This window comes from Mytilus edulis, chromosome 8 (genome assembly GCF_963676685.1).
Source record: "Mytilus edulis chromosome 8, xbMytEdul2.2, whole genome shotgun sequence".
Taxonomy (NCBI): domain Eukaryota; kingdom Metazoa; phylum Mollusca; class Bivalvia; order Mytilida; family Mytilidae; genus Mytilus; species Mytilus edulis.
In genome coordinates, this window is record NC_092351.1 from 24,354,923 (window position 1) to 24,499,101 (window position 144,179).

Genomic DNA, 144,179 nt, shown 5'->3' on the forward strand with positions numbered 1-144,179 from the left:
CGTCCTCCGAACGTTACAAATATGTTGTCAATCAAGAAATCAAGCATCTTGATAATATCGGTTTCAGAGAATTTTTAGTTTGAATCAGAGTGATTCTTTACAAAGTATGATTTATCCCTCCCTAAGACAAGATACTTGTATCTACGTTGGCCATTCTTTTTTATGAAGCAAAGTAATACCAACTCTTTCAATTTGTCTTTTAGTTTGGAATGTGGAATACTTGTGTAAAGAGTAGAAAAGTCAAATGTTTTAATACTGTTACAAGATGAAAGAGAGTTAGATTGTATGTACTCTAAAAGATCTTTGGAATTTTTAAGTATCCACATCTGATTCACGCCACCTCTAGAATAGGCAGTTTCACAATAACTTTGAAGCCCGTCTTTGATTGCTGATAAAATAGATGTTAATAATTTAGAAAGAGGTTTCGTGGAGCACTTGGAAGACCCAGCAATATACCGTTGTTTGTGAGGACACTTATGTAGTTTAGGTATCCAATACAGTGATGGAAGATCCAGTTCTTCATCTTTGGTTGAAATACCAAAGGAACAAAGAACAGACCTATGATTGTCCATGATTTCCTCTTTGGTAAGTGTCGTGAGGGTATATGTTGAGTTGCCAAGTGAATTGTTTATACCTAATTCGTTTATCAAGCAATTAATGTAGTGACTTTTACAGACAAAAACGATGTTATTTGGGGCTTTGTCTGCGGGGACAACAACATATTTATCATGGAGGTCGGATAAGTGTTTAGCAACATTTGGGTCTTTAAAGATTGACGTAGCATGGGCATTGATTGACCCATTCAGTTTCTTGATTCCGATTTGTATTAACGACCTCACTGCCTTAATCCATTCGGATAGAGTGTCTACGTCTTCCTTTTCACGTTTAGCCCATTGCCTGGGGCATAATCCTCGACTGAGTCCATCAAAATTTTAAAGTTGTATTTCCAATTGATGGATTTAGGCTCATAATTGATAGGTTATAATTGATATATTGAATAAAAATCCTACTGACACTTCTTTTTTAAATATTTAATTCATGTTTACAATTAAAAAATACATTTACTTTTTACTCCATTAAATTATTTAATGAATTTCAGAAAAAATAGCTTTATCGGTTGGGTTCGTTCATCAGTATAATTATGCATATTCAATATGAAACAAACGACTTAAAGCAATAAGTAGCCATTCTCGGTCAAATTTTTAAAAGAGAAATGAACACATGTACATGTACAAAATGTAGGTATACATGAAATTTTAAATTGACAATTGAGAACTGCGACAACATAAATATGATTGCAAGAACAACATTAATGGTAGAGGTATTCTTTCTAGTCTTTCCTGTAGCTCGATGAATGAGAGGAACTTTTACTTAGACAGTCATGGTCATCGTCTTTGGACATCACATATTCTCCATGATGTCTCTATAAATGACCTGCCGGCACTTATACAAACACCGTAAGGTTTTCATCACAGTCTCGCAAAGCTTTATTCAATACTCTTTTCAAAACTTCATTCTCTGTACAACTGATTTTTTGTTACTTACCCCCATCAAAGCAATATAAATTTGCAGCTATCATTTTGTATATTGAAAGTCACTTAATGTGTTGCCAATGATTTCACTGACCATATATAAAACTACTTTTCGCTGCGAAAAACGGGGGTATCTAAAAATAAAATCTGAAATTCAGTGATTACGTTTATAGATTTAGAAATAAAAAAAAAGATTCATAGATGAAACACAATGGAAACCCCCAAGTTTTTACTAAGTTCTAGCGAAAAATACTGACGTATTAGAATATTTAATACATTAGAAAAGATGACGTATGGACGACAAACGATGACAATAGTAACATCCGACCATGTTTACTAGATAAAACTGAGCAGTTATAACTCACTACATATTTTTTTTTATAAAGAAACGTGTCTCATTTTAACTATATATACAAATAAGTTGAAAAAGTCTGAATTATTCAGATCGTAACAAATTACAACGCAACTAACAAACAAACAATTATACCCCAAAACAGATCTGAGAGAACTTGCGATAACTGAAAACTAGTTCAAAATCAATAACAACTAATCGTGTATCTAAGACCATATATTTTGCTTTATTCGACTGACCATTGCGGTCATGTTTGAAGGTGGCTGAGCACATCGGATATTGGAGGTCAGCTAAACCCCGCTCCGGGTGCAGAATTTTTTTCGCTGCATTGAAAACCCATTTGTGGTCTTGGTGACATATTCCACGTTCACATTCCAATTTCCTAATGATATACGATCTACCCAAGGAGATGTGCCATGATTGCCAGTGCAACAACTATTAACTAAAATTCAAATGAAACTGATGCAAGCACTTATAGGCACCCGCACGGCCTTCAACAATGAAAAAAAAAGTCAATTCCGTATAGGTGACTATAAAAGTAGATTTTTCTAATTATTCTATATTTATTTAGCAAAGTTAATTCGTTGATCAATCACCATCAATAATTATCATTAGCAGTGTGTGAATATCAAAAAGAAGCTTTTCTAGCTTTTTCAATTGAATTTGTATCCTTGTGCTATCTTTGAGTAACGAAAACCTCTTTGGTTGACATGCAGAAACACCAAGAAACACAATGTTTACTAAGTTGTAGCCAAGAATGCTTACATATCAGAATATTCAATAGAAAAAATAACGTACGAACGACACACGATGACTAGTAGCAACACCAAACCATGTTAACTAGATAACAGAGCAGTTGTAACTCACTACATATTTTTATAACGAAACACGGTATGGTTGAAAAAGAAAAAAATGTCGATCAAAGACAAAATGAGAAGATACAAATAACAATGAGATAACGTCCAGTCCAGTCCATGAACACATCCTATCATCATCCTATAACTTTATATGACGAAATGTAAAAAAAAATCCCCCGCCTTGGAAGGAAAATAGATGGTACGCGGTCTATCCCCCCCCCCCAAAAAAAAAACAACAAAAAACCAACAAAACAAGCAAAAACAACACAAAAAACCCACCCATTTTACCATAACAGTACTAGTGCAACATTAGACAAATTATAAAAATCTGCTGAAATCTTAAGTTATAAGTTAGGCACTACATGTATGTATCCAAAAAAAAACCAACAACCAACAAACCCACACGGTACTGACCTAGAAGTACTCGCTGTTACTAAAAGCTATTTCAAAGCCAAGTTTAAAAAAAAAATATACCATGTTTCCATAATAAAATATCAATTGGTACATATCTAACGGGTTTAGAATATATAAACGTCATTTATAGAAAGCATAAAGAAACCATAATATAATCTCCCCCCCCCCTCCCGTATAAAATGGGACTTTCTAGATAACTGCTCAATCGCGCCCACTTTCCTCATTAGATTAATCATTAGATTGATACGTATTTCAAACAATCAGTTATCAATTCAATCTGTAACTTTGTCCCTTGTAATATTTAGAAGAAGATAAAGATACAATCATAGGTATACAAACACATATATACACTAAAAATAAATAAATATCCGGTATGCTGTATGGACTGTTTGTTAGAAGTTAAATATGAAAGCGGGACTAGATAATTGGATTGATATATTGGTGCTAGTGATATATTTTATTCTAGTACTTGCAGTCGGATTGCTTGTGAGTATTAAATATACCATCATTTTGACGATTGATCCCCTTATCAGTGATATTGATTTAAATCAATTATTTTTCCCCGGCCATATATCTGTTTATGGCTGTGCTTGTGGTCTACTATTCAAATGCCTCTTTATTCATACTGGAACTATTCGCATTTAAATCAGCATATATGATATCACCAAGTGTCGTACTATTAAAAATCCATTAAAATAAAGTATTATCTGATGTTTACTTTCTGTTTTTTGTATACATATATTTTGTTGTTCTTCAATGTAAATGTGTTTCACAGTGCATCCCTTTTATTTCAATGTTTTCTTACACACAATGACCTACTGTTTAATTTAACGTCTTTATAGAAGTGTAACACTTTTTAATACTAACAGTAAAATCAAGAAATTGCACGGACACGAAACAACACTGATCCAATGACCTTATTACATTTTTTTTATTATATATATTAATTCCTGTCGTTGACATGCTCAGTTATAGACTAACGATCTGCGTCAGAACAAGAAGTGGAAACTGTTAGTTTGAATATTCATTTATGAATTATTTCCGAAATTCAATGCACTTAAAATTATAATTAAAACTTTCTTTTTGTAGTCTGTATGTAGAAAAGGACGAGATTCTGTTAAAGGATATTTCCTGGCGGGAAGATCTATGTTATGGTTTCCTGTAAGTAAATCGGCTTACTTTTTTAAATGAACCATATCAGTACGAAAGCATAGCACTACTTTTAGAGTGGAGTGTTCGAAAGAGAGTAATAGGGCCGTTGGAATGCAACATGTAAATCACAGAAAAAGGGACGCATACACTACTTTTCTTGCAATAATAGTGTTGCCTTTTTTTTTTTAAATAGAGCATAAAATAATACAAGTTTAAATTGTTATTAACGTTAAAAAATTGATTTCGGCAACCCATTCCCTCTTGCTAAATGCATCAAAATCAACCCCGCAAAAGCTAAAAACAACTGGTTATTTTCTAGAAGTTCAATGCATTGTGACAAAGAGATCTAAGAATAAGTAGTTCTAAAATCTTTCTTTCTGTGAGAGACTGATTTTTACAGAGACATTTTTTTCTCGTTTGCACAAACACCGAATACCATTCTTTGTTTTTAAATTTCTGGTTCAATACAAAACAGTTGATGACATTTGCTTTCAATGCTACAGCTGCAAGTTTTAACAGAAAATATCATCAATATAAAAAATTACCGAGGATTACATGTAGTTTTAAGGAAAGCAATCGGATTTATACTTCTCTGCAGATTTTAATAAATAATGAAAAGTATGTATTGTTGTAGATAGGAGCTTCATTGTTTGCTAGTAATATAGGAAGTGAACATTTTATTGGCCTTGCTGGAAGTGGAGCAGCCTCAGGAATAGCAGTCGTAGCATTTGAATGGGGCGTAAGTTTTGATTATTAAAATAATACCCCTTAGGCTATATACACTTTATATTACCTGAGACATGTTTGATAAATGTTTCTACGATCCGATATTTCGACCCATGATAGTAAATGATTTTTTTTACTAGTATATAATATCATTATATTGAAAATGAATTTGAAATAACACGATTTTTTTTTCTGTTTCGTTTTTATTTACTTTCAAAAAATATCATTACTCTAAACATAAAATTAAAGGGTATTAAAGGCACACGCTAGACTGACAAAGACACCAGAGACAATCATTGAAACCTATAAGTCATAAAAAGTTCATATCTAAAGGCTTCTTCGCATTCATATATTGAAGTTCAGATGAACTAATTTGTAGTATTTTATGCAGACAGGGAGGCACAAAGTGCAGAGCAGATAATTTCTATTGTATTAGAAATAAAATGTATTTATATATTACGTGTGGGAGCCCTTTGTACCCTTTGAAAATAACCCGAATATAATATAAGTATGGATGACATGTATATATTATTTCCCTTATACAGCCAGAACAGTGATTTTTGGCGTATAATGGTAAACGAAAACAGCACTTTGTACATTGCATGCTTCTATAGCTCTTTTCTGGACTTTTGTTTCATCAAGAATGCTCAGCTTCTTACACAAAAAAGACAAGGCTGAATACATAAAAACGTGATGCGGTACATGTATATTACCAAATGGGGCCTAAAGAGTTAGAAACGTGGTTTCTTAATAGTTTCTTTGTTTTACTAAGAGAGAACAAACTAATATACCTTTTGTTCTGATGATTTTTGTCGTAAATCAAAATAAACATTTGTATTTTCAGGCTGCGCTCTGTCTTCCTTTGCTGGGATGGGTATTTCTACCTATATATCTATCTTCAGGCGTAAGTATACTTTTCTGTAGTTTTGTTTCAAAGAAAGTATGAAAAATAAGGATAATGAACAATTAAAATTTAATCATCTAAGTGTAGCTATATATATAGGATGGTGAGGATGACGACGATGGTACGGCTATGATAATGGTTATTATAATCGATAATCATCAATATCAATTGGTCGGTGTGCTTCGTATTTTTTGTTGTTGCTGTTTTTAAAGATCTTCAATTACAAATATATCTAACTTAAAAAGTAAACATTGATTGTTAGTGAAAAAGGTAATATATTCGTTTCTGGATATGATGATATTGTATGTTACCACAAACTTATAAACTAACAAATTCATTATTCTTAAGTAGGTCTAACCATTTTACAATTGATTTAGGTATTTACAATACCAGAATACTTGTCTAAGAGATTTGGAGGAACCAGACTTAGAACATATCTCAGTATACTGGCACTGTTTTTGTACATAGCAACAAAAATATCGGTATGTGTATTATTGTTATTTTCTAAACTGTTTGATGATCAAGGATGCTAAAAATTACTTTTGAGCTAGAGTTTTCTACATATTGATGGATAATTTGACGGTTCTATTGTATTGAAAATTTAATCTGGATTTAGCATATTCACGAAGATATAAAGCACTATCATTTCATGTAAAAAAGTACTTTTGCATTGAATCTTGTAAACATATTGTGCAGATAATTTCTGTTGTGATATTAAGATTTTGCTCTTAACATAAATGCTCTAACTCTGCCTTTAATATAGTTATGTGTTCCTTTCTGATGATTTTGTTTACTTAAGAATTGAATGCTTCTTTTTGTAAATTTATTGGGGTGTAAAAGCGTTGACCGAAGTACATTTTGTATGAAGCGCGGAAGCGCGGCTTCATTCTAAAAATGTACGCACGGTCAACGCTTTTACAACCCTATAAAGTTACAAAAAGAAGCATTCAATACTTATAATTACAATTTTTAGCTATGATTATGAAAACACGAATTTTATATATGTTATTTTTTAATTCACCTGTGCACTTTATTGTTGGAGCACGTGTTATCATGAATGAAAAGTTGTATTGAGCAATGCAACTGCTTACGGAATAACACGTGATGTGCAGTTAGCCAATCAGAATAAAATATTATAATGAAACATACATCTAATGTAATTATTTAACAGTGATATTATTTATGACATCGATGCTACCATTGAAACACGATTTTTTGACTACATTCTCCTCAGGTCGATGTATATGCAGGTTCTGTATTCATACAACAAGCTTTAGGATGGAGCACATACCCATCTATCATCGGCTTACTGGTTATCACAGCAGTATACACAGTTATAGGTAACAAATTTAAGAAAATAAGCTGATTTATTTTTTCGGCGGGCCTATCTTTGTATAGTAAGTTTTTTAAGGAAGATATTTAAAAATAGCAATGGACATGACACTAAACCCCAAAATTTAAGGCAAAGAGAAATTGACTGCCCCCTTTTTGCTAACCTGCTTTGATTTGGATATAGAAGTATGGTCCATCCCTTGGCCTTCCGTCAGAAAAAGTACGCAGTCACGTCCGGTCGGAATCGAGTTGTTAATCCGATGCATTAATTGTTCAGAGATTTTTATTCTTGTTCTTACTGCATATATTTTATGTTTTGCTAAAGAAGTATTTTTGAACAAATTTTGTCGAGAAAGCATACACCCATAAGTCTAAAAATGCCAAAAAAGTGAAAAACAAATATGATAAAAAAAAAACCCACATACAGCCATTCGATTCCTGGGATATATTCCATATTCCATATTCCATAGACAATAGACAATAACCAGTGCTTTATTTTTAAACCTCAGACACTTAGTAGTACAAGAGGACATGATGTATACACATAAACACAGACTAATAAATTTACATTAAGCTGGGGTCACACATTCACGATTTTTACTGCCGTCCTTGACAGGACCATTCCCGATTAAAATTTGTCAAAAGTCTGATCAAGGTCCTGTGAATCGTGGATGGAAATTCGATTTGTATCTTTCGCCAGGTAAAATTCGACCGAGTCTGTCACGACTGCGTCCCGATTCTACCGAATGTAATCCGACAGAGATCAGATAGTGACAAGACAGTGTACCGACGCTGACGGAAGTTACCCGTTCGAAAACTGTCGGCATAATCGGGATGATCAGGTACTGTCGGAACGTAATCCTATCACGGTCCGCTCTATCGCATTGCAAACGGCTTTGTCTGGTCTCAGTCGTATTGTATTCTGTTATTGTCGGGACTTCTCCAGATCATTCCCGTTCCACAGGACACCGTCCCGAATACACAGAACATTGTTAGGAATTCGATCCGATACAACAGAATCTGTCACGACATAGGCACGATTGTAATCCGACTAGAAAAATCGGCTGAGTTTCCCCGAATGTTACGGGACGCACCTAATTGTCGGGGTGCTTTGCCGAACTATTCGGACCCTTCCCGACCAGTAGGAATCTGTTATGAACTTAAACGATTGCGTTCAGACAATAATAGGACATTCCAGATAATTGAGGATACTAATCCGACTTTTTCACTTTTCGTGTCGTATCGCTGTCTGATCTCAAACGGGAGCAATAATCGGCAATGTGTGAACCCCGCATTAAACATAATAATTAATGCATGGTAAAATACAGTAAAATGTCAATTTAGAAATAAGCGTAAAATTCCAGTCAAAAAGACATGTTTCAAAAATCATAAACATCAGTCCCACTAGGCCACGATCGCACTACGATCTGTGAAAAAAAATCATATTTTGATGATCGTAGTGCGATCGTGTAGATCGCAATAAGATCGTATCACGGTCGTGGTGAGGTCTTCAAGATCGTGAAGAGCCTGGCCAACTTTGAACATGTTCAAAACAATCGTGGTGCGGTCGTGGCGAAATCAGGTCGTAGTAGAAGCGTAGTGAGAGCGCACTACGATCGTAGTATAGTAAGATCGCAAAGGTCGCTGTACAATCGTAGCGAGAGCGTAGCGAACGCGTGATTCTATTCGGAGAGACTGTGCTACGATCGCAGAACGACGTTATCACGACCTCACTACGACCATCACGTTCTCACTGCCACCCAACTACGCTTCCACTACGACTATACCACGGTATTCACGACCATAGTACGATTCTAGCACGCCCTTGCCGTCCTCATCACGCTCTTCTTACGACCTGACTACGTTCACACTACGACCATCATTCTCATTGTCGTTTTCACATAGAATATATAAAAAAGCTCCCTAGATTTTGTTTGTTTAAATGTAATTATCCATCTTCTCTAACGGCTCAACCATGCTTCTCGTTTTTATATAGATTATACCGTTAGTTTTCCCGTTTAAATGGTTTAACACTAGTAATATTTTAGGTCCTTTATAGCGTGCTGATTGATGTGAGCCAAGGCTCCGTGTTGAAGGCCGTACCTTGGCCTATAATGGTTTACTTTTATAAATTGTTACTTGAATGGAGAGTTGTCTCATTGGCACTCATACCACATCTTCCTACATATATTGATACATCTATGTCATCTCTGCTATCTTTCACTAAAATATCGTCATTGAGCTTTATGGACCAGCAATAGGTTGTAATTTAGGTTGGATTGGTCGGTCCGACATCTTTGCTTGATCAGGATTCGTTACTTTGCTCCCTCTGCCTCTACATCAACTCCTACTACCATGCCCACGTGTTCTGGTAGATTTTGGTGGCATGACTGTATAGTTTGCGAGAAATCTATTATTTAATCAGAAATAGAAGGAATTGAACTGTATTGATATGGAACACGATGTTGACGTTATTGCTGAGAACGTAGTAAGATCGCGCTATGAACGTAGTATAATCGTGGTAAGAACGTGTTATAATCGCAGTAAGATCGTGTTGCAATCGGATAACTCGTGGTATGGTCGTAGTGAGAACGTGAAGAGCGTAGAAATATCTTGATAAGCGTAGAGAGGTCGCAGAATAATCGCGGTGAGAACTTGGTATAATCGTAGCGGGATCTTTGTAGAAGCGTAAAGAGGACGTAGTAGCATCGTGAAAGCAACATTTTCATGCCGCTCATACCGCGACCTCACCACGATCTAAATTTATTTTAGATCGCGGTGAGCGTGGTGCGATCGTGGTCTAGTGGGACTGGGGCTTAAGCAGTTTTAACATTGCTAAGTTTTAACATGACAATATATTAAATTTAAAGCTATTAGTTTGTAATCCGTTAGATTTGTAGTCACAGCACTGCGGTATATATTTATTTCTGAGGACTTTAATTTCCTGTTTTTTTGGCATATAAAGATATGCTGAATTTCGTCTCCTACTCCATCTCACAGAGATGACTAATTCTTCATTTGATTGTATCACATACTAATATAATGTTATGTCCCCACACCCAACACCAGTACTGATGTTTTTGTATTACTATATTTTAGGTGGATTAGCAGCTGTTATTTTCACAGATACTCTACAGACAATTATAATGTTAACAGGAGCCATATCTCTTTCTGTTCTAGGTTAGTTATCTGATAAAAAAACAACATAAATATGTGCCTTAATCAATATCAATATTTGCCTTAATCAAACATTTTGTTTTATATTTGATAACTACCCCCACGCCTGTCCTAAATCAAAATTTAAAAATTCCATAAATTCACATTTTAGATTAGATGCTGTTTTATAACAGTCGAATAATGTTTTTTTTGAGGAAATTAAAACATCACTTGATAAATTTCGTGCCATCATCAAACTGCAATATTTGAAAGCCATGGATATGAAGTTAAGATATGTAAAAAAAAGTTCGGAGCACTAGGACATAAATGGCTCCCTATAAGAAGAAGAAGAACTATTAAAGTTCTTAAAGTATAACAAAAATAAAAACCAAGTTCATCTTAGGTTAACTTTGACTCAGACGGTTGGAATAACACATACATCACGCTGAAACTGGCAAAAGTGTGATTGAAAATGTAAAACACTTATAGATCTACCCGAGTAAAGAAGTAAAAAAGTAAAACATTTTGCATCGAGCACGAAAACATTAGACCTATATAATAATAAAGGAACGGTTTAATTGGATAAAATTGCAGCATACAATTTCACAACAAAAGAAAGTTAATTCAAAAAGTAAAATCACAAAAATACTAAACTCCGAGGGAAATTCAAAATAGAAAGTCCCAAATCAAATGACAAAATCAAATGATAAACACATCCAATACAGTCTTTCCTATTGGAACTGTTTTACACCAGTCATATATGCATGGTGTGGCCCTTTATATGTTGCTGTTGTATATGAGTCACCTATAATAGCATACCTTTTGTACATTGTGACTTGAATAGAGAGTTGTTTCATTAGCATTCATACCACATATTCTTATTTATAGTTAATGTTTTCTTTATACTCTATAGGATTTATTAAAGTTGGAGGAATAAATGGATTAATACCTAAATATATGGATGCAATACCCGACAATTTACGTTACGCAGATAGTTTCAATACATCATCGAACATTACTTCAAATTTCACAAGTCACTGTGGATACCCAAGGCTTGACTCTTTTCATATCATCCGTAATCCAGTAGACTCTGATCTGCCATGGCCAGGACTTCTGATCAGAAGTACTTTTATATCTACATGGTATTGGTGTGCTGACCAGGTAAGGACACATTAAATTTGTTTTCTTTATCAAATAGCTTTCTGCTCTTTGGTCGGGGTTTTGTCTCTTTAACACATTCCCAATTTCCATTCACAATTTTATTTTAAATGTAATTATGAACTCATTCAAAATTTGAACTGTGTGTTAAAAAGGAAATTAAAAGACTCGAACTATTTGATGAATGTAAATAATATATAGTACAATGTAAATGGAGAGCTAGGAAACATTTTCCAAATAAACAGAGTAAATCCGAGCAAACATATTATGAAGAAAATCACATTTTCTTGTAACAACCTTCATTCTGTATTAAACTTCACTACATAATACTAGTCTCATGTACATCAACCCATGATAATGTATGCCTTTGAAAAAACATTTACTGTGAAAGTATAAAGAATACAAAACTCATAATTAATTAAAGTGCAAAGCTACACGACAACGCCGTTGCTATTTTTTTTATTAAATATGTTACACATAAACATTCATAAATACATATGCATATATATATTATACACAACTATATACTTCACTCAATATAATACCAAAAAGAAAAACAACCATCCAGTCCTATAAATCCTATATATCTTATAAATAATTAAAAAGGGGGACTAATTTAAGAAATCAAAATTTACCAAGCGTTTAAAAGAGAACCGATCGCTTTGGCGCTGTAGTGCTGAATGACCTAAACCCCCGTTTCGGCGGGAAACAGACCGCACGATAGGTACGACACCGATATATATATACATCATGAAAAGACAAGAGAAAATCATTTCACTCTAATTCACTACGTTCAACCGTACATGTATGAAATTATATTGATCCTTACAACAGAACGATGAACATAAACTCACCACAGTTTAAATAAATATCAGTTCCTTAGTTATCCGGTGTGGATAGTTTTCTTCTCAGACTTGTTTAATCATTTGAAATATCCCAGTTGCTTTCAACACCTTCTTTAAGGCGGAATCTAATAACGTTTCGCGTGTGACGATTTTCATTAGAGAATTTTTTGCATATACTTTTGCTCCTAGTTTGTATTGTGTTTCACAGGTAATTGTACAACGAGCATTAGCTGCCAAAAATATTGGTCATGCCAGAGGAGCCACCTTAATGGCGGGGTATTTGAAGTTTCTACCACTGTTCCTGATAATAATGCCAGGAATGATAAGCCGTGTGTTGTTTACAGGTAACGGAAATGTTTCTGGTATCAGCATCGTTCTGCAGCGTGAATATAAAAAAGAAGATGTGGTTTGAATGCCAATAATACAACTCTCCACGAGAGACAAATTGATACAGAAATTAACACTAGGTTACCGTACGATCCTCAATAATAACCAAAGCCAATATACATTGGTTAATGCTCATTTCTGAGTTTTATTTCATCATTCCTACTTCTACCAGGTTAAGGGGCAAATTCCAATTATAAACAAAATTGGAACTGCCCTAAATATTAGTTCTGTATCTGGCAACACAGAACGTTTCTCGTCGTTAATTCCATTTTTGAATAAAATAAAATTGATGGTATTGAAGGCAAGAATTATGTACAAGGTTTTTAGTATACATTATACAAAATCTCAGATGTCAAGGGTTAACTTGAACTACACAAAATTACAAACAAACACAATCAACTGTCGATCTAAAATGAGCATCATTGTTAATATATATTTATGTATTTACAGAGGATGTAGCCTGTCATGACCCGGAAACGTGTATCCGAGTTTGTGATAACCCAGTTGGATGTTCAAATGTTGCATATCCTAAACTTATTCTAGGACTTGCCCCGACTGGTAATATATTGTAGTTAAAATAAGCTTTTTCACTTTTTTGGTCTTTTGGAAAATGTTGTTTGTGCTGTATATAGACCCTCTACAACGAAATTTATGTTACATGCACACGAATAAAAATTGCATTTTTTTATCCAACGCAATCATAGTTTGAACATTGTTTTCAATTTAGACTTGTTTATAGTTATAGTAGATAAACCATTATATGTCTATCAATATAATCTGACTTTGTTAAAAAAAACACAGAGACGAATTTAAATATACAATACACTGTTTTTGGGGAAAGACGGCTTCAAGCCGTCAATTCCCTAATGTGGTTGGTCAGAGTTCCATGCCCTCACGTCAATCATTTTGTTTTAATAGTTTCGAAATCGCCTCAAATGTCATACTGAAATTTATGACAAGGAGAACAGATTGACTTTAAACACTTTTTTTTACACATTTCCCTTCTGTTTCTCGTGAAATTATCGTATATTGAGCTTTCCCGTACACTATATACGCTTCTTTTACAGTCCGGACTAAGGAAATGAAATAACATTAAACAACAATTAGTTTCATTTTTGTCAACCTTCTAGATGTGTCTTTTTAATCGATTTACAAGATATGAACATCGGTAAACTACTGTTGCCTTTATTTAATACCGGAGTCACACTATGCCACGATTGCACTACGATCTGTGAAAAAAATGCAAATGTTGACGATCGTAGTAAGGTCGTATTATAGTCGTGATGAGGTCTTCAAGATCGTGATGATCTTGGTCAACTTTGAACATGTTCAAAACAATCGTGGTGCGGTCATGGCGAAATCAGGTCGTAGTAGAAGCGTAGTGAGAACGCAGTAAGGTCGTATTGTACCATCGTAAAGGTTGCTGCTTTATTGTAGCGAGAGCGTAGCGAAAACATGATTCTATTCGGAGAGACTGCACTACGATCTCACAGCGTCGTTATTATGACCTCACTACGACTATCACGTTCTCACCGCGACTCTACTACGCTTTATCTACGACTATACCACGTTAACACCACGCTGTTCAAGAACATAGCACGATTCTAGCTCGACCATGCCGTCGTAATCACGCTCTTCCAACGACTACGTTTATACTACGACCATCATACTCATTGTCATTTTCACATAAAATATATAGAAGCTCTCAAGGTTTTGTTTGTCTGTATGTAATTCAGACCTCTTGTCTTTTTTCTCTAACGGCTCAACCATGCTTGACACATCTGTGTCATCAATGCTATCGTTCACATCGTCATTTGAGCTTGATGGACCAGCAATAGTGTGTGATTCAGGTTGGATTGGTCGGTCCGACATCTCTGCTGGATCAGGATTCGTTACAATCAGAGCTCCCTCAGCCTATACATCTATCCCTACCACGACATCCATGTGTTCTGGTATGATTTTGTGTCAAGACTGTGTTGTTCTCGGGAAATCTACGTATTATTAAGAAATATAAGGAATGTAACAGTATTGATATGGAACACGATGTTGGGGTTATTGTTGAGAACTTATAATAAGATCGTGGTATAAACGTGGTATAAACGTAGTATAATCGTCGTTAGAACGTGCAAATGAATAATTGCAGTAGAAGTGTGGTAAGATAGTGTTGCAATCGGAAAACTCGTGGTATGGTCGTGTAATGATTACGTGATGAATGTAGTAGGATCATTATAATCGTAGAAAAAGCGTGGTGAAAACGCGGCACAATCGTAGCGGGATCGTGCTAGAAGCGTACTAAGGACGTTGTATCACCGTGAAACTAACAAAAAATAACATTTTCATGTCGATCATACGGCGACTTCACAACGATCAATTAATATAAGAACACAGTGAGCGTGGTGAGATCGTGGAATAGTGTGACTGGGGCCTCAAAGGCACCTTTAATGTATAAGTGTCCATTCATATTTTACATTTGCAAAACTTGAAATCATGGGTCAACCACTCGAACGCAAGTAAGACAGTACATGATAAGTTGTTATGAATAGTAAATATGCTGAAGATTAGCCAAAACAACGTTTAGAGATATTTAACATTTGAATGTACAATTTCAGGGTTGAGAGGATTAATGATGGCGGTAATGATGTCAGCACTTATGAGTTCTTTAACGTCCATCTTTAACAGCGCAGCGACGTTATTTACCATGGATTTGTGGACAAAAATAAGAAGGAAGGCGAGTGACCGAGAACTCCTTATTGTCGGCAAGTATGTAAGCAGAATTAATTCGATGTTAATGAAATCTAATAAATGTGCATTTTCACTTTTTAGTGCCTCACTGAATCGTCATATTAATTAATTGATTTTTAAAGATTTGGAATTACTATTATTAAATTGTCTTTTATCAATTTGACAAGTGAGAAAGCCTTGGGTTGTTTTCTGCTCTTGGTACTGGTTGTTATCTCTTTGGCACATTCTACGTTTTTATTCTCAACTTTAAGTATAATAAGTTATAATTATATCATAAGAGAGGGACGAAAGATACCAAAGGGACAGTCAAACTCATAAATCTAAAATAAACTGACAACGTCATGGCTAAAAATGAAAAAGACAAACAAACAACTGCACACATGACACAACATAGAAAACTAAAGAATAAACAACACGAACCCCACCAAAAAACTAAGGGTGACCTCAGGTCTCCCGGAAGGGTAAGCAGATCCTGCTCCACATGGCACCCGTCGTGTTGCTTATGTGATAACAAATCCGGTAAATAGTGAATGAAAGGGAAGGGGATTGTAATTACGACGTATTTAGCGGAAGTAGAGTTAAAGGATATTGCTAACTTCTTATCTTTCTTCATAAGAAGTTTCTGCATGAAGTCAGCCTCATAATAATAAAGAAACAAGTCGGCAAGTAGAGGGGCACAGTTTGTTCCCATTGGAATGCACGTCCTAAACTTCTCTTTGGATATCAATATAACAGTATTAAACTATTACGAAGACAAATAGAAGAAGAATAAAACAAAAAGAGATTGTTTTTACGGAAAACGATGTTGTGCATTCATAGTTTTACGATCTACATAAAATTATATCGCTTTTTTTATTGACAGAGTATTTATAGTCATCTTGGTTGGCATAAGCGTTGCATGGATACCGCTAATACAAAATTCTCAGGAGGGACAACTTTTCCTGTATATTCAAGCTGTTACTGGGTATCTAGCACCACCCATATGTTCCGTGTTCTTGTTAGCTGTCTTTGTACCTAGAATAAACGAAAAGGTAACTGCATGAAATTAGTTGAAGTACACAATTATATTATAATGAATTATGCGTGTTATGTCTTTTTTATAACAGTTGTAGGGATGAAAGATATATAATTCATCGTGACTACAAGACTAATAGATCATTTCACAAGAGAACAATCAACTGGTAAACACTAACCTAATTTAAAACGTGGGTGGGACTTAGGTGATTCGACAAATTATGCAGTACATGTTCCACCAGTGGCACCTGTGGTGTTGCATGTGCTTATGGTATGACTGATAATAAGAATGACATAAATCAATCATCAGATTCTAAAATGACGATTCCACTAGATACTTTTTGAAGATTACCATGAAGAACTTTATCAGCCGTTACTTAAATATTAAATCTAATTTGTTAAAATTGTTTGTCTTGATCAACCTTCAACTTCATTTTAGGGTGCATTCTGGGGAATGGTGTCTGGCCAGATAGTTGGGATAACGAGAATGGTATTAGATTTTGTGTATCCAAGTCCCAAGTGTGGAACTGTCGACACTAGGCCAGATATTATATCGAAAGTTCATTTTACATACTTTTCGGCAGGATTGTTATTCTTTACAGGAATAATGGTTGTCATACTAAGCCTTTTAACTAAACAAGGAGAATATCAGGTGGTAAGGAAAGCATAAACATTACTTGCTGTGGTCAGAACCACTACCGTTATTAGAACAGAGAAAAAATAAACGTAAAGATTTTAGATAATGATTTGTATACATACAATGATAAGAGAGCTATAGATTTCTACTATCAAATCTGCAATATACCTGTACAGTTTCGTCTGCATTGTTATGTGCTTTTCAGAAATACATATTTATGGTTGGGACATAGAAAATTTGTTTGGGTGACATTTAAAGGAAATATATGCACAGGATATTTTTTTGTATAAACACAGTTTTGATTTAAAAGAAAAACCGTCACGGTTAGAAAATTGAAAGAATAACACCATTACATAGACAATTCCATGTCTTTCTTAAAATACCAAGTCACGAATATTGCAGTTGTTTCAAGTAGTCCGTTTCTATGTATACCAAATGACGTTTGGTTTGTTGGAGATCAGTAGTTTTGTTGTTCCGTTGGAGAAATTAAAAGTAATCTATATACTTGAATGATTTTATGACCAGATTCTTATGTTTTACAGGGACGATATTTAACATTTTGGTATACACCAAGTATAAAAAGTCCGTCCGAAAAGATCAACTATCATAACCTAAACTACAGCACCTCAAAGTATTCTAAAGATAAGATATCAAATACCAGAAGTTCTGTTCGTAAGAGATGGTCAATGACAGAAAAGTCACCTAAAATAAATGAAGGTTTTGATATGCAGGAAATAAATGGTCCTCAGTTGATACAAGATAATACAAACATATATGAAAGCGTTGTGACAGAAGATTCCGTGAAGAAAACTGTTGAAAACCACTACAACGAACTTGCAAACGAATCCGTCAAAGTCGATGCTAGCAACAGTCAAGACACTACTGACTATGAACCAGTTGATAAAGGTGATGACATTGCTGAACCATTTGAAGGATACAAATTATTGCAAACAGATAATAGCACAAATGAACCAACCGTTGGGTACGAAATTAACGACGAAAATGTCAAGGACACTGACAGCAATGAAAGCGAAGATGGGAAAACTAAGGTTAAATTCAGAGACGATGATTATGGGGACAATGAACGTGTTCACAAACCCTTAACTAAGCGAAACAGTAGAGTCTGGAAAAGAGAGGTAGAAAAACAGCCAGGGTGGCAGAATTTTGTGCAAGAATTCACTAAAAAGTTAAATGAAGCTGACAATAAAAATACAAAATTTGAAAGAAATCAGATGAGTGGAAAGAATCTTCTAAAAACAGCTCCAAAACCTACAAAACCGGAAGAAAAAGAAGAAATAAAAACTAAGGAACCTGATCTTGAACAGACAAAAGATAATACAATGCCGATGGACAAACCTCAAAGACTGACAGAACCAGATCTGCCTGATGAACATAAAGATACATACGACGGAGACAAATCAGTCCAAGCTTTCCCTGAAAATACAGATGGATATGCAAATCTAACGCTAAATCAAAATTATCCAGTTCAAGGTAATTTAGCTCTTAAGTTCAGATAAATTGAATTTGGCTTTTATTTTCCCTTTGCCACCTTCTGTTGGTGTTATTTATATGTTTTTTTCAAAAGTAACAGATCATAATATCCAACACAAAAGTTAAATAACTAGGGTTTAACTTTTTCTATTTGTTTTAGTGCATTGTTATATATACTTGAAGGCTTACTCTAGCGTCATTATATTTAACAAACGTTGTCACTGAACTACATGTATACGTTTTATGTGGTCGAAAGCTTTGATAATATCTTGTTACATTTTCAAAGTCAATTGGTATTTCGCATTTGGCTAACAAGTTTGAATATCATTAAAATATTAAGAAAGAAGATCTAAATTATTTTTATTGTGTGATAAACCCATAGCTTATAAAAGCCGTTTCTTTAAATGAAAGAGGTATGCATATTCATCTTCAAGTCTTGTATTTTTTTAATTACTTGCCAAATTAATTACTTGCCAAATGCAGTTATACACCTGTATGCTGATAACACGAATTATGGGAAATGTTCATGAAATAGGGTTTATAAGGAAGAGCGTATGAATTGGAAACCACACCAGTTTTACTGTTACATCACGAAAACGCTAACAAATCCAACTTGTCCGTGTCTAACATAAATATCTGTTTTGCAGTCTTAGCTCTTTACATCATGTGCATACAAGAATAAACGTCAATCTTTATATTTACTGATTGTGCATTTTCTGACTGTTTCGTTCAATAAAAATAACACAAGTTACCATCAACAACGAATGAATGACAATAGGCAGTTAAACTTCTGATAGTTATAGGAAGATGTGGTGTGAGTGCCAATGAGACAACTCACTGTCCAAATAACAATTTATAAAAGTAAACCATTATAGGTCAATGTACGGTCTGATAAACTGTTTAATGAAAATTTAAAAGTATATCTTTAAAATCCAATGTAATAAGTATTTCTTTTTATGTTTATAGGTAGCAGATATTCAGGGAAATTGTCATTAGACATATTCAGAACACAGAAACCGGACATCATTGAAATAGATATGAAAAATGTGAATACAGATGGTTCAGAAAAACTTTACATTAAAGATAGTCTTAAATGGTTCTTGGACATAAATGCTGTCTTGTTAGTTTGTGTTTTTGTGTTTTTGTATTTCATATTTCAATAACGCATGTGAATGTTAAAAGAAATTAATAACTTTTAAACCATGTTCAAACTCAATGTTTAGATTCCAAGAAGGACAAAATCGGTTAAATGAACGGTTTGAATTCAACATTATGAAATTGGACGAATTAATTTCAGCTTTGTCATCCACATCATTTTAGACTGTATTATTTATAATGAATTCTTTAGTAAGTTGCTAGTAATTCACAATTATTTACTTACATTGATGAAATAAAATTTTATAATTTCGATATTATTCTAAGCTTTCTGCTTGCAACATAGCTAATTATATGCACTAACAAAAACGTTTCCTTTTGTTATTCAACAAACGTATTTGCACTAGCTATAGATATAGAGAGCTGCCCAAATTGTGAAAGACTTGGGTTCTTGATAATTTTTTCGCTACAACTTTATTGCGAACTAAGCAAATAAGATGAGTCAGTGTATCAAATTGTAATCGAGCGAAATCCATTAACATTCATTAATGTCTTTTATTGAAGAACATTCGGAGATTGAGAAGCTTAGCCACGTCCATGTTGTCTAATGCATATACACATATGGACATTGCGTTAAGTTAATTCGGAAGTACATCATATGACATTATTTACCACTGGATAGGGACTTATGCTGAGTGACTAAAGTATATATATGTCTGTATTTGTATACAATTTGTTTTCTTTCTTTTATTTCGTTTTATGATTTATGTACAAAACAATCAACGAAAAACAAATATGATTTTTAATAAAAAAAAATTTCAACCATTAAATTTCATCAAATACATCAAAAAGGTGCCAGTTGAAGAATGCCTCGTGGTGCGGGATTTTCTAGCTGCATTAAAACCCGTTAGTGGCCTTCGGCTGTTATCTGCTTTTTGATCAAGTTGTCGTCTCTTTGATGAATTCCCCATTTCCATTCTCAATGTTATAATGTAATTTTTGTACGTAAGATTTTCTAGGTAATAGCTCATTTTGAAATATCGTGTTGCTCAAGCTTAAATGTAAAACAGCTTGGTTCTACGATACATCAAATGTAAAGTCAAGGATCAAGTGTTTTATCAAGTTTGAACTCGTCAAGTGCTTCGTAGAACAAGTACCACCATATCCTATTCTTACAACATGAAAAGAGAGATAGCCAATTATGGGTGATTTTACCTCTAAGCAAAACGTAGAATATAATGCAAAATGCGAATATCCTACTTTACCATACTTGATTGCACAGTTGTTTTTTCACCGATTCGGAGGTATCTATATCCGATGTTGATGCTACAAATTGCTAAAACGAGCAACAATCAGTCATAAAAAAAATACAAAACCCATTACGATAGACAATTTGTTCCCTTCCGGAGAACTTGCTTTCACTCACGATTTTTAGTGGAGTTCGTGTTGTTTCTTATTTATTATATATAACTGTTGATGTAAATGTCCTTTGGTTTTCTGAATCTTTGTTTTTGATTGTAATTGTCTTGTTAATGTCCGAAATACAATATCCACCTTATTATCATATGGAAGATGACCACTTGATCCATTATCTGCATCATCATGACCCCGAATATCAGTGAACAATTATTAATTTTTTTCAGATTTTAATTAATATTTTACAGTGACTGAACAAAAAAAAAAATAAAAACATTTGTGTTTCTACAACAGGCTAATGTAGTAATACCAATATTTTTGTGTAATGTAAAACCAAAAACCCGAAGAATTAGGTGGAAAAGATGCAGTGTGAAAATTGAAGTCGTATAACAGCAGACACAGAAAAACAAATAACAGTTAACAAAACCCTGCAGCAAAACGAATTGCTCAGCAACACGATCCCCATAAAACAATGAGTAAACTCAGCCAGTTTGTTTTGTAAATAATTTCATCATAAAGCTAGCTCATGCAACTTAAGTTATGTTTTACCTACTAATTAGTGTCCTTATTGTAATAAATAAAAATACAGCTTTTCAACAACATACAAAACTATCTCGAAAAAAATCCCCTCTACAATTTGCTCTCACGGAAATAAATTTCTGGTGTCGTTTCAATGCACACTAACCCAGTTCCCCATATTTCTGTAATGTCAAACCCAAATCGGTTCATTAAACTAGTTATGAAATTCGAGTTAGTTTCCTGTTGAAAGAAACAGCGAATAATGACCTTTCCAGTCATCACTTTCGAAATCAATTCCCGAAGATGTAAATATATATGTTCGGCTAAAGTTTCCCCAACACGTCCATAAACCTCTACATTGCATACCAGTCCTGCTAAAGCATTGAAATAGTTGGCAAATGTTAGAATTCTGGTATCATTTTTCAAATTAGAACCGATAACTGTTGTTCGTGTTGTTTTGATGAGAGAAGCGTTCGATTTTATCAGTCGATACGGAACCCAGTCAGCAATGACACGGCCTTCTGGGAAGAGATGACAACACACTTGTTGATTAGTCAGTATATCGGCAAGTTCGGATTCATCAATTGGTTTAGCGGAAGTAGGTGTCATATTTCCAGTTGTGTTTAGTATACTTTTCAGTTGATCTACTGATGTAATATAAGATCTGAATTCCTGTAAAAAAAAAAGATTAAATTTCAAAATGTCATTTGTTTCTGTCTATGACGAAACACATAAAAAAATAATTGGTGCATATAATCAAGGAATGAAGAATAGCACGTCCAATGAAAATGAAAAAAAGACAATATATAGTATTTTGATTTTTATATATGTTTTGGTATTTATGTCTTCAATACATTAAACCAAGTAATTTGTGTTTACAAATAGTTAGTAATTTTAATGTTATAATTAACCTTGCCATTAAAGCGGGAGGTTTGGTATGCCACAAAACCAGGACGTTCAACCCACCATTTTTTCATAAAATGCCCTGTACCATGTCAGGAAAATGGCCGTTGTTACATTATAGTTCGTTTCTCTGTGTTACGTTTCGGTGTTGTGTCTCTGTTGTGGCGTAGTTCTCTTAAATTTGATACGTTTCCCTCAGCTTTAGTTTGTAATCTGGATTTGTTATTTTCTCTATCGATTTATGAATTTTGAACAGCGGTATACTACTGTTGCCTTTATTTAGAGAAACTCACTAGTTGAACCTCCGAAACTAATCTAAGAAATGAAGATAAAAATTTTGAGAATGATTTGGTTTTTTTTTCCTTATATTAATTTAAATAACACCAACATGACGAACTCAGAAATACGGGATATTGTGTCACAGTCAAAAAATAAAATTTCAATTTCATTATTCACTTTCAACCTTTATTTTTATTAATCATCCCTATAAGTTGATTGTGAACATGAAAAAATTAATAATGAACGTAATTCAGGGCGGTATTAAAAGCTTTAATAATTGGTAATGCCGATATCAGAAACAGAACGTTCTCTTCAGTGAACGCAATTAAAAGCAAAAATCTTCGAGATGGGACAATATCCCTAAAGCGCCTCCGATTGAGGAACACAAAGTTGTTTGTAAACAAAACATCTCTGTCTAGTGATATTGAACATGTTTCAATTTTTAACAAGTGACCGAGCTTAACCATTTGTGTTGATCTGGAAAGTATAGGACCTTAGAATAAATGTGTAAAAACTGTGGAGTTATTATATGTATTCAAAGTATCACACTTCGTACCCCGAAAATGTAACCCCATATGTGAAAATGTCTCAGCTTCAAAACAAGCCATCATACATATTAAAGTTTACGATATGGGCTGAGCTAGCGAAGAAAACGTTACCATTACGGCCGATAGAGAAACAATTGCGCATATGCCCCAAATGTGAGCTGGACATACACATTAGTATTACAACCTTTGTAACAATAAAGAAACTAAAACAGCTATTAGCCATGATTGTTTCGTAATGTTAACTATTATATATAGTACACATAAAAAGAAGTAGATCATCTTCATGTACAAAATGTAGATAAGGTAATGTCTATTTGATGTTTAGAGTCGGGATTTTCAACTATACAATTTGATGTGTTACTTGGACGGCTTAATTATAAATTTATCAGGCAATTTCCCTCCTTTTTTTACATTTATTTCCTGCGTTTTATTTGGCAGATTATTGAGGTCCTCCTTTCTAAGGATGCAAGATTACTTTTTAATAATTGTGTCAACCATTTTCATAAATATACCCTAGCTTTTTAACCATTTTAATTTTAAAAGAAATGTAACTCAGTGTTTAAAAAGAGACTGGAAAATATAAAGGGAATTTCTGATTTAATGTTATTTACAACAAAGTAAACCAAGTCATCCCTTTGAAATAGCTTTACAAATTACATGCCTTTATTTAGGACAGAGATAGCATGAACACGGTTTGGACAAAACAACACTGTAAAATGAATTGCATGTGTTCAGAAAGTTATTTTAATAACTATAATTAGAGAAAATATTACAATTTGTTTTGCCTACCATCAGTAGAATTTTCTCTCTTTTCCCCGCCTCAATTAGATCTAATATTGCTTTAACGTGGGCTCCAGCGGTTGCTGCTATTTTGTCAAAGTCTCGGTTTTTTAGTGTATTTCTCTTTAAAATAGGTTGTAATCCCATTCCCGCATACCCTTTGTTTGTCCTCGCTGCCCGATTTATCACTGTTCTTCCATTATCAACTACAGAACATAGGTAAAAACTAGCCTAAAGATACAAAAAAAAGCAATTTAAATACTAGTCCTCATATTTGTCGATAACTCAGGCAATAATCAGGAATTTAAAGCTGGCTTTCTGTGTACAAAACATTTTAGCGATGAAAACATCGTTCAGTATACAGTGTAAAACTTAATGATTCCATTCATTTATATGGAGAAAACAGATTCAATATTTTGGTTTTCAAAAGGGCAGAATATTTACTCGTAAAGTCTCAGAATTTATGCTTCTTGTAGTGTAATAGTAATACGCGTAAGCTATGTTCACACTGCCGATCAGATCAACTCGATCAATCCCGATCAAGACAAATTACGTGATCGGGAGACTGGTCAGACTCAATCGACAAGAATTTTCGGGATAGTCAACCTTGATCTGACGTTCTACCCGAGAGTTTTTGACATGTCAAAAACATTCGAGTAAGGATCGAGAAGCAAGTCACCCGAGAACAGATCGAAAATTCGTCGAGTAGCGGTCGAATTGATTGGGAAAGGATTGTGTAGAGATCGAGTTTGGTCGGAATACAAAATTTACCAATCAGTACTCGATCATTTTCACCTTTGCTCGACTGATGTCCGATCATTTCCAGATTAACTCGACCAATGCCCAATCGCGTCGAGATCACTGCGACTTGTATATATATTATCCCAGACCAACTCGACCAATACCCGAGCCTTTCGCGACCACATTCGACCACTCTTCCATCTCTACTCGGCCATACATGAGAACATATGACTGCTACACGATTCTCTAAAAGTGTGTGTAGATCTGATTAACTCTCATGCTTCCGTAAAAATATATTGGCAACATTATTTTTAAATGTACAAAAATTCCTCCATGTACAGTACGTGTATTTTGCAATTTTCTGTTTTGTCTGTCCGTATTTCCGTTTGTTCAGAAATTTTGCAGCATAAAAAAGAAGAAGATGTGGCACAAATGCCAATGAGACAGCTCTTAACAGAACATCAAATGACACAGAAATTATCAATAACAACTATAGGTCACCTTACAGTCAACTTTTTGACGTAATTTCACACAAAAATGAGACGAAAGACAAATATTTTTTATTTGTTGCGAATTATTTCTAACAGCAACGACACAAACTGTTCAGCGAGTACAAGTTTTAATAATTTGTTTCTAACATACTTTTGCAAGTTTGCATACATTTTGACAAACTATACACTCGCTGCAAAGGCGTCTACAGTTTGTCGTTCGTCGTTTGTTAGTTCAAACGATGCATTTCTTTCTAACTTTTACATTAAATCAATTATCTAAACGTGGTCTTGCATGTCTTAACTCAAAACATTGTCTAAAATTACTCAAAATTTCAATCCCTTCTAACCAAACGATGCATTTGTTTCTACTTCTGTTACGTCGGTTAACAAACTATAACAAACGGCACACAACGTTTACCAAACATTCAATTTGGTTAGAAAGAAATGCACTCTTGATCTCTTTTAGTGGCAAATACATACAGGTTGTTGCCAAACAGCAAAAAGAAAATAGATATCTTTAACCATTCAACTGCTGGATGAGATGATTTTTCATTTCCTATTGTTAATTATCCATTTTTAAATGGTGACCTTGCCTTAACACAAACTTATTGTGTTCTCAACTATATCTCAACTTGTACGATTCGCTCATGTATGTAAAAACGTATTAAATTTTAGCGAGAGAAATGTATGTATTACTGAAAAATTATTACACCAGGGTTTTCGATATCACAAACTAGTTAAAACATTTACTAAATTTATCATCGGTATAAGGAAATAATTCGTAAATATAACTCAACACGCAGACATGTTATACGTTCAGGTATTTCACATCCAATCTTTTATGGTAATATTTGTTACAAAGCACAAAAATGTCAGTATTCACCTCAAAAGCTTACAAAACCCTTTGAAAGAGGGACGAAAGATACCAAAGGGACAGTCAAACTCATAAATCTAAAACAAACTGACAACGCCATCGCTAAAAATGAAAAAGACAAACAAACAACAGCACAAACGGCACAACATAGAAAACTAAAGAATAAACAACACGAACCCCACCAAAAAACTAGGGGTGATCTCAGGTACTCCGGAAGGGTAAGCAGATCCTGCTCCACATTTGGCACCCGTCGTGTTGCTTATGTGATAACAAATCCGGTAAATAGTCTAATTCGGTAGGTCACATTCATGAAAGGGAAGGGGATTGTAGTTTCGACGTAAGGAACATATCCGATGTCATTTGTGAAACGGTTATTCCATAACGGTCAACCAACTCGTGATGGCGTCCGTAAAATTTACGAAGGGATGATTTCAACTTCATCATTTGGAACTCTTGGTTTAATAGCTTCATTGTGAGCAGCAACCCTCTATCAAGAAAATCATGATAGGAAATGCAAGCACGGGAATATCGTATCAATTGGGAGATATATACCCCGTATGCAGTTGCTACTGGAATGTTGCAGACTTATAAGGGATATAGTTGCGATACTGTTGTCAGGTCATTAATGATTGCATATTTTGGCTTTAATATTAATTCACTTATAGGGTCTTTGCATCGGAACTAAACACATTTATTAAAAAAAAACAACAGTTGTTGGCATGACACAGGTTATGTTCTTCTCATATATTTTATGATAGTATGATACTAAAACCCTAACGGGAGGGATTGTGCCTGATATTCATATATTGAAGACATTATCTTTCAATCAGTTTAATTGAGGTCTGGAGCTGGCATGTCAGTTAACTGCTAGTAGTCTGTTGTTATTTATGTATTATTGTCATTTTATTTATTTTTTTTGTTACATCTTCTGACATCGGACTCAGACTTCTCTTGAACTGAATTTTAATCTGCGTATTGTTATGCGTTTACTTTTCTACATTGCCTAGAGGTATAGGGGTAGGATTGAGATCTTATAAACATCTTAACTCCGCCGCAATTTTGCGCCTGTCCCAAGTCAGGAGCCTCTGGCTTCTGTCAGTCTTGAATGATTTATAATTTTAGTTACTTGTGTATAATTCGGAGTTTAGTATGACGTCCATTATCACTGTGCTAGTATACATATTTTTAAGGGGCAAGATGAAAGACGCCTACGGGTGCGGGAGTTTCTCGCTACATTGAAGACCCATTGGTGGCCTTCGGCTGTTGTGTGCTCTTTGGTCGGGTTGTTGTCGCTTTGACACATTCCCCATTTCCTTTCTCAATTTTATCATGCAAATATATTTGACAAACAGTACGATTTTATTTGTAAGAAAGCAAGGAAATGGGGATGGTAAAGTTTAGGTACTAATCCAGTGACAAACCTCATTTTGTGGTGTCATTTCCAAAAAGAGCAATAAAACATATCAGTGGCCACTATGAGGAAGTTTTTATAAGCATTGGGTTCCTCTTTATTGAGTTAGTGCAAGTCTCTCAAACTGCCCACACAGTGGTTGTCGTGTCGGCCACTGCCTCACCTAGGTTTCCCGACGCCTGTTGATGTCTACCACACATTCTTCGTCTTCTATGCGCTCTACAAGCTCCGTCGCATCTATTAACTTGTCTCTCTGAGCTCTTACTACTTTGCCCACAAATCCAACTGTTTTATTTCTATGTAGATATTTTAAATGTATGATTTTACGCGGACCATCTACTGAATATAGCCAAATAAACGGAGAATGTGTCCATGGGACACCAATAATGCCCCAGCTAGCATATATAACATTAAAAAGGTTCATGTTGGTACGTACGGGCATACGGACGGACAAGGGTAACACTCCGAAGCGGCAGGGAATAAAAAAATCGGACGTTTTTATACTAAAAATGTGCATACCCGACCAATTCTCGATTATCCCTATGACGAATATACGATCAGGTCGATCTGGTCTTGTCGAGATCAGACGGAGATCGTGAATTGTTGATTTTGTCTAGCTAGTCGAGTAAAGATCGTATAAAGATCGTGAATTGATCGGAATTATCGAATAAGTATTCATTTTATTGTCGGGATGAAGTCGTGATGGAGTTATTAAGGAGTCGTGAATGGTCGAGTTAAGGTCGTGTACAGTCGGATTGCGGTCGGGTTAAAGTCGTAAAGAGGCCGGATCGAGAATTTGGTTGAGCTTGGTTTGTGGAAATTTTGACAATCGGGATCATTGAGTTGATCTGATCGGCAGTGTGAATCTTACTTTAATGTAATGCATCGAATTTCTTAGTCTTGTATGTAAAGTAGAACGAATTTATTTTCAATGTATTCCAACTTGAATATCTACAACTTTTTGTAAAATCCATCGTAGTCTGAAATAGATGGTCTACAATTCAGCTACAAACGAAAAAGCAAATAAACTCATCATATATACCAGAATTTAAACTTGAATTTGCGCCAGACGCGCGTTTCGTCTTCAAAATAATCACCAGTGACGCCAAATAAAGTACGAAGTTAAAGCTCATATGCCCAGAAATTCGTTAAAGTTTCACCTCGCGTAACTGTCAGGTACACAAACAAATCTACTTACAAATTTACCATCCACAACAGCTGCATACGCTTCAACATTTGGCATATCAAGTAACATGTGAAAGTAATCCGGAAGATAGTCAGTTCCACTGTAGATTTCATCTGGTGGAATTATAGCGCAAACTTTATCATAATCATCCTTTGTTACACGGACAATATTTATACTTCGATTACTCATCTCTACATTTGATGACAATGAAAAATGAAGAAAAAAATAATATTAGCCACAAAAACAGGGATAGGTTTTAACATATCATATAACCTAGTTTTGTAATGTGTAATAACTGAGGTACAAGAGGAACGCGTTCATCACACTGTTACGATACTGCATTTGTCGAAGGATCAGAGGTTTACTATGCTATATATGCTTTATTACCCATATCGTACGTAACTGTCAATCTGCTAGAGAATTAGGCAGTTGTGAAAACGCGACGAACACAACTCGTCTCAAGTTTTCATTAATTTATGATCAAATTGTATCAATGATGCACGAATAAACATTCAATTCCTCATCCTTTTCTAGTATATCAAGTTATAAGTTGGTTCAAATGGACTAGAAATTAACAATTAAGTCCATAATTTGATGACATTTTAACTCCAGATTTCTCGAATTACCAATGTATATAACTTCAAAATAGGATTATGAGGTCGGTGGTATTTTTCGGCTATGTTATCTTTTTTTTAATTGTCTGATTGACTGGCAATAAGAGGTTAGATGGGTTCAAACGACCTTTGAACAAAACTTTGGATATGAAATGTTATAGTATAACAAAACTACGACATAGTTGTAAAAAAACTAGTACACACAGACACTCAAGTCGAATGCGATCAAATGACTGGCATCGTTTCAAGTATTGATGTGCCATCAGGGTATTTTAGTGATGTTATTAAAATGGAAATAAATGTGTATAAAGCCTTACCTATTAAAAATACACACAGGTAATCGTTATGATTATAATCTCGAATCCATGTCAGTTAATACACATGCATAAGTAATTGGTTGTATGATTATGTAACGGTCAAGAGGTTGTTTACTATAAACATGTGTTAATATTGGCAGGTGACAAATGAATTAATTACAACACATTAGGTCTATGCACGATCGTCAAAACTGAGCAAAACGTTCATTTAGTAGGAGTTATAAGGGAGAACTAATGAAATCAAAACTACATATTAAGTTTAACTGTGATATAATATTACATATAGAATATCAGGTGTTTTTTTTTCAAAAATAGGACTAGTGAATTCATATTTATAGTGTAAATTAAGTAGCTAGCTTAAAAAAATTGACATGTTTAGTTATCTGACAGCCTAGTTAGGTTTTATAAAAATACTAAGGTCATGTATAAATGTTAAAAACTGCAAATTTAATCCTGGTATATATGATGGGTTTATTTACTCTTTACATACAATAATCAGTCAGATTTGTATGTTAACTGATTTTTTCATTTTGTTTTCTTTCAATTAAAGGGAAAACGGTAGTATTACATTTTCCCAGCATTAGGTTGGCCTTTTGTGTACCCAAGACAGGTGAAGGAAGTCAACTTAAGAGCGCTGTAATTGGATGTAAGGGTACAGTATATGGTTTTATTTAACTATGAATATCTATAGTGTGTAAATTTACAATATACAATTTAAATTTAAAAACCTATTGAAATATTTTTTTAGAGAAATATTCGAAAAGGCTTCCAAAGTTTTATAAATTTGGTGCAAAATGACGGTGGACATGGATAACATAAACAAGCTCCGTTGGAAATTGGTACTATTTGGCTTCAATTTTTAGAATACAGTAATAAAGTACTAACACCACACATAACTGTTTTATCCAGGTTTTTATTACTAAATTTAGAAAATGTTATTATTGCGGCAGAATAGATAGTACCGTTTTCCCTATAACTAAGGCAATGTATGACTATCAATGTCGAATGAATTACAATAGGCAGTTTAACAGCTGATGATTTGTTTTAAAAGTACATGTATATTTACAAAACCAAATGTAATAAGTATTGCATATTATGTTTATAGGTATTGCAGATATTCCGGGAAATTGTCATTAGACATATTCAGAAATCAGAAACCTGACATCATTGAAATAGATATGAAAAATGTTAAAACAGATGTTAGAGAAAAACATTACATTAAAGATAGGCTTAAATAGTTTTTGGACATAAATGCTGTCTCATTACTTTATGTTTTTGTATTCTTGTAGTTCAAATTTTCAATGACGCATGTTAATGTTATAAGAAATCGATAACTTTCTTTAATTTTTTGAACCATGTCCGAACTCAACTTTTAGATTCTAAGAACAAAATTGCTAAAATAAACGATTTGAATTAAAACAGTGTTAAATTGAACGTATTCATTATAGCTTTGGCATCCACATCATTTTAAACTGTATATCTTATATATCACATACATAATTCAGAATAATTTACTCACATTGAAGAAATACAATTCATAATCTCTAAAATATTATTTCCTTTCAACATGCATTTCTTTATTGCGAACTTAGCAAATATGATGATGAGGCTGATACCAAATTTTGGTAGATGACCACTTGATTAATTACTGCATTCACATGATCATGAACCTCAATTGTTAATTTCAACCTTCTAAATGACAAAAAGTAAAAGCTCCTGGCTATATTCTTTAATTTTACTTTCATATATATTGATGATGTTCTATCACTGAATAACCTATATTTCAGCGAGTTCTGACATCTCATACATCCCTTAGTGAATTTAAAATTGAAGATACTACGGATAGTAGAAGTAATAATTAACACCTTCACCTTTTTCTCAATATTTTATGCACAGATGGACGATTTCACACTAAAATCTATGACAAACGGAACGATTTCAATTCCCCCAATTATAAATTTGTCATTTCTCACAGTAACATCGTATGGTGTTTACATATCTGAGTTGATACGATATGCGCTATGTTCACACTATACGGACTTCATAAATAGAATTGTACATGTGCTCCTTACACAGAAATTGCTCCAATAGAGTTATGACGAGGTTAGATTAAAAATGAAGTTCCGTAAATTTTATGGACACCAACACGAATTAGTTGTGTCGAAACTAACTAACGACATTTCAATCACGTCTTAAAATGTTGTTTACCATCTACGTCGTCTGCACTGCTAAGATTCGAACGTGGTCTTTCCCGAATATGGCTGTTTTGCGGAGTGTGAATTTTCATTGTTATTTAAAATTATACGTATCTCGAAATTTATAAATCTAACATTCATGTATTTTAAAAGTTAGGATGTGTTAGTTGTAATTCTAATTAGATATTGTGTTGTGTCTTATCGTTTGTGGTTTTAATTTATTTCTATTTTCTATATGTACGTAAAAGTAAAGATAATGTATATGCTATACAAAAGAAGACTTGGTATGATTGCCAATGAGACAACTCTCCACAAGATACCAAAATGACACAGAAATTAATTTCATTTATTTGATTTTTAGTTTGGCGCAACATTAATTACAGGATTTGAGTTTGATTAAGACATATGGTTCGAAAATACAAATAAGTACAACATTAATTACACAATTCTATATTTACATTCTTGTAATGACTAGAAAAAACATCAAATAACACCATTACCAAATTAATCCCAATTTTAAATGATTTTTTTAGAATTTTAACCTGTGGCGTAGATACATTAGTGAGACGCACAGTTCATACTTTACTAATGTATTGTCATAAATCAATTTCAGCTGTTCGTTGTTAATATGTGGTTTACATGTTGAAATGCACTATTTTGTTGCTTATTTGTATAATTCTCCATCATGAGTGTTCTAGCATTTTTTGTACTGTATTCCTGTCAGACACGTACAGTGTCATGGTAGCCGTATTTTCAATTTGGATATTAAAACGGAAGGTTTGGCTAGTCATAAAACCAGGTTCAACCGTCCATTTTGTGTCAAACATGTCCTGTACCAACTCAGGAATAAGGCAGATTTTATCAAATAGTCCGTTTGTATGTATGTTGGCGTTTGTTTTATTAGCAGTTCAGTGTTTCTGTTGTTCCGTTTTTTTTCTCTTACAGGATGTGTTTCACACGGCTTTTGTTTGTGACCCGGATTATTTTAATTTAAAATGACTATTGAACTAAAATTACCTTTATTTACAGTGATAAAACAATTATCCATTTTTTTGGTGAAACTACATGAGGTCGATGATTATTAATAAAGTGTTACGAATATATATAAGTCTCGGAGAAGACAAAACTTCAGGTAAAAAGGAACTAAAACCCCGAGGAAATAGGTGTCAATAAAGTTATAATAAATCTAAAGTCGTGTAAAATATTGATAGAATCATAGTCAGAACAAAACAAACAAGAGTCTACAAAATTCTACACAGCAAAACTGAATATTCGACAACACGGTCCCCAATAAAAACCAAAAAATATCGGACAACTTAACAAATATCAACAATGGGATCATTTTTATAAATTTTCTGTTTACAAAACTTTGAATTTTTCGTAAAACTAAGGATTTTCTTATACCAGGCATAGATTATCTTAGCCGTATTTGGCACAACTTTTTGGAATTTTGGATCCTCAATGCTCTTCAACTTTGTACTTGTTTGGCTTTATAAATATTTTGATATGAGCGTCACTGATGAGTCTTATGTAGACGAAACGCGCGTCTGGCATACTAAATTATAATCCTGGTACCTTTGATAACTATTTACACCACTGGGTCGATGCCACTGCTGGTGGACGTTTCGTCCCCGAGGGTATCACCAGCCCAGTAGTCAACACTTCGGTGCTGACATGAATATCAACAATGGGGTCATTTTTATAAATTTTCTGTTTACAAAACTTTGAATTTTTCGTAAAACTAAGGATTTTCTTATCCCAGGCATAGATTACCTTAGCCGTATTTGGCACAACTTTTTGGAATTTTGGATCCTACTGCTCTTCAACTTTGTACTTGTTTGGCTTTATAAATATTTTGATATGAGCGTCACTGATGAGTCTTATGTAGACGAAACGCGCGTCTGGCGTACTAAATTATAATCCTGGTACCTTTGATAACTATTAACAAGTTTTTTTGGTAATCATGACATCATAAATAAGCTCATGCAACGTGTTTAAGCTAAAATTTCCGTACTAAGGTCTTTATGGTAATCATGACATCATAAATAAGCTCATGCAACGTGTTTAAGTTAAAATTTCCGTACTAAGGTCTTTATGGTAAAATACAGTTTAACCGGCAACAAACTACAAAATTACTTAAACAAAAACCCTTTACAATTTGCTATCACGAAAATAAATTTCAGGTGTCGTTTCAGTGCACAATAAACTTGTTCCATAAATTTCTGTTATGTCTAGTCCAAAACGGTTCATCAAATTAGTTATGAAATTCGAGTAAGTTTCATGTCAAAAAAAACAACGAATTATGACCTTTCCAGAAATTACTTTTGAAACTATTTCCCGCAGATGTAAATATAAATGTTCAGTTAAAGTTTCTCCAATACATCCATAAACCTCTATATTGCATACCATTCCTATTGACGTATTGAAATAGTTGGCAAATGTTAGAATTCTGGTTTCATTTTTCAACTTAGAACCAACAACTGTTGTTCGTATTGTTTTGATGAGAGAAGCGTTCGATTTTATCAGTCGGTACGGAACGCAGTCAACAATGACACGGTCTTCTGGGAAGAGATGACAACACACTTGTTGATTAGTCAGTATATCAGCAAGTTCGGATTCATCTATTGGTTTAGCGGAAGTAGGTGTAATATTTCCAGTTGTGTTTAGTATACTTTTCAGTTGATCTAATGAGGTAATATAAGATCTGAATTCCTGTAAAAAAGAGAGATAAAATTGCAAAAGGTAATTACGTTTATTATCAGATTATGGCATTTTTCATATCGCATGTATTATCAGCCCTAGGTTCAATATCAGCCCAAGAGCCGCATGGCTGATAGTACATGCGATATGAAAAATGACATGTTATGATCTTTTTATCAAATGCTTCAACAGTAGAGAAAAAATGACAGATTCATATATTGATCCTTCTACGTGGTTCCCGAAAAGAAGTTGAAAGAGTAAAAAGTTCACGGACGTCGGACCCAAAATTTGATACATTCAATATGAAATCTTTCTATCATATGATTTGAATATCAATTAAAATGTATATGGTAATTTTTATAAATTTCCTGTTTACAAAACTTTGAATTTTTCGTAAAACTAAGGATTTTCTTATACCAGGCATAGATTATCTTAGCCGTATTTGGCACAACTTTTTGGAATTTTGGATCCTCAATGCTCTTCAACTTTGTACTTGTTTGGCTTTATAAATATTTTGATATGAGCGTCACTGATGAGTCTTATGTAGACGAAACGCGCGTCTGGCATACTAAATTATAATCCTGGTACCTTTGATAACTATTTACACCACTGGGTCGATGCCACTGCTGGTGGACGTTTCGTCCCCGAGGGTATCACCAGCCCAGTAGTCAACACTTCGGTGCTGACATGAATATCAACAATGGGGTCATTTTTATAAATTTTCTGTTTACAAAACTTTGAATTTTTCGTAAAACTAAGGATTTTCTTATCCCAGGCATAGATTACCTTAGCCGTATTTGGCACAACTTTTTGGAATTTTGGATCCTACTGCTCTTCAACTTTGTACTTGTTTGGCTTTATAAATATTTTGATATGAGCGTCACTGATGAGTCTTATGTAGACGAAACGCGCGTCTGGCGTACTAAATTATAATCCTGGTACCTTTGATAACTATTAACAAGTTTTTTTGGTAATCATGACATCATAAATAAGCTCATGCAACGTGTTTAAGCTAAAATTTCCGTACTAAGGTCTTTATGGTAATCATGACATCATAAATAAGCTCATGCAACGTGTTTAAGTTAAAATTTCCGTACTAAGGTCTTTATGGTAAAATACAGTTTAACCGGCAACAAACTACAAAATTACTTAAACAAAAACCCTTTACAATTTGCTATCACGAAAATAAATTTCAGGTGTCGTTTCAGTGCACAATAAACTTGTTCCATAAATTTCTGTTATGTCTAGTCCAAAACGGTTCATCAAATTAGTTATGAAATTCGAGTAAGTTTCATGTCGAAAAAAACAACGAATTATGACCTTTCCAGAAATTACTTTTGAAACTATTTCCCGCAGATGTAAATATAAATGTTCAGTTAAAGTTTCTCCAATACATCCATAAACCTCTATATTGCATACCATTCCTATTGACGTATTGAAATAGTTGGCAAATGTTAGAATTCTGGTTTCATTTTTCAACTTAGAACCAACAACTGTTGTTCGTATTGTTTTGATGAGAGAAGCGTTCGATTTTATCAGTCGGTACGGAACGCAGTCAACAATGACACGGTCTTCTGGGAAGAGATGACAACACACTTGTTGATTAGTCAGTATATCAGCAAGTTCGGATTCATCTATTGGTTTAGCGGAAGTAGGTGTAATATTTCCAGTTGTGTTTAGTATACTTTTCAGTTGATCTAATGAGGTAATATAAGATCTGAATTCCTGTAAAAAAGAGAGATAAAATTGCAAAAGGTAATTACGTTTATTATCAGATTATGGCATTTTTCATATCGCATGTATTATCAGCCCTAGGTTCAATATCAGCCCAAGAGCCGCATGGCTGATAGTACATGCGATATGAAAAATGACATGTTATGATCTTTTTATCAAATGCTTCAACAGTAGAGAAAAAATGACAGATTCATATATTGATCCTTCTACGTGGTTCCCGAAAAGAAGTTGAAAGAGTAAAAAGTTCACGGACGTCGGACCCAAAATTTGATACATTCAATATGAAATCTTTCTATCATATGATTTGAATATCAATTAAAATGTATATGGTAATTTTTATAAATTTCCTGTTTACAAAACTTTGAATTTTTCGAAAAACTAAGGATTTATTTATTCCAGGAATAGATAACCTTAGCCGTATTTGGCACAACTTTTTGGGAATTGTAGGTCCTCAATGCTCTTCAACTTTGTACTTGTTTGTTTTTATAACTATTTTGATCTGAGCGTCACTGATGAGTCTTATGTAGACGAAACGCGGATTTTAAATTATAATCCTGGTTCAATCATTGATAAAAGTAAAATAATGAAATACTCATTCGGTTTTAGCAGTCAATTTGGTACATTGTGTCAAAATAAGCATTGAGACGTCGCTAATGGATTATTCACTGGCAAGTGAATATTTCGACCTCATTGAATTCGTATTCATATGACCTTTAATTAAACCCATTAGCTGAAATTGGTTACACATGTTTTTGTCATGCTCAGCCATTAAAAGGAAAAGAATGTCAACATTGAAAGTGAATCAAAGGTGAACAATTGTGTTGACTTATTCGATCTACAAAAAATGATTGGTTTACAGGAAAAAAAGCTAATTAACTTAGTTGCTTAAACTTTAACAAGAAATCAAACAGACATAGACAAGTCCAATTGCACGAAATCTCTATCTATTTATATTAATGTTTATGTTTATATCGGGTTATGTGAACTTCTGCAGACTTTTGAGGTCATCTCTATAGTTAATTAGATGGCAGATAAATTGAAATACACACATAATTCTGATATTTCTTATTGAGTACATGCGTTGTAAACTGTTACTTCAGACCTATTGTAATTTGGATATATGTTTTAGTATGTTATAAATCAAATCTGAGATTTTGAGTAAAATCGGTGAGCATGATGTTGAAAGCTAATGCCCCTTTACATGTCCATCCAATTACTCAATTGACCAGCAACAGACCACATTCCTGCCGAAAATGAAGAGAAAAGATGTGTATGTCCAGGAGTAGTCAGATATATCAAGCTTAAATATTTAAACGTAAAAAGACAGACAGGAAATTATATGAAAAATTGCATTAAAAAAAATATCAATTCCGAGGTAAATTGAAAAAGGGGACGTTCATCAAATTTACCATACTCATTAATGGCCATTAGAACCTTCAATAAGTGGTCAGATATAAATAACAGGACTTTCTATTCAGTGAAAGCAAAAACGAGAACCAATAGGAATTGTGTTAGAAATATAAATTAGTGTTACAATCTTTGTAGAAATAAAAGGCGAGATTAGCGTAAGTTGTAAGAAATGAAAACAAGTATTATTCACTATTTGCTGACTATAGTACACCTATAAAGAGGTAGACCTACATGTTTAAAATGAAGGTCAGATAATGGCTATTTGATTTTTGGAGTTTGGATTTTCAGACAGACTATTTTGACTTGTTGCTAGAACGGCTTAATTTTTAATTTCTCGGCCGAAATAGCTGTACAAATTACAGGCCTTTAGTTAGTGCATAGATAGCATGAACACTGTTCGCCAAACAACACACGAACATGAATTATATGCGTTCAGAAAGTTATTTTCTATACAAGACCACCGTAAAGCAAATATATCAAGTAACAAATATAATGTTAAAAATTGTTTTTTCTTACCATCATAAGAACTTTCTCTCTTTTTCCGGCCTTAATTTGATCGAATATTGCTTTAACGTGTCCCCCACCGGTTACTGCTATTTTATCATAGTTTCTGTTTTTTATTGTATTTCTGATCAACATATCTAGTAATCCCATTCCAGCATACTCTTTGTTTGTCCTTCCTGCTCTAGTTACTACTGTTCCTCCATTATCAACTACAAAACTTAAGACAAAACTAGCCTAAAAATAGAAAAAAAGCAATAATAACAATAACTTTGATGCTAGAAAAAAGTGCAATAAAATGTCTTCGAAATAGACTATTTTCGTATTAGGTGTCAATTACTCCCTCTAATTTAGAACGTAAAAGTAGTCCTACCCTGACACAAAATATTGCTTTTGATGTCATCGTTAACTTTAACTAACAAACAAATTTGGAGAAATGGAAATTTTGGTGAAATGTAATATATCATGTATATAGAGACAAGTTTGATCCCAAATTTACTTGTCTATGAGTTTGCGTTAATAAATCAGGATTAATGCGCTCCATAGTATACTAATTTTTAAAAGATTTCTAGAAAAAAACAAGGGTTATTTCGGTAGTTCTTTTGTTCTCAAGGTCAGATTTTTCTTATGAGACTTTAAAGGTAGATTGAAAATAGGCAGGTATTAAGATTATACATGTATGATTCAGGACATACATGATTTCTATGAAGTTTAACTTGTGGTAAAATATTAAGAAAGCTGTGAAAATTGCAAAATTTAGTTGAACAGATAGGTTTTTTTAATTGGCACTTGACTTAGTACCTGGATGTCCAACCACAGAAAAGGTAACATGTCTACAAATTGTATAATCCGGATTGAAAAGTCTGTAATATGAAAATAGTCTATTAGGAAACAGAACACACACACAGTGAGAATAAGAGGATATATTCTAGTTAGTTCTAAAATTGTTAAACATTTATCAGTCACAATTTTCTTCTGACTCCATCAATAAACATATTAAACAAAAGTTACATCGATTAGGACACATCCATATGTTATATTATATACTGTCCACGGCCAGACATGGGTTTAATATCAGTCAATAAATGTTCAATTATAAGGCGTTTTAAACTTGCATCTTGTGTATTGAACAATTAAGCGATATCGTTCAGTGTTCCATGTGAATTATGGCAACTTAATGACTCCATTTACTAAACTTATCTATATGGAAGACAAATTCAATATGTTTGATGATGAAAGCTGCCGCTGGAGAATTATTATGACTACCAGTGTAGATTGAACATACTCTGTTGAAGAACCATTGGTGGCCTTATGGTTTTCTGCTCTTTCGTCGGGATTTTGTCTCTTTGATACATTCCCCGTTTTCATTCTAAATTTTATTGTAAAGTCGAGTATAAATATTTTTGGTCTTATATGTACTATACGACCTTTTTAAAGTATGTATTCAAACTTGAATTTATAACTTCTTTTTAAATCCAATCGATATCTAATGTAAATGGTCTACAAATCAGCTAGAAATGCAAAGGTATCCCATTTTTCTAACTTCGCGTTACGGCCAGTGTTTATAAACAAAGTACTCACAAATTTACCATTAACAACAGCTGCATACGCTTCAACATTTGGCATATCAAGTAACATGTGAAAGTAATCCGGAAGATAGTCAGTTCCGCTGTAGATTTGACCCGGTGGAGTTATAGCGCACACTTTATCATAATCATCCTTTGTTACACGGACAATCTTTATACTTTGATTACTCATCTCAACATTTGATGACAATGAAATCTGCAACGAAAGTAATATAAGCCAAAAGATTAGGGATAGAATATATCATATCATACAATCTATTTTTGTAATGTGTAATAACTGAAGTACAAGAGGAACATCATACTGTTACAATGCTACATTTGTCGACGAATTAGAGATTTGCTATGCAATACTTACTTATATTGTACGCAAAAGTCACCAAGGATGCCTGTAAAACTTTAGTCTACTCGCTTGTCACGTCACGTCTAGACTACGGAAACGCTCTGCTATATGGAGTAAATGCCAGTTTAGTCAATAAGTTACAGCGAGTACAGAATACGGCAGCTAGGCTCGTTACACGTACTAAGAAACATGATCATACAACACCAGTTCTTGTGTCACTTCATTGGATCCAGGTACAGTACCGATTACAATATAAACTTCTTTTGTATACTTTAAAAATCCTGCATGGCCTAGTGCCTGTCTATCTTGAGGAACTCATTAGCGCCTATCAACCATCAAGATCTCTTAGATCGGAAAATGCAATGCAGCTAATACAACCTCGTGTACGCACCAAAATCAATGGAGAAAGACGTTTGGACAAAGCTACTGCGAGCCTCTGGAACAATCTTCCTAGCCATCAAAGACATGAACACTCAATCGAACTTTTTAAGAAAAATTTGAAAACCCATTATTTTAGACTCGCTTTCAGTAGTTACATTTATTTTTTATACTGAGTGACTTTTTATCTTTGTTCTTTTCGTTGTAGTATAACATGCCTTTTAATTATGATAATTTATTTTTTAAACTATTCTGTTCCTTTTGTTTTTTATATGTGTTCAAAATTTTATTTCATTCTTATTGCATTGATTGTTTTAATGTTAACACCTCTTTTAACTGCATTGATTGTTTTATGTTAAGCGCTTATAGTAATTTTAATTAGATAATGCGCAATATAAATATTGTAAATAATAAAAATAAAAATCTACCATAGAATCAAGCAGTTGTAAAAACACGACAAACAAAACCCCACTGAATTCTAAATTAAACTTGTTAAAGATGCACTAGCTACGAGATAAATAAAAAATTGTAAATATGAGTTTTTGTTCAAATTGAATCATAAATAAGAGTAAAATAATAATTCGCTTTTAGCAGAAAGTATCGTTCATTTGTGTTAAAATAAGCTAAGAAACATTGATGATGAAATATTAGCTTGGAAGTGAATAATTCGACCTCATTGAATCCGTATTCATGTGAACTTCAATTTACTTCCTTAGTTAGAAATAGATTACGCATGAATTATGCATGTTCAATTATTCAAAGGAAAAGAATGTAAACGTTGCAAGTGAAACAATGGTAAATCATTTCATTGACTGGTTCGATCCACAAAAACTCATTCTTATACAGGTAAACACGATGATTAACTTATTTTTGTCCATCTGATGAGTTAAGCCTTTTTCAATTGATTTTTATAGTTCGTTCTTATGTTCTATTGTTATACCACTGTCCCAGGTTAGGGGGAGGGTTGGGATTCCACTAACATGTTTAACCCCGCCACATTATGTATGTGTGTGCCTGCCTGTCCCAAGTCAGGAGCCTGTAATTCATCGGTTGTCGTTTCTTTATGTGTTACATATTTGTTTTTCGTTCATTTTTTGTACTTAAATAAGGCCGCTAGTTTTCTCGTTTGAATTGTTTTACATTGTCATTTCGGGGCCTTTTATAGCTGACTATGCAATATGGGCTTTGCTCATTGTTGAAGGCCGTACGTTGACCTATTGTTGTTAATTTCTGTGTCACGTTGGTCTCTTGTGGAGAGTTGTCTCATTGGCATCATACCACATGTCAGGTTTATGAATATGTTTCTTTTATTATATTATATGTTTTACCTATAATATGAAATTTAACAGACCTAGTAAAAATCCAATTGCACGAGTTTGCTAGTTAATGTTTATTTCGCTTATACATGTATAACCGTCGGCAGTATTCGAGGTCAACTTGGTAGTTAATAAGATGGTTTCTAGCCTTAAAAACACACGACACGATGATACATATCATAGAGCCCATGCATTGTAAATTGTTTATTCAAGACTTTTTGTAATTTGAATACGTTTTAGTATTTTATGAAAAGGGGGAATGGGGTTTTAAATCAAATATGAGAATTTGAGTCAAATCTGTGAACATGAAATTGACAGTCAATGCCCCTTTAATTTATGTTCAAAATGAATAATGGTGCACGTATCCTGTTCTGGTATTTGAAGTTTTGATTTGGTTAAGATGCACTAGAAACTCCGTAATTTGATGGCATTCTGACTACAGGTTTCTCGAATCACTATCCTTCAAAATAGAATGGTGGGGTCGGTTACTTTCGCGGTTTAACTGCCATGTTGTGAAATTCTTCTAAATTGCCTGAGTGTTTCAAAGACTGTCTGACACTAAAGGTTCATCATAACCTTTTGGCTAATAAGGCCGTATTAACACAACACATTTTACTCTGAGCACAGACAAATCTATGCGCCTGCAAAAGTTTTACGGGATGGCAGGAACTTGATATATAAATTTTAAATGCATTTCTTGTTTCATAAAATTATTAACTTTACTAGATTTTGCTATTCAGTTTTTTTTCGTTCCAGCAGAAGGTGCCAAAATAAACTAAGTTGGAAAAGAGGTTTGAAATCTCCCCTCATATAATACATGTTGTGAATAGTATTGATTTAAATGGACAATAGACATCTGCAAACAATAGGTAATTTAAACTGTGTAACTGAGAGGACCACATCAAATGAGACTCGGGTGTTTGTTTATTTTGCTATCTTCTGCAGACTGGAAAAAAACTGCTCATCAAAATCCAGGTAAGTTTTTGATTTTCTGAAACGTATACTACATATAACTTTTATATATCTAGTTCCTGCAATGCCTTAAAAATTTTCTAGATATATCAGGTTGTCTATACTCATAGTAAATTTTGAGGTGTAAACGGGGTGTAATCACGGCCATATTTTTCAATTCCTTACGATGAACCTTAATCAGGGTGAAGTTAGAAACAAATGTAGCGTTTGTTCTAACAAACGATGAACGACAAACTGTAGACGCATTTTTAGCGAGTGCATAGTTTGTCAAGTTTATGTAAACTTTGCAAACGTATGTAAGAAACAAATGATCAAAACATGTGCACGCTTAGCCGTTTGCATCGTTTGTGTTAGAAAGAAATGCACCCATAGTATTGCAAAACTACGATAAAGCTGTGGAAAACTAGACTCTCAATTAAGTTTCATGCGCTGATGTGCCATAAGAGTATTTTAGGGATGTTATTGAAAGTGAAGTACATTTGTGTATGTATCCTTACCGTCTTAAAAATACACACAGGTGATAGTGATGTTTACAATCTTGAATCCATGTCAGTGAATACACATATATATTTAAGTTATTGGTCACATGATAATTTAACGGTCCAGTGATTGTTCACTATAAACACGTGTTTATAACACTTGTTTGTGTTTATAGTAAGCACATGTTTTCTGTTTATGTCTGTTATGATTGGATGGTAAATAATAACCGATGCGAATTTAATACGGGTATATGCTGTGAAAAATATTATTAAGTATTCAATTTTCTTACATGAAACAGAATGGTATCCTGTTAAAATTAAAATAAAGAAATGGAACTTCTTATTAGAATAGGGAAGAAACAGCCAAGTTGATATATTTGAAATGTTTACACCTGTTTGTGTCTTGTATGGGCTATGACAGTTAAAAATGTTGGAATTAAATTAGAAGCTTTTGCATCCAATACATACTGTGGATTCATTACTATTCGTTCGATACCAATGCTCGTGAGTACAGGTGAAGCAAGAATTCAAATGTTCAACGAAAAGCAAATTTGCTATAGGCTGTGTATGTGGGATTGGAAAACCATGAAATCAAATAACCACGAAAATGCAAGTTTTCCCTTATTCAAGAAAATTGATACTGGTCTCATGAAAATGATTGAATCCACAGTAGGTCTTTTCACATAAATATGGTACTTTGATACGCTTCTGACAAATATGTTATTAAGTATGTCTTGTTCTGACAGACAAGTATGCTTTGTATTAATCTGTTGAACTCATCCATTTCAAACTGATTTTTATACGACCGCCAAAAAATGTTTGCGTCGTATAATGCTATCATGTGACTTGTCGTCTGCGTCGTCGTCGTCGTCTGTAGTTTCCGGACAATTACTTTAGTTTTAGTGTTTAGTGAATGGATCTCTATAAATTTCTACCAGAAGGTTCAGTACCACTAAAGGAAGGTTGGGATTAATTGTGGGGGTTATGTTCCCAATAGTTTAGGAATTAGAGGGCAAAAAGGGGGCCCAAATTAAGCATTTTTGTAGTTTTCAAACAATAACTTGTGTTTAAGTGTATGAATATCTATGAAATTATACCACAAGTTTCCATAACATGAAGGGATGGTTAGTATTGACTTTGTTTATTTATAGCTCAAAATGTTTTGGAATTAGGGGCAAAAAAGTGGAAAACCTAGGTTTATCTGGTCAATGGACAATTAAGACAATTTAAAAGCAGTGTAAGGAAGGTATTCCAAAAAAAATTAATATAGAATGTTGGGTATGTTCGGATTTACCTCCCTCGTACTTCTTGTAAATAATGTATAAAGAAATGTCAGGTTTATGAATAATTGCAAAAAAGTGGGGTGGTAGTAGTTTTCATGCAGTTTTTTTCTTCTTCAAATTTCTCAAAATTCCAGATTTTTGAAAAGTTTGAAGAAAAAATATTAAATTGAACAATATTGGGCAAAATATATTTGTAAGATATTGACATTTGTTTTGTGTCAGAAACCCATAATATTTTTTTATCAGAGCAAGACTCCATATCAGTTTCAAAATTTTTATCGCAAGGACTCATACTTGTTTGTCAAATCAAGACCCCGTACATATTTGTAAATTCAAGACCCATACATATTCGTAAGAGCATTTGTCAGAGCAAGACTCCATACATATTTGTAAGAGGGTTTGTCATAGCAAGACCCAATACATTTTTGCTAAATGAAGACCCCATAAATATTTGCTAAATAAAGACCTCGTACATATTTTGAAGAGCGTTTGTCAGGGCAATTCCAATAAATGACTGGCAGCATATTAAAAATTTAATGCTGAACGAGAGTAGTCAAGACGACTATATACATGTATTTCTCCCGTTTGGGTTCAAGTTCAATAATTTCAAAATAAACTCAAAATACCCCAAATAGATTATTTATCGAATATAGATATTACGATAATTCTTGCTTACTTATTTATATATTTGGGAAAATGCATCTATTCCATGTTTAGTTGATATAATTTTAATTGATTATGCTCTTAAAGTTCAACAATGACACGTGTGTGGAAAGTGAGAAAAAAAGGGGGGACACGAAGGACGGTATTGTACGGTTGCTACCCAGTAAGAGGTGACTGGTCGTATTATTATTATATTATATGCATTCTTTAAAACATTAATCAAACTCCCCTTGACATGTTCGATTCTTTTACAGTGTATTTTCCCGAGATTTGACATCTTTATTTTGGTTACACTCCCAATAAAAATAAAAAGTATCCAAAAACTAGATTCGTTTATTTCGAAATTCAAATGGTTTATCTATCTCATACACATATTTGTCATGGGTATCATGTGGTTCTACTGAACATCTATATATAAATCCACACAGAAGATTTAAACATCTTATTTGAACGTTAAACAGGTAAGATTACCATATATTTATTTAATTTTAATATTTGTCCTAAATTATAACCCTTTTCATTTCTCGGCACTGAACTTAAGGTTCATGTGGACCCTATGGTTAAAATGGCCGTATTTTCACCTCAAAATTTTCTTTGAGTACAGGCAAACCTGTGCATCTGGAAAAGTTTTAAGGCATGGCATGCCCTAGATAAATAGAATTCAAATGCATTGTATGATTTAGAAAATTCATAACTTAACTGGATTTTGCCGTACACTTTTTTTCGTCTCTGCAGAAGATAATAAAATTAACAAACAGTTAAGTTTACCTTGAAATGGTCCACTCAGGTACACAGTTTAAATAACCAATTATTGTGGGTATCTAATGTCCATCTAATGTCCATGTCAATTAAAAATGCTCACTTTAATTTTTACCTGTGGGGAAGTTCTCAAACCTGTTTCCCAACTTAGTTTATTTTGGCACCTTCTGGAGGAATGAAAAAAAGTGCACGGCAAAATCCTGGTAAGTTTTTATTTTTCTAAAACATTAAACATACTTAAAATTCATTTATCTAGGGCATGCTATGCCTTAATTGTTTTACAGATGCGCAGGTTTGTCTGTACTCAGAGTAAATTTTGAGGTGAAATACGGCCATTTTAGCCATAGGGTCCACATGAACCTTAATTATTACTGCTTTATTGAAATTAGAATTTGTACTATGAAAAAACAAAAATGTAATAGTTTGATATTACTTAAACATGCTAAAAATCGCCCATATACAAGTAGTAACGACTATAATACTAAATAGACGTTATAAAAGTTGAATAACCTCAAAAGTGATTGAACCCTGATATCTCTTTTTTTTATCATCAAGAGTTTAGTGTTCAATCGCACTTGCCACTGCGGGAACAGTTCCATTTTCTCGGTAACTTCAATGACTCTTCAATGAATCACATATGCATGTTTCATCTGATATGAATATTGCATATACAATGTGTATGCTGAATATTCTAAAATCAAATTTTTGCATATAGAAAGAATTGCTTGTAACTGAAAATGTAAGCTTCAAAGAAATTTGATGAATTGAATATATTTCACCGTGGTCAGTTAAAAAACTGTCCCGGCGGTTCTATACATAAAATATCGTACGATAAATGTTGTAAGTATGTCCAAATTATATGGCACGCCGTTATTATATTTGAGATATCTTAATAACAAAATGAGATATCTTATATATTAATTGAGATATCTGATTTATTAAATAAGATATCTTAGATATCTTATATATTAAATAAGATATCTTATCAAAATGTTTATAAAGATATCTTATTAAATATATAAGATATCTTATTTAAAATAGAAGATATCTCTATTAATTTATAAGATATCTTATTAACTATATAAGATATCTTATTAACTATATAAGATATCTTATTAACTATATAAGATATCTTTTATATAGTTAATAATAGAGATATCTTTTTTACTTAATAAGATATCTCCATAAGTTAATAAGATATCTCCATTAGTTTATAAGATATCTCTATTAATTAATAAGATATCTCTATTAGTTTATAAGATATCTCTATTAATTAATAAGATATCTTATAAAGTATGTATTTAAAAGATATCTTTATAAAGAGGTAAGATATCTTATAAACTTTTAGAGATATCTTACTAACTTATAGAGATATCTTATTAACTTATAGAGATATCTTATAAACTAATAGAGATATCTTATATACTTTTAGAGATATATTATTAACTTATAGAGATATCTTATTTAATTGGTTATAAAGATATCTTATTTAATATATAAGATATCTCCATAAGTTAATAAGATATCTCTATTAGTTTATAAGATATCTCTATTAATTAATAAGATATCTTATAAAGTATGTATTTAAAAGATATCTTTATAAAGAAGTAAGATATCTTATATACTTTATAAGATATCTTATATACTTTATAAGATATCTTATATACTTTATTACGGAAGCCTGGAGCTGCCTTGTGTAATTGTTTATAACTAAACCATATTTGATAATTATTGCGATAATGTTTTGTATATTGCAAAATGACGCCTTATTTATCACAATAATTCGCTGTATCTAACAACAAGGCACTTTATTTAGCGCAATGATTTGTTAAATTTAACACTAAGAAGACTTAATTATCGCAATATTTGCTATATATATACCACAAGTCGCCTTATTTATGGCAATATTTCGTTATATCTAACAACAAGACGTCTTTGTTATTGCGATGATTTTATTGTGTAAAAACAGTACCACTTATTTAACGCGATTTACAATTTTTTTCGCTTTAAATTTCGGAAGTTAAAGCTAAGTCATCATAAATATTGCGATAGCACATTTCAATTTACATATGTAGCGTGAGCAGCCATTCAACGGCCATTTTCGTTATGATCAACACCCGATCAACCAGACCATTTTCTCCCGTATGAATCATTTGTTTAATAATTTCTTCATTTGACTAGAGAAGACTAAGTAGACCTACATTCAAAGAAAGCTACCCTCATTCTGAACAATGCTTTTGGTAAGTAAATATTTCATTGTATCAACATAATAGCTACTGTTTGTTCTTTTTATACCACCCACTTGAAACGTGGGGGTCATGATATAGTAATCGTTACCCCCGTCCGTCTTTCCGTCCGTTATGGAAGTCATGCAGGAGGTACTAATCTTTTATCTGCAACTCCGAGATCCTCCTTGTCCATTGAACAAAACTTAATAAAACTTTCACAAATTCTTTATAATATAATGCCTCTGTGCTCCTTTTATTTCATATATTGATTGCAATTTATATTTTTGGGGGTTTTCCATAGCAAAACATGGACTTTGCCATCCCTTATCAACGGGTATTCATTTCTTATTCGCAACTGCAAGATCAACCTAAACTACTGAACAAAACGGACGGACAGACGACAATTATATACCATAATAGGTCCGTCAAAACTTTGACAGGCGTATAAAAAACAGTTCAACTACTTTTACAAGGCGAAAAGGAAAATAGAATCGTGAAGCCAGTAAACAATTTTTATTTTAATCTGAACATGCAAATTGAATATTATGTTATGTATTTTACATTAGACATATTCACAGAACAACACCATCTATTATGAGAGTCCGAGAAACTATAATAGTGGACAGTTTTCCTACTTATTTCACGTGTTTCCGAGTCATAGTAAACTCGAAGTAGCCTACAATGCATTGTAGTTCATTGAGTCGATTGGTCAGTACTTTAAGGCCATATTTATGCAAAATATTTTCACGTCAGAAAATCTAGAGTTCCCGACCTGTTTATAACAGGCATATATGGTTAATCATATCAAATCATATACAATTTTACATGTGTCATCAAAAAATAATTTTGAGTAGTGCATGCTTTCTGATCCAAAGGGAAATAGATTAAATAAATTGTTTGGTTCCGATTCAGCCTGAAAGGAAGAAAGGAAAATAATCAACTTTAGTTTTTACACCTTGCATGCATATCAAAATGAGCAAAAATACAGTTTCTTTACATTTGAACTACTAAGAGCATGAATTATTTGAAATAGATTTGTACTGCTCATGACTTTCCGTGGTTTAATTTAAAATGTTTTAAATTATTACTTTTATGTCAAAAAACCTACCACAGAGGAAGTTAGAAATAAGCAAAAATAAAAAGGGGCGGATGTTAGTCTGGTCAACAAGGTAACTGTGATTAAGAAACGGTTGAAAGTACAATCCAAATTTTCCACACAAACCTTTCTTTAATCAACATAAACATCGTGATAGAATTTCAATATGATCTGATTGGTAGAACAAAATTAACCTTAAGTCATTTGAATATTTCAACATTCATACACATAATCCAACATTAACCTCAAAATAAGACCTATAAAATTGGCATTGAAGAAAAAAAAGTTTTTAGAAAGCTCGTACGAGTTCGCTAGCAACCCTTTGCGGGTTTTTAATTTGATAGGTGACTGTTTGTTAAATATTTGTTTGTTTTGAGATTGTGACACAAGTATGACTGCTATACCAATATTGTGACTATTTGACCTATTATGTCTGTTTTGTTCATACATGTACATCGTTTTATATCTAATGGAATTTGATACGACTGTCATACAAGTGAGAGGTTTAGCGCTATAAAACCAGGTTCAATCCTACATTTTCTTCATTTGAAAATGCCTGTACCAAGTCAGGAATATGGCAGTCGTTGTCCATCCGTTTGATGTGTTTTGTCATTTGACTTTGCCATTTGATAAGGGACTTTCCGTCTTGAATTTTCATCGGAGTTCAGTATTTTAGTTCCATTTGATAGGATAACGTCATTAATTTTCATGGCATCAATTGACAAATGATGTTGTGATAATGTACACACAAGTGCATATGATGCATGGCAGATTTTAAATTGATGATTTGAGTTTTCTCTCAGTTTCATAAGAATGAAGATAACAATATTTATTTTAAGCTCCACGGCATCAATTGGTGATTTGAAGATCGCAAATACCCGTTTACTGGCTCTGCCAACGCGTTGCCAGTAAAGATAATTTGTGATCATCCAATCGCGAATTGCTGCCGTCGCAGCTTAAAATATAATACAGTTATCTACTGATAAATATCTTTGCATACATTCATTTTGATCCAATCTTTTAGGCTATCTGAACATCTTCCCCAAGTTTACTATACATCGGATAAGACCATTTCAGTGGAACAAATGCAATAAAATAATAGTCTAATGTTGTACACTTTTATGTTTCAGATGGTACTTGCTCTTCTCCTGTTCTGCAAGGCCAGTGCTATTCCATATCCAGACATAGATGCATCATTAGACGAACTAGTTGTATACTATACAAGTTTTTCATTTACAACAAAAGAAGTACTCGGGTTTTTACTAAACATACATCATATAATGCTGAGCGAAAGATCATTTTATAGAATTAAAAAACGTTTGAGATTGCAAAAAAGAGGAGTTGAAAGTGCTATTGCTGATATTGTTACAAAAATTCTACAGTTAAGAAATGCAGGATATACCAATATAGGTTATCGATCTTTATGGAATGTACTTCGCTGCCTAGGCGTAAGAGCTTCACAACACACGGTTAGACTAGTTTTGAAAGCTATTGACGGAGACGGCGTTTTAATGAGACAAAGACATAGGCTTACAAGAAGACGATACACAAGTAACGGACCGAGCTTTTGCATCCACGTCGATGGATATGATAAGTTAAAACCGTTTGGAATATCTGTCCATGGTGGAATCGACGGTTTTTCAAGAAAGATACTTTGGCTGAAAGCTACAAGTTCAAATAAAAATCCCCGTATAGTTGCAGGACATTTTCTTGAGTATTTGAAGACAAGCAAGAGGGTTCCAAGGGTAGTACGCATGGATGCAGGAACTGAAAATGTTATAGTTGAACGTATTCAAATAGCTTTGAGATCATTTCATACTGATAGCATGGCAGGACATAGAAGTGTTTCAATAGGAAGATCAACGGCCAACCAAAAGATCGAAATGCTATGGAGTTTTCTGATGCGAAATTTCACAACATTTTGGAGGAATTTTTTTAAAGATATGGTAGATGAAGGTATACTTAACAATGCCGACCCTGTGCATCTTGAATGCATACGGTTTTGTTTCCTACCACTTATTCAGAGACATTTAGACATGTTTCTACAATCATGGAATTCACACAGAATAAGATCTCAAAGAAATGTTGAATGTCCACATGGTATACCTGACGTTATGTTCTACCAACCTTTTATTTACGATAAATATGACTGCTCTTATGAACTGCCGTGCGACATAGTTGTATTGGATTACTTAACTGATATATACACGGATGCTGTTCTACCTAGAGGCACTAAAGAAGAATTTAGACAATTAATAAATACTCTCACGTTTTTAGATATCGGAGAATTCGATGTCATTGAAACTCCAACACAGGCCAAAGAATTGTTCAACTTGTTATCAGGCGTAATATCACAACATTTGTTAAATCGATAGACATTTACAGATTTAACATTTGAGCTGCGTCGGATAGAAATCGACCTTATGCATGTTAAGGCAAATATGTACATGTTCAACACTCTGATTTATTTTTGGAGCATTCATTTACGAAAAACAATAAAATAAAAGATGAAGTTTTATCCATTTTGTAGCATTAGTTTACACATTCACCTTACAAACAGTTGCAGACCTTCCGTTGAATTCATTTTCAAACCTAAATAGGTTAACAGATACATTGATGTTGATTTGCATACGGTCGATTTCTATCCGACGCAGCTCATTTATTATTCATGATAATTATCTGTTATGTCACCATGTTGTCGAATATATGGACTCGAATATATACGCGCATAAGATGTTTGATCTGTTGATGCAAAGAACAACATTAGAGTGCATAATGTGTACATACTAATTTTCTTGTTTTTCGTTGATTATGCTTCTTTTATGTCAGAATCGATGTAAATATTGAAAGAAAATATTCTGTTGTATTTAGTATTATATAAATAGTAAAGAATAAATGCCTAGACTGTTTCTTTTAACAAGTCTTTCCTATGCCCGAGTCATCATTAAATTGATAACAGTTCGACACATTTAAATATGCCATATTGGTCTATTCCTTCATGATGTAGCTGAGTATCATTCAGTCATTTTTCATATCTGTTACAAAAACCAAACACTTTTCCATAAAAATGACCATCGAGTTTAACGTGTCATACATTAACAAAATATTAAGTACAATCAAATCTTATTTGGCAATTGTTGTCAACTCAACCAATCCGTTTCATTCGTAATGAACTGGACAGAGTGTATATATATATATAGCTAAATTAAAGAGAAACACAATGTATGATATAGTATGTCTGTCGCTCACGTCACTGAGTATAAAAGGGGGCATGGTTTCACATAAACCACGATATTTGGAAGGTATATAACGTCACAGTACCCAAATTGCACCGAGTACCAAAATTGCACCTACTAGTATTCAACAAAAATACTGTGGAAATCTTACTTGTTTTCTTTGAGTCTAAACCCTTGGTATTTTTCGGGGTATTTATATGATTTGATACAATACACGTCATTTAACATTGCTGAACATATACAAAACCAGTAAAAATCAACAGATTTGTTTTTAACCGACCCTCATTGTAAATGAAAGATGTTAGTTATGATATAAGACAGACTTAATTGTGTATATGTTTTATCCATTTATTTCCTGATCGATGGGATCAATGCGTTCAACGTAACATAGTCACCAAACTTTGACTTATTAAGTGATATACAAATATCTGTATAGCTGCTTTTCATTCGTCTTTAGAAGCTAATGTAAACAGGTAAATGCATGAACAAGTCGAGAAGAAGAGAAACACGTTTGTTTCTCATTACAATGCCGATTGGTTACTGCAGTATTGAAAAACACATCTTTCGAACGTAACAAAAATTAAGAAACCTTTATAGCATCAATTTAAGATATATAATGTTCATTTGTGATTTGAGTGGGTTTTCATTTTTCTAAAGTACGATTTATCCCTCGTTAATTCAACGTCTTTGAATCTATGTTGTTTTATGTCTGTTGGTAGATCAGTGCAAGACCAATTATTCAAATGTTTCCTTAACATTGGAATGGTGAATATTCGTGTCAATTCTTTTATGCTACTGCACAATAAAACATACTTTGGTTGTATGTAGTCTAACAAATCGTTAGATTTGGCCATTTTCCACTTTCGATTCCAAGGTATCTAGGGCATGTTATTGTAGTTATACAGTAGATAAAAGCTGGTATAGAAATAACCTGGCAAATGAAATGCCTAGAGTCATATTACCTAATGTTGCTTTATTGTTATATAGATTTGTCTGTTTAAGCCGTTTTTACTCTTTATGTTTTTCAACCTGCATATTACGTCTTCAAGCAGCCATCTATAGACTTATTAAAGAAAACATGTCATGTTTTACTAGGGAAACAAGTGTGGACACAGTTCAGAGTGGATAGATTGTTTAAATGTTTACCTATGTTTTCTGAGAAAAAGAGTTCTCTCCTTTATTCAGCATTAAACTGTTCTATGTTCAACTGTAGCAAAGCGACACTCTACCTTTGGCCTTTGTTAGTCTTGTATGATTTTTAATTTTAGTTTCTTGTGTATAATTTGGAGTTTAGTATGACGTCCATTATCACTGTACTTGTATACATATTTTTTAAGGGGCCAGCTGAAGGACGCCTACAGGTGTGGGAGTTTCTCGCTACATTGAAGACCAATTGATGGCCTTCGGCTGGTGTCTGCTCTATGGTCGGGTTGTTAACGCTTTGACACATTCCCCATTCCTTTCTCAATTTTACCTGTACCAAACACTAAAATGTATTAGTGTGTTTTTGTTTCTAATAGTAAGGCAGCAACCATTTGATTTTCTGGGGGGGGGCTATGGTTTTTTTTGGAAAAAAAAGTTTGTTTCCAGGTTTTGGTGAAAAAAATAATTTGTTTTGGACCCTGAGTAAAAAAAATTGTTTGTTTCACCCTCAACTGCCACTATATGTAATGCTAAAATTGAAAGAAAAAAATTGTCTTCGGTTTGTCGCTAAAAAAATAGATTGTTCTTCGCCGAAGGCGAAAAAAAAGTTTGCACAGAAAAATAGGCAGGACAGGAGTTTTGAGTAAAAAAAAAAGGCAGGATGAGACATTTGCAAAAAAAAAAAGTCAGGATGACAATTTATGTAAAAAAAGTCAGGATAAACTAAAAAAAAAAAAAGCAGGACCGAATAGAGTGAAAAATAAAAAGGCAGGACAGAGATTACAACTAAAAAAAAATGCAGGACGAAAATTTTCATCCTAGCCCCCCCATAAAAATCAAATGGTAGCTCCCTTACAGAAAGAACTCATGATCAATACAGTGATATACTGAGTACTGGAAATAAACGACATTCATGTACATAATTAGTTCTTCCTATTTAAACCACAACCTTGTTTTCGGTAGCACTCCACAGTTCGGTGTGTAGTTTCGCATTTTGATAACTTTTTAAAATATAAGAGCTAGTGTTCAATACAATTCTTTTTTGAATAGCTGATGATTAAGATGATTAAAATAGCCTTCAAAGTGAGCATCAAGAGTATATAATGTATGAAATGTGGCCTGTTTTCTGTATGACAGTCTGTCTTTGCATATCCAGACCAGGCAATGGTTTGTCAATTATTGTAAGGGAGCTACCATTTGATTTTTATGGGGGGGCTAGGATGAAATTTGAAAAAAATAGGCAGGACAGGAGTTTTGAGTAAAAAAAAAAGGCAGGATGAGACACTTGCAAAAAAAAAAAGTCAGGACGACAATTTAGGTAAAAAAAGTCAGGATAAACTAAAAAAAAAAAGGCAGGACCGAACAGATTGAAAAATAAAAAGGCAGGACAGAAATTACAGCTAAAAAAAAATGCAGGACAAAATTTTTCCTCCTAGCCCCCCCATAAAAATCAAATGGTAGCTCCCTAATATATTTTTACAACTTTTTGTTGCACGAACTTTGTGATTAATTTTGCGACAAAAATGGGTCGAGAGACACCCATTTTTTAATTGATCATTGGGTAGATTATTGTCAACAGTTTCTGAAAAGGTATCACTCAAAGGCATTGAACTTCTAGTTTGATTCAAATTTTGGGGAATATGTGACATTTTCACCCTTCTTTTTGCAATATGTTACGTAAATAAATGCAAAATGTTCCCATGGATACACAAAACAGGAATTATATTTCACTCTTTTAACTTTTGAAAATCAAATCTATGAAAGATACATTTGAACATGTATAAGGGAGCTACCATTTGATTTTTATGGGGGGGCTAGGATGAAAATTTTCGTCCTGCATTTTTTTTAGTTGTAATCTCTGGTCCTGCCTTTTTATTTTTCACTCTATTCGGTCCTGCTTTTTTTTTTTTTTAGTTTATCCTGACTTTTTTTACATAAATTGTCATCCTGACTTTTATTTTTTGCAAGTGTCTCATCCTGCCTTTTTTTTTTACTCAAAACTCCTGTCCTGCCTATTTTTTTCAAATTTCATCCTAGCCCCCCCATAAAAATCAAATGGTAGCTCCCTAACACAAACAGTTAGGTTAATGTATTTGAAAAATATGAATAGAGGATGATGAAACATTTTGTGGTTCAATTTTAATTAATGTTTTTCTAACTGTACAGTGCTTCCTTGACATAAATATAAAACTACGTACATCAGAAGTCCAATAAAAGACACGCAATGATCATATTATATGTTCGTACTATGGATAAACATTCGATTCAAAGCAAGTAATTGTTCAACAGGAAAAATACTGGTCAACCCAATCGTAATGGGTCTTGGTATGGTGACCTGTGTCCTTCTGCACGAAAACATTTCGGAGTATCAAGTTAAAATAAAGATCAGTGTTGCTTAATTTCAAAGCGGGTTTAAATCACATCACATCATGATTATGATTGTGTTTGCTGCCATACCGTATAGACTTGATTGTAAATAATAAACATATGAAAAGCAATAACTTTCCTTTGCATACCTTTAAAACTCAATCCTTGTCACTAAATAATTGTAAACATACATTTACTATTACGTTTACCCTCCTCTTTTTCCCTTATACGATTTCAAAGTTGTAACACTTCATTGTTTTGGTCCCCCTTGAGAGTTTGACTGTGTCATTGGCAATCACACCACATGTTCTACTTGTTTTTGTTATAGTAGACATTATCTAACAACCACATACATCATATACGGAATGCATCTTGCAACCCAAGAAACCAAAAACAGAGTGAGACTGTGCCTAATAACCACAAACACCATATACAAACCGTATCTGACACCACAGACAACATATACAGACTTCATATAATAAGCAAAGACCCAATATACAGACTATAACTAACAAACAGAGACACCATATACAGACTGTATCTAACATAAACAGACACCATATAAAAAAACTTCTATTTTGTTATACGTTGATAGTATCTAACAACCACAGACTCCATATAAAGACTACATATAATAACCACAGACACCATATAAGGACTACATCTAACATCCACAGACACCTTATATATACAGACTTTATCTTACTACCATGGACACCATATAAAGACTACATCTACCTACCACAGATACCATATAAAGACTACATCTACCTACCACAGATACCATATAAAGACTACATCTACCTACCACAGACACCATATAAAGACTACATTTAACTACCACAGACACCATATAAAGACTGCATCTACCTTCCACAGACACCTTATAAAGACTACATCTAACTACCACGGATACCATATAAAGACTACATTTAGCAACCACAGACACCATATATACACAGACTTTAAACTACCACAGACACCATATAAAGACTGTATCTAACTACCACAGACACCATATAAAGACTTTATCTAACTACCACATACACCATATATATACAGACTACATCTGCCTACCACAGATACCATATAAAGACTACATTTAACAACCACAGACACTATATATACACAGACTTCTAACTACCACAGACACCATATTAAGACTACGGTAACCTATAGTTGTTAATGTTTGTGTCATTTTGGTCTTTTGTGGATAGTTGTCTCATTGGCAATCATACTACATCTTCTTTTGTATACATCTAACAACAACATATACCATAATAAGACTACATTTAACAACCACATTTGGATGGAGAGTTGTCTCATTGGCACTCACACCACATCTTCCTATATCTACATACACCATATGTATGTATATATGGATTTTATCTACATACCACAGACACCATATCTATACAGACTTTATCTAACTACCACAGACACCATTTATAGACTACATCTAACAACAATAGATGTATACCATGTAAAAACTACATCTAACAACCACAGACATCATATAAAAACTAAATCTAACCACAGACACCATATCTATACAGACTTTATTTAAATACCACAGACACCATATAAAAACTAAATCTTACAATCACAGACACCATATATAGACTACATCTAACAACAACAGATACCATGGAAAGACTAAATCTAACAACCACAGACGTCATATATATATACAGACTTTAACTTACTGTCACAGACAGCATTATGTATATCAAGACTAAATCTAACAACCACAGACAACATCTTATAACCACAGACACCATATATACAGGCTGCATTTAACAGTCAGAGACACCATACATACAAGCTGCATAAATGTGTTAGTGGAATAGCCTGGTGGTTTAGGCAACCATGTACTTCTAGCGCCCCCATAGACTTTTGTCTTGTTTTTGAGCGAAGGGTGTCACCAAAGGTCACCTCTCATAATCCCCTTAAAACCCGTGTGCATTCATGCGGAACCAATAATTTTATTCTTGAATTCTTGATTTTTTTTTCGTTCTTTAGTTCTTTTCGCTGCAAGCAGTTCTGGGGAGACAAATGTCTTCCGTCTCTTCCTTTTTAGCTCACCTGGCCCACAGGGCCAAGTGAGCTTTTCTTATCACTTGGCGCCGTCCGTCGTCCGAACAATTTTTACAAAAATCTTCTCCTCTGAAACTACAAGGCCAAATTTAACCAAACTAGGTCATGCATCATTAGAGTATCTTGTTTAAAAAAAAGTGTCCGATGACCCGGCAAAACAACCAAGATGGCCGCCATGGATAAAAATAGAACATAGGGGTAAAATGTATATTTTGGCTTATATCTCTGAAACCAGAGAGTTAAATTGTTTATCAGGTGAAGATCCTTCTGCTCTTTATAGTCAATTTTTATCAATTTTCATATTTTTTTGTAATTTTTTACAAAATATCTTCCACTGTAATTACTGGGCCAAGTTCATTATAGATAGAGATAATTGTAGCATACAAATGTTCAGTAAAGTAAGATCTACAAACACATCACCATCACCAAACCAACAATTTCGTCATGCATTTATCTGTGTCCATTGTTTAATATGCACATAGACCAAGGTGAGCAACACAGGCTCTTGAGAGCCTCTAGTTTATAGTTAGTTTAGATGGCAGATGCTCATAACAAACATGGTGTCATTTAGTCTAATTACATTAATAAATTTATGAATGCAGATATACTAGAATGTGAGCAGTTTTTTTAAATAATTTTTTTTTATGGATAAATATAAGAACTACACGGACACAACTAGTTGAGGTATTCTAGGGAAGGGATTATGACTGATGGTGTTTAACTCTACTTTCAACACCATTGTGCTATTTCATGATAGTCGGTTTAAATTTATAGATGAATTCGGAGGATGGGAAAGGGAAAAGGGCATTATTATTCATTTTAATATGTCACCAATTATGTCTATTTTTCAGCTCTAACAAGGCAACCATATATGAAATATCCTATCTCCCAACCTAACAAATGAATAAATTTAAAATGGTTTTCCTCTTTATTAACAAAAGTGTAATTTGATTGACTGTTTGTTGCAAAACTTAACCCCCAGTGAAAAATATGTCATGCTTTTTCAGGAAAACAAGACTGTAAAAGTCAGATTTATAATTTAAAAACAAAGAGATGTGATATATTGCTAATTTAAATATAGAATGGATTCAAGCAATAAAAGGAAACTTTCACAATGGCAAAACCCGATACAGTAAAGTCGTCTATAAAAGGCTTGACATGAAAAGTGGGAAACACAAAAAACTGGCCAAATTAAACATAAAAAACATTTACAAAATATTAACTGTGGGTCGAGGCATGAACCACTAAACTACAGGTTCCTGGGTTGTGCCCATACATACATATACAAGAAACAAGGGATTTATTAAAAAAAAGAGAGAGGGAAAAAAAAATATTCTAAGAAACGTCTGGTATACGTTGTATACTTGTATATAGATCCATGATATACAGTGAAAGATTTTATTCAAAGTATTGAAGTATTGAACATCGGATGATCGCAAATTCTTGTGATCAGTCAAAAGCACATGTCATAGAAGACTATATCTCTATATCTGAAATTGAGGTTAAGGTACACAGGGATAGACAGTCTGAAGTGTGGGAATATATATTAAAATCAAAATCTTGCGATAACTAAGGCGCCTTGTTAGTATGGCGATATATAAGGTGTCTAGGGCAAATCATTGCGATAACTAAGACGTCTTGTTGTTAGATATAGCGAAATATTGCGATAAATAAGGCGTCTTGTTATTTATAGCAAATAATAACAATAAATAAGGCTTCTTCTTTTTAAATAAAGCAATGCATTGCTCTAAATATGGTGCCTTGTTGTTAGATATAGCGAACTATTGCGATAAATAAGTCGTCTTATTATATAAAACAAATTCTTGCGATAATTAAGTCTTCTTGCTGTTAAATATAAAAAATCATTGCGCTAAATAGAGTGCCTTGTCGTTAAATATAGCGAAATATTGCGATGAATAAGGCGTCGTATTGCAATATACAAAACATTATCGCGATGATTATCATATATGGTTTAGTTATAAACAATACTACAAGGCAGCTCCAGGCTTCCGTACTTTATAAGATATCTTATATACTTTATAAGATATCTTATTAATTAATAGAGATATCTTATTAACTTATAGAGATATCTTATAAACTAATAGAGATATCTTATAAACTAATAGAGATATCTTACTTACTTTCAAATTAAATAAGATATCTTATAAAAATTAAAGATATCTTAATACTTAATAAGAAATCTTGTTAAATAAATAAGATATCTTCAAATTTGAATAAATATAAAAACGGCGTGCCATAAAATTACCATATTTAGCGATTGATTTAAATCTGAATTATATATATTTTTTTTAACGTGACCACACCCTGTCACAATATCAAATCTCGTGAACCGATGCGCTAAAACACTCTAAAACGTTTGAAATGTATGGGGATTGAGGCAATGGCATATGATAAACAAGAGATTTCCTATTTATGATAATTCAAAAAGTCAAATTATTTGAAAACATTGAAATCCCCTTTGATTATTTTACATCACTAACATGGATATTTATGTATCAACAACATATAAATTAAAAAAAATAACGTATAATAGATATTCAAATTGTTAATTCACTGGGGATAGCGGATGTCCGTAACCTTCGTTATACGTAAGTTACGCACGGCCGTAAAATCCGTTACGAACAGCTGTTCTATTTTCATTCTTAAAGTTACGTACATGCAGCTTCTCGTTTTTTTTTTAAAAGTCGTATAAAACCATTATATCGTTATTTTATCTCCAGAACACTTGATATTCGTGTGGTTCTATATATCAAACAGTTAGACAATTACTAATTTTCTCTATCAACAATGCTTTCGATCAAAAGTATTTGGGAAATATTATTAGTTACATAGTGTGCTAGTGACCTAATACGGTATATATGGGGTGAGAGCGAAGCTCGAATCCCCATATGGAATTTACTGACCCCATATATACCGTATTACGTCACTAGCACACTATGTAACGAATTTATCTTACCGACTATCTTAACGTGTGAAATTAAGACTAGTGATTCTCGAAACGAGCAAGTCTTCAATACTGTTAGCATTAAGCAAACACTTCCATTGATCCTCCAAAAACAGATGCCAACAATAACGACTTGTAAGGTTTAAATGTGTTTTATGAATTTATTTCAATCTTACTCATCAATTTCTTCGTCTGTTGGGACTTTAAAGTTTTTTTCTCAGTACCGTTTTGTTTTTATAAAGGGACATAACACCATTACTAACCGTGTATGAAATAAGCCCCGCCCCCTTTTTACCTAATATGGAATATAAAGGGACGTTACTCCACTACTAACCGTGTATGAGATAAGCCCCGCCTCCCTACTAACCTAATATCAAATATACACGGTTTGCACGCGGACGCTTTTAACCAATCATATTCCTGGAAATGTATAGGAGGTAAGATAAAAAATCTTACCGATATTGCCACCTGCCATATTGGGCGGTCCGTAACGACAGCCGCCTTTTCCCAGTGTAATTGGAAATTTGATGATTAATGGACGGGGTTAGGATTTTTTCGACAATTATTGTGCTACTCTTTAATATTTCAGTTATAGTTCAACAACCTTTCAACATTAAATAATTTGTTTTACCAAAATATGTGAAATAGCCCTTTCGCTGTACCTTGACCTTAATCAGCATAACTGTAAACAATTATAACTAAGTTAAAAACAACACTACAAATTTCTTACATTGATAACGTTGTTGAGAGAGTTGATACTTGATATAAACTCCATGCGTTGTGTTGATCAATCTTTACATTGACCAGTAGCCAGGGGTTCGGTAAGATCATGATTAAAATATTACAGAATTACTGGACATTTCTAGTTCATTAATTCTGTAATTTCGCTAAACTAGAGTTGCAGCTCTGATCTTTGAATATTTTCATTGCTCTAGATCTGTTCAGACTCTTTGACTTGTGATGATCTCGAGAATACCTGATGATCCAAACATAGATACTTCAGAATAAAGATACCAAATGTAATGAAGGAAGTTTCCATGCATGCATGCCTTTATCATTTCTGATAGGGTCATATTCGCCATGCCTTACAGACCACGAAGAGAGCTTCTTGAAAGTGGATCTTACATCCGATGCATCTTACAAAAATGTCCATATGGAGTGAGAGTGACACGTTTTCTACACTTTCAATAACCATTAAGATCTTACTAAATGAAGTACCAGCTTTAATATCCCAATTTCATAAACGCAGATTTGCGTATTCATTTAAGTATCGCAGGAAAATTATAGACGTCATGGGAATTTGTGCTAGACGATAGAAATCCAGACTACAATACATGTAATTTTATTTCAACTCCATCAATCATTGGGGTTAAAATTCAATTCATTTAAAGAGTTTATTATAATAAATTCAAACCCTTTAACTTTAATTCAAAGTTTTTATGCTCGATTTAATAGCCAATAAGCAGTGTTTCGGTCCAGGAGTTACTCTTGATCTAAGTACATTTTATATAATTGTAGAATCATGATGATAAAAGTCTTACTAGCACTTGTGATTATTGTTAATGACATTCTTGGGTACACAGAAAATGAACGGAAACAGTTTTTGATGGCGGGATTGTCTGATATTCAACGAGAAACAATTGATGGACCAGTAACAGTTGAGAGTGGAAACATCCCGACATGGCTAAATGGTAAAAAGCGTTCATGTTGCAAAATATCATCAATTCAGAACCAATAAAGTTAACATGCTAACCACTTCCCTGAATCTCTCGCAACTCATTTACATAAAGCACAATGCCGCCCGATAAATTAGATACTACATGTAAGAAAAATAAATTCTTTGAAATGTGAAAAAAATTATCCTTGCAATGTCCTCTTAAAGATAACACTTTCAAGGTCGATCAACAAATAACTCGAATCATATCTGAATTTAAGACTTATGTTTTTTTTTTCGGGGAAAATTGACCGACCTAGACGAAACACCGCTTTTAATAGATGCAGGTGGACGGAGCTGTGTCAATGCAATGTAAATCAAATGATAATGACGACTATTTTAGTTTAACTTTAGTTGACAATTGTATTGCTATCTCAATGACGCTGCATAATGCGTTGAGTACACATGCAATTATTTAGATCCCACACCAAATAAAACAAAAATCGAAAAGAATATTTATGAACCAATTGCAATATGCACACAACCTTTATTTTCTTTTTACAGAATTAATGTCATGTATATTATGATTAAATGGTGAATACTTAACTTAATATGTTTATTTTCTATTCTAAAAGGTAACTTTATGCGCCATTCCTGTGGAGTTTTTGGTGAAACAGATCACTTGGATAGCAACGAACCAAACTATATCAGCCATCTTTTCGATTGCCTTGAAATTGGTTCGAAGTTTAAATTAGAAAACGGGCACGTGACGTTTACAAACAGGTAGGAACTGCATGATCAATTAGTAGGTAAACAAAACTTGACCTCTCCTAGTCTACAAAGTATTTCTTGATTGGACACACAATTATATAAAACACTCACAATATGATAAGAAGACAACAAAAGTTTGAGTAACAGAAACCTCGTTTAATTTCTTGGTGAATACAGTTTGAGTAACAGAAACCTCGTTTCATTTCTTGGTGAATACAGTTTAAGTAACAGAAACCTCGTTTAATTTCTTGGTGAATACAGTTTGAGAAAAGCAGAAGATATCAAAGGGATATACAAATTAAAATGAGTTAAAGACAAACTGACAATGCAATGGCAAAAAACGAAAAACGACAAAAATCTAACAATTGTTTACAAAACACGATATAAAAAACTACAGGTCATTGATCAACACGAACCCAACCAAACATGCAAGTACGTCGTAAGTTAAATGTTGAAGCATCAAAGTGAATCACTTTTAATAGGCTTTTAAAAGGTTAGATTAATTTTGTAGTGGAAGAATTAATAAGAATAATACACAACCAAAACAGTTTAAATGAAGTTTTATCACAAAAGTCTTAGTCTAATTACGCTTTATCTTCCTCTTGAATCCTGGATGTACAGAATGTTTGTTACAGAAAATTTGAAGGTTTTTTTTATTATCCATTTATTAGATCCAAAATTAAAAACTTGACTTTTATACAGATGGTATGACACTCAATCAAACGAATTTTATAATCGTTATGGGAGGAACATGAACAAGTCTAGTGTTTTTATTGCGGGAACATACAGCAAGGCAGTAAGTATAAGTTTAAGGCTCGGAAGATCATTCTTCACATACACTATGAAGGAGTATTCGTATGGGTGTCACCTACTTTCAGTATATGAGTGCCATCAGAGAAAAAACTGACTTCAGCAGTAAAACTAACAATCCTTCTCAATTTAGATCAACCACACCTGAAACGACAAACCTCAGTGTTGACAGGCTAGTGATCACGGTAGTTAAACTACATTGACCAATCGGAGTGCGAAGCGTGACAAATATTGGAAAAAATACAATATTTTGGCCATAATCTCTTATTCATCAACAAACCTTTCCGCTTCTCTTTTGTTGATATTTGGTCAATACAAATGTGGAATATATAGTTTAACGACCGAAAACATACGTACAAGATATGTCTTAAAACCTAGAAAAAACATTGATATCAAATATATACAATCTGAATGTATTACCCAATCAATCTTAGAATAAAATTGAGAATGGAAATGAGGAATGTGTCAAAGAGACAACAACCCGACCATAGAGCACATAACAGCTGAAGGTCACCAATAGGTCTTCAATGCAGCGAGAAATTCCCGCAACTGGAGGCGTCCTTCAGCTGGCCCCTAAACAAATATATATACTTGTTCAGTGATAATGAACGCCATACTAAACTCCAAATTGTACACAAGAAACTAAAATTAAAAATAATACAAGACTAACAAAGGCCAGAGGCTCCTGACTTGGGACATGCGTGAAAATTTTTATGAGATTTCAACCCTCCCCCTTATACCACTAGCTAATAGTATATTTCTGTCACTAGTACATTTACAATATGAAAAAAAACACCAAACTACCACTTATTAATGTTATGTTTCAATAGAACATGTCACAAGTACAGAAATTTGATCAATTTGGAAAGCAGTCAAATAAAATTGTTGAAGTTCCACATGTCAGTTGGTGGCAGATTGGTAACCAAGCCATTGCGATGACAGAAACGCCAGTTGGTGTAGTGATTAACCCAGTAAAGGTAGAGCACAATGGTTATATAAGTTACCGAGACAATAACTTTGGCTATGGAAAAAGTGTCCAATTGACTGACAACCCGGCACATGAGCACACTGAAGTGGACGGTACATTGTGGAGCACAGTTACAGCTGTCAGATTTACATCACAGACTCACCTGAATATTTGGTAAGTATCGTGTATTCTTCCTAGTGACATGCAGTAGCGGGGGTATAATGATAGTGTTCCCGTTCAACTGAGAGTATGTTGAAAATACAGATATAGTTGTTTTTTCTGCTTGAATAGTTTTGCACAAGTAATTTTTAGGGCCCTTTATAACTTACATTTCAGTGTGAGCAAAGGCTCCGTGTTTAAGGCCGTACGTTGACCTGTAATGGTTTACTTTTTACAAATTGTGACTTGGACGGATAGGTGTCTCATTGTCACTCATACCACATCTTCTTATTTCTATAAACATACACTGAACGAATGAGTTTGATCTATGACACAATTTAAATTAAAATACAATATTAAAACGTAGGTGCCTATATAACGGCAAGTTGATTTCATTACAACTATCTTTAATTTGGCCCGCTTTTCTAGTGTAACGTGAATTATTGATAAAATTACTTGATTAGATGAGCCCTATTTATTCCCTTAAATATCACGAACAATAAAATTAGTTTCTGAAACGACCAATTCTTACCTTCATTCACAATGTTTGTCCAAACAAAACAAAAAGTACAAATACATTTTTGTTATAGGCGAATTATTTACAAGGTTGGTGCTGACAGGATCAGACACAAAGTTGGAGAACACCATTATAACGATGCAGATTTAACAAAGTGTTCTAGAACAAAGCCATTCAACACTTACCCAGATTTAAGTTCAAGATTTGGTTATGTTCACTCATTCAGCATGACAGAAAAATATATAATTCTGCCTGAGACAGCCTACATGCATGATCCTTGTTTTTACGGTAAGGAACATTAATTTTGAAACAGATATGTTTGGGAAGGATTGATCTGTTAGTGTTTGACGCTCGAATTAAAATAGTCTGAAGACCAAAAAAATACGATTATACTATACAGTATGTTGCATTGTCATTAGAAACACCCCACCTGTTGAATAATAAAACTGTACATCTTGAATTGATGCTTCCAGGAGCTATCCCGTATTTGAAAAAAAGATAATATATTTAAAAGGGGGAAAATATTACGTTAAATATGCAACACTTTTAATGCTGTATACAAAGCAAGCAATTCAGTGGTAATCTGGAAAAGCAATGTATGAATATAACTCTTTAGTTATGTACAGCGTGGATAAATGTTCTGTTTAAGAGAAAATATGTTGCCTATTGATATAAATGGTGTATTAATGCTTCTATTTCTGGTTTCTTGCAGGTGTGCATTCTTGTGTTGAGAAATAGCTACTACAAGCAATAGCTGAATCCTATTATGTTTTTAAAGAAATAATATTCTGCAAATTTGCTCATCAACAATAACAATAATAAATTTGTAAAAGTGCACATATTGATTTCAAGAAAAAGAAATTGAAACACACTATACGTACTTTAGATGAAAAACAGCAATGAAAGCGCCGTATGTACTGTTTTGAGTTTAAGATGGATACACCATGTCCTTCTCATTTACTTTACACGATGCGACAACCAATATCCATCTTTTCGTCTGACTTGCATGCCTCTTAACATTGTTTTATACACATCGTCATGTAAAAATTCTGTTTCTTTCACCAACAATTTAGCGTTCTTTTAATAAAGTTATCACATACAGTATTATCGATCATTGTTTTTGTTTACAGCTCATTACCAGAATGGGGAACCATTCTTTCCTCAGGGGTTCAAGTTCGAACATAATGGTATGTCACGGTTAGTGGTGATGAGGAAGTCAGACGGTGTAATAGTCGCCAGCATCAAAGCCAAACCTTTTTTCGTTACTCATCAGGTGAGATTTTTTGGCATTCCTACAATGTAAGGATGTAATTGTTTGAATATAAAACCTGATTAATTATACAATACAATTGGGAATGGAAACAGGGAATGTGTCTAAGAGACAATAACCCAACCAAATAGCAGAACACAGTTGAAGTCTACCAATGATCTTCAGCACACTTGGCATAGCCTGCACCCGGACGATTTCAACTAGCCCCTTAAAATGTATACAAGTACAGCGAAAATAGTCATGAGTCACATTCTTTCAATTTTGATGTAGAACTTCAAGTAGAACATTTAAGTTTCTTTCTAAAACTTTACATGCATGAGTTAGGGACATGCACATGTCATATTTCAATGGGACAGCAATCAAACGTCATGAATAATTATAAGATATCATTATGTTGGGATATCATGGGAGCAACAATAATATGTTTTTAATTTTTTATTATAAATAAAGGAAACCTGTTTAACAAAAAAAATAACTGTGGTCGAGATCACAGATAATTTTGTAATTCGTGTTCATTTTGATTTTAGCTTGGATCGTATGAAGATGGAGAATTGATACATATGGATATGTTAATGTATGACGATGCATCTATATATGACAGGACGACATACATTACCAGTCTTATGGCTAATGTAAGTATAATATAATATCTGTCTGTTTCTTAAAATAAAAACATTATCAATCATTATTAAGCGGCAGTTTACAGTAACAGATGAATATTGTATATAACATCAAAAGGTGTTCCTCTAATATCAATTATTATCATTACACGGCCAGTTACTCTAGTTTTTTTATTATCAATTTCAACTGTTATTCAAAATGCTAGCAAGTTAATGGTTTGGTTGACTTGATTCCATTGATTGTATTATTGTTTGACATCTGAAAACAATATGAAAAGGCGGAGTTAAACTTGTATACATTATATTTAAATTTGATCATTATCAAATAACCAAATTGTCTACATACAGGTTTAACACGCAGGTGGAAGTTAGGTCCGCTGCTGTATGCCCTGAGGTAATCGGTGCCCTGAGGTAATCGTGGTAATGCGTCATTGATTAAATACGCACGAAAATATAGTTCTGATTTAGATAGATCTTAATACCAAATTTTAATGTGACCAAATACCAAAGATGTCAACAAACTTCCCAAATGATTGTATTATTTGTATTCACCGATCATTCATTTCGTATGTACGTGTAGGGTGGGGATGGCTGGTAAACTTGTAAACTTATTTTTTATAAAATTTCAATGAATGATCTGAAGTATTCATTCATGACAGGGTTACCTGAGGTAACCCCAATAATAACAACAAATACAACCATTTAACTCGAGTCAACTGAGGTAACTTTATATATACATCGCATAAACAATAAAAATCTATGAAGTCTTACATTTTAAATTAAGAAATAATTGTGTAATCAAAATATAAATGTATACACTAGAAAAGTATGTACTAAGAATTCTTTCATAACAGGGTAACCTGCGGTAACCCAAACAATAACAGCAAATACAACCCATTTAACTCAAGTTAATTTAGATCACCTTTACATATGCATCACATTAACAATATAATTTCAATGAATTCCTACATTACAAAAGAAGAAAGTGGTTTATTACAGCATACATGCATACACTAGCAAAGTATCTACTAAGTATTTTGTTATGACAGGGTTACCTCAGGTAACCCATAAAATAGCAACAAGTATTATTCATTCATATCAAGTTAACTAAAGTCGCTTTTCCGATATATCACATAAACAATACACATCTATGAGGCCTACATGTAAAATAAAGAAATTGTTTGATTACAACATAGATGTTTTCACTAGCAAACCATCTGATAAGCATTCTTTATAACATGGGTACCTGAGGTAACCCCAGACATAATTACAAATATAACCCACCTAACTTAACTGAAGTAAACTGAGATCACCTTAACACATCACATAAACAATACAACTTTCATGAAGTCCTACAAATAAAATAAAGAAGTTTGTTTATTACAATAAATACTACTGCCACCTGCGAATCTAAGAATAACGACGCTATAAATCGTCTTTTTTGTTTAATATGTAAACTGGAATGTCATGTTTTATGATATACTACGGCACCGTAGGTGTTTGTTCGGGGAAATCAGGTTATCTATTCTGTATTTAAAATACGTTTTAAAAATAAAATATTAAAATAATATGATAGATATGTGAAGAAAACTTTCTTAATATAAGGGGGGGGGGGGGGGGGGGGGGGGGTACAGAACACATAAGGGAGCTTACTCTTGGTGTGGTTCAAATGTCTTAAAATTTTTATATTCTTTTCCACAGGTCATGGACTAGCCGAGCGGCTAGCCAAATCTATTTTAATCAAAGTGTTGGGTACCCCCTTTACCACAATATATTCTATTGTAGAATCCGTATACTACTAATGTAACCAGAATAACTATAAACACCACTGACTGGACGGCATTGTTTAAGAATCTCCGTAGTGGTCCCCCTGCTGCCTTTGAAATGCCAAACATCAACTATGCATACAATGGTAGGAAATATACGTATGCTTACATGAGTAGGAATTTCGACAGAGCCGACCAAAATGCAGTGACTAAGGTAATTCTTACATAAATCAAACTCCTTTTGCAACGCTATATTGTAAGAAACTTTTTACTCTAAGCATTGTCTTATTACTAAAGTAATTATGTTCTTACTTTTTTTTACCTTGTTGTTGTGTTTCTGTTGACGGACAACACAGATTTGATTAGTGATTTTTAAATGTAAAATCTACAAATAAAATGTTACTCTTGAAAGTCAATTTAAGAATATGATGTCTGTCTCTTTATACACTTTTGGGGATTTTTACACTCTAACGTGAGTTTTCCTCATCCAAATTGGGCACAATGCTAATACCAACAACACACAGACAGAATTCAAATTTCAACAGTAAATCCTTTAAAGTTACAAAGCTTCAGCGTGGGCATTTGGGTCCTCATACACGTTCTTCTTTCAATTTTAATTTGAGTTCAAAACATGTTGAACATATTTTGAATCAATGATGATTTTTATATGTAAATACACAAAAACATTTAAACCTTATACAGTTAAATGTTGATACTGGTGTTGAAACAGAATATGTTTTCCCGGAGGGAATGTTTGTCCAAGAACCTCAATTTGTGTCCAGACCTAACTCAACAGCAGAAGATGATGGCGTTATACTAGCACAAGGGGTCGATGGAACAAAACATAAAGGTAAAATACAAACAAGTGTTGTTTCAAAGTGGTACTTGTTAATATGTTAAAATGAATACCCATTTTTGCATATGAAAAAGCGTCTTTATTGTAGTCGTCATCCGTTTTTTTTGTGTATAATGATTTACAAAATTAATATACAACTTTTTTTCCTTAAAATTCGAAGATTGTGTTTGATACTCCTGATTCCTCAGCTCCAACTTTATTAAAACAGGGGGAAAAGTTTAAAAAGCTTTAAATGGCTTTAGATTTCAAGGCTTTTAAAGTTTTTTACTTTTATTTTAAGTTTTTTTTGTAACAAACGTAATTTTATCCTCTATAATTCAGAGGAAGGCTAATAAAACAAATATCATTCAAAGACATGTTTTGTCAACTAAACAACTGTACAGGCAAAAGATATGAATATTTGAGTCAATGGTAAAATACTTTAGACATACCTATTTCATCTGGTAAGTTATTACTTCTTTTAAAATATTCTTGGATTGTTTAGTGGTATATTCTTGGATTGTTTAGTGGTATTTACACCAACATCAAGATCATTCTTTCGTATATTGTTTATTCCTTTAGTTCAATGAGATTCATCCTGTTCATTAAGCTTGTTGTACATTTGTTGACAACTTTCTTAAACTAGCCGTGAGGTAATAGTTTTTATATGCTCCGTGTTGAAGGCCTTACTTGGAGACGAAGACAATCAATTAAAACAATGTTCCTTTGCTTTTTGTGTGTTTATTACTTTGCATGAACGTATCAAGATCTATCATGGATGGATACATTGTACATCATAAAATCGAGAATGGAAATGGGGAATGTGTCAAAGAGACAACAACACGACCAAAGAACAGACAACAGCCGAAGGCTACCAATGGATCTTCAATGCAGCGAGAAACTCCCGCACCCGGAGGCGTACTCTAGCTGGCCCCTAAAAAAAATGTATACTAGTTCAGTGATAATGGACATCATACTAAACTCCGAAATATACACAAGAAACTAAAATTAAAAATCATACAAATCAAAGGCCAGAGTCTCCTGACTTGGGACAGGTGAAAAAATGCGGCGGGGTTAACATAGACTCTATATTTCGAGTACAAACATTATCCAAAAACATATAGCATTCAATTTGTTTACATGATCATTTGAAAATGACATTTGAATATTTTACAGCATTTCTCTGTGTTATTGATGCTAAGACAATGAAGTTGATATCTCACGTGACAGCACCAGACATAGCTTTGTTGGGATTACATAATAGGTATATATAATAAGAAGTCTTAGCTTCAATCCATTTCACTTTACTTAAATCGTTCCCTAAATTGATTGTCAATAATCTGGGAGTGAAATGATTAAATCTACTTTTTTCTAGCCTTATAAATACTTCTATCGATTGCTCGTCTAGTCTCAAAATTTCAATAAAATATTGAAATATCTAAAATGATGAATTACGTTTCTTTCCTACATCTTCATGAACATGCATGTAATATTTGTCACTAGACATTAAACAAATAACAATCAATAAATCAATCTTTCCGATCATTATTGTGCATGGGTTTGGTCGGCGCAAAAGCAAAGCATCGATACCAGTATCCGTTTTGGTATTTTAATCGCCTTACCTTTTTCAAACGAATATGCTATTAAGGAGTGAAAAAAATATACTTACCTTTATCATGTTTATTACACTTAAGGAGGTTTGCTACTCAGGTTTTTGTTTTTGTGTCAAATTTTCAATAATCTTGCATTGTTTATTTAAAGGAGATAGCGGCCAATGTTAAATGAATGAAAAGTCTATAGGAAATTGTTTCCCGCCAAATTTCCAATGGCCTTTATCTAAAAAAAACAAGCACACTGACTTATATTTTTTCAGCTGTTCTAGTTTCTCTATTTAGACTCTACCTATTTATAACAGTCATTTAAAATCCTCAAGTTATTTTGACCCTGAGTAGCTAACCTCTTTAAATATATATATTTTTTTTATAGATTCTTTGGTCTCGAGGTTGGAACGTCAACTGTTGGTTCAGAGGAAATAATTGGAAAACGATAACAAGAATAGTTTATAGCAGAGAGACCGTTTTCAAACCTACAACACTACATAATAGCTGAGATCTGTGCACAAGAACTACCATATAGTGTTCATTTAAATTATATTTACGTAACTTTTAATAAAATTATGTATTTCATAATCATTTTCGTTATTTGTCACATGTTTAGTAATTATGATTAGAGTTTGCAAAATTCAACTGTATTTTTCCATAAGTGACATAAGTAATAAGAAGCATTTCTGAAGATACAGAATTAGTTATTTTTGGAACGAAATCAATCATTGATAGAAATAAACACAATTGAATGACGAAGAAGTTCCCAACTATAAGTAACTGTAAGACCTTCAACAATGAGCCAAAAATTTCGTCGAATAGCAAGGCATATAATGCGCCTTAACTTTATTACAAATTTAAACAATTAAATGAGAAAACTAACGGTCTGATTTCATTACAAACAAACATGATAAACATCAATAGATGGGACAGGCTCTTACATAATTATGTTGCGGGATTAAACATGTTTGCTGGACCCAAACTCTTCTTCAAACCTTACTTACGGCCATATAACATATATTATTTAGCCTTTGATGATATATGGAGGAGCTCGCGAGGTTTTTAGTAAAAACAATGTCCATTGCACAACACGACCAATCAGGATTACCCACCATACTTATTCATATTCATTTCATTGGCTGTAAACAATTTACTGAATTGTTTCTGGCAAAATATACTGAGATAGAAATAACCAAACAACTTGAATGATAAGTAACTCAGAACTCGAATGACAAAAGACAAAGCTTACGGGAGACAAAACAAAGACAGTCCGACTAAATTATTTAAAAGACAAAGAAATAAACACAATCACCCCCCCCCCCCCCTTAACAACATCAACAAAAAAAAAATAAAAATAAAAACCAAACAAAAACATTTTTCTTTTTTAAAACGATGGGTTTTCATTTCAAATGTTTAGAAATAAAAAAGTTATTTATTTTCACATAAATGTCCCCACCTAACCATAACGAACTTAAAACATGAGTACAACATGCCCATATTTTATGTCTAAATTTAAAGTTAGGTGTATGTTTCATTTTCTGTAATCAGGATATGCGTCACTTAATACAAAATGCACTACTGAACACTATTGTTTGAGAGTCTTAATTTTACTATTTATGAAAAACTTAACAAGGACAATAGATCAATAATCAAATAAGTAAGTCATGTTGTGTTTATTTATATTAGAATACCATAACATTTTGATTTTTTTGCTATAAAAGATAAAATAATGAATTGATATCATATTAAATGAATGGACGAAGCAATCAGTCAAAAAAAATTACATTACAATGAAACATTTCCATATTGGAGTCGACTGTTATCATTTATTGCATTCATATTAACTTTCAAGTGTAAATGCTAGTAATATACATATGAAATATGATATCGACTTCATTGAACAGCCATGTTCGAAAACGGAATATCTAATAAAAGGTTATTTTATCAACATAAGACATCAATGGTGTTCTCCGATGCAAAAGCTTGTACAATGCCCTAGATATTTTCACTGTGAGAACACGTACAAGTTGCACTATGTAAATATGCAATTTCCCATAGGAACTCATTTTACGGCTAAATCTGCCACTCTAACCAAAATTATATCCTATGGAAAACTGGTAAGATGTACTGTTTTTTTTTTATACATACGCAAAAAAAAAAGGGCTGTGCGGCATATTTTTAACATTTACTTCCCCGAACTTCTAAGAGTTTAAAAATAATACTAAATTCTGCGCTACCCCTCCCTTCACTTTATGTTTTTCTAAGAATTCAATTCCACCATCTATGATGTGCATTTATACTGGTAACATTCCCCTATGAGATGAAGCATAGAGATCATATCTGGGAACTGGTAAGTAAACAAAACAAAATATATATGAATCATATATATCTCCCAAAAAGAGGAGTGGTTAGTGAAACGGGTGTATTTACAAAGTGCGACCTATAGTATCGAATTATGCTAGAACTAGCTCGACACTTTGGTGAAATAGGAACAAAATTAAAAACATGATGAACACTCAAAATCTTACAACATTTAAAAACAATTCTGCAACGCATCAACCATATACATAATAATTTTGTTATTATGCAGCATCTGTTAAAACAGAGGTAAGAATGCAACATAAATGGAGAAAACGTGTCCTGTTTGGTTTTGGAGTTGCAGTGGTTTGTTTAATGATAATTCTGGAAAGTTTTCATCCATCATTAACAAACATACAGTACAGAAAATACCAAGATAATCTTAAAGAAGTGAGTTGCAATTTTTTCAAGAATCATACGTCATTGCAAACTGAAATTATCGCTCAGTACCAAAAAGGAGTATTAAAAAAAAGAAGAAGTGGTATGATTGCCAATGAGACAACCCTGCAGAAGAAACCAAATTACACAAAAATTAACAACTATAGGTCACCGTACGGCCATCAATAATTAGCAAAACCCAAACCACAAAGTCAGCTATAAAAGACCCCGAAATGACAAATATAAAACAATTCAAACGCGAACACTAACGGCCTAATTTATGTACAAAAAAAAAAATGAACGAAGAACAAATATGTAACAAATATTTATTAAAGTACATTTGGCCTGTTGATGTAACCATGGAAGTATTCATTTTGTATTGACACTTTCAGTTTACTTCCTTGATAGAACGTTGTAAATAGTCATTAATAAATCATCGTCCAACATGTGCAAAGACAAATAAGATAATCTCATTTTGAATCAACTACATGTATGCCTGAGTATTAACAGCAAACAACTATGAAATTGGTCGAGAAAAACACATTATGACCTTATTTTCTGTCGTGTATATAATGAAACTAAGTATCTCGAAAATTGAAAAATCTATCTATAAAATGAAATATAACTTCGGAAAATTTTGAAAATTTCATTAATTTTTAAATTGCAGATATAAACTGTACAAACCATTTCAAATTAAATCATTCTCGTTTCATGTACCACCCTTATGAATGAAAATGAAATATCAATGTTTTTTTCCCCGAATAACCCGTAAATATTATCTGTGTTTACCAAAAAAAGGTCAATGTTTGAAATAAAATGATGTGATTAAAAAAATAAATAAATGGATAAACCTTTAAAAATTAATTTTGTCATCAAAATAGAAAGAGATCTTGACAAACCACAAGTATAGCATGGCGACAATGAACATTTAAATGGCATGGCAACAAATCTGAAGACTTACTTTGTTTTGGATACAAATGTAATCAAACTTCACAAAGTCTGTGCAATCAACAATACATTACCGGCTCATCTGCATATTCTACCAAGGTATTGTCTGTTTACTTGGATTGACAAAGAAATTGTCCCTAGTGACAGAGAGTTTACAAAAATTCGATTTACTTTCGCAGTGGTATACAACGTGTTTAAATTCTTTAGACCTCATAAGAACATCTAGAAAATTTTAAATCTCGGCCATTCTTTGAAAAAAATGTTTCAAAAACTTGGAAGTTTCAAAACTGAAATTGAACTTGAAGAAACTACAGATTAAGTTTTCTCCGCCTCATTGTTACACAATTACCTCGAATGTCACAGCAGCGGTCATCTCAGTAAGTGAATCTATGACGGACGGGACGATTTCACTTTTGAAATTGTAAATGTTCCTTATCTTTGCAGCAATATACCAACCCCACCCGTTCATTTCTAAACTTATAAGGTATTCAAGATCATAAAGCTGCTACACAGACCTTCCTGATAGACTAGTCATACAAAGTCATGTAGGTGTCTAAGCAAATAAGATAATGAGCCAGGGGTTTGTCAAATTTTTCTCCAAAAATTTCATGGGTAAGCACCTATGCCTTTTAGATAAATATTCAGTTTCTACTTCACAAATAGGACAAGATTGTTATTAGTTATAAGTGCTGAAGTTGTGTTTTTTAATATAAGTTTTATAGTGTTCATATTGTTTGACATTGTGTTTTTTTATTCTTTTGGTCGTATGCCTTTTGGTATGACTCGGTAATTATACAATCCGCTATCGGGTATTTGACTTTGGGTGTGCCAGGTTCAGATGGCTTCTTGAGTAAGATTCGGATGTAAGAGGGTTATACAGTGTTTTTTTCATTTTGATTAAACTTCTATTAATATTTTATTATCAACTACAAACATATTTAATCTGCTTCCTTGTCAAATAATAATGAAAATGATTTAGAAAGCGCCCTATCTTAATAATGAAAATTACTCTAAGGCGCTCTACATGCAGTAAAGTGATCATTAACACAGATCAACGAGAAATACATAAAACATATCGAAACATAAAATAAAAAGATTTATTAAAAAATACGTGAATAGAAAATAATATAAAATGAAATGTCAATTCACCATCACCTACACATTAGTTTGTTGCGTCTCTGTCAAATTTACTATTTGTCAGACACGTATCATCTTCTTTGCCGGTACTTTAAATGAATTAATATGTTTTGTAACTAATCCTTCAGAACAACCAAACAGATAATTTCATATTAGATGATCAGTTTAATAGTGATGTCTTGTAACGTGTTAGCGATTTTGGCATCTGTAAGATACATGCTTTCTGTTTTTCAGAAACTTTGATTAACTAATTGGGTTTGGATAATCAGCACTAAAATGCATTCACCATTTTGTTTATTTACAGGGTCTATTGTTTAAACCAGTCAATGACACCAACTGTATATACACAGTGAGTACGGAAATGTTAGTACTACGACGAGAGTGGTTTTTAACGACCTTCACTTCTCACGAGGGTCTTGCATGTCGGTTGTTAAAAAATACTCGTGTTCCCAGACTTCAGGTGGAATCAACTATACGCTTGGTTGGGACATGAAGTCAAAGTCAAATTCAACTGTTGCGAAGAAACTTCTGAAATTATTAGAAATGCATTTTTCATTGACACATGATCGGTTAAATTGTTGAAAAATTCAAACCCAAATTGCCGTATCATTTTTGCGATGACGACCTTTGAACATCTCTGAACCAAATATAGTCGTTACATTTGTCATCGAAACGTGATCGGTTAAATTAAATATTTTAGATTAGATCATATATAGTTTAATAATTCAAACCCAATTTTCATAAAAATTTCGTGATGACGACCCCTTGAGTATCTCACGGTCATACTTTAATTTAGATTCTTTTCTGTTGTTTACAGTTAGATGGAAGGATAGATCGTGATCTTGAAGGAAATTTTGTAATACCACAAGATGATATTTTGAAGCTGTTACCTTATCATATAGCCGAATGTTTATTCAGAAGGTATATATTGTAACACATGGAGAGAGTTTTGCTAAACTGATTTTTTCCTTAGTAGTCCAAAGATAAATAATTAGATCTAAATTATTGTTTCGCTATATGGCACACGACGTGTTAAAACATACTGATTTGCTCACATGCAATTCAGAATATGTTTGACCAAAGTTCATCAAATAGCAATAATAAGAAATTATAACGTATATCCTTTTCACCTTAAAGACCATTAAAAAATAAATTTACTATGAAGAGGAAGCTGAAATTTATGTATTGTAATAATATGAAAGTTTATGTCAAGAAGGATACACGGATATAACTGATAGATTACTGTTAAAGTCTAGAATTGATTTCCCCCATTCCTTCCTGACATAACTATGCAATTATATATCATAAACAGTCCAAACAGGTTCCTCCTTCGAGGATAGGGTGACAATATTTCATTAAATGTATCAGAACCAAGTGACGCAAACTATCGGATATATGCAGCTACATTTGGTTTCTACACGGTTCAGGAAATTGCTACAAAAGTTATAAGAAGTACGAAAGATACCAGAAGGACATTCAAATTCATAGATGGAAAATAAACTGACAACGCCATGGCTAAAAAAGAAAAAGACAGACAGACAAATATAGTACACGAGACACAAAATAGAAATCTAAAGACTAGGCAAAACGAACCCACACAAACATCGGGGTGATCTCAGGGTTAACAGATTGTGTAGTGGCTAACAATCTCATGGTATCTCATACCAATTTGCAGATTCATTTAATCGATAACAATTGGAAATCAGCCTGTGTTTAACATGTTGATTGTTATAATGTATATTTTACCGATATATTGTAGAAGATCACAATAAACTCATCATATATACCAGGATTGAAATTTAGTATCAGAAAGATTTGTTCCTAATTTGAATATATTAATAATAGAAAATCTATCAATAAAAATAAAATCATAAAGAAAATCATAAAAGCACAATTTATGTTCCCTTTTAATGTTTGATAAGAAATAAAAGGGAACATAGAGGATCATCCCAAACGGACTGCAATAATCTTTATGTTTTATTCATATACCATGAGAAACACTGGGCAAACATTTGAACATTATGCTATTGATATATAATTATGTACCAATATTAAGTTTACAATATACTCGGTTTGTTAACCGTAGGCGGTTTGCTTCCAATGTTTGGAATGGCTGGAGTTTATGGTTAAACGAGGAGAGGTTTATAGGAACACGTGTCTTTCACGTATTACTATTTTTTTAACCATCAGCTGATTCTTATATGATATTTCTTTTTTTATTATTTATTTCGGTTTTTATAAATTCAATTTTTCTAAATATTCATAGATATACTACAACTCTACAGACTTATTGTGCCAAGCGTAGCCATCATGGTCAATTGGAACATAGTTGGAACTTTTGTATCGATGGCTGTTATAAACCAAACAGTTATACAAAAGTTATTGCATTCAGGTAATAATACCATTATGCACAAGTTTCTAGAAGCATTCTTTAGGTTTCCACAAATATTAGTAATATAAGTTTTAGTTCGCTGCTGATAAAATTTTGTTGAAAAGTTTAGTGATTTATTTCATCAATTAAGTAAAATCGAGGAAAATAGTACTATTATTACATTGTAGTTTTTCATTTGGAATCTCATCAAACATAAATTTTCGTTTGAATTGTTTTATATTTGTTATTTCGGGACCTTTTATAGCTTACTATGCGGTTTGGACCAAGTAAAAGATTTTTTACAAAATGAGAAAAGTGACAATTGGTCACATGTCTTCGCCATTCTTGTACCTACCCTAAATCCAGACGCCCTCTGTTTTAAGAGAAAAAAATCAGTAATTTTAAAAATATATACTTATATATATCTCATTAAAGGATTTCAGTACTTCCGTATGTTAATGTAAAAATGTATCTTACAGACTGAAGTTCAAAAATTAATGAAAGCAAATATAGACACACACAATGTCAAAGAAAAAATGAATGATACATCACTTATCTATTTAATGTATGGTTGTATGGACATAAATTCTATTTCAGCATCCGTGACGACTATCCTAATGCTTATGGTCTATCGGTTTTCTTTAATAGTACTGCATATCGATTTAGTCCTAGGTAAGTTTTGTAAATAAATATAGAATATATGAGCCTCGTTTTTGTCCTGTACCAAAGAGAATAAAAAAAATCTGATATAGAAAAGAAAACCTTTTTTTTTAGAAATCCACATGGTTTAAAATGTGAATTTGGATTATGTCTTAAGTGCAGCAGTAAAACATAAAAACTAAATTAGTATGGAAGTATAGTTACTGTGGTCTTCAGTAATATCATGAATCCTTCTGAATTCCAATTTGTTCTGTTGAATATACATACATGTACGTTAATATGGACAATTATCAGAACAAGCAATAAGAACTTTACTCGGTAATTGAGAATATAAATTATAGAACATTAGTGTTCATGTAGACTTGATATATTCATTATCGACATTTATTGTCAAATAGTGACATTGTAAAAAACATTCGTATTCGTCTTTTACTTACTCTATTTTAGAGATTCTATGAAGACGAAAAACGACGTTATGTTCAAATTGAAGTCACGGAACAAAAATGCTGACACAAGGCGACTTTGGACAATGGATGGTATCAAAGACTTTTTAAAGAGTACAAATGTTAGTAGTTTAACTTCTAGTAACTTTAAATATCTATGATGTAGACACGATTTGATTTCTTTTTGTATTTCTAATTACATGTATATTCATTCAACTTGTTTGGTGCTTAATACGAGGAAGAAGTTCACAAATTTCATTCGGTGGCTAGCACTACAAATATATGAAATAAATTAGTTCATGTAATATTGCTTTTTGAAAAAGATTAAATTAATTTTCAAATAATTGACAAATCATAAAATACAAACGAATTTAAATAAAGGATAATGCGGGATATCTGTATATTGGCCAGCAACCAAACAAAACAGAACTTAAATGGCTATTTAGATCAATATAGCCGTTCAGCATCGACATAATTAACCAGTTAATACTGAAGTGTGTATAATGATTGTGATTTATGATTTAACTCAATATCATTGCAACATAGTCATATATAAAAATATTCCAACCTTTTTCTTTTTGAAGATGAAGCAACATATTCTCATCATTGATGCCGAACATTACACAGACTTAATTATCACCAAAATATTCAAGACTCGCATCGTAGATGAAATTCATCAAATATCTGTTCGCCTTACCAATGAAGATAATATAAAAGTTGATTATAAGCCGATACTGTGTAAATTAAGAAGGTTTTATGACCATGGTTTTCGAATTTTCTGGTTTGATTTAGACTACTCATGTGTTTCGAGAATAGATAGAAAAAGGACAAACTGTATGCAAATTGATATGGTAAGTAAATCATATAACTTATAGAATAATATTTAACACTTTTGACTTCTTAAAATCACTATAATAAGTTACATGTTCCAAATTAGCAACACAAATATAAATAAATTATTTCATCTTCCTATCAAATATTATATACATACGTGCGACAATATCTTGCTGAAATTGATAATTCTTTCACAATGAACCATAGTTTGTTTGACTTTCCATTGTAAAAGTGTGAGGGTATCTACACCACAGTTCCATATCGACACTATGATTGGGTTACCAGAAGATTGAAAATGGACATGTGGTATAGGTTAGATACCTCACACTTTTAGCTAAAAACTACAATGTAACACATTTTCTTTCCTGCAATATTTTCCAACCTTAAAACTATCGTGTTCAGTAGTTGTCTCATTGGCAAATACCCCATATTCTTTCTTTTTTCTTAAAATAAATACAACAATGCATTGTAAAACTGTATTATTTAAAAATGGAATTCCAAAATACAATTATTCCTTTGAATGAAAAAACACCAAGCATTGAATTAAACATAATCCACAAATACTGATATAATCACAAATATACTTTGTATTTAACTTCCACTATTAAAATTGAACACGCATCCAGTGAACAAACTTCCAACGTCTCCTCTATCACTATTTGATGGTTCAAGATTTTCTGTGCTGTCTTCATGATTTATTTTCTTTCAAATGCTTTGCTCGGTTGAAGGATATTTGAGATATCCTTTAACATCTCATTAAAAGCCCTTTTATTTTTTCAAACACTATCAACTGACCTATGGCCTATTTTGTTCATGATTTCTTGTTCTTGGATTCCTGCCTGGAACAATGTTGTGGCACACGTCCTTTTACCAGAGTGATTAGTAAAGTACCCCTCTCCTCCGGCTTCTGCACGCATAGTTTTCATAATATTAAATAATTTGTTGATGCCAACGGACTGTTCACCAAACTTTATATCTCCTTTATCTAGAGGTCTCCTGTAATAGGCTGTCCCATTCAGTTCACGTACAATATTCAAATACTGTTCATAAATGTTGAAAAGTACAGTATTTTGAAAATAGTGTTTTAAGTTTTTGGCATTGAGTTCCGTTGATTGAGTCCACCTGAAAAATGAAATATTGACATAAAAATCATACATTGAGCAAAACTTATTGAAATATAAAACAATTTTATGTGGCCTTGATTTGGTAAAATGTAATAGGCATACACACTACACAATAAACAGATATACCCCTGCTATTATTGTTTTCAATAAAAAAAAAAGCACCTATTGTAGCGCTGACTTCGACGAAGACACCTGCATTTTCTGAAAACTGTCAGTCAAGTGTTGATGACACACATACACAAATGAACGAATTGATAAACACAATAAAAGCACAATACTATAAAATTGTAAGTAAAAATGAACCTTACCATAGAACTTTTTGTTGGCTCTGACCTTGAATAAAATATAGCTTACCGTCTGATCATTTCCAAGGTTCGAACTGGTCCACGGACAGAATTCGATGCTCGTTCATAACTATGAAAAAGTTTACAAAGTTAATGTCACTGAACGAAAGGAACTTTTCTTCACATGATATCAGTTGTGAACTTTGACACATGTCATTTACCAAATAAAAGAGTGATTGACTATGTGTAGATACACCATAAGATGGACTAAATATCACTCGAAAGCAAAGTGTTCTCGTAGAATTTAGCCTCTCCTATGGTGTATCAACACATACCCAAAACTTTTTAATTTGGTAACTATAACTTAACATGATTTTACCCCTTAAGCTTATTTGTCGGAAATATAAATTTTACGTATTAGTATTGTTAATGCTTTTCATGTATTATTTGCTATGAATATATGACGTTCTTTTATACACATTGTGTACACTTTGTGAAGCAAATTTATTGCAAAAAGCATCCGAATATCAAACATATCATCGCCACACACCACCTTATATGCGTAACCATGGTAACAAACGTGTGTCTGTAATAAACATCTTCATGTACTGGTTTGAAATTTTAAAACCAAAACCATCCACACAGCTTAGTATGCGGTCTTGATTAGATGCCACAATCATCTTTATATTATCCTGATCATTTCAATACGCCCTCTGATGAACATTGGACATATCTCATTACGGGTTGATCGGAGCCAAGCCTTAAAGTAGACGAAAATTAACTGAAAAATATATTTTTAGACATCATTGCCAATTAAATTATTTTTATTGAAGAATAAAAATACTAATATGAAACCTGTTAAAGTTTGTGATATGGAGACGATCTGGCATTCGATCATACACGCTTTGAAAAATATGACCTTCAAATGATTCATTCGCTTCAATTGTGTCATTGTTTATATTTTCAGAACTGAATTGATTTATTTTGCAGATCCACAAAGATTGCAAAGATTCCTGGAAACTAGTAGGTTAATTTAATTTTATGCACATTGAAAATTCGCGGAAAAATCAAATTGTAATATCTCCTCATATTACATTTTGTAATATATTACAATGTTACATGTTGATATATCTTATCATGATACATTTTCTAATATCTAATCATGCTACATGTTATAAAACCCAACCAAAGAACAGAACACAGCAGAAGGCCACCAATGGGTCTTCAACACAGCGAAAAAATCCAACAACCGGAGGCGGGCTTCAATTCTTTTCCTTAACAAAATGTGTACTAGTTCAGTGAAAATGGACATCACACTAAAATCCGAAACATATAAATGAACTATAATAAAAAAAAAACCTACAGGCCTAAAAAGGCAAGAGGCTCCTGACATGGTCATGGCGCAAAAATGCGGCGGAGTTAAACATGTTTTGTGAGATATCAACCGCTCCCTATACCTCTAGAAAATGTAGAACAATTTCAAACTGATAGTTATCAAAGGTACCATGCGTATAATTAGTTATAATTTAGTACGCCAGACGCGCGTTTCGTCTACATAATACTCATCAGTGACGCTCATATCAAAATAGTTATAAAGCCAAACAGGTACATAGTTGAAGAGCATTGAGGATCCAAAATTCCAAAAAGTTGTGCCAAATACGGCTAAGGTAATCTATTCCTGGGATAAGAAAATCCTTAGTTTTACGATAAATTCAAAGTTTTGTATACAGGAAATTTATAAAAATGACCACATAATTGATATTCATGTCAACACCGAAGTGCTGACTACTAGGCTGGTGATACCCTCGGGGACGAAACGTCCACCAGCAGTGGCATCGACCCAGTGGTGTAAATAGTTATCAAAGGTACCAGGATTATAATTTAGTACGCCAGACGCGCGTTTCGTCTACATAAGACTCATCAGTGACGCTCATATCAAAATAGTTATAAAGCCAAACAGGTACAAAGTTGAAGAGCATTGAGGATCCAAAATTCCAAAAAGTTGTGCCAAATACGGCTAAGGTAATCTATTCCTGGGATAAGAAAATCCTTAGTTTTACGATAAATTCAAAGTTTTGTATACAGGAAATTTATACGTCAGACGCGCGTTTCGGCAACATAAGACTCATCAGTGACTCTTAGATCAAAATAGTTATACAGCCAAACAAGTACAAAGTTGAAGAGCATTGAAGACCCAAAATTTCAAAAAGTTATGCCAAATACGACTAAAGTAATTTATGCCTGGGATAAGAAAATCCGAAGTATTTCGAAAAATTCATAATTTTGTAAACAGGAAATTTATAAATAATGAACAAATAATTGATATTCATGTCAACACCGAAGTGCTGAATACTGGGCTTTTGATTCACTCGGGGAAAAAACGCTCACCAGCAGTGGCATCGAGCCAGTGGTGAAAATAGTTATCAAAGGTACCAGGCGTATAATAATATACGCCAGACGCGCGTTTCGGCTACATAAGACTCACCAGTGACTAACGCCGGTGTCATACATTGTCGTTAAGATTGGTGACCACGAAACGTACAGAGAAAATTGACAAAGTCGATATACGTTAGTTGCACGCCAGAGGAACGCTAAACAATCGTTAAACGCGCCTTGCATACATTTGAAGTACGTCGAAATGCAAAGGTATACGCTTGGTGAACGCTATACCTCCAGGAAATTTTTAAGCAGCATAAAACATTTCATCCAGCTCAAGCGTTTGTCTAGCGTATACCTGTACGCTACACGCACGTAACACATACGCTACAAGCGCGTTGAAAACGCTACATATAAGTTTGAGACACGTTTTCTATCTTATTTATTCTTATGTGACGTCATTTTTCATTTTTTGATGATCCGTTTTACAAATTCAAATGACGTCATTTATTCGTCATTTTTCAGTTTCAAATAGGACGTCACTTGGCGTAGAGGTTTAAACTTATTCGGATGTGTCTACTTTTGTGTTTCAAATGTCTGGTTATGTAAATGTATTTCAGTTGTTTCCTGTAATTAGTTAATACTTCATTTTTATCATGTACATCTTTTGAATATTCATTTTATAAAATTTACTGTTTGCAAAAGTATAAATTATTCTAAATTATAGGGATTTTCAGGTAACTAACAGAAAACCCTTGCCGTTTTTGGTACAACCTTTTTGATCTTTTGGTCCTCGATGCTGTTCAACTTTGTACTCGTTTCGGCTTTCAAACTTTTGTATCTGGGCGTCACACGTAGGTCTTGTGTGGACAAAATACACTTCTGGCGTATTAAAATTTTGAACTTGTTGCCTTTTGTTGGCTGTTGTTCGTGTGATTCTTTGTCAATTGTGTTCTCCAATTTATTTATATTGTAGTCCTGTGTTGTCATTTTGATGTTATATTTCACATGGCCATAAAAGTGCGAGGTTTGGCATGCCACAAAACCAGGTTCAACCCTCCATTTTATCCTTTAAAAATGCCCTGTACCAAGTCAGGAATATGGCCATTGTTATACTATAGTTCGTTTCTGTGTGTATTACATTATAACGTTGTGTCGTTTGTTTTCTCTTATTTTTGAGTGTAAATTCACATTGCGATAAGACGTGTCACGGTACTTATCTATCCCAAATTCATGTATTTGGTTTTGATGTTATATATATATGTTATATTTGTTATTCTCATGGGATTTTGTCTATGTGTGTTACATGTTAGTGTTATGTCGTTGTTCTCCTCTTATATTTAATGCGTTTCCCTCGGTTTTAGTTTGTTACCCCGATTTTGTTTTTTGTCCATAGATTTATGAGTTTTGAACAGCGGTATACTACTGTTGCCTTTATTTAGGGCACGTTGTATACGCTTCAAGATCGTTCGACTTTAACTCAAACGTATGCGGGTGTGTTTGTAAGTAAAATATAAAAACGGAAGGTGTGGTCTGATTGTAAATGAAACAGTTTTCCACAACAAACCAAATGGCACAAAATGTAAGAACAATTTTAAAACCCCATCAGATATCAAAGGTCCCGCAATGACAATTGTAAAACAATCCAAATTTAAAATACTGATATATTAAAAGTTTTTGTATTTTTAAGAATAAATAATGAACTGGTCTGTTTAGTTTAAGGTAGAACATAGCCATGTTTTGATTCCAGAAAATGATTTTCAACTGAAGAATATGAGAGCAGACGAAATCGAACAGTTTATGAGCTTACGGTAAATATAATATTGTGGATAAGAAATCACATATTTACATGTAAACACACTTAAAACGCAACAGCTAGAGGTTCAACAATTTTATTTATAAATATATATATACATATTATATATTGTTCGACCTTCAAAAGACAACGACTAATGAAATTAATAATCCTTACCAGGATTTAAAGTAAGGGGTGTAGCGACCACAATAGTTTCACAGGACCGAGCAACGATAATATTTATCGCAAATTGTTTGCCCTATCTATATTTAAAAAACCGTATGTTGCCTATTTTGGGAAGCACAACAGTTGTACCCCACGATTTAAATTGTCCCTGTTGTCTGATCATTGAAGTATAAGGTATCCTTAGATCTATGACTTATATTCCTTTTAGTTTAGGGAATTGATATTAGCTTGATATCTTGTTTTATAATTTGTCAAAATATAGCAAATTCATAGTCAGAATGGTTTGACCACTAGTGTTGTTTGGTGCACGAAAATATGGTCACCTTGGCTATATATAGTCCAATAATAAATACCTTGTTTGAGGGCGTCCGAGTGGTAGTACTGGATGTATAAGTACGCACCAACGAACGTTGTTAAATACTATGCCTCATATAAGGAGATTGCCATGATCTCAACAACCACTAGAGAGGTTCGTTTACGTAGGTAAGAAGTTGAATGTCGCACTATGGCCATATCTAGCATTTCTATTCAATGGTATAGTCTAAAATTCCAACCAATCATCAATGTCATCCCTCGTTTCAGCGATCTCTTATTCGCTCGATTGGTCTTGTTCTGGACATTTGAAAATTATATAATATATTTGTAACTTGATGTTAACCAACCATCAAATCATCAATTAATCAGTCAATCAAAGGATCTAGAGATTTGAATTAACAAATCAACTGTCCTTACAAATAGATACACAAGGATGATATATCGAAAAGTTAAAGGTAGACACAACCATGGCGCATGTCAAATCATGGTAAACTTTAATTGGTGAAGTTGAAATTGTCGATGTCGTACATGTATGTCCCTTTCCTTTTTTTTAGAATAAACACGTTTATCCATTTGCACGAAACATGCTTCTACTGGAACATTTCGACAACTTCTTTTTGTTTAAGGACACAAAACATTAACAAAATCTAGATTAACGCAGCATATTCGAAAATATTCATAAGCGAAGAAAACAATATATATTTAATCTTGCAAATATATTGTTTTGAGATATATAACGAGTATAAATAATGATTTAATCAAATGGATCAATTAGGGAGAAGTTCATCAATGTGTGCCCTATTTCATTTGAGTAAATTAAAATTTAGCACCGCATTGTTTTATTATAAAGAATGATATTATTATTCGCTACATTTTTCTATTTTCAGTTATCTCACGTCAATACAAATGCACTGCAAGGAAATTATTCGCTTAGGAAATATCAAAGATGGCGGTTGGGAAGTATGTAATGATATAAGATTTAGGCCAAGACATCCTTGTCTTGTATATTCATTTGGGTATGTTATATGCATATATCATTGTATATGATATTTTGTCTTCTTTGCTTTACGAACACATTGTTTGCTCTTTGAGTTTAAGATTTAAGTTTGCTTCGAAAATGCCAAAAATAAAAAAATGATTTTAAAATGTATACCTTCTAACCGCTTTTCTGGATTTCTGTAAATTGATAACACCAATTGTTAGATAATAAACTGGTACTGAGAAGACCACAAAGGAAATACTCAGTTAAGTCCAGTCGTTGAACTACATTTAGTAAAAAACAATTATGTCTCATAATGTAGAATCATCGATACTATTAAGAGTACTTTTATATATGTTTTGAGAGTTAAAGCATAATAAAAAAATGCATAAAACGTGACTTTCAATTGATGTATTGTAACCTGAACTCTAGATAATTATATATTCGAGATAATACTGACAAAACTATTCATTCCTTTAAGATGCATGTATTTATGCTTTGTTGTGTAAACTGGACAATTCCAGTCATTAAGACTAATGTTGAATTGATGGACAATGCAGCTATAATTGCTGAGTACATATATATTTTGTTTAGGATAAACTGGGACTGGGGATTTGATGAAGAAGTTGTGGAGACCTACGATTGCGAAGTACACTCTTTTGACCCAAGGTAATTGTTTTATAAAACTTTACACATAAAATAGATAAAAAGTGACAAACACATTAGTTTCATGCTTGCATCATATAAGTTGTTTAACGTGATTCTTTTATAAAACTTTGAGGGGGAAAATGAATATGAGATAAACGTAAAAATTCATATCAAATAAAACAAAACCCAACTGATAATGATATTCACCAGCGATGCATATATACTGATACCGAACAAGTTGATGAAACAATTAGAAATTTAAAAATTAAATCAAATAAAGAAGAGAAGAGAAAGTCTGATTTAAGCAAAAACAACATTATCAAAAGACTGGTTGCCTTCCTTCGATTTTTGTTGTATACCCGTTGTATATGTTGAAAGAGAGAGAAGCAGCGTTACGTTAACAACATTCAGTTTTATTTCAGTATGATATACTCGGGAAAAAGACCAAACATTCACTTTCACCGTATTGGCTTGATCAATAAAAGAAACTTCTATGATTTCAAACGAAAATGGAACATGACTACTCTTGATGATATCAGAACCACGCTTGGTCATGCGGCGGTATGTATCAAATTAATCCGAATATGCGTTCGTTCGATGTTCTTTTCAATAATGAAAAATATCTCAAACTAAATGAAGACAGCAAAATAGTATTGTATAAATCACTAGTATTATGATTTGTATTTGCATAAGAATTATATGTATACAATAGTAAAGATAAAATTGAGAATGGAAATGGGGAATGTGTCAATGAGACAACAACCCGACCAAATAAAAAACAACAGCAGAGGGTCACCAACAGGTCTTCAATGTAGCGAGAAATTCCTGCACCCGGAGGCGTCCTTCAGCTGGCCCCTAAACAAATATATACTAGTCCAGTGATAATGAACGCCATACTAATTTCCAAATTGTACACAAGAAACTAAAATTAAAATAATACAAGACTAACAAAGGCCAGAGGCTCCTGACTTGGGACAGGCGCAAAAATGCGGCGGGGTTAAACATGTTTGTGAGATCTCAACCCTCCCCCTATACCTCTAACCAATGTAGTAAAGTAAACGCATAACAATACGCACATTAAAATTCAGTTCAAGAGATTACTGTTTATTAAACTTGAAATTTAAGGAAAACTCAGTGAATGCAAACCATTAGTTACATTGTTGCTCATATGAACAATTTTCATGCTTCTAGCCACCCAGAACGACACAATATAACATTACCAGCGACATTCATATGTGTAATTATTTTTACGATTTTCGTTCCAGAGAAAAATAGATATATTGAAAATAGACATTGAATGGGATGAATGGATAGTTTTACCAAATGTCATCAAGACTGGTGTTCTGAAATATGTTACACAGATATTATTAGAACTCCATTCACCTGGAAATCTAGAACGAATGAAAACTGTTAGAAGTTTATACAATGAAGGATTTAGAATATTCTGGTACCATAGAAATCATTTTTGTCGTCGCAATAAGGCATACATTGAATACTCTATTTGTTTTGAAGTATGTTTTGTGAGGATATAAGTTGTAAAACCTTGTATTACTTGTTTAATTACACGATGAAGACAAAGTATTGTTACGTCTATGACAAATAAAGTAATACTATGTTTAAATTTGCACACTATAACAAGCTATAGAATCGAATTTTTAAATTTCTTTGGTATGCTTTATAGGAAAATGATCGAAAGCATACAGTCTACTACACTATTTTGTTTCTCTTTGGATCGCGAAGTTTGGTCTTGCATTGACATTTCAGCATACAATTTGAGCTTACTGAGCCTAATCCAAAGAATAATTGCATCTTTACATATGTAGATAAATAATTCCTGCAAGCTTAATTACAAAAATGACAAAACAAATTTTGTTTATCTAAATTATAAAATTAAGGAACAATTTTTATAATCTGTAATCAGAAAATTGTCGAGAGTTTTACAATTAAAATTAAATATCGGTATACATTAATGAGACACAATGTCAAACAATGTTGAGGTCAGCATAGAGTCTTTGATAGAAGACATTGACCCTAATGTATAAATAGAATATTAAACAGTGACTTTAAAAAATCTGCAATAAACATCAAATTATTTGAATGCCAAACCCATTAAGTTTGAATATATACATTCAACAGACTTCCTATTTTTAATCGTTATTGAAGGTACTCATAGGGACAGCACACATTGGTTCAAAGATCAAACATCTTTTCAATGACACCTCATTAAAGGAAGTGAAATACAAAAAAACAGGCAAAAAAATAAAAAATAAACACCTCCAGATGAAAGAATACTCGCATTTGCTGAAAGCAATCTTTAATCTGCTGATATATAATAATGATGTTTTACATTTTAGGCATGTAGATACTCATACATCTAAATAATCTCACAATGTTTAGGCATCTTCTAAATAGGATATGATTTGGTTTGGTCTTTCAACTGTTGTAATTCGACCGCCAATGTTGAGTACTATTTAGATAAATCGTGCGTCTGGTGTACAAATTTATAAGGCTTTTATTACAACCACTGGGTGGATGCGACTACTTATGGGCTTTTCATCCCCAAAGGTATCAGCTGCACAATATTGTCAGCAAGGTTGTATCAACATAAAACATCACTGATTTATGCATTTTCTGTACATTTACTGCATATAAAATGAAGAAATATTCGAAACATTTCGATTTTGAAACATAGGAGTAGAATGTCTTCAGAATTCGTTCTATTTGAACAAAAATTGTTAAAGCGGTTTCCCGTTCATTAGTCAAAGAAATTATTTAGAATATAAGGTTTCAACTCTCTACGGCAAACTTGATCTAAGATGAATGTGGTTCTAATGATTAGGTCATGTCTGCTCATAAAGCTCCTTACGATCTAGAGTTTCTACGCATTCCTGGATTTCAAATGTATATGCCTATTGATACAGGCTAGAAAAGCGCTTCGAACGCACTTTATTTATTAAGTGTTTAATTCATTTAAATACAATGTCTTACACACTTTTTCATGAAACTGACTGTCTGTATAATGAATGTTATTATACACAGATTGCACACCTAATTTGAATGACTACTGCTTTTACCTTTCATTCAAACGACAAATGCTATTATAATTTGAATATTTTGTTAAATGTCTTGAGTAAATGTAACAACAAATGTTTTTTAAAGTAAGTCACAAGATTTTGTTATATCTAGAATAATAGAAAATATAATGATGTCATATTAGAAATGTTAGGAACAATTGCATTACTATACATGCATATAAAGTATATATGTGTTTGTAATGTGAAATCTTTAAAATGCGACCAACAAAATTAAAACGCTGTTTAATGTTTGTTCAGAAGAATTCAGGAATTCAGTAAGAGTTAAGCATTCATCGCAAAATAATATCAGGAAAATTGGTTACGGCAAACAAAACTTAGCTTTAAATTTTTTTCCAGTATTTTCATCAGTGATAACCGCTTTTATTTCTGTTCCGCCAGCATTTATTTCTAATTTTAATGCACCATTTGAACTAGTGCGTTCTTTAAGATCTACATTCAAAGTTCCAAGTTTCATGCATCCTGGGTCTGTTACGTGTACAGGGTCTTTATCTTCTGTTGCATAAAATTCAATTTTCACTTCCTGGTCATCTTTGCTTATTGGATCATATTCTGTTGCTGGTTGCCATTCACCAACTTTGATTTCTTCACCAATCTCGACTAGTTTTTCAAAAACATCAGTAGCAAATTTTATACTTTGTCTATTTTTCCGTAAAGTTCTATAGCGTTCATCTTCTTCAGTTGAAATTTCTTTCTCAATTTTTATTCCGTAGGTATATCTTGATATTCTTGACTTTACAGACAATGGTTCTAAACCAAAGAGAACGGCGCCTTTGAGAACAGCTAAACCAGGATCTTTTGGAACTATTATTTGCATATACGGAAAATGTTCTCTTATACTGTCGATTATAATTTCTGATTCCGAAAATCCACCAACTGCTAAAATAATATCTACATTTTGTAGTTTAGAACTTCTGAATATTTCAGACAAGTGGCTTATGATCGACTGAATTGATTGATCGAAAAAAGCTTTAAATCGTGAAGCTGAAATGCGCATTTTTCCATGCTCAATTTGTATTTCAGATGGAAGATCTGAGTTTTGTGTGTTTTCATACCCTTCTTTAAAAGCAGGACTAACAACGAGAATAACATCTGCATCTGACTTTGGATTGAAACTTTTTTTCTTTTCTTCAAATTGTCTTACAGCTTCAAAATAATCCACTGGGTTATCGCGTTTAACCTTATGGACTACCTCGGTGGTGAACAGTTCTTCGAGATACTTTTCAAATTCGTAGTTGACATTATTTCCACCCCAGTTACCACCATTAGGAGGAAATATTTCTTTTAAAAAGTTATCATCCTCTATCTGATGTCCGGTAACATCAAAAGTTCCACCTGCAAAATAATGAATAAATATCACTTCAGTTAGAAATAATATAAGTATAATGGTTTATTTTTAATGTTGATTTCTGTTATATATTTTATATAAATGACTACTGTTATGTTTCTTACCGATACCCGAACTATAAATCAAATGCAACATTTGTAGATTATGAGTATAAAATGTTCATTTCTAAAGTATTTATGCACATACTTCTTTCATCAATAAACGCCACTGTTAATAAAAAAAATATGTTAAAGCATAACTCTATTTTCTTTTTTGGATTTTTTTGGACATAAACTTACATAAAAAAATAACGCTTTCACCAATATTCATATATTTTGGGTAATTTCCCTACAACGCCCTAAAAAAGGTGCATTATGTATGGTACTATCATGTAAACATATATTGCGACGGGGCGAAGCGAAATAAATACTAAATTGTGTGATTCAGAATTTCAGTAAGTATTGATGTTCCTTGGAAAAACGGCATGCAACGAGCCTTTAGCCATAAAAGGGCTAAAAAATGTAGAGCCGTTTCGTGAGTATTTCAGTCTAGACGCTATCTAATCAACTGTCGTGTTGACCTCCGAGTACCTTCGATTCCCATATAAGCGTTATAAACAAAAATATAGATATAGATAAAAATCAGACTGGTGCGTTTGGATTTGTTTAGGTCTGTTTAATTTCATATTGTAGATTAAAAATATATGTTTATCTACGTTTTTACTTGTAAAAGATTGATTTTTGTGCGGATCTATTCAGTAAATTAAATGATTAATCTTTGTTTCACTTTCAATGTTGACAATCTTTTCCTTTAAATAATTGAACCCGCACAATGCAAGCGGTATCCACTATAGCTAAGGGGTTGAAACGAAGTTCACATGAATACGTATTCAATGAGGTCGAATTATTGACTGCAAGTGAATAATTCATCATCAATGTTTCTTAGCTTACCTTGACACAATTGAACCATACTGGCTGTTAAAAGCGATACAATATTTCACTATTTCACTTTCATTAATGATTGAACAAAAACATCATATTTTATTTTTTTCATATATCTCGTAGCTTATGGCCCTTTAAAAGGAATGCCACACTCATGATAATAATATGGTGGCTGTGCACTTAGTTACAGGTTACTAATAAACAAACATAAAGAAAATTGCCATTATGATGTTAAAATAATAGGCTTTGATAAGAGAATGTGTTATGCACATAGCATTGACTGTCATCAGTGTGCTGTACAGCTGAGAGGCGCGTTGTTTAAAATGAGTTAAACAATAAAAACGAAAATATTGAAAGCTTCAAATTACCTCCCATATCCAGCACAACATAAGATATACCAGACCCGAGTAAATTTAGCGTTGTAAGCTCACTTTCTTTTATACTCATGGGTACTTTTTGGCAATATAGCGATGCTGCTTCCGGCTCCAATGCTAAACTTAGCTGGTCTGCCGAAATACCAGCCTAAAATAATTTATGAAATAATAATAGTTGACGTAACAAAACCATAAAATCTTATATCTATGTTTTACTAGTTCAAAGAATAGCAATTTCTTTAGTGTTTGCCATTAATAAGATCGTGTGGGAAATGGTTGATTACAAATAAAGATTAGTTTATCAGTCAAAAACACCCAATCCAGAATAGCTAAACGGTAACAAGAATACCTTTATTTCAGCGTCATTTAGCGTTGAGAATTGTCTAATTGGCAATCATACCAAATATGAAGTTCAACATAAACGATTTCACCGAAATTTATAAGATCTTCTTTATGCCCGCGTCACACTGTCCCGATTTTTACGCCGATGGCAACACGATAATGAAAATTTTCAAAATCGGGACTGATCGTATCCAGATCGGGCTATTCGTAGTACCATCTTTAACCATCGTAGAACAATCGGCCACTTTTTCTAGCCTTCGGGGACAACTTCGGGAAGGGTTCTAAATTTTTTAACATGTTAAAAAATCCCCGAAGGTGCGTCCAATGTTGAGGGTTCGTATTGAGTTCGTATTACCATCCTCACCATCGTAATGTCACCTCGAACGCATCTTTGCACATCGTATTGCATTCGTGTTTCAATCGTTTCCATCGGGCAGTTTTGACATTACGATGTCGACACAAATGAATTACGAAGATACCCGAAGGTCTTACGATGGCAACACGACTTCGTGAAGACCTCGTAATCCCGTCGTGTTGCCATCGAATAAAAGTACGAAGGCGACAAGATGGAACTACGACGGTAATAAATCCAGCTGAATGTAAGTTAATTTTCCCGTTAAAATACATTTAAAGTGCCATGCACGATATGCACTGGTCAGTCTAATACGACAGTTAAGAAAGACGTTCACAAAACATGGAGCTCATATCATATGATTCTATGAGAACAAAAAAGGCGACAGCGTTGTTTCTATTAATTCAAATGGAACAAGAAGAGCAGCTATTACAGGCTCAGGATTTACTTTTACAAGTAAAATATTATTTTTTGTCAATTTTTCATATCAAGTAACATAATGAAAATCATAACGCGCCTCGTACACCAACACTGCAGGTACACGTATATAGGGAAACCAACTTTTTCTTCATTATTCTGATTTTTTATATATCGTCTGAGTTGTTGTCACACGAATGTTTACTCCATAACCATTTTGTTTTCTCTATGTCATATTTTGCCGCATTTGTTGCTTTCTCCACATCTTTCCTTTTGTCTATATTATTATGATATTCTTCTGGAAAGAGTTCTTTTTGAAAAAAAGGGATCAACATTACCTTACCTTTAAGATAGATCAGTAAACCTGGGCATAATTATGGATGATTATTCCGAATAACTAGTGCACACATTTTACAGTTCAAACAAGGCAATGCCGAGCGTGGCATCCCCTCGTATGTAACATATTGGGGACAAATATGGACACTATATTTGTATATGACACATGCAGAAAATGGTAAATTGAATATGCATATTTGATACATAAACTATTATTTTAGAAATCAACCAAAACATTCAGTAACTCGAAATACCTTTAATATGGTCTTTAGAACCAGCAGGTAAAAAATAAGCAACCAATTTCCTGTGTATTATGCTATTTCAAGGAGAAAAAACAAGTCCATCTGCATGACCTTGACCTTTGGTCTTGAACGTAAAAAATGTCAGATCATTACAAGGAGCAACAATATACCAAATGTGGTTAAAATCTTTTGAAGCATATTGGTTTTAGAGTGTCCACAAGGGTGATATTGCCTTGTATTACAACTGCCACTGTGACCTTGACCTTTGAACTTTAAAGTCAATAGCGCTTAAGATATTCTTAACGAGTAACACCATACCAAGTTTTGAGCATTTTGATTCTAGAGTGTCCATAACAATTTTATCTACACACAACTTACATGTAGTAGGCGAGGGGATAATAAACTAAGTTTTATAAGAATTAGACAAAAAGATCGATTTCCCGCCATGCATGGTAGACTTGTACAGAAACGATATGTTGTCGAAATTCTGTTCGTATCTTTTAGACATCGTATGACCATCGCGCCATCATCGTAATCGTGTAGCCTTCGTAATCCATCGTGTAGCCTTCGTGATCCATCGTGTAGCCTTCGTGATCCATCGTGTAGGCTTCGGCTGAGATATGAAGCTTGGATACCCGTCTTCGGTTAACCTTCGTATGTCCATATTTTGCTATCGTATATAATATCGGCACCATCGTATAGACTTCGTTATTAATCGTACTTGCGTCGGTCACTTTTTGATATTTTAACGAGATCGGGACCAACTTCGTACGAACTTACAATTTTCGCATTCGGGTGTCCATCGTATATAAAAATCGGGACAGTGTGACGCGGGCATTAAAAAGAAAATAAATGTAATCACTTGAAACCTGTAACTACTATTGGCATGCTTGCTTTCATATCTGGCTGGGAAAGTTTCGGGCGTCAATATTGATTATCAAAAAGCTATAATGTGAAAATAACAGTTTTTTACAAACATTAAATAAGTTTCGAGAACCAAAAGTTTACAGATAATACCATTTCCGCTGCGTCTCTCATAAACTGCTTAGCTTTCATTTCCCAGATTGCAGGCACAGTCAAAACCCAATGGATATCAGTATTTGAAATATAGCTGTCTCTAACGAAACTTTTATGTAGGGCACCCAAAAGATGTTCCTTCAAATATCTAATGGAAGCAGAAAATACTTTTATCGCCTTCATTGTCTTCCCAGTTATGTCTGTGATATCAATATCTTTGTTCAAATCATTCTGTAAATAAAAATATAGATACACATGTTGAAAAATAAAGATGTGCAATTTTTAATTGCGTTACTCTTTAGTTTGCAGTCTCACTCAATTATAATTCATACAAATGGGCATTGGCATTTGAATGAACAAATCAAAAAGCAAACATTTCTTTTTTGACCGACAATAATTTTCTGTAATCAGGTCAAGATCAAAGTGTTTTACGATATCCTTATGATACATTGGAGTGTATCTGCATTTACAGGATAACATGTAAACGAAATATTTGCTGTGTGTATAATTTAAGTTGCATATATAAAACTGTTGTTCCAATGGTGCTCTGATTTGACAATACATAGTAAAATGTAAAGATACTACTTTACCTTTTTCTCATACAGAAGCATTTTGAAGTCGTTGAAGAAATAACATGCTAATATATCATCTTTTTCATCCATTATTTCATGATAATTTGTCTCAGCGTTAAAACCAAATTCATTAAATTGTCCGTGTTCGTCAAACAAGACCGCAGTGGCAGTCTTATAATGCAGAACGTTGTCCCCTCGCCATTGAGGACACAAGATATTGGAAGGATCCTTTTCAACATCATGCCGTGCTGAATATGCATAACCAGAATATGTTGTACCGATATCTATTGCAGCAATAAAAAGTCTATTGTGACCAGCCTGTAAAATATGCACATTTATAAAACTCAACGGCTGTATATCTTCTAAAAGAGGAAGAAGTTACCAAGGGGAAAATAAAAATGCATTTCTCGAGAGAAAACCCGACAACTTCGTGGCAAAAGGATAAACAAAACGAAAGATTAAAGTAAGCCGTCTGGTAATATTCGAATTAAACGCAATAAAGCGGTCAATGCTGATGCATGTATGTAATCCATTCTGTGACCATTCCTCTCATTTTCTGTGATAAAAAAAATAGATAAAAACAAAAAATTTCTATAATCTTTGGCATAAAAGAAACTTTTAGTTGAATACATACCTTTTTGTTTTCATGATAAGATGGGCTAATAACTACATCTGCTTGGCTTTTTGAAGAAACTTCAACGTCGCTATTTTCTTTCTGTTGATTACTCTAAACACAAACACAAATATTTATTGTTCCACCATTTAAAACGGTTTTCCACACGTTAAGGATTGTATACTACAGTTTTAATACGACCTTAAAAGTATATCTTATTGTTTTAAATGATAAGATGAGCATAAACTCTAAAATGGAACAAAATGGTAGCCTTGAACTTGAATCCGTCGATCATGGAGATGTATTTTATTGGTGCACACAGCTCTACTAACAAATATGAATAAAAAGAGACATATGAAGGTAAGAATTATTTCACGAATGCAATATTAAATCACATTAAACATTAATATTATATTGTGAGATTTTGTAAAATTAAAATTGACTTAAGGCACATAATTTCGAAACAGCGTCAATGTGTTTATTCATAACTAAACTTTCCAATGCACAGTGGGCATTGAAGAATTGTGTTATTTTTACAGTTTCAAAACGAGTCACTTGATGACTAGAAATTTGCTTTTACCAAATGGAATTTAATGGACTTTTTGGTCTTCGTTGAAATATTATTTCTCTTGCCTTCAATACACATCTCGATTTCCAGAAATAAAACGGAATATAACACTTTTTACTCACAATTCGCAAATCAGGTTCAGAAGCAGTAAAGTTATGCTGGTTAAATCCAGAAGAAAACCGGTCTTTTCTCTAAAAAACCAAATCAACTTTAATGCATTTGGCCATAGTCATATGAAACTGTCAGGTGTATATGATCATATAGTCTCATTATATTATAGTTTTATACTTATATGTACACATTCTTAGTAAAATTACTGAGATTAACCTTTATATCAGGAAGGTGAGGATAGAAACGGTGAACGTGTGAAAGAGACAACAACCCTACAAAGTGCAAAACCGAAATTCCCTAATCAAATGGCAAAATCAAACCTCTAACACATCAAGGGAAAACAACTATCATATTCCTGCCTTTGTACAGGCATTTTCTTATGTAGAAAATGTTGGGTTGAACCAGTTTTTTTTTACTAGCTAAACTTCGCACTTGTACATGTTGTATGACAGTCGCATCATTTTATTATATAAACAACGATACGTGAACAAAAAAAACCCAAATACATAATAGGTAAAAGGTCTAACATAGGAGTACAGCAGTCAACATTGTGTTATAATCTTACTCTCAGTATAAAAAAAAAACAAAAACAAAAACAAATTTATAACAAAATAAACCCCCAAAAACACAAATAGACAAAGAACATAAGGAAGAATGAAAGACAAGAATACAAAAAAAAATTCATGGAACAATAACTCAATCACAGATTAAATAAGAACAGAGTCACGTCAAATGGATATGTCCAAAAACGAAACAGTAAACGTTATATTCATAAAGACAAATAAAAGAATACTTAAACACGTTGTTAGGATGATAGATTATAACAACGTCAGTACCTAGAATGTATACTTTCAGACCATCGTGTAGTATAAGCAGTTGCTATGGAAAATTTTATCACTATCTCAAATCAGATTGTTTCAAGTAAAGATAATAAAAAAATCCATCGGCACGCACTTCCCGCTGCATTGAAGCCGAACATGAAGTAGAATTAAAATACAATGTTGTTATTTGGAATTAGTTTAATGAAAACAAACTTAACAATATTGTGTTTTGTAGTAGTCATTTCGCAATAAATTGTATACTTGTATATATCAATAGTACATAAACATGATCATCTCGCCTTACACTATAGCTATAATGTTTAATGTAGAACTGAAGATGACAGTATGTTGACTCAAAGATGTTTTCATGTAGTTGCGTTGCTGTGTAATTGGTATTTGACACAGATATATTTTTTATTACACATAATGTGTAGTGATAAACATTGATAACATATTAAAGTATCTATGTTTATTGATTTAAAGCTGTTTGGGTTGTGCTCGAAGGAAGTTATCTAATATCTATACAAATTTTTAAGCTGGGGTAACATATTCACGATTTTTACTACCGTCCTTGACAGGACTATTCCCGATTAAAATTTGTCAAAAGTCTGATCAAGATCCTGTGAATCGTGGATGGAAAATCAAACTTTAATTAAAATTTGTAAAACATATATTGTCGATCTTCAACTGTTTCCAGCAAAGTTATCCCGATAATCCCGTTCTCAATTCGCTTCTCATCCAATTTGTATCTTTTGCTCGGTAAAATTCGACGGAGTCTGTCACGACTGCGTCCCGATTCTACCGAATGTATTCCGACAGAGATCAGGCAGTGACCAGACAGTGAACCGAAGCTGACATTAATTTTTCGTTCGAAAACTGTCGGCATTCTCGGAATGATCAGGTACTGTCGGAACGTAATCCTATCACGGTCCGCTTTATCGCATTGCAAACGGCGTTTTCTGGTTTCAGTCGTATTGTGTTCTGACTCTGACGTGGGTATCATTGACGAATTTCGTATTAATAACAGGACTGTTCCGGAACGGTTTCGGCAAAAACGGTTCGCAATCGACAAGATCTGGATGCAATCTGCACTCAATCGGCAGAAAACAATGAAAAATTTCTCCAGATCATTCCCGTTCCACAGGACACCGTCCAGAATACACAGAACATTGTTTGGATTTTGATCCGATACAACAGGATCTGTCATGACATAGGCACGATGGTAATCCGACTAGACAAAATCGGCTGAGTTTCCTCGAATGTTACGGGACGCACCAAACTGTCGGGGCGATTCGCAGAACTACCTTTCCCGACACGTAGGAATATGTTACGAACTTAAACGACTGCGTTCAGACAATGGTAGGACATTCTAGATAATTGAGGATAGTAATCAGATCTTTTCACTTTTCGTGTCGTATCGCTGTCTGATCTTAAACTGGAGCAATAATCGGCAATGTGTGAATCCCGCCTTAAATAATTTGTACAGTCAAGGTTATTTACGGGGTCTTCAGTCAGAAAAATTATAAGCCGTTAGGTTAAGGTTCACTAATGTATTACATTGGCAAATATATCAACGATTAAACGACAAAGAATCACTATTCATATTACGAAGATTGAAATAAAAAGAATACTTTAATATAGTAATGAATGAAATTCTATGTGCTTCATTAAATTATTTTAAAAAGTGGAAACTAAAATTGGGAATCATTTTGTACGTCGATTGTTTTCTTAATAGTACAAAATTTATATCTTTAAAAATGAACAATTGTATAATTCTACAGCAGAGATTACTGCAAACTATCTAAAATCCAGATTACAATTTTTCAACTATAATAAAGAGACAGAAAATCAGTTAACCTTTTGCGGAAGATAAAAAATCGGCTTCGAATGAGATAAATTGCATAACACTGAACATTATTGAGAAACTATGTCTAATTTACTTACGCTATGTTTATGTCGATATTCAACCTTTGGCTGCGATTCCAAAAGATTTGGTGTCGACAAGGACATTGGATTGTTTTTTCTTTGTTTTGATTTCTAAAAGAGCATAACAAGATTTGTGTGAATAAAACTTAAATTAAAAAGTAAATTCAAAGGTGTAATTTAACTTAATTAAAGTCAATGAACATTCAGATATCTTTTTGGCTTAGATATTGGTAGTCATTCGTCTTACCGTAATAAATTGTAAATGATTGTCATTCATCAAACACATACGCAACATTGTCTCCATGTGTTGTACATCCATCATATTATGCAAGTTGCTTGAAAAGGGCATTAGGTATTCATATTCACTTGTTTAAATATTTAATATACACAAGCTATTAAAAAAGGGAAATCCTGGACGATTTGTGTCTAGTATATATACTATATTTCAGCTAAAAAATAAGAACTGAATCAGTCTAGTAGCGAATACTAGTATCGAATAGTACAAAAAATTCTGTACAAAATATGTTTCATTGCTGAGTCCATAAATGCTCCACGATACATGTACCTACAAAGTGTGTGTTATCATACGTTACTTATAAAATTAATGCTGTTTTAGTGATAAATTATGAATTTGTATGTTTGAGAAGGTTTTACTATTTTTGAAATTATGTATCATGGTTGTTAAAATAAACATATAGACTTGGTTTTCCGTACATGTTTTTATGAAATCCTTTATGATTAAAGTCACGAAAAACCACTAAAACCTGTTTATATATATATATATTTATTAGTGTCATTACCAGTATAAACGATGCTAGGGGGATACAATGTAAGGTACTGGTGTTCGATTAATAAATTTAATTGAACCGATTTAAAAATACTATAACATGTGATAATAGTGAAGGAAAAAGAGGTTAACATCCTGCATGTGATATGATATTTAAATATTAAGTGTCAGCTAATTTGTTTGACAATAATATTGTTTTTGTATGCACAATAAATTTAAGGATATATACTGCAAATATAAAAATATAAATTTTTGAACATATCCTGAACATGTTTTATTGGAACAATGTAAGAATATTGGATATCTCGAGACCCTGTCACTTTGATTTTCTTCAAATGCATATAAACCACATATAGCACTATTTAGAAGCTTATCCGTATGACATGCTGGCATAAGGCATTCTCGCATATGGCAATTGTCTATTTTGTACACACAAATTTGTGTCAACAAAATTCAATTAAAAAAATGGAATATAACAGCGATTTAGTTACTACAATGCTTACTCTGTTTCTTCTCCATTTTCGAAGAGCACCACCCATGACGCTTATCTTAAAACTGAAATAAAAACCAATATCTATATATCTTTCGCTTTATATATGCATCATATGATAAATTAAAATTATGCGATTCTAAAAATTAAATTACAATGATATGAATTTAATTGATTCAGTTTGATGGAGAATCAAACGAGGAACAATTATGGTGTCGGTTTTAAAAACAAATTACGAGTTAGATTGATCGTAAGTCATGAACAATGAGTTTACTTACGACCAATCTTAATCGTAAGTTTTTTTTTGTGAAACCAAGACTGTTATCATTAATGAGTAATTCGTAGTATTCCATTCAAGTAAATAAATAAATGATAATTTAAAATAAACGATTAAATAAACAAACAAACCAACTAACCAATAATAGAAATTAAAAATCAATCAATCAATGAATAGATAAATAAATAAAAAGATAAATAGATACTTTTTGCAAAAGCAATAGACAGTTTTCGAAATACACTGTACATATATGTACTGTCTATATACATATTGCAGAGAATGGCCGTAACCAGATACAAAATTAGGAATTAAATCTACATATAACAGATATCTATGACTTTATACAAAAGTTGGTTACTTTTAAAAATATATGACGAATGAAATATAAAAAGTTATACGCTTTATTCTAGGATAAAATACAAAATTGAAGTACTCGAAAAACGTAAGTGTTCGAACCGACTGACGAATAATTAACGACAAAAAAGTAGAATTTCTATTATAACTTATTGTTGATTGACTCCTATTTGAACGGTATTGTTTCTATGGTGTCTACTTTCTGGTGGCACGGTAGTATTTCCTGGCCCATAGGGATAATGATAGCCTTTTTAGAATTTTCACCACTTTCTAACACTGCAAAAAATTCTACATTCACACTTAACTGAAGTACTTTCATTTTACTATTCAGAAATGAATTTGAATATGTATCATGACCGTTTACTTTTTTTGCTATTTTTAGAAACCTAAGGCCACTAGTAATTTTAGGTCTTTTATGGTGCAGTGAATACAAAATTTAAAAAAGTTCTCAAAAAATTCATTTTCATCTGTATGTAAAATTATTTCATATTTTTCTACACCTGATTCATCCCTCAGTTTGGGAAAGTATGTTCAGTTGATACTGTATTTTTTGTCCAATTACACTGTTTAGATACATTTACCTAAGTAGGGTACACAAAAGAGCAACCTAAATTTTGGAATGCAAATACTACCGTGCCACCTTAACCAAGACATAACAAACTTGAAACCAGTCATGACACCTATGATGCATAGACTTCTTACTTTGGAACATATTACAATAAAGAATACTAGTCTGCACTCATTTCTTATAAAAAAAAAAATGAAACATTACATCCCTACCCCATCTGGCAGATTTTCACTTTTTTTCATCTTACCATTTTTACTTAAGAAGTGAACAAAACCCAAATATATGATGTTTCAAATCAACACAGAAGTCAAACATGGTGATTTAGGAGGAATTATTGGATTGCCAACTCTGTTTATGGTTAATCTGAGTAAAAGAAACAGTTTAATCACCAAATCATGAAAACTGATATTAAAGTCCATTCCACATTTTACAGCATGCCTTACATTACTTTAAACATTTTCAGATTATGAGGACAATACACCAAGAGTCTTTAGATTGCAGTTAACTATTATTCCGTAACCTGTTTGACAATACATGTACTAGAATACATCTCTAAGTTGACTGTTTGTCTATTTCTCATGTATGCATTAAGTTAAATTATGTCCCCTTACATAATCAATTTGCATTTATTGTGCTTTTCACTGTCAGAAAATCTTAACAACTAATGGTATTTGCATGGAAAATGAATAAACCATTTAATCTTGCTGATATAGCATCATAAATACATTCTTTGTCAAAAAAAATGTCTATTCAATGTACAGAAACCCCTATTTCTATCTCTATTTCATACCAATATGAGAGCTAAATGAATAAGTAAGGACCCCTTAACCACTTACTGGTTCCCCAAAAGCTCCTACTGGTGTCATGTAACATCAGAACTACTAATTAAACCTTAAGAAAGCAAGTATAGCTGTACTTATGTTGAAAAAAATAAGAAATTATGCAATTTATTTATTTCGGTGAAAATAATAGGATGAACATGCAACCGTAGAATGTCGCGTCTCAAATTTCACTGGCTGCACATGTGTCAGACACTGCGAAAAGTTAAAGCGAGCATTTATAATTAAAAATGTATTGCAAGTTACATAAAAATAATGAAGTTCTACTTTCTATGAAAATTTCTACATTATTACCTACAGATCAGGCAAAATTTGCTGAATCAGCAATTTTTACTCTCAGGGGTGGAATTTAAGGCTTGTTTTATCATAGTTGCCCTAAATCAACTTTTTATTGATAAACTTACAAATTGCATAGGTAAAAAAAGTTCCTTCATTGATTTAGTGTAAAAATATATCCCCCTTAACCAAGACATAACAAACTTGAAACCAGTCATGACACCTATGATGCATAGACTTCTTACTTTGGAACATATTACAATAAAGAATACTAGTCTGCACTCATTTCTTATAAAAAAAAAAATGAAACATTACATCCCTACCCCATCTGGCAGATTTTCACTTTTTTTCATCTTACCATTTTTACTTAAGAGTTGAACAAAACCCAAATATATGATGTTTCAAATCAACACAGAAGTCAAACATGGTGATTTAGGAGGAATTATTGGATTGCCAACTCTGTTTATGGTTAATCTGAGTAAAAGAAACAGTTTAATCACCAAATCATGAAAACTGATATTAAAGTCCATTCCACATTTTACAGCATGCCTTACATTACTTTAAACATTTTCAGATTATGAGGGCAATACAACAAGAGTCTTTAGATTGCAGTTAACTATTATTCCGTAACCTGTTTGACAATACATGTACTAGAATACATCTCTAAGTTGACTGTTTGTCTATTTCTCATGTATGCATTAAGTTAAATTATGTCCCCTTACATAATCAATTTGCATTTATTGTGCTTTTCACTGTCAGAAAATCTTAACAACTAATGGTATTTGCATGGAAAATGAATAAACCATTTAATCTTGCTGATATAGCATCATAAATACATTCTTTGTCAAAAATAATGTCTATTCAATGTACAGAAACCCCTATTTCTATCTCTATTTCATACCAATATGAGAGCTAAATGAATAAGTAAGGACCCCTTAACCACTTACTGGTTCCCCAAAAGCTCCTACTGGTGTCATGTAACATCAGAACTACTAATTAAACCTTAAGAAAGCAAGTATAGCTGTACTTATGTTGAAAAAAATAAGAAATTATGCAATTTATTTATTTCGGTGAAAATAATAGGATGAACATGCAACCGTAGAATGTCGCGTCTCAAATTTCACTGGCTGCACATGTGTCAGACACTGCGAAAAGTTAAAGCGAGCATTTATAATTAAAAATGTATTGCAAGTTACATAAAAATAATGAAGTTCTACTTTCTATGAAAATTTCTACATTATTACCTACAGATCAGGCAAAATTTGCTGAATCAGCAATTTTTACTCTCAGGGGTGGAATTTAAGGCTTGTTTTATCATAGTTGCCCTAAATCAACTTTTTATTGATAAACTAACAAATTGCATAGGTAAAAAAAGTTCCTTCATTGATTTAGTGTAAAAATATATATCCCCCTTAACCAAGACATAACAAACTTGAAACCAGTCATGACACCTATGATGCATAGACTTCTTACTTTGGAACATATTACAATAAAGAATACTAGTCTGCACTCATTTCTTATAAAAAAAAAATGAAACATTACATCCCTACCCCATCTGGCAGATTTTCACTTTTTTTCATCTTACCATTTTTACTTAAGAAGTGAAAAAAACCCAAATATATGATGTTTCAAATCAACACAGAAGTCAAACATGGTGATTTAGGAGGAATTATTGGATTGCCAACTCTGTTTATGGTTAATCTGAGTAAAAGAAACAGTTTAATCACCAAATCATGAAAACTGATATTAAAGTCCATTCCACATTTTACAGCATGCCTTACATTACTTTAAACATTTTCAGATTATGAGGGCAATACAACAAGAGTCTTTAGATTGCAGTTAACTATTATTCCGTAACCTGTTTGACAATACATGTACTAGAATACATCTCTAAGTTGACTGTTTGTCTATTTCTCATGTATGCATTAAGTTAAATTATGTCCCCTTACATAATCAATTTGCATTTATTGTGCTTTTCACTGTCAGAAAATCTTAACAACTAATGGTATTTGCATGGAAAATGAATAAACCATTTAATCTTGCTGATATAGCATCATAAATACATTCTTTGTCAAAAATAATGTCTATTCAATGTACAGAAACCCCTATTTCTATCTCTATTTCATACCAATATGAGAGCTAAATGAATAAGTAAGGACCCCTTAACCACTTACTGGTTCCCCAAAAGCTCCTACTGGTGTCATGTAACATCAGAACTACTAATTAAACCTTAAGAAAGCAAGTATAGCTGTACTTATGTTGAAAAAAATAAGAAATTATGCAATTTATTTATTTCGGTGAAAATAATAGGATGAACATGCAACCGTAGAATGTCACGTCTCAAATTTCACTGGCTGCACATGTGTCAGACACTGCGAAAAGTTAAAGCGAGCATTTATAATTAAAAATGTATTGTAAGTTACATAAAAATAATGAAGTTCTACTTTCTACGAAAATTTCTACATTATTACCTACAGATCAGGCAAAATTTGCTGAATCAGCAATTTTTACTCTCAGGGGTGGAATTTAAGGCTTGTTTTATCATAGTTGCCCTAAATCAACTTTTTATTGATAAACTTACAAATTGCATAGGTAAAAAAAGTTCCTTCATTGATTTAGTGTAAAAATATATATCCCCCTTAACCAAGACATAACAAACTTGAAACCAGTCATGACACCTATGATGCATAGACTTCTTACTTTGGAACATATTACAATAAAGAATACTAGTCTGCACTCATTTCTTATAAAAAAAAATGAAACATTACATCCCTACCCCATCTGGCAGATTTTCACTTTTTTTCATCTTACCATTTTTACTTAAGAGTTGAACAAAACCCAAATATATGATGTTTCAAATCAACACAGAAGTCAAACATGGTGATTTAGGAGGAATTATTGGATTGCCAACTCTGTTTATGGTTAATCTGAGTAAAAGAAACAGTTTAATCACCAAATCATGAAAACTGATATTAAAGTCCATTCCACATTTTACAGCATGCCTTACATTACTTTAAACATTTTCAGATTATGAGGGCAATACAACAAGAGTCTTTAGATTGCAGTTAACTATTATTCCGTAACCTGTTTGACAATACATGTACTAGAATACATCTCTAAGTTGACTGTTTGTCTATTTCTCATGTATGCATTAAGTTAAATTATGTCCCCTTACATAATCAATTTGCATTTATTGTGCTTTTCACTGTCAGAAAATCTTAACAACTAATGGTATTTGCATGGAAAATGAATAAACCATTTAATCTTGCTGATATAGCATCATAAATACATTCTTTGTCAAAAATAATGTCTATTCAATGTACAGAAACCCCTATTTCTATCTCTATTTCATACCAATATGAGAGCTAAATGAATAAGTAAGGACCCCTTAACCACTTACTGGTTCCCCAAAAGCTCCTACTGGTGTCATGTAACATCAGAACTACTAATTAAACCTTAAGAAAGCAAGTATAGCTGTACTTATGTTGAAAAAAATAAGAAATTATGCAATTTATTTATTTCGGTGAAAATAATAGGATGAACATGCAAATGTAGAATGTCGCGTCTCAAATTTCACTGGCTGCACATGTGTCAGACACTGCGAAAAGTTAAAGCGAGCATTTATAATTAAAAATGTATTGCAAGTTACATAAAAATAATGAAGTTCTACTTTCTATGAAAATTTCTACATTATTACCTACAGATCAGGCAAAATTTGCTGAATCAGCAATTTTTACTCTCAGGGGTGGAATTTAAGGCTTGTTTTATCATAGTTGCCCTAAATCAACTTTTTATTGATAAACTAACAAATTGCATAGGTAAAAAAAGTTCCTTCATTGATTTAGTGTAAAAATATATATCCCCCTTAACCAAGACATAACAAACTTGAAACCAGTCATGACACCTATGATGCATAGACTTCTTACTTTGGAACATATTACAATAAAGAATACTAGTCTGCACTCATTTCTTATAAAAAAAAAATGAAACATTACATCCCTACCCCATCTGGCAGATTTTCACTTTTTTTCATCTTACCATTTTTACTTAAGAAGTGAAAAAAACCCAAATATATGATGTTTCAAATCAACACAGAAGTCAAACATGGTGATTTAGGAGGAATTATTGGATTGCCAACTCTGTTTATGGTTAATCTGAGTAAAAGAAACAGTTTAATCACCAAATCATGAAAACTGATATTAAAGTCCATTCCACATTTTACAGCATGCCTTACATTACTTTAAACATTTTCAGATTATGAGGGCAATACAACAAGAGTCTTTAGATTGCAGTTAACTATTATTCCGTAACCTGTTTGACAATACATGTACTAGAATACATCTCTAAGTTGACTGTTTGTCTATTTCTCATGTATGCATTAAGTTAAATTATGTCCCCTTACATAATCAATTTGCATTTATTGTGCTTTTCACTGTCAGAAAATCTTAACAACTAATGGTATTTGCATGGAAAATGAATAAACCATTTAATCTTGCTGATATAGCATCATAAATACATTCTTTGTCAAAAATAATGTCTATTCAATGTACAGAAACCCCTATTTCTATCTCTATTTCATACCAATATGAGAGCTAAATGAATAAGTAAGGACCCCTTAACCACTTACTGGTTCCCCAAAAGCTCCTACTGGTGTCATGTAACATCAGAACTACTAATTAAACCTTAAGAAAGCAAGTATAGCTGTACTTATGTTGAAAAAAATAAGAAATTATGCAATTTATTTATTTCGGTGAAAATAATAGGATGAACATGCAACCGTAGAATGTCACGTCTCAAATTTCACTGGCTGCACATGTGTCAGACACTGCGAAAAGTTAAAGCGAGCATTTATAATTAAAAATGTATTGTAAGTTACATAAAAATAATGAAGTTCTACTTTCTACGAAAATTTCTACATTATTACCTACAGATCAGGCAAAATTTGCTGAATCAGCAATTTTTACTCTCAGGGGTGGAATTTAAGGCTTGTTTTATCATAGTTGCCCTAAATCAACTTTTTATTGATAAACTTACAAATTGCATAGGTAAAAAAAGTTCCTTCATTGATTTAGTGTAAAAATATATATCCCCCTTAACCAAGACATAACAAACTTGAAACCAGTCATGACACCTATGATGCATAGACTTCTTACTTTGGAACATATTACAATAAAGAATACTAGTCTGCACTCATTTCTTATAAAAAAAATGAAACATTACATCCCTACCCCATCTGGCAGATTTTCACTTTTTTTCATCTTACCATTTTTACTTAAGAGTTGAACAAAACCCAAATATATGATGTTTCAAATCAACACAGAAGTCAAACATGGTGATTTAGGAGGAATTATTGGATTGCCAACTCTGTTTATGGTTAATCTGAGTAAAAGAAACAGTTTAATCACCAAATCATGAAAACTGATATTAAAGTCCATTCCACATTTTACAGCATGCCTTACATTACTTTAAACATTTTCAGATTATGAGGGCAATACAACAAGAGTCTTTAGATTGCAGTTAACTATTATTCCGTAACCTGTTTGACAATACATGTACTAGAATACATCTCTAAGTTGACTGTTTGTCTATTTCTCATGTATGCATTAAGTTAAATTATGTCCCCTTACATAATCAATTTGCATTTATTGTGCTTTTCACTGTCAGAAAATCTTAACAACTAATGGTATTTGCATGGAAAATGAATAAACCATTTAATCTTGCTGATATAGCATCATAAATACATTCTTTGTCAAAAATAATGTCTATTCAATGTACAGAAACCCCTATTTCTATCTCTATTTCATACCAATATGAGAGCTAAATGAATAAGTAAGGACCCCTTAACCACTTACTGGTTCCCCAAAAGCTCCTACTGGTGTCATGTAACATCAGAACTACTAATTAAACCTTAAGAAAGCAAGTATAGCTGTACTTATGTTGAAAAAAATAAGAAATTATGCAATTTATTTATTTCGGTGAAAATAATAGGATGAACATGCAAATGTAGAATGTCGCGTCTCAAATTTCACTGGCTGCACATGTGTCAGACACTGCGAAAAGTTAAAGCGAGCATTTATAATTAAAAATGTATTGCAAGTTACATAAAAATAATGAAGTTCTACTTTCTATGAAAATTTCTACATTATTACCTACAGATCAGGCAAAATTTGCTGAATCAGCAATTTTTACTCTCAGGGGTGGAATTTAAGGCTTGTTTTATCATAGTTGCCCTAAATCAACTTTTTATTGATAAACTAACAAATTGCATAGGTAAAAAAAGTTCCTTCATTGATTTAGTGTAAAAATATATATCCCCCTTAACCAAGACATAACAAACTTGAAACCAGTCATGACACCTATGATGCATAGACTTCTTACTTTGGAACATATTACAATAAAGAATACTAGTCTGCACTCATTTCTTATAAAAAAAAAATGAAACATTACATCCCTACCCCATCTGGCAGATTTTCACTTTTTTTCATCTTACCATTTTTACTTAAGAAGTGAAAAAAACCCAAATATATGATGTTTCAAATCAACACAGAAGTCAAACATGGTGATTTAGGAGGAATTATTGGATTGCCAACTCTGTTTATGGTTAATCTGAGTAAAAGAAACAGTTTAATCACCAAATCATGAAAACTGATATTAAAGTCCATTCCACATTTTACAGCATGCCTTACATTACTTTAAACATTTTCAGATTATGAGGGCAATACAACAAGAGTCTTTAGATTGCAGTTAACTATTATTCCGTAACCTGTTTGACAATACATGTACTAGAATACATCTCTAAGTTGACTGTTTGTCTATTTCTCATGTATGCATTAAGTTAAATTATGTCCCCTTACATAATCAATTTGCATTTATTGTGCTTTTCACTGTCAGAAAATCTTAACAACTAATGGTATTTGCATGGAAAATGAATAAACCATTTAATCTTGCTGATATAGCATCATAAATACATTCTTTGTCAAAAATAATGTCTATTCAATGTACAGAAACCCCTATTTCTATCTCTATTTCATACCAATATGAGAGCTAAATGAATAAGTAAGGACCCCTTAACCACTTACTGGTTCCCCAAAAGCTCCTACTGGTGTCATGTAACATCAGAACTACTAATTAAACCTTAAGAAAGCAAGTATAGCTGTACTTATGTTGAAAAAAATAAGAAATTATGCAATTTATTTATTTCGGTGAAAATAATAGGATGAACATGCAACCGTAGAATGTCACGTCTCAAATTTCACTGGCTGCACATGTGTCAGACACTGCGAAAAGTTAAAGCGAGCATTTATAATTAAAAATGTATTGTAAGTTACATAAAAATAATGAAGTTCTACTTTCTACGAAAATTTCTACATTATTACCTACAGATCAGGCAAAATTTGCTGAATCAGCAATTTTTACTCTCAGGGGTGGAATTTAAGGCTTGTTTTATCATAGTTGCCCTAAATCAACTTTTTATTGATAAACTTACAAATTGCATAGGTAAAAAAAGTTCCTTCATTGATTTAGTGTAAAAATATATATCCCCCTTAACCAAGACATAACAAACTTGAAACCAGTCATGACACCTATGATGCATAGACTTCTTACTTTGGAACATATTACAATAAAGAATACTAGTCTGCACTCATTTCTTATAAAAAAAATGAAACATTACATCCCTACCCCATCTGGCAGATTTTCACTTTTTTTCATCTTACCATTTTTACTTAAGAGTTGAACAAAACCCAAATATATGATGTTTCAAATCAACACAGAAGTCAAACATGGTGATTTAGGAGGAATTATTGGATTGCCAACTCTGTTTATGGTTAATCTGAGTAAAAGAAACAGTTTAATCACCAAATCATGAAAACTGATATTAAAGTCCATTCCACATTTTACAGCATGCCTTACATTACTTTAAACATTTTCAGATTATGAGGGCAATACAACAAGAGTCTTTAGATTGCAGTTAACTATTATTCCGTAACCTGTTTGACAATACATGTACTAGAATACATCTCTAAGTTGACTGTTTGTCTATTTCTCATGTATGCATTAAGTTAAATTATGTCCCCTTACATAATCAATTTGCATTTATTGTGCTTTTCACTGTCAGAAAATCTTAACAACTAATGGTATTTGCATGGAAAATGAATAAACCATTTAATCTTGCTGATATAGCATCATAAATACATTCTTTGTCAAAAATAATGTCTATTCAATGTACAGAAACCCCTATTTCTATCTCTATTTCATACCAATATGAGAGCTAAATGAATAAGTAAGGACCCCTTAACCACTTACTGGTTCCCCAAAAGCTCCTACTGGTGTCATGTAACATCAGAACTACTAATTAAACCTTAAGAAAGCAAGTATAGCTGTACTTATGTTGAAAAAAATAAGAAATTATGCAATTTATTTATTTCGGTGAAAATAATAGGATGAACATGCAAATGTAGAATGTCGCGTCTCAAATTTCACTGGCTGCACATGTGTCAGACACTGCGAAAAGTTAAAGCGAGCATTTATAATTAAAAATGTATTGCAAGTTACATAAAAATAATGAAGTTCTACTTTCTATGAAAATTTCTACATTATTACCTACAGATCAGGCAAAATTTGCTGAATCAGCAATTTTTACTCTCAGGGGTGGAATTTAAGGCTTGTTTTATCATAGTTGCCCTAAATCAACTTTTTATTGATAAACTAACAAATTGCATAGGTAAAAAAAGTTCCTTCATTGATTTAGTGTAAAAATATATATCCCCCTTAACCAAGACATAACAAACTTGAAACCAGTCATGACACCTATGATGCATAGACTTCTTACTTTGGAACATATTACAATAAAGAATACTAGTCTGCACTCATTTCTTATAAAAAAAAAATGAAACATTACATCCCTACCCCATCTGGCAGATTTTCACTTTTTTTCATCTTACCATTTTTACTTAAGAAGTGAAAAAAACCCAAATATATGATGTTTCAAATCAACACAGAAGTCAAACATGGTGATTTAGGAGGAATTATTGGATTGCCAACTCTGTTTATGGTTAATCTGAGTAAAAGAAACAGTTTAATCACCAAATCATGAAAACTGATATTAAAGTCCATTCCACATTTTACAGCATGCCTTACATTACTTTAAACATTTTCAGATTATGAGGGCAATACAACAAGAGTCTTTAGATTGCAGTTAACTATTATTCCGTAACCTGTTTGACAATACATGTACTAGAATACATCTCTAAGTTGACTGTTTGTCTATTTCTCATGTATGCATTAAGTTAAATTATGTCCCCTTACATAATCAATTTGCATTTATTGTGCTTTTCACTGTCAGAAAATCTTAACAACTAATGGTATTTGCATGGAAAATGAATAAACCATTTAATCTTGCTGATATAGCATCATAAATACATTCTTTGTCAAAAATAATGTCTATTCAATGTACAGAAACCCCTATTTCTATCTCTATTTCATACCAATATGAGAGCTAAATGAATAAGTAAGGACCCCTTAACCACTTACTGGTTCCCCAAAAGCTCCTACTGGTGTCATGTAACATCAGAACTACTAATTAAACCTTAAGAAAGCAAGTATAGCTGTACTTATGTTGAAAAAAATAAGAAATTATGCAATTTATTTATTTCGGTGAAAATAATAGGATGAACATGCAACCGTAGAATGTCACGTCTCAAATTTCACTGGCTGCACATGTGTCAGACACTGCGAAAAGTTAAAGCGAGCATTTATAATTAAAAATGTATTGTAAGTTACATAAAAATAATGAAGTTCTACTTTCTACGAAAATTTCTACATTATTACCTACAGATCAGGCAAAATTTGCTGAATCAGCAATTTTTACTCTCAGGGGTGGAATTTAAGGCTTGTTTTATCATAGTTGCCCTAAATCAACTTTTTATTGATAAACTTACAAATTGCATAGGTAAAAAAAGTTCCTTCATTGATTTAGTGTAAAAATATATATCCCCCTTAACCAAGACATAACAAACTTGAAACCAGTCATGACACCTATGATGCATAGACTTCTTACTTTGGAACATATTACAATAAAGAATACTAGTCTGCACTCATTTCTTATAAAAAAAATGAAACATTACATCCCTACCCCATCTGGCAGATTTTCACTTTTTTTCATCTTACCATTTTTACTTAAGAGTTGAACAAAACCCAAATATATGATGTTTCAAATCAACACAGAAGTCAAACATGGTGATTTAGGAGGAATTATTGGATTGCCAACTCTGTTTATGGTTAATCTGAGTAAAAGAAACAGTTTAATCACCAAATCATGAAAACTGATATTAAAGTCCATTCCACATTTTACAGCATGCCTTACATTACTTTAAACATTTTCAGATTATGAGGGCAATACAACAAGAGTCTTTAGATTGCAGTTAACTATTATTCCGTAACCTGTTTGACAATACATGTACTAGAATACATCTCTAAGTTGACTGTTTGTCTATTTCTCATGTATGCATTAAGTTAAATTATGTCCCCTTACATAATCAATTTGCATTTATTGTGCTTTTCACTGTCAGAAAATCTTAACAACTAATGGTATTTGCATGGAAAATGAATAAACCATTTAATCTTGCTGATATAGCATCATAAATACATTCTTTGTCAAAAATAATGTCTATTCAATGTACAGAAACCCCTATTTCTATCTCTATTTCATACCAATATGAGAGCTAAATGAATAAGTAAGGACCCCTTAACCACTTACTGGTTCCCCAAAAGCTCCTACTGGTGTCATGTAACATCAGAACTACTAATTAAACCTTAAGAAAGCAAGTATAGCTGTACTTATGTTGAAAAAAATAAGAAATTATGCAATTTATTTATTTCGGTGAAAATAATAGGATGAACATGCAAATGTAGAATGTCGCGTCTCAAATTTCACTGGCTGCACATGTGTCAGACACTGCGAAAAGTTAAAGCGAGCATTTATAATTAAAAATGTATTGCAAGTTACATAAAAATAATGAAGTTCTACTTTCTATGAAAATTTCTACATTATTACCTACAGATCAGGCAAAATTTGCTGAATCAGCAATTTTTACTCTCAGGGGTGGAATTTAAGGCTTGTTTTATCATAGTTGCCCTAAATCAACTTTTTATTGATAAACTAACAAATTGCATAGGTAAAAAAAGTTCCTTCATTGATTTAGTGTAAAAATATATATCCCCCTTAACCAAGACATAACAAACTTGAAACCAGTCATGACACCTATGATGCATAGACTTCTTACTTTGGAACATATTACAATAAAGAATACTAGTCTGCACTCATTTCTTATAAAAAAAAAATGAAACATTACATCCCTACCCCATCTGGCAGATTTTCACTTTTTTTCATCTTACCATTTTTACTTAAGAAGTGAAAAAAACCCAAATATATGATGTTTCAAATCAACACAGAAGTCAAACATGGTGATTTAGGAGGAATTATTGGATTGCCAACTCTGTTTATGGTTAATCTGAGTAAAAGAAACAGTTTAATCACCAAATCATGAAAACTGATATTAAAGTCCATTCCACATTTTACAGCATGCCTTACATTACTTTAAACATTTTCAGATTATGAGGGCAATACAACAAGAGTCTTTAGATTGCAGTTAACTATTATTCCGTAACCTGTTTGACAATACATGTACTAGAATACATCTCTAAGTTGACTGTTTGTCTATTTCTCATGTATGCATTAAGTTAAATTATGTCCCCTTACATAATCAATTTGCATTTATTGTGCTTTTCACTGTCAGAAAATCTTAACAACTAATGGTATTTGCATGGAAAATGAATAAACCATTTAATCTTGCTGATATAGCATCATAAATACATTCTTTGTCAAAAATAATGTCTATTCAATGTACAGAAACCCCTATTTCTATCTCTATTTCATACCAATATGAGAGCTAAATGAATAAGTAAGGACCCCTTAACCACTTACTGGTTCCCCAAAAGCTCCTACTGGTGTCATGTAACATCAGAACTACTAATTAAACCTTAAGAAAGCAAGTATAGCTGTACTTATGTTGAAAAAAATAAGAAATTATGCAATTTATTTATTTCGGTGAAAATAATAGGATGAACATGCAACCGTAGAATGTCACGTCTCAAATTTCACTGGCTGCACATGTGTCAGACACTGCGAAAAGTTAAAGCGAGCATTTATAATTAAAAATGTATTGTAAGTTACATAAAAATAATGAAGTTCTACTTTCTACGAAAATTTCTACATTATTACCTACAGATCAGGCAAAATTTGCTGAATCAGCAATTTTTACTCTCAGGGGTGGAATTTAAGGCTTGTTTTATCATAGTTGCCCTAAATCAACTTTTTATTGATAAACTTACAAATTGCATAGGTAAAAAAAGTTCCTTCATTGATTTAGTGTAAAAATATATATCCCCCTTAACCAAGACATAACAAACTTGAAACCAGTCATGACACCTATGATGCATAGACTTCTTACTTTGGAACATATTACAATAAAGAATACTAGTCTGCACTCATTTCTTATAAAAAAAATGAAACATTACATCCCTACCCCATCTGGCAGATTTTCACTTTTTTTCATCTTACCATTTTTACTTAAGAGTTGAACAAAACCCAAATATATGATGTTTCAAATCAACACAGAAGTCAAACATGGTGATTTAGGAGGAATTATTGGATTGCCAACTCTGTTTATGGTTAATCTGAGTAAAAGAAACAGTTTAATCACCAAATCATGAAAACTGATATTAAAGTCCATTCCACATTTTACAGCATGCCTTACATTACTTTAAACATTTTCAGATTATGAGGGCAATACAACAAGAGTCTTTAGATTGCAGTTAACTATTATTCCGTAACCTGTTTGACAATACATGTACTAGAATACATCTCTAAGTTGACTGTTTGTCTATTTCTCATGTATGCATTAAGTTAAATTATGTCCCCTTACATAATCAATTTGCATTTATTGTGCTTTTCACTGTCAGAAAATCTTAACAACTAATGGTATTTGCATGGAAAATGAATAAACCATTTAATCTTGCTGATATAGCATCATAAATACATTCTTTGTCAAAAATAATGTCTATTCAATGTACAGAAACCCCTATTTCTATCTCTATTTCATACCAATATGAGAGCTAAATGAATAAGTAAGGACCCCTTAACCACTTACTGGTTCCCCAAAAGCTCCTACTGGTGTCATGTAACATCAGAACTACTAATTAAACCTTAAGAAAGCAAGTATAGCTGTACTTATGTTGAAAAAAATAAGAAATTATGCAATTTATTTATTTCGGTGAAAATAATAGGATGAACATGCAAATGTAGAATGTCGCGTCTCAAATTTCACTGGCTGCACATGTGTCAGACACTGCGAAAAGTTAAAGCGAGCATTTATAATTAAAAATGTATTGCAAGTTACATAAAAATAATGAAGTTCTACTTTCTATGAAAATTTCTACATTATTACCTACAGATCAGGCAAAATTTGCTGAATCAGCAATTTTTACTCTCAGGGGTGGAATTTAAGGCTTGTTTTATCATAGTTGCCCTAAATCAACTTTTTATTGATAAACTAACAAATTGCATAGGTAAAAAAAGTTCCTTCATTGATTTAGTGTAAAAATATATATCCCCCTTAACCAAGACATAACAAACTTGAAACCAGTCATGACACCTATGATGCATAGACTTCTTACTTTGGAACATATTACAATAAAGAATACTAGTCTGCACTCATTTCTTATAAAAAAAAAATGAAACATTACATCCCTACCCCATCTGGCAGATTTTCACTTTTTTTCATCTTACCATTTTTACTTAAGAAGTGAAAAAAACCCAAATATATGATGTTTCAAATCAACACAGAAGTCAAACATGGTGATTTAGGAGGAATTATTGGATTGCCAACTCTGTTTATGGTTAATCTGAGTAAAAGAAACAGTTTAATCACCAAATCATGAAAACTGATATTAAAGTCCATTCCACATTTTACAGCATGCCTTACATTACTTTAAACATTTTCAGATTATGAGGGCAATACAACAAGAGTCTTTAGATTGCAGTTAACTATTATTCCGTAACCTGTTTGACAATACATGTACTAGAATACATCTCTAAGTTGACTGTTTGTCTATTTCTCATGTATGCATTAAGTTAAATTATGTCCCCTTACATAATCAATTTGCATTTATTGTGCTTTTCACTGTCAGAAAATCTTAACAACTAATGGTATTTGCATGGAAAATGAATAAACCATTTAATCTTGCTGATATAGCATCATAAATACATTCTTTGTCAAAAATAATGTCTATTCAATGTACAGAAACCCCTATTTCTATCTCTATTTCATACCAATATGAGAGCTAAATGAATAAGTAAGGACCCCTTAACCACTTACTGGTTCCCCAAAAGCTCCTACTGGTGTCATGTAACATCAGAACTACTAATTAAACCTTAAGAAAGCAAGTATAGCTGTACTTATGTTGAAAAAAATAAGAAATTATGCAATTTATTTATTTCGGTGAAAATAATAGGATGAACATGCAACCGTAGAATGTCACGTCTCAAATTTCACTGGCTGCACATGTGTCAGACACTGCGAAAAGTTAAAGCGAGCATTTATAATTAAAAATGTATTGTAAGTTACATAAAAATAATGAAGTTCTACTTTCTACGAAAATTTCTACATTATTACCTACAGATCAGGCAAAATTTGCTGAATCAGCAATTTTTACTCTCAGGGGTGGAATTTAAGGCTTGTTTTATCATAGTTGCCCTAAATCAACTTTTTATTGATAAACTTACAAATTGCATAGGTAAAAAAAGTTCCTTCATTGATTTAGTGTAAAAATATATATCCCCCTTAACCAAGACATAACAAACTTGAAACCAGTCATGACACCTATGATGCATAGACTTCTTACTTTGGAACATATTACAATAAAGAATACTAGTCTGCACTCATTTCTTATAAAAAAAATGAAACATTACATCCCTACCCCATCTGGCAGATTTTCACTTTTTTTCATCTTACCATTTTTACTTAAGAGTTGAACAAAACCCAAATATATGATGTTTCAAATCAACACAGAAGTCAAACATGGTGATTTAGGAGGAATTATTGGATTGCCAACTCTGTTTATGGTTAATCTGAGTAAAAGAAACAGTTTAATCACCAAATCATGAAAACTGATATTAAAGTCCATTCCACATTTTACAGCATGCCTTACATTACTTTAAACATTTTCAGATTATGAGGGCAATACAACAAGAGTCTTTAGATTGCAGTTAACTATTATTCCGTAACCTGTTTGACAATACATGTACTAGAATACATCTCTAAGTTGACTGTTTGTCTATTTCTCATGTATGCATTAAGTTAAATTATGTCCCCTTACATAATCAATTTGCATTTATTGTGCTTTTCACTGTCAGAAAATCTTAACAACTAATGGTATTTGCATGGAAAATGAATAAACCATTTAATCTTGCTGATATAGCATCATAAATACATTCTTTGTCAAAAATAATGTCTATTCAATGTACAGAAACCCCTATTTCTATCTCTATTTCATACCAATATGAGAGCTAAATGAATAAGTAAGGACCCCTTAACCACTTACTGGTTCCCCAAAAGCTCCTACTGGTGTCATGTAACATCAGAACTACTAATTAAACCTTAAGAAAGCAAGTATAGCTGTACTTATGTTGAAAAAAATAAGAAATTATGCAATTTATTTATTTCGGTGAAAATAATAGGATGAACATGCAAATGTAGAATGTCGCGTCTCAAATTTCACTGGCTGCACATGTGTCAGACACTGCGAAAAGTTAAAGCGAGCATTTATAATTAAAAATGTATTGCAAGTTACATAAAAATAATGAAGTTCTACTTTCTATGAAAATTTCTACATTATTACCTACAGATCAGGCAAAATTTGCTGAATCAGCAATTTTTACTCTCAGGGGTGGAATTTAAGGCTTGTTTTATCATAGTTGCCCTAAATCAACTTTTTATTGATAAACTAACAAATTGCATAGGTAAAAAAAGTTCCTTCATTGATTTAGTGTAAAAATATATATCCCCCTTAACCAAGACATAACAAACTTGAAACCAGTCATGACACCTATGATGCATAGACTTCTTACTTTGGAACATATTACAATAAAGAATACTAGTCTGCACTCATTTCTTATAAAAAAAAAATGAAACATTACATCCCTACCCCATCTGGCAGATTTTCACTTTTTTTCATCTTACCATTTTTACTTAAGAAGTGAAAAAAACCCAAATATATGATGTTTCAAATCAACACAGAAGTCAAACATGGTGATTTAGGAGGAATTATTGGATTGCCAACTCTGTTTATGGTTAATCTGAGTAAAAGAAACAGTTTAATCACCAAATCATGAAAACTGATATTAAAGTCCATTCCACATTTTACAGCATGCCTTACATTACTTTAAACATTTTCAGATTATGAGGGCAATACAACAAGAGTCTTTAGATTGCAGTTAACTATTATTCCGTAACCTGTTTGACAATACATGTACTAGAATACATCTCTAAGTTGACTGTTTGTCTATTTCTCATGTATGCATTAAGTTAAATTATGTCCCCTTACATAATCAATTTGCATTTATTGTGCTTTTCACTGTCAGAAAATCTTAACAACTAATGGTATTTGCATGGAAAATGAATAAACCATTTAATCTTGCTGATATAGCATCATAAATACATTCTTTGTCAAAAATAATGTCTATTCAATGTACAGAAACCCCTATTTCTATCTCTATTTCATACCAATATGAGAGCTAAATGAATAAGTAAGGACCCCTTAACCACTTACTGGTTCCCCAAAAGCTCCTACTGGTGTCATGTAACATCAGAACTACTAATTAAACCTTAAGAAAGCAAGTATAGCTGTACTTATGTTGAAAAAAATAAGAAATTATGCAATTTATTTATTTCGGTGAAAATAATAGGATGAACATGCAACCGTAGAATGTCACGTCTCAAATTTCACTGGCTGCACATGTGTCAGACACTGCGAAAAGTTAAAGCGAGCATTTATAATTAAAAATGTATTGTAAGTTACATAAAAATAATGAAGTTCTACTTTCTACGAAAATTTCTACATTATTACCTACAGATCAGGCAAAATTTGCTGAATCAGCAATTTTTACTCTCAGGGGTGGAATTTAAGGCTTGTTTTATCATAGTTGCCCTAAATCAACTTTTTATTGATAAACTTACAAATTGCATAGGTAAAAAAAGTTCCTTCATTGATTTAGTGTAAAAATATATATCCCCCTTAACCAAGACATAACAAACTTGAAACCAGTCATGACACCTATGATGCATAGACTTCTTACTTTGGAACATATTACAATAAAGAATACTAGTCTGCACTCATTTCTTATAAAAAAAATGAAACATTACATCCCTACCCCATCTGGCAGATTTTCACTTTTTTTCATCTTACCATTTTTACTTAAGAGTTGAACAAAACCCAAATATATGATGTTTCAAATCAACACAGAAGTCAAACATGGTGATTTAGGAGGAATTATTGGATTGCCAACTCTGTTTATGGTTAATCTGAGTAAAAGAAACAGTTTAATCACCAAATCATGAAAACTGATATTAAAGTCCATTCCACATTTTACAGCATGCCTTACATTACTTTAAACATTTTCAGATTATGAGGGCAATACAACAAGAGTCTTTAGATTGCAGTTAACTATTATTCCGTAACCTGTTTGACAATACATGTACTAGAATACATCTCTAAGTTGACTGTTTGTCTATTTCTCATGTATGCATTAAGTTAAATTATGTCCCCTTACATAATCAATTTGCATTTATTGTGCTTTTCACTGTCAGAAAATCTTAACAACTAATGGTATTTGCATGGAAAATGAATAAACCATTTAATCTTGCTGATATAGCATCATAAATACATTCTTTGTCAAAAATAATGTCTATTCAATGTACAGAAACCCCTATTTCTATCTCTATTTCATACCAATATGAGAGCTAAATGAATAAGTAAGGACCCCTTAACCACTTACTGGTTCCCCAAAAGCTCCTACTGGTGTCATGTAACATCAGAACTACTAATTAAACCTTAAGAAAGCAAGTATAGCTGTACTTATGTTGAAAAAAATAAGAAATTATGCAATTTATTTATTTCGGTGAAAATAATAGGATGAACATGCAAATGTAGAATGTCGCGTCTCAAATTTCACTGGCTGCACATGTGTCAGACACTGCGAAAAGTTAAAGCGAGCATTTATAATTAAAAATGTATTGCAAGTTACATAAAAATAATGAAGTTCTACTTTCTATGAAAATTTCTACATTATTACCTACAGATCAGGCAAAATTTGCTGAATCAGCAATTTTTACTCTCAGGGGTGGAATTTAAGGCTTGTTTTATCATAGTTGCCCTAAATCAACTTTTTATTGATAAACTAACAAATTGCATAGGTAAAAAAAGTTCCTTCATTGATTTAGTGTAAAAATATATATCCCCCTTAACCAAGACATAACAAACTTGAAACCAGTCATGACACCTATGATGCATAGACTTCTTACTTTGGAACATATTACAATAAAGAATACTAGTCTGCACTCATTTCTTATAAAAAAAAAATGAAACATTACATCCCTACCCCATCTGGCAGATTTTCACTTTTTTTCATCTTACCATTTTTACTTAAGAAGTGAAAAAAACCCAAATATATGATGTTTCAAATCAACACAGAAGTCAAACATGGTGATTTAGGAGGAATTATTGGATTGCCAACTCTGTTTATGGTTAATCTGAGTAAAAGAAACAGTTTAATCACCAAATCATGAAAACTGATATTAAAGTCCATTCCACATTTTACAGCATGCCTTACATTACTTTAAACATTTTCAGATTATGAGGGCAATACAACAAGAGTCTTTAGATTGCAGTTAACTATTATTCCGTAACCTGTTTGACAATACATGTACTAGAATACATCTCTAAGTTGACTGTTTGTCTATTTCTCATGTATGCATTAAGTTAAATTATGTCCCCTTACATAATCAATTTGCATTTATTGTGCTTTTCACTGTCAGAAAATCTTAACAACTAATGGTATTTGCATGGAAAATGAATAAACCATTTAATCTTGCTGATATAGCATCATAAATACATTCTTTGTCAAAAATAATGTCTATTCAATGTACAGAAACCCCTATTTCTATCTCTATTTCATACCAATATGAGAGCTAAATGAATAAGTAAGGACCCCTTAACCACTTACTGGTTCCCCAAAAGCTCCTACTGGTGTCATGTAACATCAGAACTACTAATTAAACCTTAAGAAAGCAAGTATAGCTGTACTTATGTTGAAAAAAATAAGAAATTATGCAATTTATTTATTTCGGTGAAAATAATAGGATGAACATGCAACCGTAGAATGTCACGTCTCAAATTTCACTGGCTGCACATGTGTCAGACACTGCGAAAAGTTAAAGCGAGCATTTATAATTAAAAATGTATTGTAAGTTACATAAAAATAATGAAGTTCTACTTTCTACGAAAATTTCTACATTATTACCTACAGATCAGGCAAAATTTGCTGAATCAGCAATTTTTACTCTCAGGGGTGGAATTTAAGGCTTGTTTTATCATAGTTGCCCTAAATCAACTTTTTATTGATAAACTTACAAATTGCATAGGTAAAAAAAGTTCCTTCATTGATTTAGTGTAAAAATATATATCCCCCTTAACCAAGACATAACAAACTTGAAACCAGTCATGACACCTATGATGCATAGACTTCTTACTTTGGAACATATTACAATAAAGAATACTAGTCTGCACTCATTTCTTATAAAAAAAATGAAACATTACATCCCTACCCCATCTGGCAGATTTTCACTTTTTTTCATCTTACCATTTTTACTTAAGAGTTGAACAAAACCCAAATATATGATGTTTCAAATCAACACAGAAGTCAAACATGGTGATTTAGGAGGAATTATTGGATTGCCAACTCTGTTTATGGTTAATCTGAGTAAAAGAAACAGTTTAATCACCAAATCATGAAAACTGATATTAAAGTCCATTCCACATTTTACAGCATGCCTTACATTACTTTAAACATTTTCAGATTATGAGGGCAATACAACAAGAGTCTTTAGATTGCAGTTAACTATTATTCCGTAACCTGTTTGACAATACATGTACTAGAATACATCTCTAAGTTGACTGTTTGTCTATTTCTCATGTATGCATTAAGTTAAATTATGTCCCCTTACATAATCAATTTGCATTTATTGTGCTTTTCACTGTCAGAAAATCTTAACAACTAATGGTATTTGCATGGAAAATGAATAAACCATTTAATCTTGCTGATATAGCATCATAAATACATTCTTTGTCAAAAATAATGTCTATTCAATGTACAGAAACCCCTATTTCTATCTCTATTTCATACCAATATGAGAGCTAAATGAATAAGTAAGGACCCCTTAACCACTTACTGGTTCCCCAAAAGCTCCTACTGGTGTCATGTAACATCAGAACTACTAATTAAACCTTAAGAAAGCAAGTATAGCTGTACTTATGTTGAAAAAAATAAGAAATTATGCAATTTATTTATTTCGGTGAAAATAATAGGATGAACATGCAAATGTAGAATGTCGCGTCTCAAATTTCACTGGCTGCACATGTGTCAGACACTGCGAAAAGTTAAAGCGAGCATTTATAATTAAAAATGTATTGCAAGTTACATAAAAATAATGAAGTTCTACTTTCTATGAAAATTTCTACATTATTACCTACAGATCAGGCAAAATTTGCTGAATCAGCAATTTTTACTCTCAGGGGTGGAATTTAAGGCTTGTTTTATCATAGTTGCCCTAAATCAACTTTTTATTGATAAACTAACAAATTGCATAGGTAAAAAAAGTTCCTTCATTGATTTAGTGTAAAAATATATATCCCCCTTAACCAAGACATAACAAACTTGAAACCAGTCATGACACCTATGATGCATAGACTTCTTACTTTGGAACATATTACAATAAAGAATACTAGTCTGCACTCATTTCTTATAAAAAAAAAATGAAACATTACATCCCTACCCCATCTGGCAGATTTTCACTTTTTTTCATCTTACCATTTTTACTTAAGAAGTGAAAAAAACCCAAATATATGATGTTTCAAATCAACACAGAAGTCAAACATGGTGATTTAGGAGGAATTATTGGATTGCCAACTCTGTTTATGGTTAATCTGAGTAAAAGAAACAGTTTAATCACCAAATCATGAAAACTGATATTAAAGTCCATTCCACATTTTACAGCATGCCTTACATTACTTTAAACATTTTCAGATTATGAGGGCAATACAACAAGAGTCTTTAGATTGCAGTTAACTATTATTCCGTAACCTGTTTGACAATACATGTACTAGAATACATCTCTAAGTTGACTGTTTGTCTATTTCTCATGTATGCATTAAGTTAAATTATGTCCCCTTACATAATCAATTTGCATTTATTGTGCTTTTCACTGTCAGAAAATCTTAACAACTAATGGTATTTGCATGGAAAATGAATAAACCATTTAATCTTGCTGATATAGCATCATAAATACATTCTTTGTCAAAAATAATGTCTATTCAATGTACAGAAACCCCTATTTCTATCTCTATTTCATACCAATATGAGAGCTAAATGAATAAGTAAGGACCCCTTAACCACTTACTGGTTCCCCAAAAGCTCCTACTGGTGTCATGTAACATCAGAACTACTAATTAAACCTTAAGAAAGCAAGTATAGCTGTACTTATGTTGAAAAAAATAAGAAATTATGCAATTTATTTATTTCGGTGAAAATAATAGGATGAACATGCAACCGTAGAATGTCACGTCTCAAATTTCACTGGCTGCACATGTGTCAGACACTGCGAAAAGTTAAAGCGAGCATTTATAATTAAAAATGTATTGTAAGTTACATAAAAATAATGAAGTTCTACTTTCTACGAAAATTTCTACATTATTACCTACAGATCAGGCAAAATTTGCTGAATCAGCAATTTTTACTCTCAGGGGTGGAATTTAAGGCTTGTTTTATCATAGTTGCCCTAAATCAACTTTTTATTGATAAACTTACAAATTGCATAGGTAAAAAAAGTTCCTTCATTGATTTAGTGTAAAAATATATATCCCCCTTAACCAAGACATAACAAACTTGAAACCAGTCATGACACCTATGATGCATAGACTTCTTACTTTGGAACATATTACAATAAAGAATACTAGTCTGCACTCATTTCTTATAAAAAAAATGAAACATTACATCCCTACCCCATCTGGCAGATTTTCACTTTTTTTCATCTTACCATTTTTACTTAAGAGTTGAACAAAACCCAAATATATGATGTTTCAAATCAACACAGAAGTCAAACATGGTGATTTAGGAGGAATTATTGGATTGCCAACTCTGTTTATGGTTAATCTGAGTAAAAGAAACAGTTTAATCACCAAATCATGAAAACTGATATTAAAGTCCATTCCACATTTTACAGCATGCCTTACATTACTTTAAACATTTTCAGATTATGAGGGCAATACAACAAGAGTCTTTAGATTGCAGTTAACTATTATTCCGTAACCTGTTTGACAATACATGTACTAGAATACATCTCTAAGTTGACTGTTTGTCTATTTCTCATGTATGCATTAAGTTAAATTATGTCCCCTTACATAATCAATTTGCATTTATTGTGCTTTTCACTGTCAGAAAATCTTAACAACTAATGGTATTTGCATGGAAAATGAATAAACCATTTAATCTTGCTGATATAGCATCATAAATACATTCTTTGTCAAAAATAATGTCTATTCAATGTACAGAAACCCCTATTTCTATCTCTATTTCATACCAATATGAGAGCTAAATGAATAAGTAAGGACCCCTTAACCACTTACTGGTTCCCCAAAAGCTCCTACTGGTGTCATGTAACATCAGAACTACTAATTAAACCTTAAGAAAGCAAGTATAGCTGTACTTATGTTGAAAAAAATAAGAAATTATGCAATTTATTTATTTCGGTGAAAATAATAGGATGAACATGCAAATGTAGAATGTCGCGTCTCAAATTTCACTGGCTGCACATGTGTCAGACACTGCGAAAAGTTAAAGCGAGCATTTATAATTAAAAATGTATTGCAAGTTACATAAAAATAATGAAGTTCTACTTTCTATGAAAATTTCTACATTATTACCTACAGATCAGGCAAAATTTGCTGAATCAGCAATTTTTACTCTCAGGGGTGGAATTTAAGGCTTGTTTTATCATAGTTGCCCTAAATCAACTTTTTATTGATAAACTAACAAATTGCATAGGTAAAAAAAGTTCCTTCATTGATTTAGTGTAAAAATATATATCCCCCTTAACCAAGACATAACAAACTTGAAACCAGTCATGACACCTATGATGCATAGACTTCTTACTTTGGAACATATTACAATAAAGAATACTAGTCTGCACTCATTTCTTATAAAAAAAAAATGAAACATTACATCCCTACCCCATCTGGCAGATTTTCACTTTTTTTCATCTTACCATTTTTACTTAAGAAGTGAAAAAAACCCAAATATATGATGTTTCAAATCAACACAGAAGTCAAACATGGTGATTTAGGAGGAATTATTGGATTGCCAACTCTGTTTATGGTTAATCTGAGTAAAAGAAACAGTTTAATCACCAAATCATGAAAACTGATATTAAAGTCCATTCCACATTTTACAGCATGCCTTACATTACTTTAAACATTTTCAGATTATGAGGGCAATACAACAAGAGTCTTTAGATTGCAGTTAACTATTATTCCGTAACCTGTTTGACAATACATGTACTAGAATACATCTCTAAGTTGACTGTTTGTCTATTTCTCATGTATGCATTAAGTTAAATTATGTCCCCTTACATAATCAATTTGCATTTATTGTGCTTTTCACTGTCAGAAAATCTTAACAACTAATGGTATTTGCATGGAAAATGAATAAACCATTTAATCTTGCTGATATAGCATCATAAATACATTCTTTGTCAAAAATAATGTCTATTCAATGTACAGAAACCCCTATTTCTATCTCTATTTCATACCAATATGAGAGCTAAATGAATAAGTAAGGACCCCTTAACCACTTACTGGTTCCCCAAAAGCTCCTACTGGTGTCATGTAACATCAGAACTACTAATTAAACCTTAAGAAAGCAAGTATAGCTGTACTTATGTTGAAAAAAATAAGAAATTATGCAATTTATTTATTTCGGTGAAAATAATAGGATGAACATGCAACCGTAGAATGTCACGTCTCAAATTTCACTGGCTGCACATGTGTCAGACACTGCGAAAAGTTAAAGCGAGCATTTATAATTAAAAATGTATTGTAAGTTACATAAAAATAATGAAGTTCTACTTTCTACGAAAATTTCTACATTATTACCTACAGATCAGGCAAAATTTGCTGAATCAGCAATTTTTACTCTCAGGGGTGCAATTTAAGGCTTGTTTTATCATAGTTGCCCTAAATCAACTTTTTATTGATAAACTTACAAATTGCATAGGTAAAAAAAGTTCCTTCATTGATTTAGTGTAAAAATATATATCCCCCTTAACCAAGACATAACAAACTTGAAACCAGTCATGACACCTATGATGCATAGACTTCTTACTTTGGAACATATTACAATAAAGAATACTAGTCTGCACTCATTTCTTATAAAAAAAATGAAACATTACATCCCTACCCCATCTGGCAGATTTTCACTTTTTTTCATCTTACCATTTTTACTTAAGAGTTGAACAAAACCCAAATATATGATGTTTCAAATCAACACAGAAGTCAAACATGGTGATTTAGGAGGAATTATTGGATTGCCAACTCTGTTTATGGTTAATCTGAGTAAAAGAAACAGTTTAATCACCAAATCATGAAAACTGATATTAAAGTCCATTCCACATTTTACAGCATGCCTTACATTACTTTAAACATTTTCAGATTATGAGGGCAATACAACAAGAGTCTTTAGATTGCAGTTAACTATTATTCCGTAACCTGTTTGACAATACATGTACTAGAATACATCTCTAAGTTGACTGTTTGTCTATTTCTCATGTATGCATTAAGTTAAATTATGTCCCCTTACATAATCAATTTGCATTTATTGTGCTTTTCACTGTCAGAAAATCTTAACAACTAATGGTATTTGCATGGAAAATGAATAAACCATTTAATCTTGCTGATATAGCATCATAAATACATTCTTTGTCAAAAATAATGTCTATTCAATGTACAGAAACCCCTATTTCTATCTCTATTTCATACCAATATGAGAGCTAAATGAATAAGTAAGGACCCCTTAACCACTTACTGGTTCCCCAAAAGCTCCTACTGGTGTCATGTAACATCAGAACTACTAATTAAACCTTAAGAAAGCAAGTATAGCTGTACTTATGTTGAAAAAAATAAGAAATTATGCAATTTATTTATTTCGGTGAAAATAATAGGATGAACATGCAAATGTAGAATGTCGCGTCTCAAATTTCACTGGCTGCACATGTGTCAGACACTGCGAAAAGTTAAAGCGAGCATTTATAATTAAAAATGTATTGCAAGTTACATAAAAATAATGAAGTTCTACTTTCTATGAAAATTTCTACATTATTACCTACAGATCAGGCAAAATTTGCTGAATCAGCAATTTTTACTCTCAGGGGTGGAATTTAAGGCTTGTTTTATCATAGTTGCCCTAAATCAACTTTTTATTGATAAACTAACAAATTGCATAGGTAAAAAAAGTTCCTTCATTGATTTAGTGTAAAAATATATATCCCCCTTAACCAAGACATAACAAACTTGAAACCAGTCATGACACCTATGATGCATAGACTTCTTACTTTGGAACATATTACAATAAAGAATACTAGTCTGCACTCATTTCTTATAAAAAAAAAATGAAACATTACATCCCTACCCCATCTGGCAGATTTTCACTTTTTTTCATCTTACCATTTTTACTTAAGAAGTGAAAAAAACCCAAATATATGATGTTTCAAATCAACACAGAAGTCAAACATGGTGATTTAGGAGGAATTATTGGATTGCCAACTCTGTTTATGGTTAATCTGAGTAAAAGAAACAGTTTAATCACCAAATCATGAAAACTGATATTAAAGTCCATTCCACATTTTACAGCATGCCTTACATTACTTTAAACATTTTCAGATTATGAGGGCAATACAACAAGAGTCTTTAGATTGCAGTTAACTATTATTCCGTAACCTGTTTGACAATACATGTACTAGAATACATCTCTAAGTTGACTGTTTGTCTATTTCTCATGTATGCATTAAGTTAAATTATGTCCCCTTACATAATCAATTTGCATTTATTGTGCTTTTCACTGTCAGAAAATCTTAACAACTAATGGTATTTGCATGGAAAATGAATAAACCATTTAATCTTGCTGATATAGCATCATAAATACATTCTTTGTCAAAAATAATGTCTATTCAATGTACAGAAACCCCTATTTCTATCTCTATTTCATACCAATATGAGAGCTAAATGAATAAGTAAGGACCCCTTAACCACTTACTGGTTCCCCAAAAGCTCCTACTGGTGTCATGTAACATCAGAACTACTAATTAAACCTTAAGAAAGCAAGTATAGCTGTACTTATGTTGAAAAAAATAAGAAATTATGCAATTTATTTATTTCGGTGAAAATAATAGGATGAACATGCAACCGTAGAATGTCACGTCTCAAATTTCACTGGCTGCACATGTGTCAGACACTGCGAAAAGTTAAAGCGAGCATTTATAATTAAAAATGTATTGTAAGTTACATAAAAATAATGAAGTTCTACTTTCTACGAAAATTTCTACATTATTACCTACAGATCAGGCAAAATTTGCTGAATCAGCAATTTTTACTCTCAGGGGTGCAATTTAAGGCTTGTTTTATCATAGTTGCCCTAAATCAACTTTTTATTGATAAACTTACAAATTGCATAGGTAAAAAAAGTTCCTTCATTGATTTAGTGTAAAAATATATATCCCCCTTAACCAAGACATAACAAACTTGAAACCAGTCATGACACCTATGATGCATAGACTTCTTACTTTGGAACATATTACAATAAAGAATACTAGTCTGCACTCATTTCTTATAAAAAAAATGAAACATTACATCCCTACCCCATCTGGCAGATTTTCACTTTTTTTCATCTTACCATTTTTACTTAAGAGTTGAACAAAACCCAAATATATGATGTTTCAAATCAACACAGAAGTCAAACATGGTGATTTAGGAGGAATTATTGGATTGCCAACTCTGTTTATGGTTAATCTGAGTAAAAGAAACAGTTTAATCACCAAATCATGAAAACTGATATTAAAGTCCATTCCACATTTTACAGCATGCCTTACATTACTTTAAACATTTTCAGATTATGAGGGCAATACAACAAGAGTCTTTAGATTGCAGTTAACTATTATTCCGTAACCTGTTTGACAATACATGTACTAGAATACATCTCTAAGTTGACTGTTTGTCTATTTCTCATGTATGCATTAAGTTAAATTATGTCCCCTTACATAATCAATTTGCATTTATTGTGCTTTTCACTGTCAGAAAATCTTAACAACTAATGGTATTTGCATGGAAAATGAATAAACCATTTAATCTTGCTGATATAGCATCATAAATACATTCTTTGTCAAAAATAATGTCTATTCAATGTACAGAAACCCCTATTTCTATCTCTATTTCATACCAATATGAGAGCTAAATGAATAAGTAAGGACCCCTTAACCACTTACTGGTTCCCCAAAAGCTCCTACTGGTGTCATGTAACATCAGAACTACTAATTAAACCTTAAGAAAGCAAGTATAGCTGTACTTATGTTGAAAAAAATAAGAAATTATGCAATTTATTTATTTCGGTGAAAATAATAGGATGAACATGCAAATGTAGAATGTCGCGTCTCAAATTTCACTGGCTGCACATGTGTCAGACACTGCGAAAAGTTAAAGCGAGCATTTATAATTAAAAATGTATTGCAAGTTACATAAAAATAATGAAGTTCTACTTTCTATGAAAATTTCTACATTATTACCTACAGATCAGGCAAAATTTGCTGAATCAGCAATTTTTACTCTCAGGGGTGGAATTTAAGGCTTGTTTTATCATAGTTGCCCTAAATCAACTTTTTATTGATAAACTAACAAATTGCATAGGTAAAAAAAGTTCCTTCATTGATTTAGTGTAAAAATATATATCCCCCTTAAGGTGGCACGGTAGTATTTCCTGGCCCATAGGGATAATGATAGCCTTTTTAGAATTTTCACCACTTTCTAACACTGCAAAAAATTCTACATTCACACTTAACTGAAGAACTTTCATTTTACTATTCAGAAATGAATTTGAATATGTATCATGACCGTTTACTTTTTTTGCTATTTTTAGAAACCTAAGGCCACTAGTAATTTTAGGTCTTTTATGGTGCAGTGAATACAAAATTTAAAAAAATTCTCAAAAAATTCATTTTCATCTGTATGTAAAATTATTTCATATTTTTCTACACCTGATTCATCCCTCAGTTTGGGAAAGTATGTTCAGTTGATACTGTATTTTTTGTCCAATCACACTGTTTAGATACATTTACCTAAGTAGGGTACACAAAAGAGCAACCTAAATTTTGGAATGCAAATACTACCGTGCCACCTTCTATGTATATATTTCACAGCTTGTTGGACATGCTAGTGACTTTTTTCGCATTTTAAATTTCAATAAGCGTAATCTATTCATAAATGAGAAAGAATTGATTAAAGCTTTAACTAAATTTCATAGATGGAAAGATTTAGATAAGTAGGTTGAAATATTTACTTAAAATGGGATATCACCTTCTAATTTTACTGAGATGTCATTAATAAAGCCCTTAAATGTACAAACAATCCATGTTAACTAATTGGTCCTTGATAAACTTATTCATAACGGTAATAAATTCTTCACCGCAGTGAAATTATTCGTTTTTAATTGGTATTAACATTGATTCTACTTAAAGGATGATTAACAAAAATATATATTATACTTAATATACATTGCTATATATGAACAGATATGAGTACTCCCGATCATAAGTATCCAGTCGTCATGGTGTATGGGTATTGATGATCTATATGCTAAAGATCTTGATTTCGAACTGAAGCATGGACCCTCAATTGTTTTCTATATACATTGTAATAGTAAGTCTTTTCCGTACAAATAATTCTATTTTTTAGTTTTATTGTGGACTTGACATACCCGCCAAAAAGTTACAAAAAAGGGAAATCATGCAAAAGAATGAAACTCAAGCTAAAGATATCTGAAAGGGGTGATCTGGCTCAGGGAAAAGGAGCTGGAATGTAATGTTGAATAGTATGATTTATTTTGAAATACTTATTGGCTTAATTTTGGGGCCCTTTATAGCTTGTTGTTCGGGGTGAGCTAAGGCTCCGTGTTGAAGGCCGTACTTTAACCTATAATGGTTTACTTTTTAAATTGTTATTTGTATGGAGAGTTGTCTCATTGGCACTCACACCACATCTTCCTATATCTAATTAGAACTAGTTTTCAGTAACTGGGATTACTCTTATATCGGTAATGTGTGTCAATAATGTCTATGTTAGTTGTTAGTTGTTAGTCATATCCACTTCATTTGAACATTGCCGATTAATGGTAAACAATATCAGTTGGTTTTCTTTATTTTCATATTCAGAGACAATAGTAAATGATAAGTTATACCATCTACATACATTTAATAAAAGAGAAGGTCCAGTAAGACCCCTTTTTGGCCCCAAAATATAGCAGTTTTACAAAATTGTAAAAATGTAAACTTTTAGTTATTTATTGAACAATAGAATGCCAATGCTACATAAATATGGGCTGTTTGACAATACAATACACATATATCGGGTTCAACCGCCATTAAGTCATGCTAAATTACTGAAATCTTCACAATTCTAGCATTTTAGTTTAGACGATTTCGTGTAAAACGAACGAGGCCGCGTTCGTTTCATCCTTAATATTAAAATGTAAGTTGTATTTGATGATAATTCATAACAAATATAAAGGTTGAGGATGAACACGGATGCGGCCACTTTCATTTTTGACAAAAACCATCTGAATAGTGACATTTGTCGGCATGTTTGGTAGATTTGTCATATTTGAGCTTGAATCGGATCGTCTTTAATGACAAAATCAGTTAACATCTTTCACACAAACTGATTGAATCAAATGAAATAGACACTATAGTGTTTAAAAAGTGGTCAAAATCTTTCGTCAGATGAACCTAAAATTTGAGGCCAAAATCGGTCCTTACCGGACCTACTCCTTTGATCCTCATGATCGTCTATAAAGTAGACGTTGATACGAACAATACCTACCGAACGTCATCTTATAATAAACAGTTTTGCTATATATCTTTTAAACGATATGATGATAACATTAATTTGATATATATAATATATCTCAAAGGGCTATATGTATTGAGCAATGTTAAGTGAAAACGAATTTATAGTTTATTGCGTAATTTCATAAGCAATAAATGGTGGTTGTATAGTATATATTAAGTGGTTCCTTATCACCTACTTTGTAAAGTCTTATCCAAATCAATAACTCAATTTTTCATCATTGCAAAATCAATAATCGAGTCATAAATATGAAATAGAATTTAAAGTAAGTGTCAAATGTCAGCTTACTGGTATTTGTAGTGTTTGCTACATACGTTTGCCTTCTCGGGTAAGATATAGACTTTACACGCGTGTTAAATAAATGATTATTTTTTTGGAAGAAGTTTATAAAATATTTAAAAGCAAAATCATGTTTTCATTCCACGTTGGGTGGCATTGAATGTTGCCTTTAATATTCCCGTTTTTTTTCGTGTTTGTTTGATGTGTTTTCTTTGGTTTTAGTTTTCAAATATAATTAAGAAGATGTGGTATGATTGCCCGGTTTGCTTTCTCGGCATCTATTTATGACTTTCTAAAATTTCTAAAATCGAACTATGTACTAAAATGAAGGATTTGCAAAACATTTTCTTTATCTAAGCAAAGTCAAACCAACAAATAATTGATTTTTGCTTCTTTGTCAATCACGCAGAATTCACGGGTACGGATAAAACATGTTATGGACGGAGTTAAAAGTGTGGTTTCATATTTTGGCTCCTGTTGACTTTTCAAATTTAAAAGTTATTTTGAATTTACATTCATTTATAGACAGCTGAGTACTTATTTAGCTTTCAAAGTTGGTTAATAAGCAAACTTATGTTCTACACGTTGTATCGGCTTTTTTTCAGTTTGACTATTCGTATTTTCATAGCTTGACCGGCCCTGCCATAGGTCTATTTTGTTTTCTTCGCGAAACAGTTTGTTTTCCAATTTAGAAATGATTAAAGTGATTTCGGTATATTGTTAAATAAGATGTTAAATAAGATGAACATAAATTTTTTTTGGAAAAAAATATTTATTAAAATATCCAATTGTGTTGCTCTATGTCTACAAAAATGACAGACAATACTTATCAAACACAATTTAAGCTAACTAATAAAATTTAAAAAATACATTATCATACAAAATACGATAAAAAAAATTACCAACCTGTATCATGTATAATGAACGCAATTGTAAAAATTATATTTCAAAGCAGGAAGTATTTCACAGGTGAACATACCACTGATACAGGTATTTAAGATTTTAAAATGATTATCTATGATCATGTATGTAAAACTAATACAATTCGTTATCGTAAAATCCAACTTTAATTAGAATAATCTGATTACTGTTAATAAGAATTGCAGTTGCAGAAAAGAATTGTTATATGAAAGTCCAAAAATTATTTTCCGAAACTTGAAATTAAATAGCCTTTCTTCTACGCACAACTCATTAACCCATTAAAAATATCATGAAAATGTCTCACATAGAATAACAAAGAAAAAATACCCAACAATAATATCATGTGAGTAATTTAATTATGGTTCAAGGAGGATAAGTTTTGGAAAGACCCTTGCTGGCAATTTTGGCATTTTACTCCTCATACACTATTTTGTTGTGTAGTTGAATACAAGTATGAGTTGTATTTATTCAAAACTCCGCTGCGAACTATAATTTATTTTTCCGCATATAAATCGGACTCTAGTTGTTAGTTTACTCATAAGTAGTCACAACAAATCTCACAGGAACTAAAGGTGTGAAGTGCACTGTTCATATGAGTTGGCAAACGTTGTCGTTCGTTACAATTTATACTAATTTATACTAATCTACCCCTCTGAATCTAGTGGATAAAATCGAGGCAAACGTACCAACAATCATAGCGACAAAGTTGTAGATATTTGGTTTGAAATGTAGTTGCATTTGTTCTATATATATATAATATATGGTCGTGTGGTCTAGCGGGACGGCTGCAGTGCAGGCGATTTGGTGTCACGATATCTCAGTAGCATGGGTTCGAATCCCGGCGAGGGAAGAACAAAACATTTGCGAAAGCAAATTTACAGATCTAACATTGTGAGGTTGATGTTTAGACGAGTTGTATATACATATTGTACACAGCCACGTATCATCATCATTGCTGGTGATCCGATGGGTAAATCTGTTGTAGAGTTGTCATTGACTTAGACGTACTTATAAATATAATTATTTTCTGTGACTGTATCTTGCATTAATTTGTAGGATCCTTTACTATAGATAATTGAGCTGATCTGTAACAATAACATATCCATGCCTTATATATCATGTACTGTAGTACGCCGTTAGATTAAAACTGACAAGGAAAGGTAACACACGGCCACCGAAAGCTTTATTTTTGTGAAGCCCAGGTGGTCGTGTGGTCTAGCGTGACGGCTGCAGTGCAGGCGATTTGGTGTCACGATATCTCAGTGGCATGGGTTCGAATCCCTGCGAGGGAAGAACAAAAAATTTGCAAAAGCAAATTTACAGATCTAACATTGTTAGGTTGATGTTTAGACGAGTTGTATATACATATTGCACACAGCCATGTATCATCATCATTGCTGGTGATCCGATGGGTAAATCTGTTGTAGAGTTGTCACCTACTCAGACGTACTTATAAATATAATTATTTTCTGTGACTGTATCTTGCATTAATTTGTAGGATCCTTTACTATAGATAATTGAGCTGATCTGTAACAATAACATCTCCATGCCTTATATATCATGTACTGTAGTACGCCGCTAGATAAAAACTGACGAGGAAAGGTAACACACGGCCACCAAAAGCTTTATTTTTGTGAAGCCCATGTGGTCGTGTGGTCTAGCGGGACGGCTGCAGTGCAGGCAATTTGGTGTCACGATATCTCAGTAGCATGGGTTCGAATCCCGGCGAGGGAAGAACAAAAAGTTTGTGAAAGCAAATTTACAGATCTAACATTGTTAGGTTGATGTTTAGACGAGTTGTATATACATATTGTACACAGCCATGTATCATCATCATTGCTGGTGATCCGATAGGTAAATCTGTTGTAGAGTTTTCACTGACTCAGACGTACTTATAAATATAATTATTTTCTGTGACTGTATCTTGCATTAATTTGTAGGATCCTTTACTATAGATAATTGAGCTGATCTGTAACAATAACATCTCCATGCCTTATATATCATGTACTGTAGTACGCCGCTAGATTAAAACTGACGAGGAAATATATATATATATATATATATATATACAAATACAACTCGTCTAAACATCAACCCAACAATGTTAGATCTGTAAATTTGATTTTGCAAATTTTTTGTTCTTCCCTCGCCGGTATTCGAACCCATGCTACTGATATATCGTGACACCAAATCGCCTGCACTGCAGCCGTCCCGCTAGACCACACGACTACCTGGGCTTCACTTTTGTTCTTCCCTCGCCTGGATTCGAACCCATGCTACTGAGATATCGTGACACCAAATCGCCTGCACTGCAGCCGTCCCGCTAGACCACACGACCACCTGGGCTTCACAAAAATAAAGCTCTCGGTGGCCGTGAGTTACCTTTCCTCGTCAGTTTTAATCTAGCGGTGTACTACAGTACATGATATATAAGGCATGGAGATATTATTGTTACAGATCAGCTCAATTATCTATAGTAAAGGATCCTACAAATTAATGCAAGATACAGTCACAGAAAATAATTATATTCATAAGTACCTATATATACCTTCCTCAAACAATATGATGAAACCATTGAGTGTAAGCTACGAAGAAGCACCAAAGTTCTCATACAAAAAATGTAAAAATGTAATTGTGTCAATTTCTTCTTGAGAAAAGTCAGTCAAATATTAAATGAAAATATACAATAAAGACGAGTAAACAAGTGAACAAATAACTCCACAGAAAGATAACAATAAATATCTTGCCTCATTGCTTTTATCTGCTGTAGATGAACAATTAAAAGACTGAGAAGTAAAGAAATCATCAGACTATTTTCTTTTAATCTACATGTAGTTTTCTCCATGTCCTTAGTTATGGTTTTGCTTGATGAATTTATAAGAATACAATAAACTTTGTTTAAAAACTATTTTCGGTGACAAAAAAACAATTATAATAAAAAGAGAGAAGTTCAACTTTGTACGTCAAATGCATTGTGATATATTGAATTACGGTAAAAGAAATTGTTTTTTATTAAAAGATTCATTTAAGTTACCTTTGTGTTCTTTTCAAGGTGACTTTTTTTAGTGCATAACTTATACTTGTTTAAATGAAAATGTATTTAATTGGAAAAACTCAACTTAAATTTTCTGTTAAAAGATATGTTGAATATACGTGAATGTTTTTATGCATATATTCGAGAACAGTCATCGGTTTTATTGTATTGTAGACTTTAAAAAATTTAGCATGATTAAAATTCAAGTTACATTTCACAATAATATATAGTAGCAAGAAGAGAAAAGACATTATTCGACGATAATGCTCTGCAGACTCTACAATGTAATCTGCAAAAGGTTTCATGTTATAAATGAAAGAAGGGGCTGAATATCAAATAAAACTATTACTACTGCCTTTGCATATTTTTGGTCATTTTATTTTGTCTAATTTTAATGTTCCAATTAAGACAAAATTAGGAGAAAAAAAACAACGATCTATAAGTGCATGTCTCCTTTCCTCATTGGATTTGGACCGGTAGGTTTGGTTCATTGGTGCATTAAACAAGCAGCCTTTTGTATAATGAAAATGAACATACCTGACCAATTACCGGCTATCATTACGACCTATGTACGCTCAGGTCGATCTAGTCTGATCGAGATCGAACTGATCTCGAGCATTGTTTAGCTTATCGATTACAAATCTAGTAGAGATCGTGATTTGGTCTGAATAGTTGAATATGTATTCAGTTAGTGGTCGGGTTGGAGTCGTCAAGGAGTCACCAAGGAGTCATGAATTGTCAAGTTAAAGTCGTGTACAGTCGAACAGCGGTCGGGTAGAATATCTTAAACAGATCCGAGCAAGAATTTTCTTGCGATTGATCGTGAGAATTTGAGCAATCGGGGTAATCCGCATACGTTTTAGTGTTAAAGTCGAACGATCTTGAAGCGTATACAACGTGCCCTGAACGTATCTCAAAGTTATCTGTAGCGTTTTCAATGGGCTTGTACCGTATGAATTACGTTCGTGTATTGTTCAGGTATACGCTAGACAAACGCTTGAGCTGGATGAAAACTTTCTGCTGCATAAAAATTTCCTAAAGTTATAGCGTTGAACAAGCGTATACTTTTGCATTTCGACATACTTCAAACTTTTGCAACGCGCGTTTAACGCTTAGCGTTCTTCTGGCGTTTAACTACTATTCTTATATGACGTGCTTCTTTCGCTTTGTAAACAACACCGTGATAAAATTCTCGATATATCTATACTTAGCGCAGACTCCAAGATGTACACAAATGGCTGTTTAAATATGCCTCCCACGTAAATCCACATGTATCGTAACCTATGTGTAAACGGTTGTGGATTTCGCTGTGTCAACAATTACAATTGAATAAAACCCTACAGAACATTTAATCTGATTATGACGCATAACAAAAAGAATTTACACATTAGAGAACGGAAAAATGGACAAAAACAAAAAAAAATTAAAATTTTGCGAAATTCCGGTAATGATTTTGGCGCATTAACGTTATTTCAAAACATGACGTTATACGAATGAAAACGTCAAAGTTGAAGGTTTTTCTATTGCGTTTACCTTCTAAACTCGGATACAATTGCATTAAAATAAATTATTGAGGTAGGTGTTGCTTGTTTTCTGTTCTATTTCATTATTCGCACATTTACTAATTTCAGCAAGTCAACATGGCGGCTCCTTGGTTACAACATGTCAACAGTGAATTTAACGGTAGCTTACGATAAAAAACGTAAATTTAAAATTGCAAATGTTGGGTTTACTGAGAAGTAAAAAAAGTAATCACATTTTTTTCTACCGGTTAGTTATTAATTAAGAAATCATTCATGCAGGTTTATTAGATTTGTTTTACATTTATCGAACAGTGGGTAAAATAGAACAGCCACAGACACGGTATACTCATCATCGCTTCAGTTTTTTAATGATCGTATTTGTCCTATTAGAATCGAAATAATTCATGGAAGCCATAGATTTGTTGTAAATTTACACATGGCCTGGGCCGTGATATTCGTTCATTTTATCCCTCGCTAACGCTCAGGATAAAATTCGAATATCACGGCCCAGGCCATGTGTAAATTTCCAACAAATCTATGGTTTCCATGAATTATTTCTTAAGTAACATATACAGACTTTGTCAATTTTCTCTGTACGTCTGTTGTACGCCGGTCTTTACGCCAAATGGTTGACGCCGGTGTTACATAGCCATTCTTCCCCCATGCCAGTTTTCCCCCGGGGAATTTTTTTTTCACATTTTTATGGTAGGGGCATTTTAAAGCAGACTTTATGAGGGTTTCTCGTTGTTAAATGCCGTACGGTCCCAGTGGCCTTTAATTACTTACAGCCCGTAACAGAGAAGTGATCGAATTGATGTTTCTTTACCGTCAAAATTAGCTACGTTATCGATAAACTTAATGAGGTAGTGACCAAACTATTGGTACACTAACGTTAAAAAGATTGACAATGCTGACAAACTTTCATGTGTCGATATTCATATTTTATACCGATAATATTGAAAATAATTGTAATAATATTAAACAAAATATGTCCATGCACCATTTCGATTGGGCGAAAAGTAGTCGTTTCTTCAAAGTCAGAACAGAAAAAAAAAGATTTATAGACGGACGTCTTGATAGTATTTGTCTATATGTTACACAAAGCTGGTTCTTTAATAAACGTTTGTATCAGGGAAAACATTTTTCTTTGACTTTTAAAACATGTAAGGGAAACGGATTTCCTAACCATTCACATATAATATTCCGTATATATTTCTGATTTTTTGTTCGATAACGTAAATTATACGACTTTTTTTATGACTACGTGAACTCGTGCCATTTATTTTTGCTGGTCTTTGGGAAGACAATTTACAATTGTGCAGTGAATGGAGGCACTTATACATAAACTTATAATTCTGTCTGGAAACAAAAATAAATTCCCAGTTTCTAAATAAACATGTATGAATATACATGTATTATATGTCGTGTACATGATTGGATTTTGTAGAGATAACTACCGCACAGAGAAAGTATCATGGATTTCGAGGCTTTTATATTCAAGGTTTTGTATTCTACCCTTGTTGAAAACATGTGGAGACCTCTACAGTTCCTTAAAACATCAATTATCTTTTTGTAAATTGAGTGCCGTCCCCCTGAACTTGCTAACACTTGAGTCATATCTTTTCATTTTCATATTTTTCCCCCTGTTTGTCTCTGTTTTCTTGATTGTTGGAACGATTAGTGGTATCTAACAATATTTACGAAAACTTTCTGAGCACTATGAATATTTCTTCTCTGTCGGATATTGATCATTACCAATGATAAAATGAAATGCCGTACATCACATCTTATAGAGGTTTAAATTTCAAATATTCGTCAATTAATAACTTAAGATATAGAGCAATTTTGTCTTCAACATTTCAAATGTTAAAGGGTACATTTGTATTTTTACTTCGATTTGAAGGAAATTTATTTCAGATTTTTCTGTGACAAAGTACAAGAATGTCGGTATTGCAACAATGTATGATTGACATAATCCCGGGGACATAATAAACAGATAGGTATGAAAAAGAAAAGATATGGGGTATTATGTATCAGACGAAAGAAAAACTATAAGTGTTGAATCCAATAAATATTCACAGTGCAAGCAGTATATAATATC

The 144,179-nt window shown here is 32.6% G+C and overlaps 6 protein-coding genes across 8 annotated transcripts; 3 read left to right on the plus strand and 3 right to left on the minus strand.

Annotated features, from left to right (window-relative positions):
* The first annotated feature begins 3,466 nt into the window (after positions 1-3,466).
* On the plus strand, positions 3,467-20,109 carry LOC139485142 (sodium/mannose cotransporter SLC5A10-like). The gene is made up of 15 exons (XM_071269359.1): positions 3,467-3,641; positions 4,245-4,316; positions 4,942-5,046; positions 5,878-5,937; positions 6,315-6,419; positions 7,172-7,277; positions 10,369-10,449; positions 11,339-11,586; positions 12,637-12,772; positions 13,266-13,373; positions 15,425-15,575; positions 16,420-16,588; positions 17,011-17,226; positions 17,751-18,699; positions 19,666-20,109. The coding sequence occupies exons 1-15, from the start codon at positions 3,561-3,563 to the stop codon at positions 19,860-19,862; spliced, it is 2,784 nt and encodes a 927-aa protein (XP_071125460.1). The 5' UTR covers positions 3,467-3,560; the 3' UTR covers positions 19,863-20,109.
* Positions 20,110-21,604: 1,495 nt separating this feature from the next.
* Positions 21,605-29,994, minus strand: LOC139485145 (probable N-acetyltransferase 16). Its single transcript, XM_071269364.1, has 4 exons — positions 29,874-29,994; positions 28,955-29,133; positions 24,249-24,470; positions 21,605-22,401 (listed from the first exon to the last, which is right to left on the minus strand). Exons 2-4 carry the CDS (start codon positions 29,129-29,131, stop codon positions 21,841-21,843), a joined length of 960 nt encoding a protein of 319 aa, XP_071125465.1. The 5' UTR covers positions 29,132-29,133; positions 29,874-29,994; the 3' UTR covers positions 21,605-21,840.
* Positions 29,995-35,844: 5,850 nt separating this feature from the next.
* Positions 35,845-43,642, minus strand: LOC139485146 (histidine N-acetyltransferase-like). 2 transcript variants are annotated; one of them, XM_071269365.1, is made up of 4 exons: positions 43,503-43,642; positions 39,995-40,195; positions 38,429-38,650; positions 35,845-36,493 (listed from the first exon to the last, which is right to left on the minus strand). In XM_071269365.1, exons 2-4 carry the CDS (start codon positions 40,169-40,171, stop codon positions 35,933-35,935), a joined length of 960 nt encoding a protein of 319 aa, XP_071125466.1. In that variant the 5' UTR covers positions 40,172-40,195; positions 43,503-43,642; the 3' UTR covers positions 35,845-35,932. The 2 variants fall into 2 exon arrangements, with proteins under 2 accessions (XP_071125466.1, XP_071125467.1); XM_071269366.1 differs by having other exon boundaries at positions 43,521-43,578.
* On the plus strand, positions 42,798-72,879 carry LOC139485144 (carotenoid isomerooxygenase-like). 2 transcript variants are annotated; one of them, XM_071269362.1, is made up of 12 exons: positions 42,798-43,008; positions 62,840-63,012; positions 63,611-63,758; positions 64,449-64,542; positions 65,387-65,697; positions 66,273-66,487; positions 67,330-67,472; positions 67,997-68,101; positions 69,875-70,069; positions 70,558-70,705; positions 71,867-71,954; positions 72,677-72,879. In XM_071269362.1, exons 1-12 carry the CDS (start codon positions 42,875-42,877, stop codon positions 72,738-72,740), a joined length of 1,818 nt encoding a protein of 605 aa, XP_071125463.1. In that variant the 5' UTR covers positions 42,798-42,874; the 3' UTR covers positions 72,741-72,879. The 2 variants fall into 2 exon arrangements, with proteins under 2 accessions (XP_071125463.1, XP_071125464.1); XM_071269363.1 differs by lacking the exon at positions 42,798-43,008 and adding an exon at positions 45,796-45,891.
* A 1,024-nt stretch (positions 72,880-73,903) lies between these two features.
* On the plus strand, positions 73,904-90,774 carry LOC139485147 (uncharacterized). Its single transcript, XM_071269367.1, has 14 exons — positions 73,904-73,948; positions 74,882-75,039; positions 77,417-77,461; positions 77,930-78,033; positions 79,379-79,504; positions 80,081-80,155; positions 80,591-80,708; positions 81,171-81,437; positions 83,819-83,851; positions 86,921-87,015; positions 88,388-88,516; positions 89,074-89,148; positions 89,550-89,688; positions 90,393-90,774. The coding sequence occupies exons 2-14, from the start codon at positions 74,905-74,907 to the stop codon at positions 90,657-90,659; spliced, it is 1,608 nt and encodes a 535-aa protein (XP_071125468.1). The 5' UTR covers positions 73,904-73,948; positions 74,882-74,904; the 3' UTR covers positions 90,660-90,774.
* Positions 90,775-92,072: 1,298 nt separating this feature from the next.
* LOC139485148 (heat shock 70 kDa protein 12A-like) lies at positions 92,073-137,608 on the minus strand. Its single transcript, XM_071269368.1, has 9 exons — positions 137,503-137,608; positions 103,469-103,520; positions 102,197-102,289; positions 99,443-99,511; positions 98,774-98,866; positions 98,158-98,457; positions 97,568-97,798; positions 94,856-95,009; positions 92,073-93,554 (listed from the first exon to the last, which is right to left on the minus strand). Exons 2-9 carry the CDS (start codon positions 103,502-103,504, stop codon positions 92,521-92,523), a joined length of 2,010 nt encoding a protein of 669 aa, XP_071125469.1. The 5' UTR covers positions 103,505-103,520; positions 137,503-137,608; the 3' UTR covers positions 92,073-92,520.
* Positions 137,609-144,179: the final 6,571 nt, after the last annotated feature.

Bases quoted from the DNA above. Each gene is read 5' to 3' on its own strand.
- LOC139485144 (XM_071269362.1), top strand. From the start codon at position 42,875: ATGGACAATAGACATCTGCAAACAATAGGTAATTTAAACTGTGTAACT. The intron at 65,698-66,272 runs GTAAGTATCGTG...TTTTTGTTATAG, and splicing joins CAGACTCACCTGAATATTTG to GCGAATTATTTACAAGGTTG. The intron at 71,955-72,676 runs GTATATATAATA...TTTTTTTTATAG, and splicing joins TTGTTGGGATTACATAATAG to ATTCTTTGGTCTCGAGGTTG.
- LOC139485142 (XM_071269359.1), top strand. From the start codon at position 3,561: ATGAAAGCGGGACTAGATAATTGGATTGATATATTGGTGCTAGTGATA. The intron at 12,773-13,265 runs GTAACGGAAATG...ATGTATTTACAG, and splicing joins AAGCCGTGTGTTGTTTACAG to AGGATGTAGCCTGTCATGAC. The intron at 18,700-19,665 runs GTAATTTAGCTC...TTATGTTTATAG, and splicing joins TCAAAATTATCCAGTTCAAG to GTAGCAGATATTCAGGGAAA.
- LOC139485147 (XM_071269367.1), top strand. From the start codon at position 74,905: ATGCAACATAAATGGAGAAAACGTGTCCTGTTTGGTTTTGGAGTTGCA. The intron at 80,156-80,590 runs GTAAGTTTTGTA...ACTCTATTTTAG, and splicing joins GCATATCGATTTAGTCCTAG to AGATTCTATGAAGACGAAAA. The intron at 81,438-83,818 runs GTAAGTAAATCA...TTTATTTTGCAG, and splicing joins ACTGTATGCAAATTGATATG to ATCCACAAAGATTGCAAAGA.
- LOC139485146 (XM_071269365.1), bottom strand. From the start codon at position 40,171: ATGAGTAATCAAAGTATAAAGATTGTCCGTGTAACAAAGGATGATTAT. The intron at 38,651-39,994 runs GTGAGTACTTTG...TTCTATTTTTAG, and splicing joins CTGTTGTTAATGGTAAATTT to GCTAGTTTTGTCTTAAGTTT. The intron at 36,494-38,428 runs GTAAGAAAAAAC...TCTTTTTTACAG, and splicing joins GAGAGAAAGTTCTTATGATG to GAATTCAGATCTTATATTAC.
- LOC139485148 (XM_071269368.1), bottom strand. From the start codon at position 103,504: ATGGGTGGTGCTCTTCGAAAATGGAGAAGAAACAGA. The intron at 98,458-98,773 runs GTATGTATTCAA...CATATTTTACAG, and splicing joins CTTATCATGAAAACAAAAAG to GCTGGTCACAATAGACTTTT. The intron at 97,799-98,157 runs GTAAAGTAGTAT...TTTTATTTACAG, and splicing joins TGCTTCTGTATGAGAAAAAG to AATGATTTGAACAAAGATAT.
- LOC139485145 (XM_071269364.1), bottom strand. From the start codon at position 29,131: ATGAGTAATCGAAGTATAAATATTGTCCGTGTAACAAAGGATGATTAT. The intron at 24,471-28,954 runs GTAAGTAGATTT...TTGTATCTTTAG, and splicing joins CTGTTGTGGATGGTAAATTT to GCTAGTTTTTACCTATGTTC. The intron at 22,402-24,248 runs GTAGGCAAAACA...TTTTTTTTACAG, and splicing joins GAGAGAAAATTCTACTGATG to GAATTCAGATCTTATATTAC.